The sequence below is a fragment of the Cydia fagiglandana genome, chromosome 1 (assembly GCF_963556715.1).
Source record: "Cydia fagiglandana chromosome 1, ilCydFagi1.1, whole genome shotgun sequence".
Taxonomy (NCBI): domain Eukaryota; kingdom Metazoa; phylum Arthropoda; class Insecta; order Lepidoptera; family Tortricidae; genus Cydia; species Cydia fagiglandana.
Window position 1 is genome coordinate 4,828,504 of NC_085932.1, and position 144,179 is coordinate 4,972,682.

The 144,179-nt window shown below is 37.7% G+C and overlaps 2 protein-coding genes across 2 annotated transcripts; both read left to right on the forward strand.

Annotated features, from left to right (window-relative positions):
• Nucleotides 1-3,105: 3,105 nt before the first annotated feature.
• LOC134670324 (putative uncharacterized protein DDB_G0288537) lies at nt 3,106-7,384 on the forward strand. Its single transcript, XM_063528101.1, has 4 exons — nt 3,106-3,252; nt 4,435-4,934; nt 6,522-6,655; nt 7,320-7,384. The coding sequence occupies exons 2-4, from the start codon at nt 4,471-4,473 to the stop codon at nt 7,358-7,360; spliced, it is 639 nt and encodes a 212-aa protein (XP_063384171.1). The 5' UTR covers nt 3,106-3,252; nt 4,435-4,470; the 3' UTR covers nt 7,361-7,384.
• Nucleotides 7,385-25,567: 18,183 nt separating this feature from the next.
• LOC134679623 (uncharacterized) lies at nt 25,568-120,836 on the forward strand. The gene is made up of 4 exons (XM_063538577.1): nt 25,568-25,917; nt 103,650-103,692; nt 117,744-119,334; nt 119,893-120,836. Exons 3-4 carry the CDS (start codon nt 117,815-117,817, stop codon nt 120,728-120,730), a joined length of 2,358 nt encoding a protein of 785 aa, XP_063394647.1. The 5' UTR covers nt 25,568-25,917; nt 103,650-103,692; nt 117,744-117,814; the 3' UTR covers nt 120,731-120,836.
• The last annotated feature ends 23,343 nt before the right edge of the window (nt 120,837-144,179 follow it).

Here is a 144,179-nt window from a genome sequence, read left to right on the forward strand (position 1 = left end):
ATGATGAAGTACCTAATCTTGACATCCACTTCCCCGGATGTGAACCTTTAAATATCCGCATCCGCGGATGTCAAAAAATCTGCATCCGTAACATTTCTGCTCGGAACCATGGGGTCCTATACCTTTGGGACTCGGGAGCGTGCGTTCATCCCGGGTTCAAATCCTGGTATGGGAATTTATTTGTGCGATGAACACTGATATTTGTTCCTGAGTCGTGATTGTTTTCTATGTATTTAAGTATTGATATATAATATATTATATACGTCGTTGTCTGAGTACCTACAACACAAGCCTTCTTGAGCTTACCGTGGGGTTTTTTCAATTTATGTAAAAATGTCCTATAATATTTATTTATTTATTGAGTATAATTTACTTTATCCCTTAAATATTGAAGGTAGCGAAAAAGTGTATAGAATGTTTAATGTAGAAAATTGTATGTAGATTACTTATGTATCAGAACATTCTTTGCTACAAGCTACCGTTTACGAGTTAATTAAAAAAAACTATAAAAAGGGACCATAAAACCCGATGACTGATCAGTCTATCAATGTTACATAACATAAATTGACCTCCACAATGGATAAACAACAAAATTGAATGTTCCAGTATTCACAGAAACTTAATTGCTAAATTGGGACAGAGCGAACCGAAATGAGCCAGAATGTCCAATTTAAACCTACTACGTATTTTATTCAACGAAGTTATTGTCGTAAGCGCCATCGACAATAAGGTCCCATAGACGTTTTCATAGATAATACCACATATATATATATATATATATATATATATATATATATATACCTGTATAAATAAAACAATAGTAATTAATTAATTATATAAGTAAGGTAATATATAGTAACAGCACCAGTCATGGGACATTTAAGAGGGAATTTGGAGTATTTGTGATATTTCCCTAATACATGTGAATGGTCTACCGCTTAGCGTATTGAAAGATGAAAGTCCTACCCGTCTTTCATGTTTCAGGCGTGTTGTATCAAAGATACTGCAATGAGTTTCCACATACTTAACAAATTAAAACTATGCTATTTTTCTCCAGTCATGGACACCAAAGCTCCAGTAATGGGCCCCCCAGTAATGGACACTACTCTATCAGTATAAAATAGTGAAATAGGTCATCAGATCTGGTCCATGTTATCATAATATTGCATTATCATCCGATTTGCATATTTAATTACGAATACAAAATTTCAACTCAATCGGAAAACGGGAAAGTGGCTCAAACTCGGCTACCAAGATTTGACCCACACTAAAAAACGATATTAATTTATCCGAAGTCCGAGCATACCTCCTGGTTGACATATTTCGTAACTAAATTTACTTCTGTATTATTTAAACATGAAATGATGGCATGGCAAGCATCATTATGTAAATTGTCCCATTATAGGAGGTATGCAGTTTTACAGCTCCTATAATGGGATTGGGCCAAATACCACTATTTTTTTACATCTGTGGAGTCACAACATAGTATGTTGTATAGCTTATCTCATGGTAAATGCAATTAACAAAACACATTCTAGTTTTCATCAAGTATTAATTAATTAAAATTTAATAAATTAACTCACCTCTCTTAGCGAAGTTGTTAAGAATTCGTAGTGGTATTTTTTTTTCAGTGACACGACAACTTTTGGGTTGACGCCAATTTCTTAAAAAACAACCAAATTTAATAAAAATTCAAACTGAAACAGCTCTAGGACTCTTATTTATGATAATATACAGGCAATGTTTATAAACTACTTTTAGACACTTATTTTACAGGATTTGTGGTTTTTTGTCCCATTACTGGTTCCACGCCCATCATAGGGTACACTACTATACCTACTATCCTATCCTACCCACAGCACAAGCTTTGTTATACTGTATACCTAATTATTAAATAGAAATGGACACCTGCAACACGTGAGGGGTCACAAGTGCGTTGCCGGCATTTAAGATGGGGATATACTTATATACCTACGTACTATTTGACTGCCCAAACTCTATAATAAATTTTCCCATGATATAAACTTTTTTAATTGAATCCTAAGTGCCGTTAATGAAAAATAACATAAGCAAAAAAAAACTCTACAAGACTGAACAGACCGGAATCGAACTTCGAACCTTTCAATAATAATAATGTTTACCAACAAGAAACGGAAAACCCTTAACAAACAGAACGACAGAAAAAGTTACCTAAAATTATTCTTTATTGATTCAGTAATTAAGAAAACCAGATTAAGCAGAGTTTTTGGCGAAGCCATTAGTAATATAATTTTTGGAGTAACTTCATATGACGTAGGTCTACTTAACGATGTTGTGGGTAGACTTGTCTTGTGATAGTCAGTTTTGTTATTTCGATCGATGGTGAAACAGCCAGTGTAATCAAAAGTAAATTAAAAATGGTTATTATGTTCAAACATGAGTTAGTGCTTATTTGTTTTATCTTAGGTAAGTGCATAGTTCGTTTTTTTAGCATTAAAAAGAACTTGAAAGAAGGTAAGCGATCTTGACATGTCTTTTAGTTGAAAAACGCTTTTTAAAAATCAGTAACTATTACTTATAAAAGCAGAAGAACATAAATGATCGTATTAGATTCATAATTGTTACATATTTGCCGTAACTTATTTTTAAAATGTGGATTTCAATTAAAATACACATCAAGATTGTTTACCTTATTTCTAATGCTAAAAAAAAACGAACTATAAGTAGAACATGATTCCTGGCCCACTGTGAAACCTTTTCGCATTTACTACATTCATTGGTATCACATTGATTTAAAAATAGTACAATTATTATTGACACTAACTGTGAAAACGTTCTATGGTGGGCTGCAAATATTATATTTGTTCGTTTGTATTGATTGACGCAAACGTAAGTTTTGATTAAAGTATAGGCAAGTAGGTATATATTGAGTTTTTTGTTAAGGTAGATGTTTAGAATAAAATATCTTACCAACTGGATTCCTTTCTGTATTCCTCGATTTAGGATTTTAATGCGTGTCCAATATAAAAAAATAACACCGTAAACCTATTCATACAATATAATTATTAGGTATATCTTAATTGTATTTTACCTCTTAATTGTATCAATTAATATGTATTCTATTAAATTATTTCCAAAGCCGGGGTTTTCGCACATCCAAAGGATGTTGGAATTACAACAACAACAACGCAGAAACCGGAGCTAAAGAACAGATTTTTCGGCTTGGAAAATATTTTCGGTCAAATATTCAATGGGCCAGGATATCTCAATCAGGTAGGTACCTAGACAATTATTTAATTTTAAGGATGACTCACGTTAGACCGGGCCGTGTCCGTGTCCGGGCTGGAGCTTCCGGAGCTTACTTTTCTATGACATGACAGGCGATGACGTTATGTTTTCCATAGAAAACGATGCGCTGGAAGCTCTGGCCCGGACACGGCTCGGTCTAACGTGAGTCTTCCTTTATCCTGCTCGTAATAGCCGCATCTACTTACCTAAGTAGATAAAGAGATATCTCTTTCTCACTGTCACCGGGTGTTGCGCACCAAGGTCACGGTGCGGTGCGGCAGTCTGTTACGGCTTCAAGGGACGTAGTTTAGCGTAAAAGATCCATCCTCTAAAATTTGTCATTTAATTGAATGACTTTTCCGTTTGACAGAAAGTTCAAATTTTACTAACAGATTTTTGTGGATTGGATCTTTTACCCTAAACTACGTCCAGTTAATCACCACTTTGAGTGGAACATATCCATAGCGCAAGCCGTTAAGGCCAAGTGCGCACCACGATTTTAATTTTTGCGACACGATTTTAGAATCGCGCAATAATATATCGCAGAAAATCCACTGCGCGCACTGCGATGAAAAAGTCGACGATTTGTTCATTCTTAACATGGATTTATTACCAGTCGCTTGTCGTGAAACGTGTCTTCTTATATACAACAAATTAAAAATTATTTCCATAATTAAACGGTCAACATCTAGCGTCTCATCTTGTGGTTCCATTGGCTAAGCAGGTTCCGATATGTTGATGCTTGGAGAGCCAAATGCCGACTGAGGTCCGGGGTGCGATTTTATAATCGCAGTGCGCGCGGGGCCATAAAGCTCCGTATGCTGCAATTCACTTTGCGACAATCGCGTCGCGAGCAGTCGCGGAAAAATGTGACAAATCACAATTTTAAAATCGCTGCGATTTTTTTGTCGCATATGCGCGCACTGCCATATAAACATATACGTTACATTTCTGTGACTAAATTATCGCGCGACAAAAAGTCGTGGTGCGCGCTTGGCCTAAAAGTGGTATTTCACCTGTCCAATTTCTTTGGTACTAATAAAAATATAAAACTAAACATACCTAGGTATGTTATACTTATAAAACCCCAAACAAAAAAGTTTCACATAATCATCATAATAACTTTAACTCAGCAGTTTCTATCTTTAAAACGTATGTTATTTTCAGCAAAATCCTCAAGCACAATTCAACAATTGGCAACAAATGCAAACACCAAATCAAGCGCAATCAAACTTAGATCAGCATCTTCAATCGACGCCACTGTATCCTCAGGGTGGCTTTTCACAAAACAATTTTGGGAATGGCCAAAACCAATACCCATCGCCGGTACAATTTCCAGATCAACAGATCAACCAACAGTTAAATCAGTACCCTTCCCAATCAAATCCACAAAACTTTAACGGAAACAATTTTGGACAGAACCAAAATTTGAACACTGGCACTTTAGACGACATTCCACTTCAGAATGGGATCAGCCAGTCCCGACCTGGAAACCAATTTCAAAATCAAAATCAGGGAAACCAACAGTTCCAGAATCAAAATGGAAACCAGATGTCAATTCAAAATCAGAATCCACAAGGCCTTGATGAGTACAATCCCGTGGCCATATTAGGAAAACCCGTTGCTATGACTACTTCTGTCCCAGATAGCATTGTTTTCCAAGATGGGTGGGTATAATTACAATTATTTGAGGTAAACTAAATACTTTGTCCGGGCGGACATCGACCGACCTAAGCTTCGTTTCTAAGCGAAAATGTTTTGTATGCTGGAATAATAAGTAATAGGCTTTTACAGATTTCTTTATTAAAAATATATAGATACCTATAGATATAATAACAATTGATAACTCAATTAATTTTATGACAACACTTTTTGACTATTTTGACATTGAATATTTAGTATTTGTTGTTAAAATGTATAAATTAAAGCTTATTTTTAAACGTAAGTACTTGACCCTTATTTTAATGTGACCCGCTGCAAGCAGAAAAAATATTAAAAATAATCTATTAATTATTTACCTTTAGAAAGGTGAAGTAGAACACTTTCTTGAGAGGTCACTTTCGAGTTCTGAGGACGTCATTTTCGAGGTAGGTTATGGGTAGGTTCATTTTCATAAAAACGATCGTATGTCGTAAACTGACGTACTCGGGAAAAGTGACTAACTCGGGAAGTGACGTCCTCAGAAAGTGATCTACTTACCTCAAAAATGACGTTCTCAGAACGTGACCTAACTTTAAAGAATTACTTGCCCGTGATGCCACGGAGCCGGAGGTAAGTAATAATTTAATAAATAATAACTCGTAGACGTAGATACAGGCCACATTCAGTTATTATAAGTTAAACCGCAATTTAAATTTGTTTCAGACGAGTGTGGTTACTAGTGGTAACTACATAGATCAATAAATTTTATGTCAATATGCAGGGCATAAACGGTTTTATTACGTATTTATACTGAGTGCTTTTAGTATGGTGCTATTGGTAGAAGGCAGCAGTCGACCTAGTGAAAATATAGCCTTAAGTTTAATAACCCAACTGGGGCACACGGACGCAATGCCTACCTACAATTCCTATAAATTATAGGACATCGTAGACAAAACGGACCGATTTAAATGTCAGTTCATCAAAATCGGTCAGATCTAAAATTAATCAGAACCAGAAACAACTGAATTCTGATGTGTTTGCGGTGGCCTCAATAATGTAGTACAATGCACTGTACAATTGTATCACCAAGGTACATAAAAGGCACTCGTACCTTCACGCTCCGCGATTGTTGCGCCATTTAGGGTCCTAGCTAAATTGGTTGTTCAATACTTACGCTATAGAATTTCCAATTTAGCCAGAACCTTAAATGGCATAATAATCTCGTGTGGCGTCTGTACATGCGTAGAGTCTAGGTGCGGAAAGAGAAGTTACGGGCTCCCATACATTCCACGATTCTCCTCTTTCCGCACAGGCTCTAGAGTTAGACCAAGAAAAGTCTGCAGCGATTTTGATAGCCCACGCAGTGCAAGTGTTATTTTAAACGTCAAACTTCTATGAAATTATTATGATGTATAAATAACACTCGCACTGCGTGGGCTATCAATATCGCTGCAGACTTTTCTTCGTGTAACTCTACCTATCGTGCGTAAAAGTGTTCCATTCCCATTTTATCCTAGCAAAAACAACGAAGGCGATAGAAACTGTCGATTGTACAACGCGCCAGCTTAATCGAACTTTCAGCACCATAAAACATGACAAAACTCTGTTTACAGTAGCGATACTCCCACGCAGAGACAATGTGTGCAGGATTGCCGATCGACCACAGAATACAAGCCCGTTTGCGGCTCGAACAACGTAACGTACTTTAACCCGGGCCGGTTCATTTGCGCTCGGAACTGCGGTGTGAGTGAGTATCTGGATCCCTTTACAACTACGGAACAAATCAAATTATTATTTCATCTTCGAGAATTTGGGACGATTACTACCATGATCGGACGGCACATAAAGGATGACTCGCGCTAGACCGGGCCGGGGCCGGGCCGAAGCTTCCGGCGCTTCGTTTTCTATGGAAAGCACCACGCGATCAACGACCAGCCGTCATAGAAAATGACCTGTCGGACGCCTTTGGCCCTGGCCCGGCCAGAAGGCCGGCCTTAGGCCGTAGATCACTACAGCCTGCATTTATTTTTAAGTAAATTAGCAAGCAAGCGGACTCGAAAATAAAGTATTTAATTGGTAATATTTAGGTACATATCTAACTACTATTTCATCATCATCATATATTTAAGAGTATGTGTCTTGTCGGTGGAGCAATTTTCATGTTTGGCGGTCCTCTGCCTCCTATTTGATAACTATTTATTTCACCGAAAATCCTACATCCTCGTACTATTATTAATCAACATTTTAAATTAAAATTTACAAGCTATTGCACTCCACGAAAGAGCTTTAAAATGTAATTCTACAGTAAACACAAGTTTAATTTTGCAGAATGTGATGGATACAATGATAAATTAATTCAGGTCTACCAACTTAACGAAACAATCATTATTAATTGTTGAAATTGTTTTCAGATGTTTTCATACAACGGGACGGGAGATGTGAAACAAGATGACACCATTGTGAATAAAATAATTATTTATAAAATTTATGAAATCTTTAACTCTCCGTGTCCCTGAAATATTTAGACCTAAAGATACAGACTATAATCTTTAGGTATTTAAATAAAAGTAAACAATACCTACTCTCAAATAGCTCCTTAAGTCAGTTGAGGGTAGATGAAAACATTACATAATCAAATAATGTATGTAGGTTAAAGTCAGGGCGTTCAGTAACTGATCCCGGTGGTTTTGTATTTGGTTGGATCACGGACGTAGAGATTAACTGGATGGCGGACATTGGCCAAAAAGTGTGTCCACATGAGATAGTCAAGGTGGGCCGTTGTATCTCTTTCTAATTAGGGTGACCATACGTCTTATGTATGTGGGATATTAGGATAACATTTAAATATATAGTTTGACCAGGATCTTTCCTTAATCGTGCATAGTTATATTAGTAATAGAAATCATACTGTCTTTTCGCCTAAAAAGGGATGGATATAGTTTTTTCTCTTCTGTAAAACGCTTCACACAACCTTAGGTACTTAATTTAGTTGTTCTAAATGGTGTGTTCACATTACGGCACCTATGCAATTAAAACTGCACGAGGCCATGCGCTTCGCGAGGAAGAGAACCCTATGGAGGAACCTGGTCTTCAACAGAAGGATATGATGTCACGATCCTCAGTATTGAGGGACCAAGTGAAGAAGAAAAGCTGTTACTAGTAGGCGTAGGTACTGGATCACGAACATGGTCGATCGTCAGGAAGGTGGTCCGCCGTAACGTCTGTCAAGAACACAGGTATGAGTGAGAGAGATAGAGAGACAAATATGCTGACAGAACCAGAGGGTCTACTGTGAACCATGTTCGACGTGTTGCCTCTCTGTCACACTTACGTACGAATTTACAAGTGCGACAAAGACGCAACGGGGTAGGCTCTCAGGACAGTGGAGGAATTACATACAGTCTTTGCCGCCTTAGGCCCCAAGCCCTACATAGCAAGCTCTAGCCGCCCCCCCCCCTTTCTCAGCACCCATCATATAGACTGCCGCCCAAAATATCTGGCCGCCCTAGGCCCGGGCCTACTCGGTCTTAGGGCAAATTCGTAACTGCCTGAGGGTCGCCTGGGTCCGCTACGCCCGCTTGCTATCGTTTTTAACTAGGACGCTTGTCACTGGACCATAGACATCGAAGTTTGCAAATTGCGAGCATCTTTCTCTGTTACTGTAATTACTAGGAGTAAAAGAGAAAGATGCCCGTAATTTGCGAACTTCGGTGTTCACGGTGCTAGGCCACCTGTGCGAAAAGAGAAGAGTCGTGAAATGTAAAGAAATTAGTGATGTGCCGTTCTTAGTAAATTTTCCAAAGAGGGTAAATTCCCAGTAACGTTTCTGGTATCGTCCCAAAAGTCAGTAAATTACGATAAGTTCTATTTTTCTTTTATTATCAATGTGTTTATTATTATTATAACAATGCATAAATGTGTCTGTAATGTTTAAGGACTTTGGATTTCAATTTTGGTAATTATTTATTCTGTATTGGCTCTCATTTCACCAATTTAAACATGCCGAAATAAATACATACCTATTTATATAAACTTACTTAAGTACCTAATAAAAATTGTGTAACACTGATTCTCATCGTGCCGACATCATAGTCACCCTAATGAGTTTGACAATGTTGTCTTGTATTTTTATCGCAAAATGTAATAATTGTGGCTTCCTGGTGAAACAATATTCCACAATTAGAAATTCTTTCACTCCCACAACCTTTAACGCAACATATTTTCACCATTTTTAGGAAATTTTGCATTCACGTGTTTTGATAACATGTCATGACGATAGAGATACCAATTAACATTCAAAGTTTCTACAATGTCTACCACACCAAAATTAATGTTTTTTTTTTGTTGTCCACATGCTTGGTTAAATCAGTTAATAATATTGACATCATACTTATTTACAAATTTCTTAAAAGATATATAATAATATAGCATTTAAATAATATAAGAAGTTATTTAATTTGAGTAGTATATTGATATAAATACTACCACAATGGTATATTTTTAACATTGGCAACACGTGCGAGTGAGACACCGCGACCCACCTTTTCTATCTCAAGTGGACCGTTTTTTCTAGTCTGGTACGAACGTCTTTCTAGCTCGGTGATAAAGTTCAATTTAGTATGGCAAAAAAAGTGACAGTGCAGTCCATCTTATAAGTCCATGGGTTGGATAACCAACAAATGTTATGTATGTAGGTAGGTACCTACCCGAAAATGTACAAATTGTTTACTTTTATATAAATACCTTTGGGTTAAGTGCAGATAATCAATCAAACTTTTATTGATAAAATAGAAGCATTATGTACCTATATGTCAACACAGTATTTCTACTACAACACAAATTATTATCTTTAAGTTAGTGTTAGACATGGTGGGAATCTAAACTAAATGGTGAGTCATTCTAGAGGATAAAAACAGCAAGCAACCTCTGTCAAACTTTCGCAATTAGTTCTCTAAGGGCCCTGTAGAAGGTCAAGACAAGTTTGTTTAGTTCGTAGGCTTCTTCTGTACTTCTTACAAAAGTTTTCGCAGGTAGGCATTCCTCAGTCGGCCGAAAAAAACCGTGAGACGGTTTAGTTAGGTAAGTAAATATACCAAACACTGGTACCTTAGAATAGAACATGCAAATGAATGATGCAATTTTAACCTTTAGTGACTGGTTTTAAAAAAATAATTTTCGTGTAAACACTAATAAGACTAAATTAATATTATTTAAATATAACTCGAAGAAGACAGACAAACTTGACGTATCAATAAATGGAGCTGTCATAGATGTAGTAGACCAGATAAAATGTCTCGGTGTGCGCATAGACTCCCACCTAAATTGGAAACATGAGCTGGAGGTTGTCGAGAGCTCTATTGCATCATCATGCTATGCCTTACGGTGTCTCAGGGAGGTCATGGGAATTGATCAGCTCAAGTCAGTCTATTACGCTTTGATAGAATCTAAGCTAAGATATAGCATTAAACTCTGGGGAAACAGCTACCAGTATAATATTAACAGGGCTCTTATAATACAAAAGAGAGCAGTTCGTACTATGTTTCGCATACCTCCTTGGGTTTCGTGTAGACATTTTTTCAAAGAATTAGGAATTCTCATGGTGCCTAGTTTGTATGTCTTGCTACTGCTCACAAAGCTTCTTAAGAACGAGTCTTGTGAAGAGCAATATGAACGCTTACTTACGCGCACCAAAAATATGAAAGTTATTTTCTGTCCTAGACTCGAGGTTGCTGCGCATTCCGTTGCTCATCGAGCCATAACCCTTTATAATAGATTGCCTACTGAACTAAAAATCATTACGGATCACTCGCTGTTTCATAGGGATTTGAAAAGATTTTTATTGAGAAGTTGCTTTTACACAGTGGATGAAATTTATGATAATGTTTAACATTTATGATACCTACATTATTATCTTTACATTTTATTAAGTGTCTAATAATTTTAGTTTTAAGCCATGTATTTCAAACACAATACTTGTATTGTTTTTTTTTGAATAAATATATGACTAATGACTATGACTATCAATGAAATGAATTTAAAATGATTCTGTTTGTCGCGTGTAAGGAAATATACATAGAAAGCACATTATACTAAAGTTAAAAAATTTAAATTGATATATATATATAGGTAGGTACCTACTGGCCTGTGCTTACCTCAAAATAAGTTTAATGTTGTAAGGTACTTTAAAAAGCTTCTGGCGGAGAACTTTTTTGAAAACCTATTTTAACAGCGTTATATAAGTTATAACGCATTCTCTATTATTAATTGTGTAAGTTTCTAAGCTTGCTCAACATTACCTAACTATGTCCAACATTGTCTAGCTTAGTAAATGCTAAACGGCAATTCTTTAAAAAACTAGACCTGTTGTATAAAATAAGACAACTTTTTATTTTAATATTTGGCCCGACCCCTATAAGTGAAATACCTCTTTAGTTAATTGACATAAAATGGTCGGTCCTTGAAATTTAGTTGAAGTTTTCACTGTATATAGTCGTGTCCCTTTTTAACACCACGTCATTGAAAGAAACAGACAACGTCATTATACTCATTTTTCTACTCGTGTACTTTTATCTGTCATTTACATAGTCACGAACGAACATATAAGGGCATACATTATTAATACTCCTTAAAAGTCTATAGTCTATTGCCCAAAAAAGCACTTGTGTCGTTTTAGAGACATTACGATACGGTAAGCTAGTGCAAGGTAGCAGGTGCCACATAACGGTACATTGCTACCAACGTGACAAACGATTGAATGCATACGGTTTTTATTAAAAAAGAAACAAATTTGTACTGAGTTCATTGCTACCAACATAATAAAAAATACTTTTATACCCTACAGCACCACGACCCTGGTGCGGTGCGGTAGTGTGTAACGGCTTTAAAAAAACATAACCATAGACATTACTCGTTTGTTTCTCGTTTCCCGCCTTTCCCGGTAATTTCTTGTTCTTTGAGTACTTTGCGTTACTATTTGTTTTGCGTTCATAAAAAGTGTTGAAAATGGACAAAGAGGACAACATCGTTTCTACACCTGAAGAAATATCCGCTGCAGCACAAGCAGCGACCGAAAATTTGTTGCCTAAATACTTAACGCAGCACCTATACGACAAATCTTACGAGAAGTTCATGGCGTGGAGATTGGAGCACAAAACTTCGTCATTCTCTGAAAACGTCTTTGGTGTATTTTCAAAGACTAATTGGAAGCACCGGATCAGATCTATCTTTTAAGCAAGGTTGGTATATGTTACAAAAAATTTTGATTTAGGGTACACAGTACAACGAGCTATATTTATGTACATTTTATATTTTTGCATTGAAACTGAATATTATTTAATTCTCCTTTTTCTTGTTACAGGTTGCAGTAATATTTGGTATTATGGGTGCTTGTCGCAGACAACAGTTACATACATATAGTAATTACCTACTATCAAAAATTTACATTGACATTTTCATAAATAAAATTTTGTTTGTAATTTTTTGTATTTTATTTAATATTGCCTACTCATAGAAAAAGCATTGTATGCAACGTTGTATAAGTAGTCAAAAAATGCTCATGGCGTATTTATTAACAATGTTCGCCTTCGGCTCACATTGTTACCCACGCCACTCACATTTTTTGACCTCCCTTATAAAACTGTTGCATAAAATACTATATCCTGGTAGATAAAACAAATATAACCATCATATCCGCACCAAAGTTTGTCTATGTCCGTACACAACAGTACGGATATGATGGTCGTTTTTGTCTACGTGACAGCGTGATAAAACGGTGTCCGTCACTTTCTATCCCACGCTCTTAAAATGACAGTTTTTTATCACGTGGATAAAGATGGATAAAGCCATCCATAATACGCCGGCAGAATAAAAACTCCAAAGCATCTAGAGCACGTCGTCAACAAACTAAAACCTTTATATTCTCATTCCCATCGTCCTTTGACTTAGCTAGTGGTAATTTCAAATTTGCTTTGTTGCCGTCCGAGCAAGCCGCAACAAATAATTACCAACTCTTTTCTGCAAAGACTATTACAGGAAATATCAATTAAAACTCTCAAGTCAGGACAGGAAGGCTCTTGGGTCATAATCGCCTGTGGCTTGAGATGTATCTTTCCGTCGCTCCTGGAAAACCCACCATTTTGGTATAGATACGCCTGTTTATAGCGATATTAAAAACGAGAAAGAGGACATAAGAAAAGCGTGATATAAATGTACCTATAGTCCGTTTTTTTTAGCATTAGAAAGAACTTCGCAGAAGTTCGCTTGTGGTTCTAAATCTGGCACTTTTAGCGGTAACAATTTGAAGTAAATTATATGTATTGACCATGCTACATTAGATAATTCAATAATTATTAACAGTTAACGAGCCTGATAAAAACTGCACGCTTGCTTCTGCGGAGTTCTTTCTAATGCTAAAAAAAACGAACTATACCCGAGTCGTTAACTTTTATTGTGTTATCCACAGAAGTGACTTTTTTAGGGTTCCGTACCCAAAGGGTAAAAACGGGACCCTATTACTAAGACTCCGCTGTCCGTCTGTCCATCTGTCTGTCCGTCTGTCCGTCAGTCCGTCTGCCCGTCTGTCTGTCACCAGGCTGTAATCTCATTAACCTGTGATAGCTAGGCAGTTGACATTTTCACAGATGATGTATTTCTGTTGCCGCTATATCAACAAATACTAAAAACAGAATATAATAAATATTTATGTGGGCTCCCAAGCTCCCATACATCCAACGTGATTTTTTGCCGTTTTTTGTGTAGGTGGTACGGTACATTTCGCGCGCGAGTCTGACTCGCACTTGGCAGGTTTTTATGTTATTAAAATGTGTTTGATCATTCTACTTACCTAAAATAGAAGTGCATGAAAACGATGCCCTAGCTTCAATTATATAAATCTTGTATCTGTTCGCCGCTAGGTAAAGATATATATTGCTCTTAATTTATCCCCTTTGAACCTTCGAACAGTGCAAGTATCATAATCCAAAAACTTCATTGTTGAGAAAGCCGTTCTCTGTGCCCCGAAGTAATACTGATACGCTTTAAGAATACGTAACTAAACGAAGATATCAAAACGTTTATCGGTTTAAGCGTTCCACATTAAACATGGCAAATGATACACTGTGCCGAGCCTAGAATTGTTATTTGTTTTACAAAGACCAAAGTTGTTGTAGGACGTGCTAAATATTGATATAATATTGAAAGATTCTAAAATTGGACCAAAAGCGTAGCGAGTAGTTCAAAAAGTGGAATCTAAAGCATTGTAAGGCCCCCACATCAGGCGTCTTTCGAGCGTCGGCGTCTGTCGGCGTCGGTCTATGGAAAATGACTTCGCTGCGCAGTTGCGTCGACGTCGGCCATAGAATTGTAGACGCCGACGCTCGAAAGACGCCAGATGTGGGGGGGGGGGGGGGGGGGCTAAGGGGTTTAATTTCAAGGCAAAAGGGTTAAACAAACTTTGCCACCGAGTGAAACACAAGACTTTTTAACACATCAACCCGAGAAAAATACAGTATAACATAAAAAAATCAAAACTAAATGAATTCTATTAAAAATGTATCATTCTACTGACGGATAACTAAATGACATTACTTATTTCAAAAGTGTACAGTCGAGTTCATAAATTTGTATACATTTTTGCACCTTATTGCAAAGGGTTAAGGTGATGAAATGTATACATATTTATGAAATCGACTGTACGTTTGAATTCCCGTCAAGTCCGCCCGATGTTAGGCAAATTGATGTGTTTTGCTCGCTACGGTGTGATATGAAACTTAGATCATGTAGAATTGAGTCGGAGACAATGAAGCAACTTAGTCAAGAGTAGGTGCTCTCTGGGTTTCAGCCAAAGATATACAGTAAAAAGGACTGTCAAACTCTGTACAAAATATATATTATAGAGCTTGTGTGTTGTCCAAAAAGAGAAATGATGATCAAAGGTGAGGTGAGTTTTTAATACTACCTCGGTGACAAACAGCCTATGGACGCCTGCAATTCTAGAGGTGTTACATGCGAGTTGCCGACCCTAACACTCCGCACCCTTTCAGTTTTCAGCTAATATTATAACCGGAATTCTGTTTTCAACTCCTTCCGCTTGTAACATTAGTTGTATTGTAAATTGTTGAGCAATACACTTTTCATTTGTCGCGCAACTCGTGACACCTAGCTTCAAGTAGCGGTACTGATAAATCTGCTGTCGACTACGAAAATAAGCAGCGTTTTGGTTACGCGCATGTCATGGGGGTTGATGTGGCGTTCTAGTATTATTAGTCTATGCGAGTGGGGCCTGAGGGCCTACCGCGAACCACGTTCGAGGTGTTACCTTCCTGTCACACTTACGTACGAATTTACAAGTGCGACAGAGAGGCAACACGTCGAACGTGGTTCGAGGTAGGCCCTCTGGCACTAATGTCACATTGACGCCATCTACAACTATGAAGTGCAAAAAAGTTTAAGATTACCAATCTATTCATTCTCATGTCTCTTGGTTTGAAGTAATTTCCCACAAGCTCTAGAGACAGTATATTAATGTATACGGATTATTAAAATTCTTCGTGATATACTTGCTTGCAAGATTTACTTTGATATTGATGGCTTCGCTAAAATTGCATCCTTATTACATTCTTTAGAATTTAAGTAAAATATTTGGAAAGACGGAGAAGAAAATCACTTGACTGTTTTTTCACTGCTGTATGGGACCATAATTGAAGCTTATTAAGTGCTGGGAAGCCGCTCGGCGCTCTACAAAGCGGGAAAACACTAGAATGGGCTACGAGCGTAACGAAAACGTAGGCAGTGAATGCATTAAAACACGTACAAAAACGTACAAATATATATGGGTCTCGCCTTTAAAGAATGGATGAAATAAATTAAGACACAGCTAAGTGAAAAAAGTAAAAACTCTTTATTGACATCTTATAGTTCGTTTTTTTAGCATTAGAAATAAGGTAAACAATCTTGATGTGTCTTTTAATTGAAAAACACATTTTAAAAATAAGTTACGGCAAAAATGTAACAATTATGAATCTAATACGATCATTTATATTCTTCTGCTTTCATAAAAAAGAGTTATTGATTTTTAAAAAGCGTTCTTCAATTAAAAGACATGTCAAGATCGCTTACCTTCTTGCAAGTTCTTTCTAATGCTAAAAAAAACGAACTATAATACAAGAAAATAATACAGAATACAGCAACTCAAGTAGAAGTAAGCAACAGGCGGTTTTTTAGCTAAAAGCGATCTTTAACAACCTTTAGTACCTGCGGAAATTAATAAATCCAAAATCCTTAAATTTTATGTATCGAATTATATGGCCCGAAAGACTATAAAATGCAAGGTATTAAAACATCGTTGTGCCCAGGCAAAGGTCGATACTCGTATTGTGCATATATACCTACTTACTAGCCTCAAAGCCGACATTTCCATATATGTAGCTCGTTCTAATAAGAGTCCTAGGGACGAAAGTGCTATTTCTATTCCCTTGCCGGTGCATTAGCAAGACAAAGCTTTTATGTCGACATTCGTGTGGGTGTATTATTTCTTTATTCGAAACAGCTTCGTATCCCTGTCGCTCTTGAGTATTGAAAGACAATAGAGAAAGGGCGAGGTTGTGAGTTTGAGTCGCAAAGAGTGGGACAAGGATTGCATATTGCAGTATGTATAGGCGTATTGCACAAAGTATGTAATATACTAGCTATCAACGGACCGTAGTTTTACAAAGCGGTAAAATCCGCAGATGCGTAGTATTTTGTATTACTTTAATGCCAAAAAAATTGTGGTAAACATTAGTTGACCTCGTTATACAAAGAAGTTTTAGGATCCCTAAAAGGCATAAGATCGCCTTTTTAACTACTTAATGTTTTTTTTTACAGTAAAGAGTTAGTAGTACCTAAACTCTTTACTGTATTAAAAATATGTAGTAGGTAGTATCCGCTCGAATCTTTGGTCTCGGCCGAAGGTTCGACTTTGGCCAAATAACTGTCGAATCTTTAGAACCGGTAGTGTCCGTTCAAAGTTTCGGTTTCGTCAGGTTTTGGCATAAAGGGGCCCACTGATTAACAGTCCGCCGGACGGTATCGGCCAATCAGTTGTTTGGAACTGTCAAAATTTTGTTCTAACTGACAGGCCCATACCGTCCGGCGGACTGTTAATCAGTGGGCCCCTTAGAAACACATTTCGGCCGAAGGTAAAGCAAAACCGGAGCTTCGGTTTGAGTATAAGTAATGAAAATTTTAATAGTTCATTTAACTTTACTTTATACATGACTAAATAATAAAGAAAACATTCATTAAATAAATAAAAAAACTACAAAATTCGATGTAGCGGACACTGAGTACTAAATTGAATAGGTATCTTACCTGTATCATGTTTGCTTGAAGAGAGCAACAAGCTCGCTGTTGGCAATATCCGCTACGGACATAATTTTATTCCCTAGTTGATAAACTGAGTTACATCTCATGAAAGCGAGCTGACCATAACACAAGTATAATAATATATTTGTGCTTTGAGCTGACTCAATGAGTTTCTCGTTCAATCTTATAACTTATCTAACTTTTATTTGCCATGTTTCCTAAATAACTTTCGCTACCGAACAACTACTAACTGTGCCGATTCTTGTGCCGGGACAAAATTAAAGTTTCCTTACCGCATTCACTGCCAGCAACGCACATATGCGTTCACCGTCATACAAGTTTGTTCCTAGGCCACGCCACCTGGCATTGAAAGCGTTTAACAATAAAGATAAATTCATCAATTGTACAATCCTGATTCGCTGTAAGTATAATCGCTAAATCAATAGTACTTACTTTGTCAAAAAGGGATAAAGTAATCCAAGTGGGCAATATAACGATCAGCATCTATGCGACAATTCTCACTCTGAGACGTCGAGATTCACTCGAACTCGCAAAATTTCCCAACACCTCCTTGTCGACATCCCTAGTGATGTGAAGAACTTGAGAGTAAATAGAATATTGCCAGTAACATACATTTTCTACTATCCTCATCCTAAGGTCCAGCCATTATACGACACGTATTCAAAATATGGCAGTGATATTTGAACGAATATTGCAAAAAATTAAATTATATTTTCTTTGGTTTGAAAACTGCACGAAGAAAAAATTAAACTTTATTCTTAGCTCTAACTGAAAATTAAATTAAATTTCATGAGCCTGTAGTGGGTGCGCTACGCGTACACTCCCACTCCCTTAGTTTAGGAGGCTATAGTTCGTTGTTTTAGCATTAGAAATAAGGTAAACAATCTTGAAGTGTCTTTTAATTGAAAAACACATTTTAAAAATAAGTTACGGGAAATATGTAACAATTATGAATCTAGTACGATCATTTATATTCTTCCGCTTTTATAAGTAATAGTTTTTGATTTTTAAAACGCGTTTTTCAATTAAAAGACATGTCCAGATCGCTTACTTTCTTGCAAGTTCTTTCTAATGCTAAAAAAATGAACTATAGATGCCCGGCCCGCCTGATGGTAGCCGGGTAAATAGGAAGATGTATCTTTCTTTGTAACTCGAGCGGTTTTAGCATTGGTAGGTCAGCCGGATTACCAGTTTAAAAGAACATTAAAATTAAAATTAAAATTATATTAAAATTCATATTTGATATGTTTTCTGAAAGAGCTACGTATTTGTATAAAGTTATGTACTCACTGAGTATAATTGCATGAATTATATAGTAATTTAAATTGTATTTTTCTTAATTACTCGTAATACATGTTAATTATATGATGTAATAATGTTTTGAAAAGATGTGTCCCGCCGAGTTTGTTGCCGGTCCCATATTGGGATACCCTCCTCCAATTGAGGGGGGATTTAAATCTTCTCGGCGCAGAGGTGTACAGTTGGAGCCGGTAAAGGTTTATTTGACGTTCATAAGCGCATTTTGTAATATACCTACTTGAATAAACTATTTTTTATCTTTATCTTTAACATTTTGAACTATATGCAGTTGGGTTATTTCTACTTAAGTATATACTTAATTATTATTGTTTTTAGTTCGATTTAACAATTAAATGTTCATCACTGGTACCCGGCACCTTATATTATTCAACACTAAGTTAAGTTAGTATCTTTACACTGGTGCGGCAGTATTTCCAACCTGACTATTCCTGGAAATGTGAATATTGCCAATGTGACATCACTAAACACTCCACCATTTTGCTCTTTAGCACTTCACCTTTTCCATAATAAAAGAAGGGTGAGTGCCTGACTTTATTGAACGTGTACCTATTGGAGGGCCGTATTTTAACTCATTCATTTGTTTATTTAGGTGTGAAGTAGTTAGGATCGGCTTAAACGACAAATGGAGGGATTTGTAAGGAGATGGCAGCTAAATACTACTTTCAACTGTTTTAAATAAATTTTTGGATCGTTAAGGAGAAATACATCTTTATTTCTTTTATGAAAGATTTTTCCTGCAATGAAAGACGATAAATGCTTAAGTAATTATGTAAGAACTTTTTGAATTCCTTACCTTATTAATACAGGAACTCTAACTCGTAAACTGTTATCTTTCGTTACGTCTCTCGTAATCGTAACGCACGCGTCAAATTCAAATCCCTCTCTTGCGCAGGTACCTACAAGCTTCTGCTCGCGATTTCAGTCTGCGTGGGATGATGATGATGATGATGACTGATAAAAACTCCTTTCTCAGGCCTCAAATTATCTCCAAACCAGATGTCATCTAAATCTGTTCAGCGGTTTAAGCATGAAGAGTTAACCGACATACAGACAGAGTTACTTTCGCATTTATAATACATATTAGTATTTATTAGTAAAGATTAACCCCCCAATTCATAAACGTTTACTAAAGTTGAAAAGCCGATAATAATCGTTTGTCACTTTCCGACGTATTTGTATGATGGAAAGGGACAAACGATTATGATCCGCTTGTCAACTTTAGTAAACTTCTATGAACAAGGGGGTAAGTAGGTATTAAAAAGATAGGCAATATTTTTCACGCTCGATGGGTGCTTGCATATACAGAGGTAACACATATAAACTAATTGTAAAAAAATGGCTTTATGCTCATTAAGGCCTCATCAAATTGTTGTTAAGATTGTCACAGGTCATTAGGGTCTAACTAATGGGGCGTTAATTAAAACATTATCTATGTTGCTTAATTTAGGCATTTTATCCTAGTATACTTACATATGGGTAGGGTTATTTATTTATTTATTAGTCAAATAAGTAACACAGCATTACAGTAAAACCAAGGCACTGTGAAACTACAAAATAAAATACAATACAAAGAAACTACAAATAAAAACCAAAGACAAATTAAACATTAGATTTGGGCGACGACGTAACAGCGAATATTATGATTAGCAAATCATGTTTATTTATTCCTGTTTCATTACGATTGTTCTTTACCGAAATGCTAATAGTAAATCTTCACACTGAATAATTACCTAAGTATATCTAACTTCTAAAGTCAATCGGTTTAAATTTGGCCCTACCCCTCATGGGGGACACCGACATGTACCTAAGGGAACATCTACCTAATCTAAACACACAATATAATCCAATCAAATTGTTTTCATAACTAGTGTGTTGTTAGTCAAGATCCTACCTGGATTAGGGGCCGAGATTGCTTCTCACGACACTCAGATTGGAATAAACTATTCAACCAGCTACTAACTTACACAAACTCCTGTAACTGTTTACATATTAATGAAAAATTAACTTTAAACACGTACATTGAAGGTTGATTATTGCAATTGCTGAATAAATGGTTTCATCAATTTACTAAGTCAGATGTATTTCAGAGTAGAGACAAATCCCTTCTCGGCATCATATGATATTTTATTATGCGTAGTAAGAACAGGTTTGTTCAAAGTATCTATAGTTCGTCTTTTTTAGCATTAGAAATAAAGTAAACAATCTTGATGTGTCTTTTAATTGAAAAACACATTTTAAAAATAAGTTACGGGAAATATGTAACAATTATGAATCTAACACGATCATTTATATTCTTCTGCTTTCATAAGTAATCGTTACTGATTTTTAAGAAGCGTTTTTCAATTAAAAGACATGTCAAGATCGCTTACCTTCTTTGAAGTTCTTTCTAATGCTAAAAAAACGAACTATATGTACAGATACCATCGTTGACAGAGTCGTACAGGATCTGTTATACTTATACATATTATGTAAGTATACTCGTAAACAAATTTAGAGGAACGTAAAAAAGGTTTAATTACTGGATTACAGCTCTTCTAAATTAGTCCACGAGTGTATAATTATGCTTGTCAATTAAATAAAACTTTATAACATAGAGTTATTTTCTTAGAACGCACGATTGCCAAGCCAGACCACAAAGCCGCTGGCAGTTGGCACTAAGCATACAATATTATTATCTTGGCCAATACTTCCGAGTACCTTGAATTCACTATGTTACTATTAGGTTAGGCTGGGGCCCATTTCTCGAACGGTGTTAAATAATTATTAGTCCACAAACTGTCAAATCGTATGGGTTTCTATGACAACAAAATATAATATTAGCCTAATATTGTTCGAGAAATGCGCCCCAGAAGGCGACTGTACTTGTTTTAGTCCAATAAAGTGTTTTGTTATCACTGGCTATATACCAACATTACCTATAATCCTAAATTAAACTGCTTTGTATTTATAAATGAACCAATATAACTAAGATAGATTCCACGCGCAACTAAGTAAATCGTTTCTTAAACCTTCATTGTCCCATAGTCCAGTAAAACACAATTAGTGGCAACTTCAATTTCTGTATAAATATCTGATTCAATCTTCTCTCAATCTAGACTGCAATCGCCTTAAATTTGCGATCTGAATCCCTTTTTCGCTCCAGTATACTTAATTGGTTTTCAGCAATAAAAGGCAGGTAATAAGTCGTTCGCTGGCTCATCGTGACTTATCCAGCTGTTCGGAGACTAAACATAATCTAAAGAGACGAAATCCTGGTCAAAAGTATAGTCACTTACGTCGTTCTTACCTTAAGTTACAGGTGAAGTTCGGATACACAAAACGGCGAATAAGCGTAAAGGATCCGAGGCACTTACGTCCGTTGGGGCAAATGCGTAACCATTGTTGCCCGTGCAGTCCTCATAACGGCCAGATCCCGGTTTATTGCAATTTTGTGCTGTTGTGTTATGTGCCATGGCATTTGCCTGGATCTCTTGTTCGTTTTTAATATTAACTGGTGTAAATATTGCGAACTTTATAGCGGAGGGCGCTGTGAAAATGCCAATCTGGGCTGCGAATGAAAATATCGGAAAACAATATTGCTGCATTTTCTTCTAGCGTTTAATAGAGTCGTATGTTTTCTTCACTATTGCTTGTTACCGTTTTACCGTTTACTTTAAATTTACTTAGAATATACATACCAAGAGTAAATAACAAATAATTAAGGTTCTTGCATCAAAGAAGGCTCAGTTCTTCAGGTAGCCTACTTTCAAAATTTCATATTTTTATAATAAATGTAAATGGATTTTGGCGCAGGTACAGTGAGCATCAATATTAGCGTATGAAACAACGCTCCAAAAGTAGAAACTATTTTCAAAATAAACATTTATCTCTGCAGTTTGCGTTCAAAAGTATCAGTCACATTCTAATTAATCCTAATAATAAATTCTAATTAATCCTAATTAATTCTAATTAATCCTGGTAAGGGCATTTATGTATTTGTGTGTTCATCACAAATATTTGTTCCTGAGTTATGGATGTTTCCTATGTATGTAAGTATTTATATATGTGTGTATATTATATATATCGTCGTCTAGTACTCACAACGCAAGCCTTATTGAGCTTACTGTGGGACTAGGTCGATCTGTGTAAAATTGTCCTGTAATATTTATTTATTTATTTAATTGCTCTACCTACATAAAGACAGATATCTGTTGTTGTTAAGAATGCTTGCTCCTTTTGATGCTGATTGTACCTTAGGTACCTAAATTAAATAGATAGATTACATATAATGTGAACAACAAAGACTAAAAGCAATTAAACAGCATCGACGGGTAATTTCATCTACTTCTAAATGTATTTAGCCTTAAACATTTCCAAATTTCTTAAGAAATCACCAAGATTTTTCACAATAATAACTAACAATATTCCCATTTTAATATTATGCTACAAAGATTTATAATTGATAGCGTCTCATTAAATTACCAGAATAAATAGGTGCCATAAAGCTACTGTTTATTCATATTTTCTACTTGCCTGGCCATAAGCTATTTTAATGAAGTATCAGCAACTACTCGCAGCTTCAAAGTGTTTTGTATTCATAAACGTCTCATTTTCTCGGTATTCTTGCCCATGGCTGCCGCTGCCGCTTAAGAATTTATCAGCGTAGGTACTCGTAGTTATATTGTAGATATGAATATGAAAAAAAATATATTAAAAAGGCGAGTAAAACGAATGAAATAACACACTGAGGTCAAAATATTATGGAGGCAAAAATTCCAAGCTTAAAATGATGCTGACAATTTCATGTCTGGGTATACAGAACCTATAATTGTGTGTGTGTGGCATCTCTCTGTGCAATACCTATATCTGTGTTATAGATACTGATAACACAAATTGGTTTCACACAGTGTAACCATAGTGCGCGTTTTAATCCTTTGCTCCCGTTTTCAATTATTGCTTGTGGCCCAGGGCTGCCAAAAGTTTTTAAGCCGCCAAATCTTCCGTACTTATTTTAATTTTTTTTCACCAAAGTTTTTATTTTTCATCAATATACATATTACATTTTCTAATTGTTGTGTATGTATTTCCAATCTGTATTTTTGTGTATATTAAATAAAGTCACAGTTTTAATTTGGTGAATAACTTTTGTCTTTAATTTTTCGTAGGTATGAGGTGAAAATCGTGAGTTCAAACTTCGGTCGCGCGATAAATCTATATAGATGTAGAAAAATAACTAAAAATACTGTCAGGATCCATCATACACAGACGAGAGCATTAAAAATGTAGGCACGGAAGGTTCAAGGTAATTCAGAACATCTGAGTCTGCAGGGGCTCTTAATGTCCAGTAGATGTATTAATGTTTTATTGAAAAGTAAAAGAGTATTTTAGCTACAGGTATATCTATAAGCTAGCTAGGGTATACCCACGTATAGACGTGAACGTTAGATCTGCTTCTGCTTAGCGAACAAATCTGTCAACGAGTGGTGAGAATTAGGCACTGATCTGAAGTGTCTGTGTACGGATCGGAGAGCCTACCGCCAATGCAAATGTAAAGAAATCTAAAATCATTATCTGCCTTTCTATTGTTTACTTATGCTAGAGCTATAAAGACGCTAATATCGATTTTCAGGCTATCCTCAGATTAGATACCGTATTACTAAGCCAAACACTTACAGATCTGAGGGACACATCTGTAGTATCCTCACGTATATCTCTAGCTTAACAGCAGGAGCATAAATAGTATAATTTGGTATCATATGGCACCCCTACCGCCTTAGCACAGAACACGCGGTGTCCCGTTTCCCAACTTTGGTCGTCAGTTTATGTCAACTGTCCGCGCCCGCAACTTTGTTCCCAAATCTGATTATGAATAGTGCCGTCCAGTTGCTAATTTCAGAAGCGCGAACTTGTGCGGATTGTGTTTCTAACACTGCTGGCATTTGTTTTGATGCGATGTCGTACAGTACGAATAAAGGTGACAGTCTATTTCCAACGACAGCTGCACTACTGTTCATTTTACTATGGGAATTGACAATAACACCGACGCGTTCAGTACCAGTAGTGCAGAAATGGAATGTTACCATTATAAATAGCGGTATTCGAATTTACTTGGTTTCACACCTGAACATTTCATATTGCGGTGAAGTGTAGGTAGATACGTACTTTATTTTATATAACACATCTTTTAACACATTCAGGGCCAAGAATCCGACTGTTGGGTACACTGTTCGTAGCGACTACTCACTACATACAGCAAAACCGTGGCTACGCGCTACGAGCGTAACCCGTAGCACTTAGTGGCAATGAATGCGTTAATAAGAGTGTATTGGGAGATGCGTTATAAAGAAAGTTAAATTAATATCAAATCTTGTGTGATATATATTCCCATATTCATAAAACTTAGCAAAACTTTGTTAAATTCTATCCCGTTCCAATAAACGCGAATGTCATAATGACGGATAAGGACAACGGGCTAATTGGTTAGTTCATTATTTTACCTTTTTGCCGACGTTTCGGCCAGGTTGCACTACTCGTAGCTGTGGTCACGGAAGACTGACGTCCTAGCAAATGTTAATTTAGATATTGTTAAACAACACTAAACTACCCGATATTAAATATTTAGGGTTTATAAAATTCAATCGCGTTAATGACATTAAGTATTTGCACAAAACGCGAGAGTTTAAAGTGTTATATGGACGGTATGATCTTAATACATTAATAAACACAAATTAATTATACCCTATTTTTTTAAGTAGGTACTAATGAAAGTTGAAGTGGAGTTGTACTTATAGCTAACATCTTACAACCCCCCTAAACCCACCTCGCAGGTCGACTTCCAAATTGTTCATCACAAATTTTCGCACAAGTGTTTACGTTGCCTTAACAAAGAATCGGTGCGAAATCCCCAAGGTAAATCACGTGAAAGTGTTAAACAAACTCAGCATCCGTCGCTGTACTCGAGGACGAGCCAGCCTATTCCTAAAAATTTACCACTTCATCGAGTGGATTTCATGAATCGTACGCGCTCGGGTGGGATCGGAGGCTTTCGGGGACACTCGGCCGCTTAGGCGGGCGGCCTTTCAGTCAACGCAAAGGGAGGGTGCTGACTCCACGCAAAAATTCTCCGATGTGGAACATCGTTCACATTTACTATTGTAATAAACATTTTACAATTGAGTGGACACGTTCAATACACCCCGGAAAGTAAACGTATAACATTATTAGCGAATGTTCTGTTGATAGTGAGTGATGTTTTATAGTTTGTAGTGGAATTGGATGGTGAACGTTTGAAACTAAATTACGGCGGGAAATATGACTCGCTCGGCTCGGAGCTTGGATCCAATTAAGGTGAGAACTTAGTAATTATAGTTAGTTTTTGCTAAATACGTGATATGACATGCAACCATTTATTTGCCATGTTATAAACTCATTGCTTGTTACTTACTTTAAATAATTTGAGCATGGATAATATAAGTATTACCTGTTACAAAAACCACTCATAAAGTCAGCAACAATTGAGATCGTAGCGTTAAATTAAGACTGGTCATTTATTTTTATACTCTGGGCCCGATTCGGATTTTGAAATAGACATCAATTAGATATCTTTTAGACATCACCAAGATACGATAACGATATGTTTAAGATCTAACCTGTCAAATTTGACATTTGCGCGATTCTGGAGATACTCTTGAACGATTTCCACAGGATATGACTTAGAGATCCAATTCACATCTAATAGATATCTTACTCTATCTAACGTAAGTGACATTGGTTGCCTGAATTGCGCTGCAAAAGAGAACTAGTTGATATCTAAACTATAACGTATCTAGAATGGATCTAGTACGTGTCGTCTCTTGTGAATATCTTGAAATTCGAATACGGCAGTATGTCCCGCATTTAAAAACAAATGTATAAATTACCTCCAATATTTTGAAAGCGATAATGTGCCCGTGGTCCCGGAGGAATGCGAAAAATTAAGTCACGTCCGAAACGTTAGAGGTAGTTTTCAAATTTAGGTTGATGCGCGATTAATTAAATTTTTAACTAAGTATGTGTGCAAACTGTACAAAAATGACACAATTGCTAGAAAGTGCTTTTTAGATATGTATGTCTATGTAGGTATCTATATTGTAACCTTTTAAATGTGTGTGGTTTCCCAAGGTTTTGATGTAGACAGCAGAAAAAAACGTTCTGAAAAACGACAAAACGGTGACGAGAAATTAGGTCAGGGTGCACTTTTTTTCTAATTAAAACGAACGCAACTTTTGAGGATTCCATTAATTATCTCCATTTAAACCGATGCCGAAAAGTTTAGTTGCCGGTCGCATCACTCTCCATGTCGCTCCTCCGGGACTCTCATAAAGTAAAGGTCGTTTTCGTTCCGCGCTTATTTTTTTTTAATGAAAAGAAACCTTTTCGACAAACGTTTACGAGAGAACATTTTTTATATAAAATATGCGGGTAGCGCTGGTTCGTATTCGTACAAAGGAGGACGTATGTTGGTACCGTCATCTTTCAAAGTGTTGTTTTTGTTGAGGAATAAAACACGGGTACTTTAATGCGAGTTTTTAGGGTCTCGTCATAGCTGGCGCTGTTTAGGGGCCATTCGTCATTCGTTTATGTGATGGCCTGATGGCGTTCGATGGGAAGTAATGGGAAATTAGAAAATAGATCGACGTGGGTGTTTCTTAACTATGCATGTTTGAATTATGGCAAACATGAGGGCGTTATTTTTGTTTTTTGACAGTTCCGTTTAACGTATCATTACAAGAAAGGAATAAAATATTATGGCCATGTCACAGACATGGAAAATGTAGGTACACTCTTGTTTTTTGAATTGTAATGTTGCCCACCACCTAATATTTAGCGAATTAATACAACTTGCCATTATAATGCATTTTCTGTTAGTACCTATGAGCCACATAATGTATTTAACTGACTTGTTTCAAATTGGGCTTGCAAGCGCCTAGAAACAGTAATGCAGTTTCGACAGCTTGTCGTTGAATTTGTGAGTGCACAGAAGTTGCAAATCATGAAATCTGAATCGAAGATAACTGCCAAGCTCGAGCTTCAATGCATAGTGCGACAGTAAATTATTTTGAATGTTGACAAACTAGTTTGAAACTTGGAAAACTTTCTGATTTATGAAATCTTAGTAATAGCGTTTCCATTGTCCCTTTTTTCGAATTTGTTGTGATTTGAAGAGATACACACACACAAAAAATGGAAGACTTCCACTTGTATTACAAGTTACAAGCTGGTGTGGTGTGAATTCTCACATTACACCAAATAATGTTCTTGCCTCTTTGTATGCCGCGCTATCGCCAGGCGTTAGAGCGATTTCATTCTATAGTTGCCAGTTTACCATATATTTGCAAGGATCGATTTGCTCTTCTTTCCAAATACGAATTGCTAAGGCATGGCTGCGTCGTTTTTCCCTGACATATACGATCTAACTCTATTCAATGTAAGAGTGAATGCTATTATTAAACCAGCAACGTTCCCTCCTATTGAACAAACCTTAATACAGGGTGTCCCAGAAATCGACGTCAAGCCGTAAACGGATGATAGACCAAGTCATAACAGTTATCATAAAAACACAAAAAAAATCCAAATCATGTTTTTTAAAAATTATGGTCACTTTAAAAATTCACTAAAAAATCCACACCCTGTAATGGTTTTTTAACTCTTGTTACTACAAATTCCATAATTTATTCTAATTTTTTATTATTGTGTAATCTTGAATAATTACAGGGTGTGGATTTTTTAGTGAATTTTTAAAGAACATGAGTTGGTTTTTTTTTTGTATTTTTATGATAACTGTTATGACTTGATCTATCATCCGTTTACGGCTTGACGTCGAATTCTGGGACATCCTGTATAATTTTGTGGCAAACACAAAATGCTGAACTATTAGTTACGGTCAAACGAGTTAAAAATAGGTTTGTACTACGGCATTTCAGAATGATAAGTAGAAAAAAATGTGTCGTCTTTTAACGTTTAATCGTTGCCTTTTAACACAGGTGTTTGTTACTTAAAAAGGGGCACCAACACTGTAATTAGTGAAGCTACTTAAACTGAATACATAATGAAATTGTATGTCTTTCTCATCATGGAAAAATGGTGAAATTGTTATTATTATTTATGTTTTTAAAGGATGACTCACGCTAGATCCGTTTCGGCCACCCTATAATTTTATTATTTGGTATCATACAAAAATTGTTTAGGTTTAAAAAAAGAGTATTATGGGCCGGACACTATCATGAATACTACTAGGTTTTTAGTGTTCTTCAAAGCGTACTCTATATCAAAACGGTTAGGAAAATAATAACTTAAAACTCCCTGTGAAAAGTAATGATGTAAAATACTGATAAAAATACTCATAAGTGTGTGGGGAGATTTAAGAATATCATAACCGGACTGGACCAAACGCTGAAGTGTCATGAAAAATCATTTCATTACTAATGATAGTGTCGGGGCCGTATAAAATAAAGGAGTATATCGAAAGGTACGCCTGACTTCTTTTTTGTACAAGGTGTTGCTTCGTTAGATCCTCACGTCGAAAACAAATTGAATCTAAATTCGGAAATCCAATTGGGTTCGGTAAATCTCGTTTTATTACTGACGGTTTGGGTCATAATCAGAATAAAGAACAAACGTCTACCCTTTTGTTACAGAAAGTTCATACCGAAGTTAAATTTAAAGCTTTGAAAAGCTGTGTTGAACCTATAACTTTCCTAGGTATAGGTATAATACAGACTGAATTGACAGACCGTGGAGATTTTAATATTTTTAACTATATTTTAGTACCGTACAAGAACTAGCCTTAAATATTTGCATTTACCTATTATTACTCGAATTTGCATTATTATTACTCGAAGGTTAGCTGGAAGAGATCCCTTACAGGGATAAGTGCACCTTTGTACCTTTTGTAAATATTATGTAAACCTGTGTCGTGTGCAATAAAGTTATTACTACTACTATTATTTAATATTTTAAACTGCCTTTTAAAATAGGAATTTAAAATTTGCATTGGTGTCCACGATGCAAATTTTAAATTCCTCAAACAAATTGGGTTTTCAATGTTTTCACTGTATACGTAATACGTTCCGAACGGTGTGAGTTATTTTTCATTAGATTTAACTTTCAAACAAACTTTATATTATGGTGTATAAACATTCAAATATCACGCGCAACAATTTAAAATAAAAAATATGAACTATTCATATTTGATATGTAAGTCTCAGTGAAGCACTTGTATCGATATACAAACTCAAGGGAGGTGAACCGAGACTGATGAGAAATCAATACCAAATCAAGATTCCTTTTTAGAACTACATACTCACATACAAAATTAAGTAGACCCTATGGGCCCGATTCGGAGATTGAAATAGACATCTATTAGATATCTTTTAGACATCACTAAGGTACGATAACGATATGTTTAATATCTAACCTGTCAAATTTGACATTTGCGCGATTCTGGAGATACGCTTGAACGATTTCCACAGGATATGACTTAGAGATCCAATTCACGTCTAATAGATATCTTACTCTATCTAACGTAAAAGTGACATTGGTTGTCCGAATTGCGCTGCAAAAGAGAACTAGTTGATATCTAAACTATAACGTATCTAGAATGGATCTAGTACGTGTCGTCTCTTGTGAATATCTTGAAATTCGAATACGGCAGTATTTCCCTTACGCTACGTCTTACGTAGGCGAACAACGCGCGAACGCGGCGCGGCGCGGCGCGGCGAAAGCGGCCGCCGCCGCGCCGCGCCGCGCCGCGCCGCGCCGCGCCGCCTGACATTCGCGTGCAAATCGCGCCGCACCGCGTTCGCAACGAGATCGCTTACGTAGGACACTTCTATGGGCATCAAAGGATTGATTTCGCCGCGCCGCGCCGCGCCGCGTTCGCGCGTTGTTCGCCTACGTAAGACGTAGCGTTAGGTACTGTTTCCTACTCTAGTAGGTACAAGAGCGATTCTATAACTGTCACGCGTATATTGCACCGACGCAAAGCCCAGTTATAAAATGCATGGTCACGCAGGGTCGCGATCCTATCTACAAAGGTGCGATAAAACGGTGAATGTGTTGGACCCATGTGTAAAGGTTTTATGTTGAGGCACCATTCCATATAGGGTGACTGCTATAGACATTGGCCACTACTTAGTAATTGGCCGCTCTTAACAATAAGCTTGTCGCTTGTTTTCTTCTGATTTGTTAGGAAAGGCGAATTACTATATTAGTGCCCAATTACTATAGCAGTCATCCTATGTATTATTTCAGCTAGTTATAAAAAAATAAAAATTGTTTATTTCAGATTTTTTTTTTACAATCCATATTTGTGTTAGTCTACTTATATCTAAACTTAAAAAACTACATGTTAGTAAATATGTGTGAATACATAATTAAAGAATGCTATGCCCTACCCGTCACAATACTGACCCAATATTTTAATATTGGACAGTCGAGGCGTCCAGCCACCATCCTCAGGATGTTGTTATTACTGTCTCTCACTCGTCGCAGCAAAGAGGCTACCCTCTTGCGTCTGATGGCATATTATATTATATTACATATCGTATGGCATAGCAACCAGGTCGCGACCTTTGTATTTCAAGTGTTTATGACTTTGAAGCACACGACATGGCATGTTAGTCCAACCGAAGTCTCGGTTTCGGTCTCGGTTTCGACAGGTTTCGGCCGAAGTTTCGATTTCAGCCGAAAGAAGAGCAAAACTGCGTTCGGTTTTCGGTATTAAGCATGAGTTGTCAAAAAAAAAATAATGTAGAAAATTATCAAATGGTCGGCTCCTAATCTAAATTACTATCAATTCAATCTATACATAAAATAATGTTTGTTGGATATAATCAACTGTAGGTCCTGTAGTTTATAAAAGACACGGCTTTATCATTCTCCACTATTATTTATAAATTTCATGTTGTAGGTACCTATAAAACTTTCTTCTAATTTTCTATAAAACTATTGTATCGAAAAATATTTATTTTTATAATTTTTCACACGGCTATTTTATGCTCTGGCACCTCAAAGCATTGAAAGCTTTCTCCGAGTTTTAATAATTTATAGTTCGTCGCAATAATGCAAAAACCGACTGCACGAAGTGTAGTTTTGCATTCAATTTTCGTAATCGCAGTTAGGAACTTTAAGTAGGGTACAAATCGGGAGCGGAATAATCCAGAAGTGGTATTTAGAATTGCTTAGAGTACTGTTATTTGCAAGCGTTTTAAATGGGATTGGATGGTCGAAGCTCTTCACAAATGGCGTCAGTATTGGTTTTACCTGTCAATCCTATCAATAGTGTAAATGTCCATGTTAATTTTTTATGGCATCCCCTCAAGCCCAATCCCAAAGAATAAATCTAGCAAGAGGAGATGCCTATGATGGCACCATCTATAAAATCTTGTAAGAGTTACCAACGACATTATCGCATGATAAGTATTAGTATTTTTTTATGAATTACTGTAATTTACTCTTCCTGATTTGTATTTCTTTTGGATCCTCAGATTTAAATTTTCAACATTATCTGAACAAGAATAAACTCTGAATTAAAATTAACCCCCGTTTTATATTAAAAATCATGCAAGCACACAAAATAATAGTAAAAAGAAACTTTCGAAATGCCCCTAGCCTCCAAGTAGACTGTTGGAGCTTCGCTTCACTCGTTCTTTCAAAAACAGCCTAACTAAATCTTATATTTACTAGTAATATTAGATCTATTTTATATTATACAGATTTCCTTCAAATAACTACTTAATATTATCCTCAAAATATGTTGCATTATATGTATATATATATTATGTTGCAAAATAACTAAAAAAACTGCCCTATCCATGTCAGTTTTATTAGAAAAATACATGCGTCTCGACTCATGCCAAGTATGAAGATATTGAGTAAATTTGAAAGTCTTCATAATATCGGATATTTTTAATAAAAACGTTAAAGTGGGCACCGTAAATTGGGGAGAGAAATGAGCTCTATTAATAAAGATCAACTTTGTTTTACTTCGAAATGAACAAAAGCCTGTCGGCCTTGAGCTTTGGACGGCTTCTTAATTTTAAGATCCTATGAGTATGAGTAATTAACGCTTCGTTTAAGTTATCGGTTGGTTTTTAGCGTTAATTGTTTTCAGACACGTGTACTGGGAATGAATAACTTTACGAAACAAAATGAGGTTATTTTGATATTAGTTTTGAAACGGCCACTAAATTAGCATTATTCTATGCATATTTACTAGAACTGTTTGTGTAATTAGTTACATTATTGTTTGTCAAAAATGCCGCGTAAAATCGTAGGTAGATAATATAGTTTAAAACTGAGATTTCAAAGTTTAACGGTACCTTTTGTCTATCTACATATGTACTTAGAAAAAGAAAATTTAGCTATTCCAAATCAGGATGTGCTGTGATTAGTTGGCACTGATATTTTGTAGGATTATTTCCTATGCTTGCTTACTATACATAAATCTGGTTTCGTAAGCAGTTATTTGCTTGAAAAATCAAGTCGCTATAGCTATACCTTGCGCTGGATAAAATTCCAGTGTGGGAGCGTAGATAGGGTGCGTGACGTATCACAACCACAGAAATCCAAACATCCACTAAGGCTATGTGCACGACACGTTAAATGACAGACATAAAATAGTTTTCATCGCACTCGCTCTGTAAATGTGGAATTGCACGCAGGTTTAGCGGGAGTTATAGAAAAAGCGTTCTCCCTAGGGAGTTATGAAGTTTCTAGTGCCATAGTTAACAGTTTTTTGTCTTTATACTTCATTTTTGTACCGCAAGTGTGATGAAAAACATTGTGTGTAACTCGGGGCGTAATAATATTGCAAACTCGAGTCTATAAATCGCTCCGACAAGATGTCGCGATTTAACTTACTCTCGTTTGCAATATTCAACTTACACCCCATGTTTCACAATGTACTATTTCCCACCAGTAAATTTGCATACAGCCAATATAATCACTCACAGAAGCCGCAGATTCAATAATTAGAGTGAAAACCGGACAGCATTTATTTTATTTGTGCCACCGCTTGCTGTCCTCAACGATTTGATTAACCTCTAGCCGCCCAGAGACCTATAAAAAGGTCTCCTGTTCTATTCTAATTTGAACTTTGTGTTGACAAAATAAAATTTCATTTTGCTTGGCAAGGTTTGACGTATGGGCGGCTAGAGGTTAAAACGCGATGAATATTCACGCATTGCCCGACAATAAACTCTTCTCTCTTAAGCAAATTTATTATATAACGAATAACTAAACCCGTCACTCGATTGCGGGAGTTTACGCTGCTGAATATTTATTTTTGTAGTTAACGGAGTTTGTGGCGGCAGAAAAATGGCTGGTCAAATATTATCCAATACTAGATGACCCGGCGAACTTCGATTCATTTGATTTCACCTACCTAAGTATGTATATCTATCTATATTTTTATTGTACTATCTTAGTTTTTTCTTTCATAAGAACCTGACAATAACAAACAACACAAAAAGAATCAGCGAAATTGGTCCAGCCGTTCACGCGTGATGCCGTGACCAAGGGAAATTAGGGATTCATTTTTATATATGTCGGGAATTGTGGGCGTATCATACTAGCGGCAGCACATCAGAACCTTTAATCGTGGATGACGAGGGCCTTCAATGAAGTACGATGTTCGACACACAATCTTTACTGCACAAGACTCATTACAAATCACAGCACGCGATACGTTTCTTATCTTAAGCAAACCAGTGGATTTGACCCAAGAACCGCCACAGACGTCTGCTTCTCCCGTTCGATCTCATCGTGCTCCTTCTGAAGATTGATTGACAGCATAACTTTAATTGTTCTGGACTTCAATTGTTTTAACAGCGCACTCTATGACGTCTTGGCAGAACTGCGTCGAACGCCACTCAGGTGTACGTAACGCCCTAGATTGCTCTATTCGTCAAGGTTTGCATGATAAAACGCAGAGGCGTCTTCAAGAGTGAAGGCGATAGATGGCACATTTCAGCCATTCTCCGACATATATTTAGAAGTTTATTAAATGCGAAAGAATATGTTTTTTTCCCATAACACTTAAAAGACTGAATGGATTCAAGTGTTTGGCTAACAGAAAACTAATCTAGATAACTATAGAATCTTTTTTTTACCTGAAATTTTCCCCCAGGCAGTGATGTGGGTAGCATTGAATACTACGACAGGAGAGGCAAAAAGGGGATCAGTTTAATAAAGACGATGTTAAACGTTGATTCTACTATAAATAATACCTATCCTAATAAAGAACCCATATTATAATTTATAAAACTGAATCGGGACTTATGAGAGTTATGAGGAGGAAATTGGAAGTAAGAATCGCGTTAGTTTCACAAACATTACGAGTATTTTTCAAAATAGAAGGGTATGCTGATGGATGTCAATCCAATACAATTTTGCGACATTTGGCATTTTTAGGTTACAAATTGTATGAAGATGACACCTGTCAGCGTACCCTTCCAGTTTGCAAAATACTATGATGGAGCGACGTAATTGCTAAATGAGTAAGCTCCTAAAAATCATGAATAAAAAGAGTAGGCACAGAGGTTATCATAAAGAGGTTTGACTCTACTAGTAGATTATATAGGTTACGAATGGGGGTTAGGTTTGATAATCCTATTAACGACCATTAGGTAAGTCTGTGATACCACACCAACTGAACGAAGTAATCAATATATAAACCTACCTTCTCATCTTAGTTACTAAGTAAAGGTAAGCAAAAGTCAAGGGGCCGATACTAGAAAAAATCTCAATTTGTTTGAATATGGTTTCATGTTTCTTGGACGTACTGGGTAAATTTTAAATGCCCTTCACAATAATAATTCATGGCATTTGGGAGGCGTGCAAGGAGCCGAAGCCAACACGTAGACGCCCTTTTGACATTTTAATGAAATGTAAGGTGTACACCGAGCGAATGCTGTCCTTGGCCGTGTCATGGGACGCACGCAGAGGCAGCACCCGTGTGTAAACAAGGATCTAAAATGAACTAGGTTATTGGGTGAAAGCGATAGACTAATAATACTTAAACATTATTATAATAATATGACTAGCAGTGCATTTCACGCTCCAATAACGGCGAGTAACATCAGTATCAAAACCATGAGGGATTTAAAAGCATGAACTGAATTTTAGCGTTTTGGAGTGGGGTCGAACCTTTAGTAAAACAAATGAGTATTAATACCTTTAATACCTACTATGAATATAATAGTCAAAATACCTGCGCCATTATTTCTCTAAGGGCTATTTACCTAGATACTTACCCATTGTTTTGATGAGCTCCGGAATTGCTACGAGTATTCCTTTAATAAAGTCTTTCAAAATACAGTAACATGTTTTGATGTGTGTGTACTTACTATGTATTAAGGCGGGATTCCACCAGTGTGCGGCTTAGATTAAAAGCTTATATATATTCTGGCTGCAGCCTTTGGCTTCTGCTTTGAAAATTTATACATTTCTTTATCATAAAAAAAAAACATTCAATATCAATTAATAAAATTCCACCCGTTGCCAGCGCCTTCCGCTACGCTAGCAAAAATCCTTTTTTCTTGTTAAGGAAAATATTGAAAATGTACATCCTTCATGTATGTACTTGCCAAGGATATTATTTATTAATTCAGTCTTGTACAATCAGCATCAATAATAGTGAATGAAACGACACACCAAAAGTATCTGGCATCCTGGAATACTTTCCCAAACAGAGATCTCTAAAGTTCGCGTACAAAAGTATCTGTCACAACCTAATTGATGTACATATAAGTATTTAGGGACATAGCTTCCCAAAAACTTGACGTCGCTGTACCAAATGGCGCCACAGCAAGCCAGGCAAAGGCCACATGCATACTGGATATCCCAGCTTACATCTATGGTAATTTTGTGCCAAAACGTCACTCAAAAACGTCCACGAATATTGAAAAGAATTCAAGAGCAAACTTTTTCGGATAGTGAAAATCTGAATTAATTTTTTTTGTAAAATTGCTTGTTGGTTCTACCGTTGCTTTAAAATTATACCTACTCACAAACAGTCTTCTGCTTTATAGTCTTAGTACTTGTAATAAGTATGATTCTAAATACTTTATTTATCTTCCTTCAGTGGAACGGAACGCAAGTAGGGAATGCAAACTTAACTGCTATGTAGGTATATTAAAATATGAGATATTATTGTTTTAGCACAGAATAAAATTAGGCTTGTGGCTGCTCGGTCACTACAGAGAGCGCTCCGCTCTCGGTCCATCGGTCAAACGAACTAGTTCGGTCTTTTAGTTCCTTTAGTTCAGTTCGGTCTTTGAGAGCTGGGAATGTATGAATCGATTTTACGTTAGTTTTTTTTTCTAAATTTTTGGCAGCTGAATTACGACTCAAGTTGTACGATACTATATGACGGTTAAACATCAAAAAGCTAGACACAATAAAATAAAATAAAAAATATAGAAAAAAATATTTGTTTTTTTTTCATACTTTTCAGGTTTAGGACTGTCACTCTTTTATCTCGTTCGCACTCGTGCTAACGTCATTGTGAACCATTTCGTTCAGTCTATTTTCTGTTTCACTCATGTCAAGCGCTCATCAATCCCACTGAACTAAAGGACCTAAAGACCGTTTAAGAGCGTGCAAAAAGATTTAGTTCCTTTCGGTCCTTGACGGGATTTCGTTCTTAGTTCATGACCGACACAAGCCTAGAATAAATAATAGTACTAGGTACAGAAGACTCACTCTCTAACAAAACGTGTCTGTTACGACCAGGACACTGGACAGATATGGCCGCTAGGTGGCGACAGCGCCACGCGCGGCTTAAGGCTAGCCACCAAAATTGGTGTGGAACGGATGTACATGTAGCTACCTGTTGCAAAGCGACGAAATTGCGGAGCGCGCCTGGTTTTAGCGGTATTTTCTTTACGAGTTTCTACTGATTTGCTTTCCCTACTTTCGTTCCGTTCCACTTAAGGTAGATAAAATATATAAACCCTATAAGTAATTTGCAGATTGGCACAGTATAGTACTAAATAAATGACGCTGCCAACTATAGCTAGCACACGCATCTAGTACCTACCGGAGCCAGTCCGGCGGCATGCAGGTAATCCCTTTAGTGGCTAACGAACTGTCGGTACCTGCAGCGTACGTTCGCTGGCTTTTTAACCAGCACTACGGATAGGAAATTTATAAAGCGTTTAAATGTAATATACCTTTTTGTTCTATTATTCCGTTATACTCTAGCTCGTAAAAGCTTTAAAACATCTAGAGAGAAACTAAAAACTTTTGCATTTTGTACGTAAATCTATTTTTAAAGAGTAAGTAAATAGAAAAGAAGAGGTAGATCGTTGCATCGGGTGCTTACCCAGCGTGCCAACCGTTAACGCTCCTTGGCGTAGTGTAGTCATCTCTTTCTATCACTCTTCGATATTAGTGCGACAGTGACTTACTTTCTATGCATCTCGTTCGTACTCGCATATTAGGGCGAGTGAGATGTACCTATAGAAAGTAGGTAAGTTACGCAGACGTTATTCAATATGTTAGATTGACACTGCTAAGGCAGTAGAGTCGTAGGAAGGATACTAAATGGTAAAGTTTTAATTTAATTAGACAAGTCGATGTATTTCTAATTTTATGTTTACTTCTCTAGAGAATAGGGACTATTGATTGTATTAAGTCACCTGTAGTTCAACATTTCGGGCTTAAAATTTGCCGCTACGAATGGCAAAATTAACATTACAAATAAATGTAATTTTAGAGATACTCGTAAACCCGGGGCATATCAGTTTTCGTAAAATAAATATACATACCTTTATAATAATCTCTACGTCGTTGTGTTCTTTGATTTTATACTTGAATATACTACTAAATGTTTTTTTTCACTGATATGAAAGTCCAATTTAAAATTACCTCCGACTTTTCAAGGATGGCATTGTCCTCGTCATCTCGGAGTCAGACTAACCGACTAACAATAAGTCCCATTAAAGTAAATAATCATAAGGGTTTGATTTGTTAAACATTGAAAGATTAGACATTTCAAATATATAATAATGTTTTCAGTAATGAAATGCACACCATGGGCGAGGCGGTAAACATTAAGCGATATCATGTCTCTCGAGGCTTCTTTTACTACCGCCGGTGGGGCTATAAAACTGACTTTTACAAAATGAGTTGATAAGTTGATAACATTATTTGTAAAACTTCATTCACAGCGTTTTCACGAATAACTTTAACGAATCCTTTCCACTTTTTGAGTATAGTAGTAAAAAATAAGTTGCATTTCCTTTGCCAGGGAGGTTTTGGGATTATACTGAGCAACTTTTACTATGGGACCAACCCCGGAATCACGAAAAAAAATTCCCTCCCATAGAAAATGGATAAGCTAAAATGTATGAAACAGTAATTTTTTTTGTGTGGAACCTCAATCGCTTATTTAAATTGCATCCACATTTATGTACGGTCAGTAGGCGTATTATGGACGGCTTTATCCACGTGATAAAATGTCACATTTTAGCGCAACGCCATTGAAAGAGATGGGATGTCATTATCACGCTGTCATGATGTGTCACGTAGACAAACACGACCATCATATCCGTACAAAAGCGATATCATGGTCGCATTTTCACCCTGTCATGTAATGCGTCACTTTCGCACTTACGTTTTTGTTAGAACGTGACAGATGGTGACAACTGATAAAGAGCCGACCATCATAGCCCTACAGGAGGCGTATTCTTGTAGTAATAACAGGGTCAGTTACAGCTTCAGTCCGTGGGACTATTTATTACCGTACAGACCGTAAAAAGTCTGCAGCGATTTTGATAGCCCACGCATTACAAGTGTCATTTTAAACGTCAAACTTCTATGAAATTATGACGTATACATAACACTTACACTGCGTGGGCTATCAAATCCGCTGCAGATTTTGTTTGGTGCAACTATAGCCAGTGTCAAGGTGTTGGGAGCTACCTACTAAAAATATTGTACGGTTATTATAAGATAGTATTTGATTATTAAATTGTTATCATTAAAGACGTCTACAAAAATATCTGTATATGAACATAGGCTTTTATAGCGTAGTAACGTAAGATGCAACTAAGTATTGCTATTAGCGGTGTAGTATTCAAGTAAAACTGCAGCTACGTATGCGTGGTGACCTAACCCTCTTTGTAAACGTTTCTTAGTCATAATATAGCGTCTGTTTGTACTGTGTTAAGCCATAAAGTACCTATTTATAATAATATTATAGCATTATAATCCAGGATCCTTATTCCACAACGCCTGCCGGTCGGAGCGGCAAGGTTCTATCTGTACCCGTATTTGCGCATCACGCGATCCGGATTAACTGTTTGTCAAAAGGGATAATGACCAAGCTGTTTTTACCATTGAAAATGTTGAACGAAGTTTGTAACGGTCATTACCGGTTAGAGACAGGGTTGTTGCTTGGTTGTTGCTATCACCTACCGAGTAGAGGCCTAGAGTTAGACGAAGAAAAGTCTGCAGCGATTTTGATAGCCCACGCAATGTGTAATTTTAAACGTCAAACATCTAAGATTTTTTTATTACGTATAAATAACACTTGCACTGTGTGGGCTATCGTCATTCTCATACTTTTCAAGCATTTCCTTCTATAGTTAACATATAATAAACTCATAGTAAAAAGGATAAACCTACCTGCGTAAAAGAAAGTTCGGTTTTTAAGCTTGTCTACTTTCATACTTTTATAAGTTTAGTGTTAATGGGTTCAAAATGGGACCATGATCGCTAGTACCATAGACAATACTGCATATTCATAGGTATTAAACATAAGAAAAATAAAAATAATGACGGGCTTTCTTTGGTGCAGGTACCTTATTCGAAGAAGAAATAATACTTTCTAGGCAACTCATGAAAATAAAAGTCACCAACACCACATTAAATATAATATATCTAGATTAGCTAGAAACCTACGCCGGGACGGTTAATACTTTTTTAATAATGGCTTAGCGACCCTTGTATATGTATAAGGTAATTTAGGTACTGGCTTCTAAATTACCTATTTATTCTCGACAGAAACTGGAAAGAAATACTTTTGAGTTGTGGCGTGGTTTTATAGTTAATTGGAAATTTGAAGATAATTAACTAGGAACAGCGTTTATTCTAGTCGCTAGTTTGTTTGATCTGACCAACATGTAAACATAAGTGTATCGGATCCTCGTCAGGCTGTCGGACCGATAATTGTTGTTTGTGTGTGTATGTGTGTAAGCATAATATTTGTTGTAGCGTTGCTAGTACCTACACCCCGCGGGGCCGCGGCCCGACCTGTGGATGTAGGATCCTACATCCGATATCAGTGATGCGAGAACGCTCTAAAGGTGACATGCGGATGGCAACTTTAGTTGCATACCAACTCGACACGACTCTTACGAACAAATTCCAGTGATTCATTTTATAAATTGACGGCGAAATCTCTCCCATTAACGCTGTAGAGATGAACCTTAAAGTTTAAAAGCTGTAGGTTAGCCGATTTTAATTAAGTTGTTTTTTTTCGTCAGATTTTGATAAATTTTGACTAAACTCTGATGAATAAATTTTACTTCAATTCGTGAAATAGGACTCTACTTAATTATTAAAATTCTATAAAAAATTACACCAATAAATGTTTTTCTTAACTATTATAAAATATTATAAATAAATAAGCGGATCAAAATTGATCCGGTATGAATTTCTGTCACAGCCTACTTTTGCCCTAAAATAACAAAATAAGACGTGGTTGTAATACGTAGTTGGAGGAAACTAGGCTGCAGCAAAGACAACTGTTTTCATAGGACAAAGGTTTAACTGGGCCGGGCATGCCTGTCCCGTGTATTCTCTTTGCTTTCTCCACACCCAAATCAGTTTAACAGCCGAATTCGAACAATGAGATACGTCAAATAACAGATATTGTTTGTTTATTGGAGAAGTGGCAGCTTCATGGGCCTTTGCCAAAATACAGTAATAGATTACAAGTAAACGATATGGATTAGATATGTCAGTGTCAAACAAGTGTCAAAATTTACATTTCTTCAAATAAAAACTTCACTTTTGACTCTTGTGTGACACTGACATATCTAATCCATATCGTTTCAATATCTAGTAGTAGTAGCTGTAAGTGTGATATCTCGAATTACAAATTCGTAAAATGTCCTTATATTCGTGATTTTATCCCTTTCGCTAAAAGGCGCTTCTCTAAAATGTTCCTATTTAAAACGTCTTGTCTACAAAATGTCTTATAGGCAAGTTTTGTCGGGAGTATGATAGTACCTAAGATGTACTAAGTTTTCGTTTTCTATCGGCCGTATTCGAAGAATGCGATGTCACAGCGATACGATACCGATCTGCTAGTGTCAAATGTGACATTTAATCTACCAATAACGTCACTTGACAAAGACAAATCGGTATCGTATCGCTGTGACAATCTTATAAACATTGTTCGAATACGGCCGTATATCATTAACGTTTTTAACATTATTACCTGACAGTTCCTAAACCTTATTATTGAGACATAATGAGGCCAATTCTTACTTACATTTTGATGTCAAAATGACGTCGCTTTGTTATTATTCGCCTTTGTGACTCGCTCGTCCCTATACAAGTACGATTTCAAAATATACGTTCTATAACCAATACAAGTACGATATCAAAATGTTACGTTCGAATTGGCTTCAAGATCCATCGATGGTCAGTTAAGAGTATTGCTGTCCCTAAATTGGTGAGGTACATAAATTAACCTTTCTGCAAAAACTCCCTGTGAGGAAGGAAGATACTTCAGTGAATGGGATATATTTTGAGATGGGACGTATCACAAACGGGATACAAATCAAAAATAATGTTTTGGTTCGTGGACGTGTAGTGATGACTTAGATAAGGGAAATAAGTTATATGAGTGGGTCATAATGCGATCTAACTAGCACTTATACCGGTCACGTTGAGCATTTTGACTCTGTGCTTATTGGCAATCGGAATAAGCCTAAGTTCCGTGCAGCCATGTTTCCGCACCAGATTTCAAGCTACACCTACGTTTATAACGTAACATGTGTTTATTACTGTACATATCACTTCCCCGGTAACATATGCGAGCAAATTCTTGACGAAGATAGGGAAATCCTGGATATTTATGGTAGGAATGAATATAAACATTAGGTCAAGTGTTTTGGATATGTGGTACTTGGATAAAACAGTGCATGCCATAGCCGAAGTGAGAATTTTAGTGCGCTCAGATTTTCATAGCTTTTGACATAGTGGCATTTAGACTAGAAAACTTTTTTTATTTAATTTGATATAGGTATTATATTAACAGCTGGAACTTTAAAAGTTCGGATAGGGTTTATGGACATATACCTACATATCCACATATATACCTAAACATGACAAAAATTGAGAAAGGTATGTTGATATGGTTTGGACATGGAAAGAATGAGTGAAAGAAGGCTGACAAAGAGAGTGTATGAGGGAGAAGTGGAAGTGGGAGTTGGAAGGGGTATAGACCTCGGCGGACTTTCTCTGATCAGATCGGGGAATTCCTGAAGAAAGTCCAGGTCAAGAGCACCCTAAACTGGCGAGCGTGTATGAGGAATGTTATGAATGTGAAGGAAGCGAAAGAGGTTGTCAGGATCGTAGTAAGTGGAAATCCGTGGTCTCTGCCTACCCCTCCGGGAAATAGGCGTGATTATATGTATGTATGTATACCTAAACATCACCTGTCTGTTAGTTGCATCGTCAGAAATTTCAATGATAGGTAACTGAATCTTGAAAAATTGCCCAAATTATGAAAAAGGAACAGGCACAGACTACCTAGTAATACTTAATAAGCTGGTTTAATGAGTTTTCAGGGCACTCAGTAGAACAAGTAATTTTCCTCCGGATATTTAGGTAGGTAAGTGCTTTTAGAGCTATCACGCCATAACCATTATATAAACCATTTCGTCAATAACGCCGGTAATAGCTCTAGACGCGCGCCGTAGGTACCCCTACAAATGCTGCCATATTTTAAATTGAAAAGTCAATCCTCCCTGTCTATCTCATGGCTGTGCCTATGTCCTGTCTCCCTCACCCGCTCCAGTCAGTTGTTATTCATATCAGACTCAACTATTGGTTTCTCAAGAGCACTAGTAATGCATATTTGTTGTGTATTGGAGATTTCTCTTCTTGAATTAGATTTCGTAATATTGTTATAACTGTTTAGGTGTAACAATTTATTTGTAGTGTGCATGATGCGATTGTTAGATGAATTAATCTATCTTTATGTATATGGAATACAGATTAGTGATTGAATACCTAAAATATACTTATTGATTAATGTACATACTTAAGCAGGCCACTGACGAGCCTTGCAAATGGATGCAGTTACAATGGATTCATCCAAATTGACGACATCGTAATTTTAAACATTGTACGTTTTTGACATTCACGGACCGATTTTGGATTGCAGCCACGCTATTTGGACTGTTGGAAGGCTCGTCAGTGGCCACCTTTAGTGATAGCACAATTTAATTTTAAGGAACTGTATTTATGTACCTGCTTTGATAGTTTGCTAACCTTATTGGTGTTTACTTGAATGTTTAATTATTCTAGGCCGTGTCTTAAATAACTTGGATATCTTAAACGTGGGAGTGATAGATTTACAATATAGTAGGTAACTATTTCTCGGAAAGTAATCAGTTGTTTCGTACTAGGTACCTACGTCATGTATTGTATGTATAAGTTCGAATTGCTTTGAGGCTTATAATAAGTTTCTATTACGAAGACTTCTTCTTAAAGTTTCTAAGCGCTGGTGGCCTAGCGGTAAGAGCGTGCGACTTTCAATCCGGAGGTCGCGGGTTCAAACCCCGGCTCGTACCAATGAGTTTTTCGGAACTTATGTACGAAATATCATTTGATATTTGCCAGTCGCTTTTCGGTGAAGGAAAACATCGTGAGGAAACCGGACTAATCCCAACAAGACCTAGTTTCCCCTCTGGGTTGGAAGGTCAGATGGCAGTCGCTTTCGTAAAAACTAGTGCCTACGTCAAACCATGGGATTAGTTGTCAAGCGGACCCCAGGCTCCCATGAGCCGTGGCAAAATGCCGGGATAACGCCAGGAAGAAGAGTAACCAAGAACCGTTGACACTGAGAGTATCCCTTTAAGATTAAATCAAAGCCTTTAAATCGAGGGCCAGGTCGTAATTTATGTCCTCTAGATAAATTTGATTCAACAAATCCTATCTAAGTGATAATTTATCACTACAGCTCCACCTATACATACCGGGTGTGGCCTGTAACACGAGCAAATAATTAAAACAAAGATTGTACTCCTCAAACGGTGACACTTTTCCCTTATAGGGATAAGTTCGCCTTTGTACTTCCATTACTGTAATTTATTTTTGTAAACCTGTGTTGTGTACAATAAAGTGATTACTACTACTACTACTACTACTACTTTTGTTCAACAACATTTAAAAATTATGAAGTATTTAGACTCCCTATTTTTCATACAAAATAAATATTATCTTCAATGGACGCCATCGCGACGCCATATCATTGTGATTGACGTTGCTTGTCACGCCTTAAACATAACAAACTTCGCAATCCATTGCGTCTTAGAATAAACTTTAAAGTGTATTAAAAATCAAACCCAAAGGTTTTTTTATAAGTCGCTGAACAAATGTTGGTCAGTATGAGGAGTACAGCCTACAGTTAAATTTTTTGCTCATATTACAGGCCACACCCGGTATACTTACCTACCGCATAAATAATAGGTATCTATACTTAGATAGGGGTGAAAAAAATTATCTTTAACTTTGTGGAGTGAAACAACTGAATATTCAGGGGACAATTTAGACTGCGGGGTAATTTAAACTAATCGAAATATCGTCCATGTTTTACATTATTAACTATTTCGAGTCACACAACACATCTATTTCGCTATCAGGACATATACGGCACTCTAGTTAATAATGTAAAACATGGAAGATATTTCGCTTAGTTTAAATTACCCCACAGTCTAAATTGTCCCCTGCAACTTATGTAGGTTCTTTCACGACATTTTCGATTTAAGATCAAATATGAATCATCATTAATTATCGTTTATCAAATGGCTGGCTGTCAAACACAATGCAGGCGCCCTAGTCGTGCATATAGCCAATTGACGGCTAAAAAGAACTACTGTGTATGTACGTGACCTAAATTCGTGTTAGACAACTCCATTATAATAAGTTTGCGTGCATGGCGGACGTTCGTTGTGAAATATATGCACATTAAAATGGAAAGGATGTGTGTCAAAGTTTGCTTACCGATTGTTATTTATATTTTATATCGAATATAATAGTTAGAACACGATTCTAAAAGGGTTTATCAGGTTCGGTACCTACTTCTTAAGTTTAGATTAATATTAAGTTATGCTCTAGTGTAAAACAAGATTTATTTTTTTACGGAACGACTCAAATGGTCTTAGATACAGATGTACTCAGTGCATAATTGTTTCCTTCGTATTTTCTCGGAAATGTTCGTATTTGTCATGCTACTTCAGTCAAGTTCAGTACTGTTAGTACCACGAGACTGACTGAAATAGCCTGCCGTATTCGAACTTCAAGATATTCACAAGAGACGACACGTACTAGATCCATTCTACTAGTTCTCTTTTGCAGCGCAATTCGGGCAACCAATGTCACTTTTACGTTAGATAGAGTAAGATATCTATTAGATGTGAATTGGATCTCTAAGTCATATCCTGTGGAAATCGTTCAAGAGTATCTCCAGAATCGCGCAAATATCAAATTTGACAGGTTATATCTTAAACATATCGTTATCGTATCTTGGTGATGTCTAAAAGATGTCTATTTCAAAATCCGAATCGGGCCCAGCAAGACGCGTTCATACGTTTCCGTAAAAAATCGAAGGAAAATAATTATGCTCTACATCTATACGCTCTTTTGAATAAAGCCATATGGCGATAGTAGTCTGCAAAAACAGCACACAACTATTTTGTCGCTGTTTCTTTTAATATAGCTCACACGTGCTCCCTTCAGCGAACGTGTCATATCGCATATACCACGACCACAAACAAATACGTCTGACGCAAGCAACTACAGACGCTAAACCAATGTCATAAAGTTCATCACGCACGTTTTAATAACGTTGTCTAAACGGAAACGATCCATAAATATAATGCAGTGGAATTGAGCAATTTTAAACCTTACTGCGATGGTTTAGGATATACGCCCTGTGACTGAGTAGAGTGGTCTCACCGTAACAACGTGCTTAAAGCGTATTACGTTAAGTGACTTGTGGCCACGTAGGTACAGCGAAATATACGTTATTAGTTGTGTTTAACTCCGTACTTTGTGGTAAAAGAGATAATTTAATATTTTAAAAGTATTTTAAGTATTTTAAACACACACACTTAATTTAGTCGTACCTATGAATTTTAGCGGCTTTTTGAATAATCTAATAAATAAACCTGATTTCATATTGTTTTGATATTAATTGACTTAATTTTGCAATCAGGGACTAAAGGCAGGGATACACTTATCCCACGTACGCAACGTATGCAATGCATTATGACAATCTGAACCCCGAAAGTTGTATGCTTAGAAATATACATGGCATGCGTTGCGTTGCGTATGACAAGATTGACAAGTATGTTTCTAAGCGTACAAATTACAGGGTTCAGATGTCATAATGCATTGCATACGTTGCGTACGTGGGATAAGTGTGTCCCGAGCTTTACTCCATGATAAAAAAATTGAAAATCTAACCTTAGTGTTGCAACATTAAGTAAAAAAAGGGAACCAACTCACACTTAATCTCTATTGATTAAGTGTGAGTTGGTTCCCTTTTGCAGAACTGCGTTCAGTTCAGATATACCGTTTACAGTTATTTACATATTTTCTGAATAAAATAATCTGCATCAACAAGATTTTATGATAACGCAATACAAACCAGGAACTTTCCAACAAACAAAAGTAATTAAATCGAATTAATCATTTTAGTTTCTGTTTCTGTAGCGAAATCTATGAAAAATTTCTCGTTTTTAGTTTTAAGAGAATTAATTATTTTAATCACTTTCACGACCCGGGTAATATTAAGGTTTATTTCTAGTTTTATCCAATCCAGGCGGCGTAGCACGGTCGCGTTTTTATCCCTTGTCACCATGCCTGTCACGTCCTAACAAGTATGTAAGTGCGAAAGGGATGCGCATAGTGATAGTCGATAAAAATGGAACCGTGCTGCGCCCGCAGCACATTTAGGTTTCTCTTTATACGACTACGACTAACTGAACTTGATATTTATCAAAATGTATTTCGGATTCGAGTTTATAATATTGAATCATTTATTTCATTAAAAACAATTACTATACATTTACAAACATATTAAAATTCGTACGTCACAAAAAATAAATCACACTTAAAACTAATTACTGCTACTTAACCTAACCAAGCTATAACTAGATAAAACTAAAACATATAGTTTATAATTATTATTATTCAGGATATTGTTGAACTAAAGCCTGCCGAACAGTATTTTCTATAATACTTTGAGGGCCTACAGAATAACTTTTACCACGGAACCTAGGTAGGTTCCGTTTAAAAGTTATTTGAATTACTTATTTATTTATTTATTTGTTTCATAAACTTTAGGCAATACGATTATTTTCTATATAATACGAGTAGATATTATTAGGCGGATATGAGAGGAGATGTGCGTATTCAACCTAGCGGTGAGGAGGCATTCTTCAACCAAAAACGTTACTTTAGACACTGACAGATTGGTATCTTATCGCTGCGACATCTTATAAGCATTGTTCGAATTGGTCCGTCTGTTTGTCCTCAAAAGTATGAGCCCGATTCGGATTTTGAAATAGACATCACCAAGATACGATAACGATATATTTAAGATGTAACCTGTCAAATTTGACATTTGCGCGATTCTGGAGATACTCTTGAACGATTTCCACAGGATATGACTTAGAGATCCAATCCACATCTAATAGATATCTTACTCTATCTAACGTAACAGTGACATTGGTTACCCGAATTTCGCTGCAAAAGAGAACTAGTTGATATATCTAAACTATAACGTATCTAGAATGGATCTAGTACGTGTCGTCTCTTGTGAATATCTTGAAGTTCGAATACGGCAGTTTGGGCCGATTCGGATTTTGAAGTAGACATCTATTAGATATCTTTTAGACATCACCAAGATACGATAATGATATATTTAAGATCTAACCTGTCAAATTTGACATTTGCGCGATTCCGGAGATACTCTTGAACGATTTCCACAGGATATGACTTAGAGATCCAATTCACATCTAATAGATATCTTACTCTATTTAACGTAAAAGTGACATTGGTTGCCCTAATTGCGCTGCAAAAGAGAACTAGTTGATATCTAAACTATATAACGAATCTAGAATGGATCTAGTACGTGTCTCTCTTGTGAATATCTTGAAGTTCGAATACGGTAGTTTGTCGTATCGTGAATTCGTGATACCTAATAAGAAAAATGATAGTTTGCTACGACGAACTTCGTAGCAAATCCAATACTAGCGCTAACTTGCTTCGAAGTTATGTCGTGGCGCGCTACGTCGTAGACAACAACATGCGTCGCAAAATAGGGGCGACTTATTTTAATAATTTGATGCATTTCGCGAATACCACTAAGCGATAGGCTACCTTTCCAGTGAGACGGATATGAGAATAGACGTGCGGGAATCAACCAATAGCATTGATAGTAGTCCACATCTCTTCTCAGATCCGCAGGATTTTCCTAAAATTCCCCAATGGAAATTTCGCAATTTTTTAAATATACATTATTAAAATTCTAATTTTGCAGCTGATTTTGATTCACTTTATTTTCAGGAAGTCGTATGCTCTAAAGCAAAATGGAGTTTCTAAATAATATACAGAAAATGAATAAAATGATAAATAAAGAAACGTTAAGTCTTTCGTCGGATTTATCTTTTAAGCCAGCAACCACAAGAAAAAATACACATTAAATTCATCTGTACGAATTGATGTTTTGAATATGTATTTCCTTTTGATATTAGCAGGTCCAACCTTTTACCTTCATGTTATATGCTTATATTGTAACAGATTATGTCTAAATAAGGGTTTCCAAAAAACTGTGTAAGTATTAACAACCCAACCGATAGTCGGGTTCATTTTGTATTGGAATTCTCTTGGCACTGAAAGTGTTAAATGAAAAATTCACCGTTTCGGGCTAGAGCGACTTATCGGAACATCGCATCGCTTCAATTGCTCTTAAACAACTGAGCTATCGAAGCTCATCATAAGCGTGCGAATCTTTCCTTTTTTCGTTTCCGTCTAAATGCATACACGCTCAGAAAGTGTGGCAATATATCTTTGCCATACTTAAAATATTGCCGGGTATTGCATAGTCTGGCCGCAAATGCTGGCTGATGTTACTGGCCACACTGTTGCAGCCACACATCATCGCCAGAGGATGTCCACTGCTGGATATAGGCCTGCCCCAAGGAGTGCCACAATGACCGGTCTTGCGCTACTCCCCCGACCTTTACCAGGTCGTCAGTCCACCTTGTGGGGGGTCTACCCACGCTCCGGTACGTGGTCGCCACTCGAGAATGTTTCCGCCCCAATGGCCATCGGTTCCGTGAAAATATGGCTCGTATGGCGATGGCGGCCACTTTAGGTAGGCATAGCGACTACCACCATTTTTTTAGTATAAAAAATTGTAGTAGGTATCGCTCGTAGACGTACCTGCCTGGTAAATAATTAATTTAGTGTGTACTAACTTAGTAACCTGGCTTGTTTAAGCTATTTCGAATCTAAGTCACGTACAATCTATGTAGGCTATCTGACCTATAGTGCCGGTGAAAACGTTCGCGCCAATCACAGATCACTTACCCATTAGACAAGGCATGTAAGACTACTTGTGGTACCAAACATACTAATCATTTATGGAAACTTCAGTTACGTCCACGTACAACCTGGGTTGCATTTCATAAAAGGCCTGTATGCTATTATTGCTATTATACTTACCAAAAAAGAGTTCTAGGAGTAAACATGGGTCTCTTCTCTTCTTCTCCGTCGAATTACTCTTGACAGAGCAGTCGTGGTCACGTTGAACGACGAACGATTCTACGCCAGTTCTCCCTGGCAGATGCTTCTCTGGCACATGTGTTAAGTGGGGTGTTGGTAAGGGCTTTTATCTGATCCGTCCAACGCATTGGGGAACGTCCTCTTGACCTACAGCCATTGACCCGTCCCTGGACAACAAGTCTCTCCATGGCCTGCTCTCCACGTCGCGTCACATGTCCGAAGTATCTGAGGATACGCGCTCTGACCGTAGCTGAGAGCCTCTCTTTCACCTTAAGTTCTTCAAGTATGGAGACGTTTGTACGGTGTTGTGTCCAAGATACTCGCAGCATTCGTCTCCAACACCACATTTCGAGTGCGTCGATTCTTTGTCTCTCTCGCTCCTTCACTGTCCATGTCTCAGCACAAACGAGTAAACATGGGTACTTGAATTGTATAAATGGGTGGTTGTAGGATGCATAATTGATTACTGCTAATGTGTAGTGGCTTCATACAGGTGGTCCAAAAATATGTTGACAATATTTTTAATGTGCATAATTATTGTTGATAATTTTAAAAAATCTTTGCGCTTGTGTATTAAAGGCTAAGGAGATTATTTTGTTAGTTTTGTAGTTTAAATTATTTGTTAAATAAATAAAACAACAACCGGTCTTGGCAAGTGGGTAGTGACCCTGCCCGTGAAGCCGATGGTTCCGGGTTCGAATTCCGGTAAGGGCATTTATTCGTGTGATGAACACAGATAATTGTTCCTGAATCATGGCTGTTTTCTATGTATTTATCTATGTACGTATGTATATCGTCACCTAGTACCTATAGTACAAGCTTTGCTTAGTTTGGGAGTAGGTCGATTTGTGTAAGATTGGCCCCAAATATTTATTTACTTATTCAAGATTTTCATAACATTTTGTAGAATAATTTTTCGATGTTAACGTATTTGGAGCCAACCTGTAACGCTGAGTCTATTTGAGATAGTCCATATCGCCAATACACGTGACGTACATTATGTAGTGTACGTGAGGTTATGCGATAACCCATTGTCATTTCCGTGACTTGACAACAAAAGCCGACGAGAGATAGTTCGGCTTAGTTAGCACGGTGTCCTTAATATATTGCAGATATTTCAAGATTAGGATGATTTAAGAGTCATATGAACCTAACCGCCACCATACAATCGAAGTCACGCTTTTATTTTAAAAGCGACAATTTATACAGTATAATTAACGAAAAATGGGTCACACTGAGCAACTTTTACTATGGCACCAACCCCGAAATTTGACTCTCCCATAGAAAATTTCAATGCTAGGCCAACAAAAATGAAATAACAAATTTTTTTTTTCGCGGTTTCGGGGTCGGTGCCATAGTTAAAGTTGCTAAGTATGACCTACACATTAAAGGGTTTGAGTGAATGTTTTTCGTTAGTTAGTTACATACTGAAATGAGATGAAATTTAACATTAACTAACAACATATATACCTACTCGTATCTAAAGAACAGATGCTTAACATGAGGAATTTCCTATATTGATCAGCTTGTTTTTATCTCCATCATATGTCTGTCGCGCCATATCGCACGGTAAAATAAATAAATATAAAATCAAAAGTTACGAGGAAAAAGGGTGTAACGTTTGACTATAGTTCGTTTTTTTAGCATTAGAAATAAGGTAAACAATCTTGATGTGTCTTTTAATTGAAAAACACATTTTAAAAATAAGTTACGGCAAATATGTAACAATTATGAATCTAATACGATCATTTATATTCTTCTGCTTTCATAAGTAATACCTAGATACTGATTTTTAAAAAGCGTTTTTAAATTAAATGACATGTCAAGATCGCTTACCTTCTTTCAAGTTCTTTCTAATGCTAAAAAAACGAACTATAGCTTGGAAAGGCGCCTATTTGCAAATAGATTCACTAGATCCATAGAAAAAAAAATAGTGAAACCCTACACACAATGCGATCATGTTTCCGGTTTGTTAGCCGTCGACTCGACTGAGTTGTAAAACGTTTGTTTTTTAATCAAAAACCTACGCCTACACAACTACGATAGGTTTTCACGCCACCGAAACAATTTAAAAATTCACAGATCGAAAATAAATGTACTTAGACCAAATTGCTTGTCCAACATCAAAAACGTGAAGAAAATTGGAATGATGTTAAGTATAATTGAAGGCAAAAAAGACAGAAAAAAGTGGCATACCTTGGAGGAGGCTTTTACCCGAAGGGGGTCTATTCAAGAATAATGTAAAATATAATAATCATAATTTAATCTAAATTCAAATTTTAATTTTAATTCCAATTAATTCTAATTATTTTGTGAAACTAATTCATTCCAATTAATATGTCAAATTAACTAGTTATTAAATGTATACACTCAATAATTATAAATTTAAAATTAAGTTAAATTGAATGCAACGTAATGATAATTGTAATAATGTATTTATTTATTTTGCATGGACAAATAAAAAGCTTATTATTATAATTGAAGGGTATTATAGCTTATAGGTATTTAATTCGAAAATTTCGTGATTTTTTTAACAGTACCTTTTATTTGACGACCGCCTTGTATGGAATTACCGATGCAAGATGACCCGCTTCCCTTGTCCTTAAGTAGGTACAATAGAATCACATGATCATAAGATCGCTGGTCAATATAAAATTGGTCTATTACATATGATGGGGCGAGGATGTTAAATTGCTGATGACTTTATTATCTTACACTCTTTATTTAGCTTCACTCCGTATGTTTATTGTTTACCGGTGACCGGTTGAGATAAAAAATTTAATAACGAAATCTAATTACCTTTTACACATGATAATGCAGTAACAGAGTGACTAAATAGGTAAACCTAGTTAGTTAGCTGGTTAATGGTATTAATGGTTATTCTAATCTAAATGTTTTTAATTAAAGTCTGTCTGTTACGTATACAACTGTTTGTAAGAAATCGCACTCGCACAGCTATAAATTAAGTAAGAATTAACTTACTTTACAATGGTGGAGGGTAGAATAAGTTTTCTGCCAACAAACTGCTATGCAGTTTGGCAGATAAGTAACAATAATTAATGTAACTTCTCTTTTATTAATAAATAAATTGAAAAAAAAAAATTGAAATTACTTATTATAAATTTAAAGGATGTTTTTCGCTTTTTTTACTCCCTTAAAGTAGGTAGTAACCTGCTTAGTACATTCAAGCGGGGCTTTAGGACGCCCTTGAAAAGACTCTAAAGTTAGCTTGGCAGTGTTGGCTACATGACAAATGAGGATTTAACTAGCTACCCCCCAACTTTCTATCTATTAAAGCCCCATTGGCTGAGTACAGTTTGATTTGCTTCCGTCAAAGTTGACATAGTTTCGGTACCTCGGGAACTTCCATGGGTAGCTAGGCCGTAAGGCTGTGTAGGAGACATTTAAGAATCCGGTGTCGGTCTGTCTGTCCACGATCAGTGGGATGTTTTTCATGAAGAATATTACTTGGTGTTTTTCTATTGTTTACCGCTTCGTTTTTAGGGTTCCGTACCCAAAAGATAAAACGGGACCCTATTACTAAGACTTCGCTGTCCGTCCGTCCGTCCGTCCGTCCGTCCGTCTGTCACCAGGCTGTATCTCACGAACCGTGATAGCTAGACAGTTGAAATTTTCACAGATGATGTATTTCTGGAGTTCTAAGATTTAAATGGGGCTCCTATACAACAAACGTGATTTTTGACCAAAGTTAAGCAACGTCGGGAGTGGTCAGTACTTGGATGGGTGACCGTTTCTTTTTTTGCTTTTTTTTGCATTATGGTACGGAACCCTTCGTGCGCGAGTCCGACTCGCACTTGCCCGGTTTTTTCCTATAAGTATCTCTGATTTGATTTAAGGTTTCGTCTACGTTTTTAAAAAAACCCAATCGAAACATTAATAAATGACTTGTGGAATTGACTGAATTAGTTTTGCGGAACTTAAGTAAGAAAATTCATTTGATATTTACCACATGCTTTTCGCTGAAGGAAAACATCGTGAGTATAAGGCCTAGTTTCCCGTCTGGGTTGAAAGATAAGATGGCAGTCGCTTTCGTAAAAAACTGGTGCCTACGTCAATTCTTAGGATTAGTTGTCAAGTGGACCCCAGGCTCCCATGAGCCGTGGCAAAATGCCGGGATAACGCGAGAAGAAGAAGAAATAATAATAAAACAAGTAAAGTGATTTACGGCGATTTTATTCACTTCACAAGTAAGAATTCAAGTAACATTTATCCAGCATTCTAGTTAAAGTCGTATCCGAGTACAGTTTGATTTGTTCGCCGTCAAAGTTGGCATAGTTTCAAGTATCAGCACACCAGGCACGTCCTCACATGCGTGGCCTGAATGGAAATCTAACGTTTTTAATATTTTTTCCTTACAAAACGAATAAAGGTTATGGATGCTAGTTATTGATTGTCCGACCTGTATTGCGACCGATCTGCTTGCTTCAGCTTGCGTTATTTATTGCCGGCTTATTTTAGCGGGCTGATGTTTTAAAAGCGGAGAGTTTTTCGTATACCGTATGTACCCAAAAGGATATCACGCAATACATACCAAGAAAAAGATTCAAAGGAACAACTGTTCAATTGTATGCCTATTATTTATTGTAAGATGGGACGGGTGCTGGATTGGGACGCCACGTGCTTCGATACCTACACTATCACCGTCCCATCTACCATCAAATTCACCAGAGCTAGGTCAGTTGACGAGGAAGCAGAAAGCAAAAAGATTGCTATATATCGGGGTTTCGGTCTCCAATACCAGTTTGACCAGAGAGCAGCAGAAAAGTGACTGAATTAGCAATTTCAATTTACAGTTTTTTTTCCTCAACTCAATGCGTTACCTGAATATGTCCACTAGAATTTTGAAATTTTGAGTAAACCTCTGAAAGTACAGACCATTGATTGACGATACAGGAACAAAAAAAAAAAGACAAATGGAAAACTAAATTATGAAAAAAATGGAACCCTTCGTGCGTTCGATACGCGCTTCGCCGGTTTTAGATAGGCTCAAAGCGGGCTTGATTTGGTCCTCAAAAAATCCGGTTAGTTTTATAAAACACGGGGATTTGTAGGCAAAGGATCCGCTCAGCTATTATTCACCATTAATAATACCGACCTGTGTAACATTTCGAGCGAGGGCAAGAGGGTACTTTAGTCTTTGATCCGTGGCTCGAAGCCACTCAAATCGAATAAATCATGTTAAGTTGGAAGGCTCACTTTTAGTCTCATTTTTGGACATTGACGAAGTTAATCGTCCGTGCCTTTGGGTGTTTCACATGCCTGATTTATTTGCACGTATGTACGTACGACCGTACGTGAACTATGTCATGTACCCAACAAACTATTTTACGCGCGTTTAACATGCACTCGCGCGGTTAAAGCTAACATATTTGCACGCACATACTGCGTTTACATGCAAATCGTGTCTTTTAACTCGATAGATTACATTAGAGTGGCTATAGATACAGATCTAAGTATTTAGTATATCTTCTAAACTAGGATCACAATAGTCGAAGCGCTTCTAATCAAACATAAATTTGCACTATCGGAAGTAATTCCAATGCACCCTAAATATATTTTTATCGCATATAATTCATGCGACTTCATTTAACATTTGCCCGGACGTAAAAAGTAAACGCAAAGAAATATACGATAAATATACCTACCCGAAGGCGTCGAACCAATTTAAAAGGCATTTCAGCTACAGATTGGGTGGAAATTGGATTAAGCTACATGTAACTTTTTGGGGTTTCGGCGAATCCCTTTGGAGTGTTAGTAAGTAGGTATTCAGTGTTATACATATAAGGTTGTTAGAGCACATATTCAGTAAACATGGACAGAGGGATTTCGTGGAACATGGCTTATGTTTGGAGCATTGGGGTAACTCCGACAAGTTTTTGAGTGGGTGGGTTCGTGATTGGACTTAAAGTCGAAAATATGATGTTTGTCTTACTTTGCAGTTTTTGTTTAATGGAGGAATGGATAAAACATGGAGGTTTTAACTGGGTATTTTCAATGCTCGTAATAATACTACCTTTAATTTAGTTATATAACACTTCTTTTATTTTCAAGTGACGTAATAAAATATTTTATTTTGTCAAATTTATGTATTTAATCAAATTTTATTTATTTTCAGGTAATTATGACTGAAATTGGTCTAATAGCGGCCTTTCTCTTTGATGTCATTATATGACCTACGGTGCAGCAAAAAAGGTATTTTGCTAAGTATTGTATAAAAAATATCAACTAAAATCTAGTTATGTAGATATTGTAAAAATATATGATTGCTGATGAAAAGTCTAAAGTGTAAATAATGTAGGTAAATATGTCATGTTTACAAATCAACCCCATAACGACGAATCTGAACTGAATTTATTTATTTATTTTATCGTACCTAATGGCGGCAAAATAAGCGGCAAAATAAAAACGGTTCTTCTGTGGGTAAGTCCACCGCAACCTATATTACCAACCAACCAAAGGGTTACGAGTAGGTATATTCGGATAAATCTGCAAGCTTTCACTGTGTTGACAGGTTAGGCGCTATTATCGGCTTTCAGCCGGCCCCTCCTCAGACGAGAAAGGATTCAGGCAGATCGGAGAAACTAATTCATCCACAAGAATATATACTACTCAGCTACCATGCAGCAGATAACCGCATTTCCGAATTTACCCCAATGCACCTTACCGCGAGCCGGGTTATTAGTTAATGTTTTCGACTCTCCCAGGGTTTGATGAGTGCGTCCATTAAATCGCTAGAACTCTGTTACCAACTACTGAAATATAAATCTACGTTGCTGTATTTGTGTAGTTAATAACATGGGAAATGTAAGATAGGGAATTATTCGAAATATGGTTTGTGGCTCTGATTTATTTATAAAATACATGGTGAATCATGTAATGTACCTAAGCATAGCCCCGCTAAACTCAACAATGAGTTTGTCTGTGGGATCATCAGTCTCTAAGTTAATTAAAATTGTAAATACAAAGAGTAATTAATTCTTATAGTACTAATTAATCAGTGCATTATTTTATTAAGTACCTACAATAGTATACGGAAAAATTGGACAACCTGTGATACAAAGTAACGTAGCTCGACATTATGTTTGATAAGACATTGAGAAGTGGAAATTGCGGGTACTAGTTGACATACCTGCACATTGACATAGCTGCATATAATGTATACCGGGTGTGGACTGTAACATGAGCAAATAATTAAAACATAGATTGTACTCCTCAAACGGTGACACTTTTGTTCAACAACTTTTAAAAATTATGAAGTATTTAGACTCCCCAATCCGCATTGGGCTAGCGTGGGGACTATAGTCCAAGCTCTCTCGCGCATGAGAGGAGGCCTGTGCTCAGCAGTGGGACGTATATAGGCTGAAATGATGATGATGATGATGAGTTAGACTCCCTATTTTTCATACAAAATAATTATTATCTTCAATGGACGCCATCGCCACGCCATATCATTGTGATTGACGTTGCTTGTCAAGCCTCAAATATAACAAAATTCGCAATACATTGCGTCTTTGAATAACCTTTAAAGTGTGTTAAAAATCAAAGTACAAGTTATTTTCAAAAGTCGCTGAACTAATGTTGATCAGTATGAGGAGTACAGCCTGCAGTTCATTTTTTTGCTCATATTACAGGCCACACCCGTTATACATAATAATATAGAGATAAACAAATACTAAGGGTAACATTCCATTTCCAATGACAGCTGCACTACTGTAAATTTTACTATGGAAATTGACAATGACAGCGACGCGTTCATACCGGTAGTGCAGTTGCGGTTAGAAATGGAATGTTACCATAACTCAGGCCATAACTCGGGGAAGAATATATGTGAGCATCACGCAAATAAACAGGTACCTACTTAACGAAATTCAAACCCAGGTCCTGATGCTAGGCTACTGTGGTTTTAACTGTGACTTGACAGTGTGGAGACTGTGGAGTTGGATTTTATACCCCCGTTATTACCCCCTTTTTGACCCAGTTCCGTGGATTACCTACTATAATTTTAGTTATAATTTGTACCTAATAGCCGTTAATTATACTTAATAATCACTATCAGATAAGAACATAGTTAATATATTATTGTCATGTATCAAATATAATTGTCCGTAATTTGAGTTAATTATCTGATGCCATATTATTTATTAATTGAAAACAATGTACCGCTGTAACGATAATATAACGTTTTGTTAAATAATAAATGAATTATTTCTGACAAAATGTCAGAAATAATTCATGTGGATGTGGTTTAATGTTTAAAACAGAAATCAGTTTACGATAGGTTTATTCGATTCGGTTAAAAGAATCAATAAAGGATGACTCACGTTAGACCGGGCCGTGTCCGGAGCTTCCGGAGCTTACGCTTCTATGACATGACAGGCGATCACGTGATGCTTTCCATAGAAAACGATGCGCCGGAAGCTCCGGCCCGGACACGGCCCGGTCTAACGTGAGTCATCCTTAATAGGCGGAAAAGGGTCAATAACTTTAATTTTTAAGCCGTATTTATATCTCAGCGAATTGGTTAAATTAGCCAACTAATTGGACGCCTAGGCCGTAAAAATCAAAATTTAGACGTCATAAAATAACATATCAACAACAACGTTACGTGAACGTTACGATATTCGAAAACTCATCAAATATTTACCGTGTCACACGTAGTTTTCTCGTTATAACTACTTTATCATCTTTTACGGCTCGGCCACGACATCGAGCGACTTGCGACGGCGGGAGCGATTACCATAGGTTGGAGCGTGACACAGCGATAGGACCTTTCGCACCAACCTATGGTTATCGCTCCCGCCGTCGCAAGTCGCTCGATGTCGTGGCCGAGCCGTTACGGTAGTCAAGCCAGGCGGGGCAAAACTTGACTCATTAAGTGTCCTTACTAGACTAAAACAATGTAGAAACAAAGCATACAAAGTCTAACTTTCCATTTGTCACCTTAATCAAGTAATAACAGGGATTACGCAAAAACTTGTACGTACTTTTTGCGTAATTTGCGAAAGTCGCGTAAAATGGCGATCCGAGGAAGGTATTAAAGGATTTGTCGTGACCACTGCGACTGGACAGCAGATAATGAGATAAAAGGGTCGTTCCGACAATCTCCTCAGATTAACGGCATTTAGGACCTCTATATAGGTATGTGTAGAAGGGCTTTTAATGATGCCAGCCACGTATAACAACCGTATGTATCATTAGAAATCTTCTTAATTGTACAAGAAGAAGTGAAATTTATATCTTAATATAAATTTCACTTAGTTTATCATATAGCTGTTTTTATGCGCAATGTCATCTCCAAATTACTTGTAGGCAATTTATGAAACATTTCTTCTCAGATGATGACTCACGCTAGAACCGTCAGGGTCCAGGCAGGCAGAGGCGATAGGCTCTATTAGATAGCCGCTTCTGAGGGGCTACCGCCAAAACCGAAATTCGCAAATTGCGGGGATCTTTCTCTTTTACTCCAATGAAGGCGTAATTAGAGTGACAGGGAAAAATGCCCGCAATTTGCGAACTTCGATTTTCGCGGTTATAGCCCTGAGCCTTTACGCTTTCTACAGAAAACGAAATGTCAGACGCCTAGGCCTGGACCCGAACCATTCTAACGTGAGTCACGTTTTATTTGTTGTAAGTAAATCCGTTTTTACTTTAACTTCACTCACACCGCGGCTGAATGATTGGTACTTAGTATGTATGAATTGTTATTTACCGATATGACAAAATAATTTGCCAGACTAAATAATATACGTACAGTTACGTGTATTACAGGGAACAACCAGTTAATAAAATGAGAATAAATTTATTTTAATAAGTAAAATATAAGCCAACTGTTTTAATTTTGTAACTTGCCCTGTAAAAATTTTGAAATTTCCCCACATACCGGGTGTGGCCTGTAACACGAGCAAATAATAAAACATAGATTGTACTCCTCAAACGGTGAAACTTTTGTTCAACAACTTTTAAAAATTATGAAGTATTTAGACTTATTATTCATTGTGATTGACGTTGCTTGTCACGCCTTAAACATAACAAAATTCGCAATACATTGCGTCTTAGAATAAACTTTAAAGTATATTAAAAATCAAACCACATGTTATTTTTAAAAGTCGCTGAACAAATGTTGGTCAGTATGAGGAGTACAGCCAACAGTTTAATTTTTTGCTCATATTACAGGCCACACCCGGTATATTTAAAAGGGCCCTAAATATAAATGGGCCTTCCACACAAACGACAGAAGCGTTTCTCAGGCGGGGATTTTTGTGTAAACCCATTCTTCAGCGGCTAGACAACGGCTCCTGTGATTTATTACAATACCGCAGCGTTATTCTACTGCGTTACCCTGCCCAGTGTTCAGAACTGGGGCACCATTCCGATTTTAAAATCTGTTATGCTTTCGATATTGACATGATTTGACTGTACGCAGCTATTGGAGCGCGCGAGATGCAATTTAGAATGTGCTGAATAAAAAAGCCGGACAAGTGCGAGTCGGACTCGCCCACCGAGGGTTCCGTACTTTGTAGTATTTGTTGTTATAGCGGGCAACAGAAATACATCATCTGTGAAAATTTCATTTCATCTATCACATTTCATGAGCCTGGTGATAGACAGACAGACGGACAGTGGAGTCTTAGTAATAGGTTTCCGTTTTTACCCTATGGGTACGGAACCCTAAAACGGTTTGAATACATTTTTCTGGACGTCATTTCGAATTCCATTAGTTATCACACGTATTTTTAGGAGCAGCATCTCTATTTTGACCACTTGTCGACTAGTAAACATGTGAATGACAGTAACGGTAGGTATAGCTGAATGAATATACATAATACGGCGCGATTCGGGAAATGAATTAGGAATTAACTAGATATGATATATTAAAGATATGTGACGTCCCACGGGTAAAGGTACCTTATGGCGGTTGGTGCTTACGCTAATATTATTGCGGCGCTATGTGACGTAAGCGCCAGCCACCATAAGGTACCTTTTTCCGTGGAACGTCACATATCTTCACTATTTCATATCTAGTGAATCTCTAATTCATTTCCCGAATCACGGCACCAGCCGCCATAAGGTCCCTTTTGCAGTGGAACGTCACATATCTTTACAATTTCATATCCAGTGAGTCTCTAATTCATTTCCCGAATCGAGCCGATACTATCTTGTAATAATTTGCCTGCAACGCTTCAATCACTATTATTTAATTATTCAAAGGCTCGTACGTTTAAACCGATTACGCTGACTTTGAACCCCTATCTGCTATAATCTGACCTCCAAATTCGTAGCAGGTATTCATGGTAGAAGGTCAAGATACTTACTGTCGTATTCGAATTTCAAGATATTCACAAGAGACGACACGTACTAGATCCATTCTAGATACGTTATAGTTTAGATATCAACTAGTTCTCTTTTGCAGCGCAATTCGGGCAACCAATGTCACTTTTACGTTAGATAGAGTAAGATATCTATTAGATGTGAATTGGATCTCTAAGTCATATCCTGTGGAAATCGTTCAAGAGTATCTCCAGAATCGCACAAATGTCAAATTTTACAGGTTAGATCTTAAACATATCGTTATTGTATCTTGGTGATGTCTAAAATATATCTAATAGATGTCTATTTCAAAATCCGAATCGGGCCCTTTGTCTACGTTGTCAACGGTTCATGTCCCATGCTAACTTCTAGGCCCCCAATTTTGTAAACGTGCTTAGTCAGGAAATAATTTTAGACGTACTTCAATATTATGAAGTAGTGGGAAAGCGGTGCGTATTAAGAGTCGTCAAAAAATGGGATTCATAAAGACCGTTATAGAAGGGAAAGACGAAGGAAAGAAGAAGAGAGGGAAGAAGCGCATACAACATACATATGGATCAAGGAATGAGAAAGTAAACGTAGTGAAATTACTGATCAGGCTGTCAAGGAAAAGGAAATAAATACATTGAGATTGCTTCGTCGACAACAGAGGCGTAGCTAGAGGATATGGCGCCCGGGGCGGACACCAAATTTGCGCCCCCCCCCCCCCCCGCCCAAACGAAATGAACTAACGAAACGAAAGGGTTATTCTTTTGCTTATTAAAAAAAAACTGGTCAAGTGCGAGTCGGACTCGCGTTGCAAGGGTTCCGTACATCACACAATTTTCAATATTTTTTTTGTACGTGAAACGTGACGTGAATAAAACGTTTTGATAAACCCGAATGGGTCAATCAAAAACCAGATGTAACATGAAGTTTTCTGGCGTGGTGGCTTATATCTCCGCAACTATGCAAAGTAGCTTAGATAGGAAGATTAAATGCCGAACAATAGTACTAGTATCCACATGCGAAGACTGAAGACCGAGCTCCGCGTAGGGCTGATAGCTCGGAGCGTCCGACGCGACGGGTCGCGTTTCCTACAACTTTCGCTAGTGTTTTAAAAGCGAAGGCCGAAGAGAGATAATACCTACAGGGTGGCCAAAAAATAAGTGCATTCCCTCAGCCAGGGAGGTTTTGGGATTATACTGAGCTTTACAACTTTTACTATGGGACCAATGTAAAAAAAATGTATCCTCCCATAGAAAAAGGTATGAAACAGCCAAATTATTCTTCGCGATTTCGGGGTTGCACGTTGGCAACTGGAATACACTTAGTTTATTTTTTGGTAACAATAGCTACGTAACAATAGTAACCTAATCAATCAGTACTACAAGTACTATTGCGGCTGGGTTCCAGATACAGCCTAGTCGCATTTTTTGTCTTCAGTCCGACTCACGCTTGAAGCTAAAGGCACGCCTCTTCGGGACGCTTCGGGCCTTCGGCCTTATGCGGATATAGGCCTAGAGCCTTCACAATAGCGTCTACATCACGTTCCTCCTAAACCATTGCGGCTGTGTCCCTAAAATAACCGAAACCACATTTTTGTTCTTAAATCCGACTCACGCTTGACTCTAGATTTCTAATAGGTTTTCCTGTCATCTTTAGGTAAAGGACTATTTAGTGTATTTTTTTCAGAATTTTAGACCTTATAGTTTCGGAGATAGAGGGGGGGGAATGGTAATTTTTTGTCTATTTTCTTGAAAAACTTCTAAACTTTTTATCGTAAATTTATAAAAAAAATATATTTGAGATTCTCACAATGAGTTCTTTCGTTTGATATACATATACACACGATATAGTTTGAAAAACTTTATTTATTAATTTTATCTTTTACCCCCCAAAAGTAGCCCATATGTTTAAAATTTATTTGTTGACGTTACATATCTGTCTTTGGGACACAATCTTACATATGTGTACCAAATTTCAACTTAATTGGTCCAGTAGTTTCCGAGCAAATCGGCTGTGACAGACGGACGGACAGACAGACGCACGAGTGATCCTATAAGGCTTCCGTTTTTTCCTTTTGAGGTACGGAACCCTAAAAATTAATTTAGACAAATACAGTGCATCGGTGGATAACAAGTTCACGACCGACCTGATGGTAAGCGTTCACCGCATCCTATGGACGTCTACACTCCAGGGGTGTTACATGCGCGTTGCCGACCATTTTAAAACTTATAAACTTCTATTTTGAAAATTCTTTTTTAGACTTAAAGGTTCAATATCGCTTGTGAGTTTGGGATCGTAGACTTATTCATAGGTACAGCGCGCCTTTGGACTGATTTGAAGGGTCCAAGGTGGCATCCAGGTGCTCCTGTCCAAAGGTGATAGCAGTACTCAATATATGGGATCAGTCTACCCCAGAGTAAAGTATCGCCTCCCTTTATTGAGCGCACCGAGTTATTTTGGATACGAGCGCAGCCTACCTAGCAAGGAGCAGAAATTATTGGACGTCACTGATGGAGATGTCAACACCGATCGAGGCTCCCAATACTTCCTGACATGGGAAGGGGTGTGCCTTGAAAAATGAGGTTTTCTTAGCGGTAAACGCGCAAAATTGAGTCATGGTGGGATTGAATTGGACTAAATTGTCCCGATCCCACACCAAAACTCTAGATAGAACGCTCTCGGTACCTGACACAGGTTTTTCACGACATTCTAGTATCACAGACCGAGTGATGTTGGCACGGCATGTGTTATACAGGATGGTCCAATCCTTGACGTTCAAAAATTTTTTTTACATTGCTCACGCTGTGGGCTATTAGAATAGATACTTATGTATGTTAGCCGACTTTTCGTAGTTTTCGAGTTATGATTTTTATTACCTTTAACTTTTGTTAAGAAATTCCGGGGTGAAGCAATTAATGTATAAAAAAAAACTATTGAACTTTTTTAAATGTTTTTTTTTGTAACATAATCCTTGACAAACGGCGCAGTTGCTAAAAAAAATCAGCATCCTCACTTGGCTGAGTTGGGAAAAAAAGACAAAATTTTACGTTCAAGCATGTCAAGCTTAGATGTTGCCTTTACCTAAATCAAGCAACTATTTATTAATCTGTGCCTAAATAAATAAAAAATACAAGCGATTTCAAGGAATTAAAAGAAGGAATAAAAGCAAAGCAAAGCTTCATCCTGGAATTTCTTAACAAAAGTTAAAACTCTCGAAAACTACGAAGAATCGGCTAACATGTACTCGTACATGGGGAATAATATTATGATAGCCCACGACGAGGATTCTAAAAAAAATTTTTGGGCGTCAAGGTTTGGACCAAGCTGTATACAGGTTGGCTAAATAATAACTGTATTTCCGTTGCCAGGGAGGTTTTGGGATTATACTGAGCATCTTTTACTATGAGTCCAACCCCTAAAAAAAAATTTGACTGTTTCCTACATTTTGGCTGGTCCATTTTCTATGGGAAAGTAAACTTTTGTTTCGCGATTTCGGGGTTGGTCCCGTAGTAAAAGTTGCTCAGTATAATCCCAAAACCTTCCTGGACAGTCCATAAGATGGTAACTTCGACAGGAGACCCCTAACGGAAAAGACGCGCTAACACGGGACACAACTCTGAAGCACTCGGCCCGCTCGCCTTATAAAACGAAAGCATAGCAACTCCCGCCGAATATCCCTCTGCTTGATAGAAGTTTCTGGCATAGAGTATTCGCACTGCGGGGTGGTGGGCAGTAGGGCGCTACCGTCGTCTTTCAAGGTCGAGTTCGAGGCAAAAAGAGTACCTAAAAGATCGGCTTTCTCTTTTGCGCTGAGGGCCAGAATACCATGCGCATTTCACACTTCACAGTGGTGGTAAATACGACTGACAAAAGTTTCCCTGCTGCCTTTTGGCTAAGGTGGAGAGGTAGTCTTTTGCCCATTTTGGCGCCCCCCCTTGGACGGCGCCCGGGGCACGTGCCCCCTCCAACCCCCCCCTAGTTACGCCTCTCGACAAGAGCGCAGTTCTTAAGTTTATGGTAATTGTTTGTTATAGATGTATTATTTTAGATCTAGTGATGCAAATTATTTGTTAGTTAGGTGCTTAGCAGATAGTAAGGGCTGGTAACACGAAAACGTCATCGTAGTTCTTTAGAGAGAAATTATTTCATTCGAAGTTAGTAGTATTTATAATAAAATATCAGTATTTATGAAAACGAAAAATTTATGAAACTTCTCGTTATTGTGCTTTTAAGGGTTCCGTACCTCAGAAGAAAAACCGAAACCCTTAAGGATCACTTTGCTGTCCTTCCGTCTGTTTGTCTGTCAAGGCCCTTTATCGGGAACGCGCGGAGGTATCGAGTTGAAATTAAAACCATATACCTACTCAAGTCTTCAGCCCCTTTAAGCTGTAAATCATAAAAAAATAATTAAACAACAGACAACACAATATATGTAGTTCAGTTTTATTTAAGTCAAGTAACATTAAAAGCAAGCAGACCTCCATGGCATTGAGAAATTGAAATTTTAAAATTCTCAGTACGTAACAATACAATAAGTTACAGAGATACACAATATAAATTTTCAAACAAGGACAGGATGTTTGCAAAGCCGTAAGGCCACCTAAGTTGTATCGGAAAATTTTGTATCCCCAACGCTGAGAATATTTTCCATTCAAAACAACTGCCGACCGCCGCGCGATCGTTACACGATTCAAAGTATACATAGAAATCCGCAAATCCCTAAACGGTTAGCCACCGCGGGCAGATTTTATCTCGGATAGGGTTGCCACATATCAGGACTTGTCCCGACATGTCAGGAATTTGGGGATTTGCCAGGAATGCAATAGGAAAGAATAAATGTTAGGACTTAGAATAGAATATAGATTGCTAAAGATTTGTAAGTCAATTCAAACTTACATTTGATGTCAAAATGATGTCATTTTATTATCATTCGCCCGTGCATCTCATATCGGCATCAATACATTTGAATGATTGTGTCTTCATTTTAGTATCAAAATGTAAGTTCAAATTTGCCGCTAAGTGTCTCATAGTGATGGGTCCTTCACAGAAAATATAACAAACCTTTGACCAAATTGTGATATCAAAAGATTTATTTCTTCCAAGTTTTCAAAGGTTTTTCTTTAGAACGGTTTTATAGAACAAATCAATACCAAGTTGCACCATCACATCGCACGTTCGTAAAAAAACATACCAAAATCAGTGATTTTCAGAACGTTTGAAATTTGCATCTGGTGACCCTAATCACGGCTGAATGAATTCGAACAAGGCGAACAAATCGGCGCCACCTCAACCGATATAAATGAGTCAGGCGAGCTATCCGACCTGACAAATGACAATCGGTGCCCAATCTATTGCTCTTTTAGCGGCTAGCGGCTACCCCGACACAAGAGGAGCGCCGTTCGGTAAACATGTCAATCACGATGTTTTTGTGGAGATAAAGGTGACATCAAAGGCAATATAGCGCTCATACAATCTCAGTACTTGTTTAATCATATTCTATGCTTCATTTTATCCCTTTTCTAATGAGTCCGGCGAGCTATCCGACCTGACAAATGACAGTCGACGCCCGATCGGTTGCTCTTTAGCGGCTACCCCGAAACATCAAAAGCACCGTTCGGTAAACATGTCAATCACGATGTTTGTGTGGAAATAAAGGTGACATAAAAGGTAATATAGCGCTCATACACTCTCAGTACTTGTTCAATCATAGTCTATGTTTTATTTTATCCCTTTTCTAAATGAGTCCGGCGAGCTATCCGACCTGACAAATGACAGTTGACACCCAGTCGGTTGCTCTATCAAAAGCGCCGTTCGGTAAACATGTCAATCACGATATTTTTGTAGCAAAAGGTGACAAATCATCACTCATCACAGTACTTATACTTGTTTAATATCATATTCTACCTATCCTTTCTTTTATCCCTATCCTAATTACTGAAAAATGCTATAAATATATGTTCTCGAACTAAACCTCTCAAACACTCACGCGCAGTTTAATAAGTTCGACGCTCCATTGCAGCCAAAGCCAAAAAACGGCAAAATCCTTTAAACTCAAGAGGTTTAAAGGATTTTGCCGTTATCCCTTTTTTTCCTGTAAAATTATTTAAGAATTATAATCTACGAATGTATTATCCTTGCATTTCTAAAGAGCACTTAGAATTAGTTTATTAGTTTATCTTCTGCATCGTTGTCTTTAATGCATAATTTTACCTCTTACTTTTCCTGAACATTTTCTACAACGGGAAATTATTTATGAAGTACACAACTCCGTTGCCTGGAGCCTAGTAAAATAGCAGGAGCATAGTAAAATACAAGCTATGCATAGTAAAATACAAGCTAATAGGTATTACTAGTGATTTTGTACGTAAATTCACTATTAGTATTATGCATACCGGCCGGGTCTAGCTGTCGGTATACGAAATAAAGCGGTTTACTTGTTTCGCCATCTGTGTAAGCTGGGTCAGTGACGACTGTGGAATATCTTGGGTTAACTAAAGCATCGCTTTGTAAACGGTGGATAAAGTAAGACTTTTGTGGGACTTTTAGAAAACGGACATTACTTTTTTTTTTAAATACCGGCCGCCTTTTATTTTGTTGTTCTTTTTTTCATCAGATTTCGATAAAATTTGGTGGATCCTTGTTCTGTACAATACTTATACTTATAACTCTTATAAGCGCAATATTACTGAAACTGCCACCTCAATGGAAAATAACAACCTTACCTTTTTTCAGGATAAGTTATGATATTAGTATTTATTCCACCCAAATTTGGCTGGTTTTATCCAAATCTTACTTACTTACTTTAATGGCGCAGCGACCCAAAATGAGTCTTGGCCTCCGACACGAGTACACGCCAATTGTCTCGATCCTGTGCCATCTCCCGCCAGTTATCGGCATGGAGATCGCGCAAGTCCGCTTCAACCGCATCGCCCCAGCGTTACCTGGATATCCAAATCTAAAGAAAAATAAATTGGTTACAAAATAAAAATCGGGCCATGCATAAAATATGGGTAGGTATTACTCTGAATCACTATTTAGTATTTTTAAAAAATGTTCGTATATTTTACTAGCAGTCTTGTGATAGTTGTGATACTTTTCATGTACAGCTTGATGCCATTTAGTACAATCGATTGTATTATACCTATAATATATGTATATCCTTCTAGATTAAAATCAGGCGAATATCGCCAAAGTGTTGTTTAATCGATTAGTTACGTAATGTCGCGGGTTGTTGTACATAAAGTACCTATACCCAAACTAAATTCACAATTTACACGAATCGACAATCACTATGGTAAATTTGGACCGCAAACTTTGTGTTAATCCCACGTCTAACCATTAACCATTGTATAATTTGAACGAAATCAATCCCAACTGTTCGCGGCTGCGGAAACTTTCCACTAGGTATGTACCTGTTTCTCTGTGCTTTAGGGCTTGTGCACAAATCACGCGAGTTTCGATAGGGGGTGGGGGGGTCACGAAAAAATCACGATAGATCACGTTGGGGCCGGGGGGGGGGGGGGGGGGGGTATAAGGAAACCTCACGTGTATTTTTCTACAGTGAACGAAACTATGAAAAAAACACCTAACTACCACATAAGTAGATACTTTTTCTCGGTTTCGTTTAACATAAATCTTCACTCTGCACTTCAAAATAGCGAGTCTTTTTAACAAAAATAGAAAAATAAACAAGATTTTCTATATACAATACAATTTTTCTTAAAACTAGGTCGAATGCAAAAAATTCTAATAAATACACGTGAGGTTGTGTGGGGGGAAGGGGGGTAGCGAAAAACCTCCCTAAATGTCACCAGGGGGGAGGGGGTTCAAAAAGTAGCCGAAAATACCTCGCGTAATTTGTGCACAGCCCCTTAACAGGAAAGGGGACGACCGGTTCTGTATATATGTACAAATGGTCCTCATATTCTTCTCTGGATTTTGAAATTATATTATTTTAATAAAATTTTATGTTTATTAACTATATAGCTATGTACCTAAGCCTGTTTTTTTTCTATTTTATGATTATTATAAGAGTTAGAACTTAGAAGCGAGAAAATAATTCCATACAAATATTTTCCCTATTGTCAATATCCAGAGAGGAAAATGGGAGCTACGTTTTGTATGAAAAAGCGAACGGCTACTAGCTATTATCTTAAGGAGAGACATGTCTAAGCTGTTTTGAAGTATTTTTTTTTATTCATTTCCCTGTACAGCCCATTTTAAGTTTGAAACGAGTGGCATTATAAATGGCTATACCTACGCATGACTTGTTTGAGAAGTGTTCATCGACAGAAATGTAACATTTCTTAGTCAAAGAGCCCCGCTTAATTTCAGCCGACTTTTCAAACGTTTCTGAGATAAATGTAGACGTGATTGCCATAAGGGCAAAGCCAAGTGCTAATTGCAATTGAGAAGGCTCCTTCAAACGAAGAACGTCACAACGGTCTCAGAACAAGTATCTACATAGGACGTTAGATTTGAAACACATTGCCAACGATTTCTTTATCCAGCTCTGTTGATTCAGGCGTTGAAAGCGGTGCGGTAATGTCAATATTTCTTTTCGCTCTTACACAGTTACGTTGTAACGCCTTGGATATATTTATTATGGTTTTCCTTGAACGCAATTTACTTTAATTAATGGTTGCGACAATTTCCCAATTTCCACTGGAATAAACAATTTTTTCTTTAAAATTGAGTTTTCGTTTAGCATCTTGATAAGAAAAACAACAACCAAATTTATATATTTTACTCGCGTTTATTTTCTTTCATACATAATTTGTTTATTCTATGCTTGATTGCAAAGTTATTATGGGTCATGGATTTGTTACAATAAGTACATTTTAACAAATGCATTTATTATACAAATTCATCCCAAAGCTTTTTTTTTTCAAAACACAAAATTATAGGATTTTTATTAAGTAAGTATTTTCCCGGGAATGGAATCTAGCTTCATGCCACAGTAATCTTAAGGTCATTTGTAGTATTGATAAACATATAAAATACTTACATTTCCTGCAATTTTAGCCGCGTATAAACCATTTGTACCTTTTTCAAATAACTGTACAACATATTAACTCACATTATAGATGGGTCTAGCAATGTACAAATTGCAGAACATTCCCAAAAAGCGGAAACGTTCTCGAGAATGTTCTCAGAACATTCCTGCAACATGGAAATTATTGTTTAAACAAGAGAATATACTTGAAATAAACTTTAAATAGGCATAACTTAAAACTAAATGTTATTATGCATATATTATTGTCTATTACAGTTAGCTATTTTGTTGATGTGATAAATTTACCAATAAGTTGCTTAAATTCTCACTTTATATCAGAGAACATTTCGATTTTCGACAAATTTTTCCAAAATTTTTTTTAGTTTCATTAGAATCTAGAGGCCTCTATCTCCCGCCATGCCAAATCTCAGCGCGCTCGGACCAACTTGAAAAAATTAAAAAAAAAAGTCGGCCATTTTGTTTTTTTTTTAATGCAGTTTGTTTTGTCTCGGGGCCCTCTATGACATTTGGTCGAGCACGCCCCATCTATCACGCACCGTTTAAAAGTTGCCATACAAAATAAAAGTGGCCAGTTTTCCCGCAATTGTAGCATTTTTCCAAACAAAACTTTTCATAGGTATCTAGGGGACCCGAGATTCCGTGACCAAAATTTCAGCGCGCTAGGACAAAATTCAAAAAGTTTAAAAAAAAGTCGGCCATATTGAAAAAAAATGGCGGCGTCAAAAACTGCCAGGGTCCCTCTATGACATTTGGTCGAGCACCCCCCACCTAAGTCTGACCGTTTGGCCGGGCCGTCATACATTTTTCTGACCGGAAGCGGACGATCAAAAGTCGGAATTTTCTGGGGGTAAGGACTACACCTAAACTATCGTGAATATTCATGGTATAAACTACGATAAATAAATAAATTCTCGTTCTCGAGAACATTCTCAGAAGTTACCGAGAATTTCTCATGTGGAAAGTTTCGCAACTTTGGAAAGTTCTCGTGCGTGCATTGCTAGATGGGTCTAGCGCGAATTATATTCAATTTCCTTGATTTACCGACGTTTCGACACAATCTATAATGTGAGTTAATATGTATTCAAAACGCGAAAGTTTAAAATATTAAACTGTAGGTACAACATTTGAAGAATATAAGTTTCACACCTCATTAGCAAGTAACGGAACTGTTTTAATACATAGTAACTAAATAATATAGATCGCTCCTTTAATAGTTGAACTCTACTAGTAAAATGAAACCCAATACCCTTCTGTCTTCGTTTACAATACAATATCTGAACATCTGACGTCTCGGAGCTCGGGAACAACCAGTAAGCCGCCATTCCTATCACGGGCAGAGAGCAAGTTGCCGCTCGACTTGACCAGTCTGACCCATATTGTGCTTAGTTGTCTTAGAAATGTAGCTGTACATTTTCTACATATGTATTTTTTTTTTGTTCCTAATTATTCTTAAGGGGGAGGCCTATGTTCTGCAGTGGACGTCTTATGGCTGGGATGATGATGACGATGATGATTCTTATAACTACACAGTTTTAATTAAAAGTATGTTTCACACACGATGGTTGGGGTGACAGGTGTCATCCCATGCATTTTATAACCTTACAACACTAAGTCTATTACGATAAAAAAACTATTAAGGTGACATTTGTCAGCGTACCCTTCCTGTTTGTGAAATACTATGGTGGTCAACAATGACATTTCTGGTCCAGCTGATGACATCTTAGATCAAATTAATCCATAACAGTTTCTGAACATGAAATTAATTTCAGAATCAGGCTCTGTCTGAGGCAACATTTGTAATTTACGTTTGATAAGATAAGTCTAACCTGGTTTTCTGGTGATAACTACGGTTTTATTCTTTAAACAATACTGTTTTTTTTTAAAGTCGATATAATGAAGTTTGAAAAAGAACGGTGGAACACAAGAGAAACATGTACCTACTCACATACTTACATAAAACGACTGCTCAATAAATCATAACTTCATAACCCATCTCGTAGTTAACTATGAAGGCTTTAGTCATTGGCGAAGCTCGAGTTAAGAGCCTCAATGTTGCCTGACACTCTTGTAACGTGTAGCTTTATGGTAACATTCCATTTCTAACCGCAGCTGCACTACCGGTACAGAACGCGTCGCTGTCATTGTCAATTTCCATAGTAAATGATGAAAAGTAGTCCAGCTGTCGTTGGAAATGGACTGTCACCGCCGCCTGCATTATTGCCGTAAACGTCAAAATCGTTGTTTTCACACGAATTTTTGACATTTGCGGCAGTGATGTTGATGTCACTCTGCAATACTGCTGCAGAACCGCTGTAATCTGAATCAAAACTACAAAATATCCTGTTTGCTTAGCTTAACGCTTCGTGAGATAGGAATACGAGGAAGACCAGGTAATGAGTTCAATCCCTGGCTCGCATTAGAGGGATTTAGTGACCCACTCCCAGGGAATGGAACGCCCTGATTGGCTGCACCGGCTTAACTAAACGGTTAGTTGTTGGCTGCCATTTTATTGATATTGCGAGATTCAACGTAGCTTCGCTATTCTTATGTTTGGGCCGGAATTTCGTTTTATTATTATTTATTAGTGCGCCGTAATTTTGTATTGTTTTTGGTAGTTTGTGGTAAATCTTGAATATAGATGCGATCGTGCGATCGCCATTTTTCCCTTTAAACGTTCGCCATATTTCCACTTAAACGTTATATTATGAATTTTAAAAGATTAGATTAGATTTCTTTATTTCAAGATGAAAATTACACTATAAATTTGCTACATTCGTCAAAATTATGTTTATCTTCTCATCATGATCGTCAAAAATTACATTATATATTTAAAATAAAAAGTAACAAGATTAATAAAATTGTGTCTCCCAATAAGGATCGTCATGTACAAAGAAAAACATGTCAAACAATTGAATATAAACCAAGTTAACATTAAAGTCGATGTCAACATAATAAATAATTTGTAACTGTCATAAAAAAAAAACTATTTAATTTCCCCGAGGATGCCGTAGCTATTTTTAGCCAAATTTTATCAACAACATGCCTGTACGAATATTATTTTATAAAGAGTGAACTAAATATTTGGTTCCTACATTAGATACCGTCAAGTGAAGTAACGGGGAGTCTGGAGACAAGTCATTACTTAATGGAAATAGTCCCCTTTGTATCAGGAGCCTTCTTGAGCTTACCCTTGGGCTTAGTTAAATTGTGTAAATATGTCCTATATTCATCATTGGCCACAGCATCTTGATAGATGATTGTTGCAGCGACAGTTTATTGAGAAGAGGTCTGTCCGGTCTGATTTATTTAATTATTGTTTATTGTTTTATTAAACAGTCTCACGGACTATTTCTCAATTAGCTATATTATCTATAGTTCATTTTCATTAGTATTAGAAAAAGACTACGCAATCATCACGTGCCTTTTAATTGAAAAATGCTTTTTCAAAATCAGTAACTATGACTTATGAAAGCAAAATAATGTAAATAATCGTATATGATTCATAATTGTTACATTTGTAGTGACTTATTTTTCAAAAGTGTTTTCAATAAGAAAACCTATAAAGCTATCCTAAATATTTGTACCCAGTTACCCCTCTTGATGTAACTTGTAGGTAGCACAATTCGCCGTACAACTCTGTAAGTGCACTGACATAACATTGTGTCGTATACTGGAGTCAGTTACGGATCGCTGCCATATATGACCCAAAAATGTTTTATTAAGCTATGAGCTTCATCACATATGATCTCTGAGTAATTCTAAGCATTTCTAGCCTCGGAGGCGATAAGAAGCGTGCGTCTAGTCGAGGAGGGCGGGGTACAAAGATGGCCGCCACCCGTCATCATTAAAAAAAATCTGTTCTGGTCTTGGTGGCTACTAGGGCAAGTTTGGTATCATTTTCGTATAAACCGAAGACGTAGAATTCATTGCTGATATTTGTTTTTTTCAGTTTCATAGTAATTTTGCAAGAAAAATGTAAAAAGATAAAAATTTGGGATGGAGGTTTTTGCTTTGAGAGCTAATAACTTTTGTATAGTGGCCAAAAGTGTCATACAAAAAATACTATAATAAAGCGCAATTCATGCAGCTTCTAAACATATACATATTTAGTAATATCCTACTGCAAAAAGATGGTGAAAAAATTATTAAATGACCGCAGCGCGGGTAGTTGGACTCTCGCTAGGCGGCATTTATCTTACAAAATGGTCGAGTACAAGTATCTACGTAGGTAACTATGCTTACTTTGCTAGATTTTATGATGAAGAATAAAATGCTTTCTGTATATTTAATGTCTGCAATTTCCAGTACACAGACATAATTCTGGTATAGGTTAAAAAAATAGACACAGGTATCCCCATGTCTAAAGAGGAGGGCGGCTCGCTTAACAAATAAGATTATGTACAACCGCAATTTCAGGTTGGGTTAGGTTAGGTTCGTTAGTTACCTTTTATCCCTCAGAGCAGAAAATAGAAGCCCCGCGAGGCGGAGCTTCGTTGGTTTGTCACCAAGTCATACTTGCATAACCTATATTAGTATGACAAATATGCATAGCTGTTATGATTTCTAAATGTAAGCTCTCCGCATAATAGTTATTTGTTTTACAAGGGGGCAAAGTTGTTGTTTAACCGCTCGTGCTAATATTGATACCCGATCAAGCGAAAGATTTCAAAATTGAACCACGAACGTAGTGAGTGGTTCGAAAAATGGAATCTTGAGCGTTGTAAGGGTTTCAAAGAACGAGGGTTAAACAAAATTTGCCGCCGAGTGAAACACAGAATTTTTCACCACACCAACCTGAAGCAAATATTAAATGTAAAATATCAAACAAAATCAAACCAAATCAAATCCAAATGAATGTTATGTGCAGGTTGAAGTTATTTATTACAAACAACAATTAAGTATGTACCTATAAAATTACTTAAAGTGAGTTATAACATGAAAATTATCGTGAAAATAAATATTTTGCCTCTTCCTAAGTAGTACAATTTCTCTCATAAATAGTGTTTTAATATTATCAGCAAAAATAAGAGCGCTATTTTATTAGAATAATTTCATTTATAATAGTTATTTCTCGGACCCAATTTTGGACCCGGGTATATCCTTAAACTACGTTCAAAAGAGAGGTATGGGCACTGCAAATGTCATCTCGCTTTGTGTGGTAGGGCACAGCACAGCGGATGTCATTCCAGATCTATCCGAGCAGAGCTCAACTGGGGAAGTACGTACTTACCTCCACCTTACAGAAAACACCGGTCAAATAACACTAGGCCCCACTCAAATCGTTGCAAGTACATTAAAATTAAAGTGCATAAAATTATGTCTGTATGATTAATTATGTCTGGATGAAAGTATTTTATTCGTCATCATAAAATCTAGCAAAGTAAGCATACCTACGTAGATACTCGTACTCGATCATTTTGTAAGATAAACGACGGTCCGCAAGATAAACGAAAGTCCAACTACCTGCGCTGCGGTCATTTAATAATTTTTTCACCATCTTTTTGCAGTAGGATATTACTCAACGTGTATGTTTAGAATCTGCATGAATTACGCTTTATTATAGTATTTTTTATATGATATTTTTGGCTACTATACAAAAGTTATTAGCTCTCAAAGCAAATATCTCCATCCTAAATTTTCATCTTTTTACGTTTTTCTTGTAAAATTACTATGAAGCTGAAAAAAACAAATATCAGCAATGAATTCTACGTCTTCGGTTTATACGAAAATGATACCAAACTTGCCCTAGTAGCCACCAGGACCAGAACAGATTTTTTTGAATGATGACGGGTGGCGGCCATCTTTGTACCCCCCCTCCCCTTATTGCCTCCCAGGCTTTAAATGCTTAGAATTACTCAAAGATCATATGTGATGAAGCTCATAGCTTAATAAAAATTTTTTGGGTCAACTTCATAACTGACTCCGCTAGTAGACTCCGAAGGAACTAGAGACGGGAGCTTTGAATTTTACGCTTTACTGATTCTCGACACTATGAACGTTTTGAATCGGTGCGGAAAATTAAGCCTAATAGACACTCACACATATACCAGACTAGACTTATACTACGGTACAAAATATCCCGTGCCAGCCGAGATAGTAATAGTGTGGCTACCACTAGTAGTGGCCAGTTTGGCACTGATATAAACGCTAGCGTAAACGTAACTTACTTTCATATGCATCTCGCTCGCACTGACATATTAGTGCGAGCGAGATGTATAGAAAATAAATTACGTAGACGTTGGCACGGTTACGGAGTGTTGACATTGTCAGTGAGTCATGGTAACTTTGAAAATTTACATACGGTAAGTTTGAAGCATGTAGCTTGGATTAAAATTAAGGTAGAAAATCAACATAATCACTAATCTCTACCACAAACTACTTTTATTTTATAAGATTGTTCAATGAAATATGTATTTTCATTTATTACATTTCTATTATGGTAGAAAATCAACTCGATTAATACGCTCTGTCATACCGAAACTATCTTTGAAATACCTGTAGTTAACTAGTAAATTCGTAGCTCTAGCTTGTACAACACCCTCTCCAATGTAAATTAATAGAGCGTAGTATCAAAGCGGCAAAGGAAGTTATGAAGTAACAGCCCCGAGGGCAATTACGCAAAAGTGCCCGCAGGCCCGAAGGGTGCCCCATAAGGAGTCCATTACGAGAGATAAGGCCACTAAGATGAATTGGGTGGTTAGTTCAATGGGACAATTATACGGAATACATTATTTCATAATTTTGTGATTAAAAACTATAGGTGTATCATACAAAAACAAAACAATGGAAAAATAGGTATATAGGTATATTACCGGTCAATGATATAGCTATCACCTATTTAGATAATGTTTGAATAGGAATTTATTTAAATAGTTTTATTATATTCTTAAGTATAACATTAAATGTCGTAAACTTTTAGACTCCTTGATACTGGACTTAGTTCTATTAATATTTATAATTAATTATACTATATTCCAATGTTAACTAATGCTCCTCATATATTGTTATTGTAAAATAAAATTCGTGCACACATTCGTCATCATACTTGCAATATACCGATGGACAAAATTATATTCAAAACAGAAAGTACCTAGTTGTTCGAAACTGTTTAAATATTTTACTAAGAATTTAGTTCGCAACAAACAGAAAAGCAAAATAATTTTCTCCCAACTTTCTAAACTTTTCAAATTTATCAGTACATTATTGTTATTACATATAAATGGATAGCTACAGTGCCGTTCCTCAAATTGGTGAAACAGATATAATGAAAAAAGTATACACGGCGCGGAAACTTACTTATTATCCTAACGAACCCTTAGATTTTGTAAACAATCTGGCTTAGTTTCTCAAGCTAGGAAGTTGGTGCTGCATGTAAAAGAAACTGTTCAGTGTAGTAAGGAATAATTTCGATAATCGGTAATTAAAATAAATAATATATTCAATTACACAAACGGGTCTACCGCGATATAATTTCATTGTTTTTACCTTTAATTCCGACGTTTCAGCTGAGTTGCACCAGCTGTGGTCACGGAAAGACTGACGTCCCAACAAATGTCAACAAAACGCGAGAGTTTAAAGTGTTATAAAATAAATAATGTCTAAATGTGTTTCTATTCTACACACTTTTTGTATATGTGTGCCTGCTTAAAATCTTATAACTTAAATATGAACCACTTCCGATGATGATGACGATGATTGTACAAATGTACATATATACATACCTATAACTACATAATAATAAATAAATATTAGGGGACATCTTACACAATACATAACAACTTAGTCCCAAACTAAGCAAAGCTTGTACTACTATGGGTGCTAGGGGACGACATACATACGTATATAGATAAATACATACTTATATACTTACATAGAAAACATCCATGACTCAGGAACAAATATTTGTGTTCGTCACATGAATAAATGCCCTTACCGGGATTCGAACCCAGGACCATCGGCTTCACAGGCTGGGTCAGACCGGTCTTCAATATAACACTCGTTGTTTTTCATGCCTTACAACTCAAATTTACAAGGCATCTTGCTTGAATGGCTTCAAAAATAGTCCATTAAACTCAATCGTTTCTCTATATACGAGCATTGCAGAGTTAATCAATCAAGTCGGTGTCAGACTTTATCGACACGAAAAAAAAGATAAGCTAACATTTTTTTTCATTTTTTAGACACTAATTGCCAATGCTAACGCAACATAGATACAGTCATCAGTGTTAATTGTTATGGGTTGGCTTTGAAATAGAGAGGCGACTCCTTCATCTCATAGCCCTACAAGAAATTGTAGAAAATTATTGAGGGCGCCACTTTCTACGTAACTGTCATATTGTTGATGTTAAAATGGAACATGGGAACAATTCTGTATGGAAACTTTATTTTTCCACTTTATTTCTACTATTTCATGTCGCACTATATCTGTGACTTTATTTAAAAATAACTTCTGGCGGAGATTTTAATTTCAAGTAATACGTAAGAACTTAGAAATTGTTTTGGTTTGAATAGATTACGCAAATTAAATTAATGTTCCGTTAATGAATCCACCTGAAAAGCCCCCCTTTTTCCTGAAGTCATCCCGTTTTAATACGACTTTCCATTGTTGATCAAAAATGAAGTTAAAGCAAATTTCATTTCAAAGAAGCGCTAAATTAGAGATGGGTAGACCAAACACAAAACAAGTATTAAATTTAAATAAAATTGATTATGTATAAGTCAAAGTGAGACTGATTTTTGTTTAGTCGCTTAGGTAAATAGTTTGCTTTCAGTGCCAGTCTAGCGGCATTTTATGCTGAAAGCGGGGTCTTTGGGCTAGAAAAAGTCATCTAGAAACGTCTGTAGCCCGAAGCGAACGCCTGCTTTCTTTATTAAATCCAGTACAAGCCTTGAGCCTTCCCTGCTAGGGCTGCCAGATACATAAAATTTTTCAAAAAACCGGACAAGTGCGAGTCGGACTCGCCCACGGAGGGTTCCGTACTTTTTAGTATTTATTTTATAGCGGCAACAGAAATACATCAACTGTGAAAATTTCAACTGTCTAGCTATCACGGTTCGTGAGATACAGCCTGGTGACACACGGACGGACGGACCGACAGCGGAGTCTTAGTAATAGGGTCTCGTTTTACCCTTTGGGTACGGAACCCTAAAAAGACACCGATACATGACCTGAATTGTTGACACTTGGTGACCTGTGGGCTTTCTTAATATGCGACACTAGGTATATAAGTATTTATTTAAAACAGTGTCTCTATAATATGGTAAACTCGATCCCATGTACAAATCTCAAATGTCCTCAATAATGTGCAAATACCTTAAACTGTTTGATTTACCTACCTTACAATTCCTAATTTATCGGTAATTGCGCCCAGTCTTAAATAAGTGCCAAATTCCTAAGAAATTACAGAAAAATCCTAGCAACTGGTAACCCTATCCCCAAGCATTATTCGAGCTCAATCAGGCCAGGCCCTTAAACCCGTTATTACATCGAATAAATCGGCACAAATCAATGTTCACCCGCTTAGGAAACAATTGGATCAATCTCGACGTTCCCCAAATCGTTTCCAATTTATTGCAATTAAACGTTTCCAATAAACAATTTTATTTAGAATGTACCAACCATTTAAGTAATTTGTAAATACTGTTTGGTACGGTTGCGTACACCTACAGTTAAAGTACATGTACCGCTTGTGGTTGTAGGTATACATGTGCTTTCATAAAGGTGTTTGCGCCTCGTTTCGTCGGGTCACGTTTCCTGGCCGAAACTCACTAGTTTCCACACGTGATCCCGGTATAATTAATACCTACCGAGATTGCAGAGGAAATGTAAAGTTTCGTATGTGTGCGTTATCCTTTGGTTGTGTTTTATGGTTCAGACGATTTTGTATTGTATAAAACGCTAATCAGAAAACTAGATATTGTCTCATTGGTGTTTTATATTCAGTTGACCACTTGTGTTTTATATTTATAATAAAAAAATAGTTTATTAGAAAGTTATCAGGGTATATTATGTAGTAGTAGTAGTAGTAGTAGTAGTAATCACTTTATTGTACACAACACAGGTTTAGGTTTAGGTAGGTTAGGTTTAGGTTTATGTACTTGTATATTGAGATGTTCTACATTTTTCTTAATCAATCAATCTCAAGTTTGATATTTGACTAAGATTCTGCTATCATCTAATAGTTTCACATATAAATATACTCGTAATTATGTACAACAACAGTTCACGTTTATTAATACATTTAATTGGCTCAGGACCGGGATAAGCGGCGTACAAGAAGTTTTCATGGTCAGCAGAGGGTGATCAAAGGCTGATATGATGATGACTACGTGATGAATACATATTTATAGACTTCTTTTTATGAAGTTAGATAATGATAGTAGTATATGAGAGATATTACTTTTCTCGCTTATTAGCCTCGTCCACCGGGCAGACAAAATCACTAATATTATTAGCTTTATTATGCATTAGGCCCCAGGTTTGTTGATCTTGTAGATAAAAAATTAAAAAGAAAAATAAGGATTTAACTTCTATCTTCCTTGCAATGCAGCTGACGGCTTAACTTTTGCCTTGTGCTTAAGGTGTTTTACCCTTTCAATCTTCAGGTGTTTTACTTTACTTTACAGCTATTGTTTCGTGAAAGTTTATAAAACACAGCATACGAGCCTGCGGCCACAGTTCCGTACTTTATTTATTCACAGCTCGTTACATTATAACTGTAATACTTACAATACAAAGTTTGACTCAGCGGTGCTCGGCTCTAACTTGCCACTCTCTTACGCTTTGTTAAAAAGTTAAAGATATACTTTGTCGCCTTGTCAAGTAACACCTAGCAGTAGGAAAACTTAATAAAATTGCGCTTCTGTGATGGAGTGAGGAAAGCTGAGTTTATTTAACTTATTCATGACACATGGTTATTATTAATTTATTTAGTAATAATTGTTATTTAATGCTAAGTTGTCAGTTTGTAAAATACTTATATTGACCTACAGGTGGATAGACATAGACTTATTATAAAGCATCTTATAATATCATTGTTAAAAAAAATATATTTGAAAGCATGACGTGACATGAATCATGATATTGACAGCTCGCGTAGCTCCTCTCCATTTGTAATGCCTAATGCCTAATCTATGTCTGATTATTTGTAATAATTATTTATATTTTTTATTTAACTTGCTATTACTACTTTTCTTTAACTTGCCCTATTTGTAATACAAATAGTAATTGACCACTCCTAACAATAAGACTTCCATTGGCTTGTTTCTTTCTGATTTGATAGGAGCGGCCAATTAGTATGTAGTTACCAATAACTATAGCAGTCACAGTATGCCGGCGTTAGGCACTGGTCCCACCGCGAGCTAGTAAGCTATGAGCATACGTCGGACTCCAGCGGGCATTTTCGTGGCATGTCAGAATGATAGGTAAGGTTCGCAAATCAATCAATTCACTTTCGAGTATTTGTACTTAGTATTTGGTACCTAGTATTTATAATGTGAAATTCCAAATATCATAGCAACTAACTGCGTTATTTGTAAACGTACTTGAACTACACATAAGTCAAAATGGCGAAAAAGTTCGTTTGGCTTTATCCGTCACTCAGACAATAGGCATGTTGACATGAATCGCAAATATATAACATGTTATGTTTTTACCATAGCAGGGAATATTAGAATGCTGAAAATCATATTGTGTAAGTGTAAATATGCGTAATTAATTAATTAAAAATAGTCAAAAGTATTTAAAATAATGCCCAGTATCACGTGACTGCAAACGCCAATCGGAGCGCGTGACGTCATGACATGAGAAACACCACAGACTAGTCGTCAAACCTGACCGTAATCCATAGGACACCGCCAAAGAGTTTGGATGTTCAAACAGTGTATGTATTTTTTATTTCGACAATAGACATTTATTACGTACAAAAAATATTATGACATGATATAAAATATATATTTATTAGTTATTAAATAAATAAAATGTTATATAATACGATGTTTCACCAAAATCTTTTTAATAATTTGGCTGAATGGAACTATCATTGCCATGTTGGCTGTCGGAAACAAAAAATAAATAAATTAAAAAGTTATATCTGCGCCACTATATTTGCACTCACAATTTTAGTTGTATCATAATAATTCATCTTAAATTGTAACTGTAAGTATTTTTGTGTGAAATTAGTTATTGTGATTCATTTTTGAAATGGTTTTATCATCGCTGAACGTAATATGTATACATATAGTTCGCAAGTAACAATATCATTCAAGTCAAAATTCGTAACTGCAACGTAAGTATCATGTAACAAATATATTTTTTTATACTCTAGGGTCTTGATTGTTGTTCTTTTACAGATAGGCACTGCATAAGACATGTAAAACTTGTTATTCATTATTTTAGCTTATATATTTACGTAATACTGATCTTTTAGAAAGAGAGATAAATTAAATACTACAGCTTTTGTTCTACGCTAGGACTGACATTTTGGCAGCAGTTTGTTTATTTATCTGTTCGTGACGTCACGTGACAGCTTAGAGCGTTTAGGCTCAAACTTTAAACACTAAACTAATTAAGCTCTATTTAGTATTTAAAATTAATGAATAAAAATTTTAAATATATTTTTTTGTAATAATTACGTGTCTATCTATAAAATGAATACAGTTCTAAAAACTTGTCAACATGCCTATTGCAGCTGTGAGAAAGGAACAAAACAAATGAGTTAACTGGGCATGTCAAGTTCTATGAACACGGCTATGTTACAAATACTAGGTACATTATGATACTCGTAAGTTAAGATTTTTTTGTTAACCTTACCTTGCCCTCAAACTGCCCCCTATAGTCCGACGTATGGCTATGAGCTATCGGCTATAAACACGAACAAAAGATAAGCACTCCCGTGTAAATAAAAGAGACACGGCGATATTTATAGTTACTCGCCCAGCGGTGAGCTATAAATATCGCCGTGTCTCTTTTATTTACACGGGAGTGCTTATCTTTTGTTCGTGTTTATAGCCGATAGCTCATAGCTTACTAGCTCGCGGTGGGACCAGTGCCTTAGTGTGGGTCAAATTTTATGCTATTTTCGATTGAGCTGAAATTTTGCATACATTTATGTAAATCAATATTATCTGATGACGGAGACAGGAGGTGGCCATGGGATCAAACAACGCAAACTAATTGTCACGATACTCGAAGTTAAGTCGACCCTTACTCCTGTAAGACCATGACAAGTCTGCAAAGATTTTGATACACACACACACACACACACATATTCTTCCCTACATGAACTATATACCTACACTTGCTTTGCATCAGACGCCGGTACTAAAACTTTATAAGACTACAATACTCGTACAGTCAGCAGCAGAAGTTGCTAAGCGGGCGAGGTGTTCAAAATGATCTTGACGCGTATTTATTGTTAAGAGAATAAGAGCGTGTCAAGGTAATTTTGAACACCTCGCCCGTTTAGCAACTTCTGCTGCTGACTGTACAACTCACATAATTGACACAAAGGCGTTTCTAGGGATGTCTGTAACAAACTTTTTAATTTGAGTCAAAAACAATCTTGGCGAAAGTGCCTACCGAACTTGCTCCGTCATGGAACTTATATAGAGCCCTCGTTAAAAACCTTTTCCAGTAAAAAGATCGCTCACAAAAGATCGTAGAATGTTTTAATTTTTGAGAAAAAATGAGAAACTTGACGACACCCCGGCATAGAGGTTAGTTCGACTCGACAAGCAACTTCAGTTACTCGAGCTCGAGGTTAGTTGTGAATAAAATGAGAAATGAGATCCTTTTCCTCATCTTCTCAAAGGTGGTTTGAGATTCGATTTTTTTTTACCGATTAGTGTAGTATTAAACATAGCAGACAATTAAGATCTACCTACTTAAAGGATAATAATATATTTAAATAAATAAAAGCAAATAAAACAATCAATATCAATCTATTAAAAATAGTTTTTGGAAAAAAAAATTTTTGGTGTAAGCTTTTATCGCTGACTATTCTTTTCTTTCCACAGGCAACTGGAGTTAAACCAAGATAAGACTGTAACGACTTTGATAGCACACGCAGTGCAAATGTTATTTCAAACGTCAAACATCTATGAAATTATGACGTATAAATAACACTTGCACTGCATATGCTATATCAAAATCGTTGTAGACTTATTTTTGGTCCAATTCTAATTCTAAGCTTTCCTTTTTAGGGTTCCGTACCTCAAAAGGAAAAAACGGAACCCTTATAGGATCACTCGTGCGTCTGTCTGTCTGTCCGTCTGTCACAGCCTATTTTCTCGGAAACTACTGGACCAATTAAGTTGAAATTTGGTACACATATGTAAATTAGTGACCCAAAGATGGACATATTTTTTTATTATTTTTAAATACATAGGTTCGAAATTATTTAAGAAAAAAGCCATAAATGACCATTCCCCCCCTTTATCTTCGAAACTAATGGGTCTAAAATTTTGAAAAAAATACTCAAAATAGATATTTACCTATAGATAACAGGAAAACCTATTAGAAATGTGTAGTCAAGCGTGAGTCGGACTTATGTACAGAACCCTAGAAACGCGAGTCCTACTCGCACTTGGCCGGTTTTTTTTGCTATCTAGCATTTCTCTATGCTAGCGGCCTCTCTTCACTATTCAGAAATCGCCACCCGTAGGTACTCTGCTGCTAGGGTGCCTGTTATAGTTATTGGCGCCTCTATTCGCAGCCAAGCATGCGGCCGCACTCCATAAGCAACCGGATTATGTTCATTTCCCACTCTCGCACCATAAAGCCCAAATGAAGAAAAATTTGCACACACTCCATAATAAAACATATATAGAGAGCAGAACAGATAAACACGTAAAAAACTGGCTACCCACATTGGACGATATATACTTGTTACGCAAACATACAACTATCACATTTCAGTTGACACAAATTCTAACCGGTCACGGATATACCAAATTCTATCTAAAACGTTTTCACAAAATTGACAATGACGCGTGTCCCTGTGACGACGTCACACAGCAAACAATTGATCACCTTATTAAAACTTGCCCAAGGTTCCTTTACGCAAGAACGATCCACGATACCATATGCACCAGGTACAACATAGACCCACTGAATATAAACAAACTTACGGAAAAAGAAGAAGCCCTCAACTCTTTTTTAAGGTATACTAAATACATAATAGATAATTTAAAATCATTTAATAAATAATACGAACTTAAAGGCAATCGGCCGCCCGTACTCCTAGCGAGGACCGATTGACCCTCACCAAAAAGCATTAAAAAAAAAAAAGAAAAGTCTATAGTAATGGCCACTCTTAACATTGGCTTCTATTGCCTTGTTTCTTTCTGCCTTAATAAAGAGTGGCCAACAACTATTATATATCAGTCACCCTACCAGTTATTATCCCATACTATTTTTTTAAGGAATATGTGTTCCAGCTAACGCCAAATTTAATTGTGACCGTTGTGGGAAGCAGTGCAGAGCTCGCATCTGTTCAGTCACAAGAAAAGATGAGACTCTCGGAATATACAGCAGCTGTAATAAACATCTGAAAAGGATGTGATGATGATGATGTATTTCAGATACTATTTACATGCAAACTGCTCCTTGTTAAAGATAAATATGTAATTGTATTACCATGTCGACTCAAAGCGCTCAAGTGTAGTCTTATCAGGCGGCACGAAATGGCTGGAACATTAGACAGCAAGTCCTGCGGCAGCAATCAGCGGGAAATTGATTCGGGATACGAGGAACTAAGCGATTCGATTGATTTGGGGTGCCGGGGAAATGCCACGCGCGGGTTGTGGCATTTTGTTATTAGGGAATTTCGATCTTAGTTAGAGTTAGACCAAAAAAAGTCTGCAGCGATTTTGAAAGCACACTTGCACTGCGTGAGCTATCAAAATCACTGCAGAATTTGTTGGTCAAACTCTAGGAATATATGGATGACTTACAACCGAGTATATTTTGTATAAGGTGCTTCGGAGTAAACTTCGAAAGTTGGATAATTATGAAAAAGGCCTATCTACAAAATAGAAACGCTTCATACCTTGGCAACATTTATGCAACTGCCGACTTACCAAGGCATTTTGCTTATTGTTGCTACAATAGGGAGTTTCTAATTTATCAGATATAATGTAATTTTCAAATTTACCCCGCTTTCGAAGTTACCCTAATGTACGAATAATTTAGATTTTAGCTATTCAATCACACTCGGCACTACTTTGAAAAAATCTCGTATCTCACACTGCTACTCAAAGTTGAAAGGTAGTAAATTTGTATGCATCAAATATATAGATACTATATTTTTATTTTTATTGACAGAATAAGTTACGAGTTTTTTTTTCCAAAATAGTGCCGAAAAAACATGAATTTGAATAAAATTTGACGTACTGAAAACTTCTAAACTGGGCCGTATTTTTTACGAGTATTTTTCATAATAAAATACAAGCTGATACTATTACTGATTTTACACACAAAACCACAAATACTATTAGCTTGTATTTTATTATTTAAAGGCCTCTGGATTCATAGGATCTTTTTATCCCTGAAATTATACCTTAGTGGGGCAGGCGTAAAAGGTTATACGGGGCTGCGTGTAACGACCGCAACGCGGACGCGCTGGCAGTGGCATGATTATTGTATCCGGTTGGACCCGTGTCTTTTTACGGGGGGCAGTAAGGAAACCGCTAAAGCCAGAGATTTTCCTCCGACTTACGCATACTTTTACTTGCAAGAGAGCAAGACAGAAATAACTGGTACTTCTAAAATCAGGACATTTCGTGTAAGCGGAGGAAAGTGAATTCGCCGAGCCGCCAGGCCGCGACACGCGATCGCGTGCTGCCGGCGGCCATTTCACACGCAAATGTCCCTACTAAAAAGAAAGCTACTTACTTACTTACTGTAACTGGCATAAAAATCGAGTAATGAGGGGCGTTATTACTAAAAATATCGAAACCCAGCCTTGACTGGGCGTAGGAAGTTTAAAGGAGCAAATTATTATTTATTACTTCGCCGCTCCGCAAGCGCGTTGTAGATAAGTATCTTTAAATAGTTAATTCCGTTGAGCCGTAGTTTGGTTATGGCCTTGGCACGTGTTTCTTTGAGTTTGTTTGTGTAGATTACAGAATTAACCGCATTGCTGCTTTGGTTAACATAATACACTGCATTATTGTTTATTGTTCACAAATGTAACAAAGAAAACAACATGAATATTTAAAGAATCGTAGGTAAGTAAGCGACGGTACAGGGTCCGTAGATAAGATGCTCGTTAACGCTCGGTAGCGAACGAAACGCAACTGTCTCTATCACACTAATATGGTGGTATGGTGTAGTGATAGAGATAACTTAAAAATCTAAAAATGACGATAGTAGATATATTTGTAAGAAAGTCCATCCGCTTAGCCGTCCTTGCACAGCACGCAAATCTTACAAACTAGCCTAAATCTAAATTATTTTATTAAATAACAATTTTATTATTTCGTCTGGAAGCGACACAATTTAGGTAACAAATCTGATGAGTTTCGTGCGGATTAAGCAACTAGTGCTGGGTAACCTACCAAAGTTGTCAAGGTAAAACTAGGTGCCTATTAAACATTCACAAGTGTTTCTTGTATACAAGTTTCTAAACCGAATCTTCTGCTTAAATGACTTTCTTTAATTTTTAGCTGTGTTTATGGTGTGTATATTTGTATATACCTCGTCGTAATTGGTCAAAAACTTAGGACAAAGTTTGTGCTCCTCAATTTCACAGTTTTGTCGATAATCTTATTCAAAACTTCCCGTTGGCGTTGTAGCATGCAGTATGAAATGTTAGACTGCTACTGCTACTGAATATTTCATAAAAGTAATGTTCTGGTGTTGACTATACATACCTGTACGAGGACGATATCCGTGTTTCCGCTTTAAGGCCTGTGCAAGTGTGCACACCGGCTGCGTGTGCGTGACGTGCACGTGCGCGTGCGACGTTGTAGCATACAGATCCTTATGAGAGACGGCACACCGCTTGCGTGACGTGTGCGTGTGCGGCTCCAACATTTTAGCGCACGCACACGCGCACGTCACGCACACGCAAGCCGGTGTGGCTCGGCCTTTAATGTGATTTCCTACTTACATTGTAGCATATCCTTTACTTAATTTGTAACAAGTGAAGTGTGTAAGTGCCTAAGTAAGTTACGCTTTTTGACGAGACTTTAGCGTCGTGCCTTGAGTTTGTGGTACAGTTTGAAACATGACTCGAGAGTGTCATTCATTTTGAAAGTTACGAGTAGGTTTGTCAAGGCATTACTGTGTCTTTACCTACCCATGTCAACGCTACTCGTAAGAGTAAAGAAGTAGGTATATAACAGAGAAAAAAATCGTCGCTTTTAAAATTCATTTTCTTATTTTATCTAAACCATGTATTTATGTGAGTGTTGTATTCATTTTATAAATTGACGTGAAAAAAAGTGGTTTTCTTTAGTGACAGCTCGCGTTCATTCAGAATTGTTAAGTTTATGGGTGCGGGAAAGTTTTACGCTAGCCAAAAAATAGGTAAAAACTGTAAAAAATAAACTATTTGAACATTTCTAAGTCCATTCGGAACTTATTTAGTATTTTTTATTCATAGTTTGGTAAATTTCTTACAATTATAAAAGTTATAAACACAAGAAATCATTCCCGCACCCAAAAAGCCGTGATATGGAATAAGTTAAAAATAACTCAAGCGTATCTTAAAATAATTCATTATTCAAGTCTTATAATAATAACTACTGGCGTCGTGTCGTATCAAGAGGTCAAAGCTAATGGCTTATGAGAGGGAGAAATGGAAAATACTCCACCGACAAGAGGATACCCCTTAAATTGAAGAAGAAGATAATAATAACTAAGTCAAGCTTGTTGTTTAGAGCTTAAGCTTGTTTTGCCTGCTCGCTAAATACTAGGTCGGAGTGGTTATCGGTAAACTCAAGTTGAGCGCCGTCATACTTGCTCCAACTATTTATGTATAACACTGACCTTATTCTGTTCTTAGTTTATTACTATGCTATCAATAACATCAACTATGCTATTAATAACTACAATTTTGTCGGAGGGGTGCTGACCTGCGGTGAGTGCGGCCGTGCATTCACTGCAAAGATAGGCTAAGTCAGTCACCTAAGAGCTCACGATCGTCGCTCTCAATAGCTAGTACAACCCCAGTCGCCGTGGCCGAAACCGGCCAGGACAGGATGATGGTGATGATGATTAATAACATCGTTTTTGGCTACCAATCACACCAACGTACCAATTACTTAACTTACTAGAACTTTAAATAAAATGCCTTATATACTTTGTAGTTGTAAAATAAAATGAAACGGCGACAACAGCGAGCACTGCTCAAAATAAGATAAATTAAAACAGAAGGGACAAATCCAGGGATTTTCTGGATGTAAAATAAATAACGTGGCTGGTTAGAAATAAGCTACTGGCGATCCGACGGCGTCGCTCGTAAATCCGATCGTGCGATGGACGTTGTAAAAATATCGTAAACTTGGATAACTTAAATAACGATACGGTACAATGTAAAATTTAAATTTGATTATTCCACAACTTGCCGTAAAAATGGCACTCTGTTCCTTTGTTCCGATCGGACCGATTTACATGCAACTTTTTAATGCAACATTGAATCGCATAGGGTAGTCAATACGGTATGCTCTTTTGTGACTGGTAATAATCCGCGACCCGAATATTTAGGCCACACTGCAATACTTTTGGGGCATTCCACAAAAGGGTCTACTTTGTCGGTGACGCGTACGGCAGCGACCTTAATAACCTGCAGAAATCTGTGTCTGTGTATCCTATTACATATATATGTCGGAGAATGGCTGAAATGTGCCATCTGTCGCCTTCAAGAGGTGTTTTATCATGCAAACCTTGACAAATAGAGCAAACTAGGGTGTTACGTACACCTGAGTGGCGTTCGACGCAGTTCCGCTAAGACGTCATAGAGTGCGCTTTTAAAACAATTGAAGTCGAGAACAATTGAAGTTGTGCTGTCAATCAATCTTCAGAAGAAGCACGATGAGAACGAACGGGAGAAGATGACGTCTGTGGCGGCTCCTGGGTCAAATCCACTGGTTTGCTTAAGATAAGAAACGTATCGCGTGCTGTGATTTGTAATGAGTCTTGTGCAGTAAAGATTGTGAGTGGAACATAGTATTTCATTGAAGGCCCTCGTCATCCACGATTGAAGGTTCTGATGTGCTGCAGATAATATGATACGCTCACAATTCCCGACAATTGAATTTAAAACTAAGCTATCAAACGTTACCATGCATAAATATCGGTTAATTAGCTTTACCAGAAGTGTTCAAAAATAGCCTCACGTAGCGACACTTTGACTAATTTTATGGTTAAGACTCATTTGTTTTTAGTCACTAAAGACAAAAAAGTGAGTGACTAAAAACAAGTGAGTAAAAAAAAATCCGTCAAATTATTCATTGTTAGTAGATATGTCTCACAACAGTTTAAATTCGATTACCCGACACTTTTCTGGAATGCCAATTCTATTATTTAGCACACGAGAAACCCTGAAATCTCGGAAACAATAATAAATGTTTCATACATTTCTCCCATTGTTTTACACGAAACAACAATCTTTGCGGTTTCAATGTGGCTGAAACTTCAGTATTAACCCACATATTCAGCTTACAGGGTATTGTCGGTTATAAAAACATTGTACAGCAGGGGTTCCTACCCTTTTTATGCGTCGAGCCATTGGGTTACAGAACATTTTTGGGGCACGTCATTTAAAAAAATTGCATGACATCCTGTATTTGTAATATTATATTTACACCTATTTGTAGTTTAGCGCCATCGCCATTAGGTCAGTAAATGAATGCTCAAAAAACGTTGTAGAGGGAAATGCTAGGAACACAATTTTTGACTCCGTAACTTTGTTTAGATTAGTTAGGAGGTAAACATATCAAAAGTCCCCGGCTGAAGCCCCGGTGCTGCGGGGTAGAGGGGGGTAAGAAGGTCGAATTTTTCGGTTTTTCATTGATATCTTGGAAACTTTGCATCTTAGCGACATGACTACTAAGACAAACCGAAAGCTCATAAAATTAGTTACAAGTTTTATTTAGTCAAGTTTTTCGATAACTTGAATAGTTTTTGAGATACCCGCTCTTGAAAGTTTATTTAGGGATTTCAATTTTATCTTGATATCTACATCAGTGATGCTGTTAGGCCATGTTTGGTATCATTTTCGTATAAATCGGGGGTGCTGAATTCATTTATGGTATCACATTGGCACTATTCCGAAGTAAAACCAAAATAAAAAAAAAAATATTTTTAAAAATCCCTTTTTACGCTTAAACCGCTGAACCAATTTCGTTGAAATTTGGTATAGAAATAGTTTCAGTCTCGACACAGGACATAGGATGGTTTTTATAGCCAAAAGCATCTTTTGAGGATGTGAAAAGTGGGGTGGAAGTTTGTATGAGGAGTCAATAACCGCTGAACCGGTTTAGGTGAAATTTAGGATGGTATACATCTGTGATTTAGATGAAAATGATACCTAACATGACTTCAAACTTTACCTTAAGCAGTATTTACCTCAGGAATTCAGTTTCGTCGACGAAGTTGAATTCCCCCCATACTCCATTTCACAACTTTAAAGGATGATTATTGAGATATAAAGTATCTTATGTCCTGTCTTGGGACTCGAAATATCTGTATACCAAATTACAATTAAATCGGTTGAGCGGTTTAAGCGTGAAGAGGAATTAAAAAAAAAGGTATTTGTTTAAAGTTTATATGTTTTTTCTAAGGAATGGTGTCAATGTGATGCCAAAAATGAATTCAACACCCCCGATTTATACGAAAATGATACCAAACACGGCCTAGCAGCTTCACTAATGTAGATATCAAGATAAAATTTAAAGCCCTAAATAAACTTTCAAGAGCGGATATCTCAAAAACTATTCAAGATATCGAAAAACTTGACTGAATAAAACTTGTAACAAATTTTATCAGCTTTTGGTTTGTCTCAGTAGTCATGTCGCTAAGACGCAAAGTTTCCAAGATATTAGTGAAAAACCGAAAAATGAGACCTTCTTTCCCCCCTCTCCCCCCCAGCACCGGGGCTACGGCCGGGGACTTTTGATATGTTCACCTCCTAACTAGTCCAAACCAAGTTACGGAGTCAAAAATTGTGTTCCTAGCATTTCCCTCTATAACTTCTTATTTCTTGGCCTACATTATAATAGTAGGGAATTTGAATATATATTACTAGCGGGTCGCCCAGGCTTCATACGGGCACAAAACCTTAACAAATTATATACCTATATCTTCCTTAAGAATCACTCTATTGAACCGCATGAAAATTCGTTCAGTAGTTTTTAAGTTTATCGCGAAAATACATACACACAAACAGGCAGACGCGCAGGGCGACTTTGTTTAATGATGATAAAGTGGTAGTGATCATAATTATAGTTGCATACTGTTAAATGAATATCGTACTTAAACCTTTGATTCAGAGATGTAAAAATGCCATCATATATATCCGAGCGGTCAAGGCGCTCACAAATATCTGAACACTCCTCTTGTCAAGGCGTTAGAGCGTGTGTTCAGATATTGTGAACACCTTGGCCGCTCCGATATATCTGATGGTGGCTGTACTACTAAGTTCTCTAGTGAAATTAATTTCCACGCCAAGATTTTGATTAAAACAATTGTCAAGCAAATTGTAAAGCGCTCTCGCGCTCACTCTAGCTGCTGGAATGGAGAGAGATGGAACGAGAAATGATTAGAACAGGGCTGATAATGCCATCGCTTATTAAAGCTGGCGAGTCGAGCGTTCAGATTAACTATTCTGTAATGTACAATGTCATTGTTTCATAGAATAATTATTATTTGTTATTATTGTATGGTTGAGAAAATATATATAATTTTTAACGTACACTCGATACGAACAACAGCTTTTTGGTAAAGGATAATATATCGCGAGAACAGCTATTTACCTAGAAAGATATTAAACGTGTGTAAAGAATACCTACAAATCTGTTTTGGCCTAGCGTGGGACTACAGCCTAAACCCTATTTTAAGAAGGAGTTAAAGCACAAATCTATATTTTTTTATATTTTATACGTTATAATCACTGACAAATACCATGAAAAAATTACACACTTGCAAGACTAGACTATCGGCTCGATTCGGGAAATGAATTAGAGATTCACTAGATATGAAATGGTAAAGATATGTGACGTTCCACGGCAAAAGGTACCTTACGGCGGCTGGCGCCTACGTCGCATAGCGCCGCATTAATATTGGAGCGGCGTTAATAATAGCGTAAGCGCCAACCGCCATAAGGAACCTTTTCCCGTGGGACGTCACATACTGTATATTTGCAAGAGCAGACTCCAACGAAAACTGAAACTGAACTGAAAACTGTGATCAATCATCCAATCAATCAATGTATTTACTTGTACAAACAATACACAACGAAGATATACTGCCGTATTCGGACTTCAAGATATTCACAAGAGACGACACGTACTGAGCCATTCTAGATACGTTATAGTTTAGATATCAACTAGTTCTCTTTTGCAGCGCAATTCGGGCAACCAATGTCACTTTTACGTTAGATAGAGTAAGAAATCTATTAGATGTGAATTAGATCTCTAAGTCATATCCTGTGGAAATCGTTCAAGAGTATCTCCAGAATCGCGCAAATGTCAAATTTGACAGGTCAAATCTTAAACATATCGTTATCATATCTTAGTGATGTCTAATAGATGTCTATTTCATAATCCGAATCGGGCCCATGATGATAGGTAATGGAACGAATAAGCTCGTGACTAAAAATAACGGCATTATCGAAAAATAAAAGGAACTTTTTTCCACGGCCCTCAGAGTTACACCGCACCATGAGAAGTGCAACGATTAAGATAGCATACGTGGTGCAAGTGTTATTTTATACATCATAATTTCATAGAAGTTTGACATTCAAAATAACGCACTGCGTGTGCTATCAAAATCGTTGCAGACTCATCTCGGTCTAACTCTAATATTTTTTTAGAGTTTTGCGTCCGATGATAATAACATAGCTATAGTCCGTTTTTAGGGTTCCGTACCCAAAGGGTAAAACGGGACCGTATTACTAAGACTTCGCTGTCCGTCCGTCCGTCTGTCACCAGGCTGTATCTCACGAACCGTGATAGCTAGACAGTTGAAATTTTCACAGATGATATATTTCTGTTGCCGCTATAACAACAAATACTAAAAACAGAATAAAATAAAGATTTAAATGGGGCTCCCATACAATAAACGTGATTTTTGACCAAAGTTAAGCAACGTCGGGAGTGGTCAGTACTTGGATGGGTGACCGTTTTTTTTTTGCTTTTTTTTTTGTTTTTTTTTTTTGCATTATGGTACGGAACACTTCGTGCGCGAGTCCGACTCGCACTTGCCCGGTTTTTTAGCATTAGCAAAGAACTTCGCAGAAGTAAGCTTGTGGTTCCAAATCCGGCACTTTTAGCGGTAATAATTTGAAGCAAATTATACATATGTATTGACCATGCTACATTAGATAATTCAATAATTATTAAAAATTAAAGAGCCTGATAAAAACTGCACGCTTGCTTCTGTGGAGTTCTTTCTAATGCTAAACGAACTATATAAAACAGACGAGAAAATAACTACGACACGATTTTTCAGTAAACAAGCAAAAAGGGGTTTCATTGTCATTGGTCAGTTGTTTGTTTAACCCCATTTCAATCAAAACAATTATTAAACCTTTTTCAAAACGTAAAATGTCTCATAAAATGATTGCAATTAAAGTATTCTATTGTCTGAATTGAATGTAGCTTAATACATTTTATAAGAACCGGAATTTGGGTTTTATAATTTCATTCAGTCAGATTCTTCAGCGTTCCAAGCAATTAATTACACGAATCTGAAATAGAATTATAACAAACAAACCAATAAATGTAACAATAAGCAGAAACCTTAGTCACCCTAAACACGTTGTTATTTTACTTTTAATATATTTATTTATTATACTGTATTCAGTATGTGTCATGTGTATGTGACATCGTGAGGAAACCGGACTAATCCCAATAAGGCCTAGTTTACCCTCTGGGTTGGAAGGTCAGATGGCAGGCGCTTTCGCAAAAACTAGTGCCTACGTCAAATCATGGGATTAGTTATCAAGCGGCCCCATGCAGGCTCTCATGAGCCGTGGCGAAATGCCGGGATAACGCGAGGAAGAAGAAGATTCAGTATGTGTCAAAAAGCATGGTGACCATGTTTTATTAAATACTTAGGTACGCTGATTGAGTTTTTAGGGTTCCGTACCCAAAGGTTAAAACGGGACCCTATTACTAAGACTTCGCTGTCCGTCCGTCCGTCCGTCCGTCCGTCTGTCTGTCACCAGGCTGTATCTCACGAACCGTGATAGTTAGACAGTTGAAATTTTCACAGATGATGTATTTCTGTTGCCGCTATAACAATCAGAGTTGGGCAAAATGTAATCGATTGACGATTAACGATTAAAATTAACCGACTTAATCGCGAGCAACGATTAAAAGTGACGATTAATTAATTTTAGTCGAAAAGCTCCGACTAATATTGTCACGATTAAATTAATCGTCGACTAATTACCGGCGATTAATTTTTTTAATCGATTAATTAGTTCGATTAATTTTCTCTCGATTAATTTTAGCAATACATATGGTCTTTTTAACCGACTTAAAAAAAAAGGACGAGGTGCCTAATTCGTCTGAAACATTTATAAATAATATAAGTAACAGACGAATTTTTATGTATGTTCACTTGGAGACTATTAATTTCGACCGTCTTCGATAGGATAGTATCCGTTCGATGTAAGTAGTAAGTAATTACTGCATTGACAAGTTGAAACCTTATAGAAAACAACTGATAAGAGGTAAGTAATGTGTTTGCTCTTTCATACACATACGTCGTTCTCTTTCTAATTTTTATACCTGCGCTGCGCTACAAGCCCTAAACCCTTACCTAGAGATGCCGCGCTAAGTTATCCGCATTATTATAGTAACCAATGTAACCATCTTATACTATTGAAGCACATTTATAACACTGGAATGGTTTTTAATGTGTACGCAAGAAGTTTTGATTTTTAGTTACATACAAAAATGACCACCAGTGTCCTGTCTACTTTCAATCGAGAGTTAATCGAGAAATTTAATCGATTAATATTAAGATTAATTCAATTTCAATCGTATGTTAGGTCGACTAAATTAATCGCGATTAAATTAATCGCCGATTAATTTTGACGATTAACTTTTTTAATCGATTGATTAGTCGATTAAAAAGTTAATCGATTAATGCCCATCTCTGATAACAATATATACTAAAAACAGAATAAAATAAAGATTTAAGTGGGGCTCCCAACTCCCATACAACAAACGTGATTTTTGACCGAAGTTAAGCAACGTCGGGCGGGGTCAGTACTTGGATAGGTGACCGTTTTTTTTTTGCCTTTCTTTGCATTATGGTACGGAACCCTTCGTGCGCGAGTCCGAATCGCACTTGCCCGGTTTTTGTATTACTGTGCCGGACTACTACTCTTTGAAGTACCTGTAAAGTCGAAAATCAAGAATCTATATCGCCACTTAAATCACTACACCTTATTAAAACAAAGGCCCCCGCTGCGTCTGTCCGTTTGTGCGTTTGTATGTTTGTTCGCGCAAACTCAAAAACTACTAAACTAATTTTCACGCAGTTTTCACTTATTCGATTTTCACTTATACAAGGTTAGTTGTATATTCGTTAACAGTTGCGAAGCCGGGGCGGGTTGCTAGTACCTACTTAAAGGTGACAGTCAATTTCCAACGACAGCTGCATTACTGTTCATTTTACTATGGAAATTGACAATAACAGCGACGCGTTCAGTACTAGGAGTGCAGTTGCGGTTAGAAATGGAATGTTACCATTATATACCATCACTTGCTCTCATTTACAACATGCCCCTCGTAGTTTTCTGTACATGTCTCGGGAATTGTAAATTATTATTTCACTCCAAAACTTGTGTTCAGGGACCTAGATATACCAGATGTAACACTAAGGGGTTTGATTTCAGTGCGCTAAGTGTGAGCACCCAAGCGTGCCATATAGCTTCGAGTACTTGAGTAGTCTGGGTGACTAAGCACGGAACATCACTTACCATGCGCTGTACTTGTCACTCACGGTTTTTATGAAGGAGACAGGGCACACTAGATGTTGGTTTAAGTAAGTATTCTTTTTAGGGTTCCGTACCCAAAGGGTACCCAAAAGGTAAAAATGTATTTATTATATTTATTTTACAAAATAAAATTTGCCGTTTTCTGCGTAATGGTACGGAACCCTTCGTGCGCAAGTCCGACTCGCACTTGCCCGGTTTTTTTAAAAACCGCACCCCTGAAGAAACTATTAGGTACCCCTGTATGTACTAACCCACCTTTCATTAATTTTTCCCCCAAAAAACCGATATCTGATTAGTGTGGCCTTCCAGGTCGAAGCAAATATCCCTGCACTATTACATTGTGTACCAGGATAGGAGTTAGTTGTAGGTGCCCCGGATTACATTCGCCCCAACACGTGTACTGCAGTATTCGGCTTAACAGTGCGGTTGTTCAGCGTATCACAATATATACACGTGGTCGGGACTAAGATTCACGTAAAAAATACCGTTCACATAACAATGTTCCATCGCATCAATAAATTCGAGGAACAGAATCTGTGTTATTCACGGGTGAATCAACTTTTTCTTGTACTCGTTGCCATGGTTACGGTCGCCTGGGTTCTCTTAAAACCCTGGTTTTAGGGTTTTTAAAGAAAACATAATTTATTATGGCAGTTGTAAGTCCTTTCCATAATGGGTCATCTTAGCATAATATTATTAGTAGACTACTGTTTAAATTTCAACATAGTACTAAGTATTTTCGCCCGGCTAATATAACAAAAAAAGTTAATCAAACATAAAGCAAAATAAAAAATAAGAGAATCATTTCAACTTAAACTTACAGTAATCTCAATTAAATTAGGCTTGTGTTTTGTGTACTACACGAAGATAATGTTAATTATGATGGATAGATGGAAACATTCATAACTCGGGAACAAATTTAATATTCGTGATGGACACTCAAATAAATGTCCTTACCGGGAGCGCCTTCAACGACACAACACACCATTATAACAAGATTAATAAAATTCGAATCACTCCCCGGGACTTAAACCCAAAACCTCCACGACATAACAATAAATAGGTAAATAATTTCATCATCATCATCATCATCATCTCAGCCAGTAAGACGTCCACTGCTGAACATAGGCCTCCCCCTTTTTTGGGGGGTGAATGCCGTAATCGCCACACTTGGCAGGCGGGTTGGCGATCGCAGTTGAGTACACCGAATTTGAGGGACGCTGCTGCCCGTCCACCGGTGGTCTCTTGGACGTGCTTTAAGGACATACCCGGGTCCTGGACGTAGTTTAAGGACATACCCGGGTCCGGGTAAATAATCTAGTATAAAATAATTGCTAAGTACATTCAGGTTTTGTCTAAGTATGTCACATAGATGATAAGCCGAGACGGTGCAGTGGTTTCGTGTGCGATTGCCCTAAGCCTATCCGGTACCTATGGCGATACACGCCGTTATCCTACCCAGTCATTGTTCACAAGGCCTACGCCGTGCTGCAGAGACTTGGCTATTGTGCCAAGAGAGATTTGATAGTGTTAACATGTTATGTCGAACGGGTACCTAAATACTGTGCACATATGTAGTGCATAATCTTTTACCACCGTATTTTCTCGAAACGCTCGTATTTGTCATGCTAGGTACTTCAGCTACGTCAACCTCAGTACCTACTTTTTGTACTGAGAGTTGAGATTGACTGAAATCATGACACGTTCGTACTTTTCCGTGAAAACACGATGGTAAAGAATATTGCAACGCATCTGTAACGTACAGTCGCCATCAGATATATCGGAGCGGCCAAGGTGCTCACAAATATCTGAGCACGCCTCTATTGTCAAGGCGTTAGAGTTGTAGTCTATCTCGTCGCGAGATACTGTCGCGCCAATCTTGTGCTAGGCCTACAGCGACTCACACACGAATCTAGTCGCCGATATACAATCGAAGTTTTGCTCTGACAAGCAATAAGCTGAAATACATGCCAATCTTCTAATTTTATTATATCTGCTTTTTGTATGGCAATAAATGGTTTTTCATGGTAACATTCCATTTCTAACCGCAGCTGCACTACCGGTACTGAACGCGTCGCTGTCATTGTCAATTTCCATAGTAAAATCAACAGTAGTGCAGCTGTCGTTGGAAACCTTAACAGTTCGCCGGACGGTATCGGCCTGTCAGTTGTTCGGAACTGTCAAAATTCACTCACCTATAACCTCACGCACGACTTACTTCATTTCGCATGCACCAATCAGCGTGAGCGATCTTCAAGGTCGTACCAAAATAAAATCATAACCGTAACAAGTTGTTGAACCTGAATATGGCTCTAGGATGATAATTTATCAAAACAATACATTTTAAGACAAAAGTAATTTGGCTCGTTATTCTCTATTGTACCTATTATATTTCTTTGGTAAAATTTTATCATAAAGGGATAAAAATTTTGGTCGTTAAATTTGATTTGTGTGCCGGAAATTCAATTGATAAAAGTACAAAATAATAGGAGGTTGTTAATGCCATTTTTTTTCAGTAAAGTTTTATTTTTAAGTTTCAATTTGCTTAGGCTAAGTGAAACCTTAATAGATTAACAAGACTTTTGTTTATTTAGAGATGACTAACGGCTTGATTCGGAAAATGAATTAGATCTCTACTAGACCTCAACAAGTTACGATATATATCAAATTTGACGTTCCCGCGATTCTGGAGGTCCTCTTGAACGATTTCGACAAGTTATGACTTAGATATCCAAGTCACATCTAGTCGATTATCTAATGTAAATCTAGTTGATCTCTAATCGTTTCTAGATCTTGTGTTTATCTCGTTTCCCGATTACGCGTGACCGTTATTGCAACCCGTGCTTGATAATAGGAATGAGTCCTAATGAAAATTAAAAATGATTTACAGTGAAACCTGGATAAGTGAGATCTCAAGGGACGAGCAAATTTGTCTCACTTAAAGAGGTTTTCCACTTACCCAGGTTCCCAGTTAGCCAGGTACAGATAAATTTCTGTCTCATTTACAGAGGTTTCCATTAATAGAGGTGAGAATAGAGTATATTTCAGTTATAGAGGTGGTTAATAAGGTATTTAATAATTAATATCTTTAAAACTTAATAAGGTAAAATAATCCTTGTCCCTAAATATGTTTTAAGCCTGTTTAAATATTTCTTTGAATTTATTTTGAATGATTCTCCAATGGATAGATATATCAAAAATAAATTAAATTTGATACGGACTTCATTGCGTATTAGAAATTTAATAAATGAAAATTAATGTTTTCGTGTTACTTATCAAAATTTCAGCTTTCGTTTCGGTAGTTTTAGCTACTTAGATAAATTAACTAAATCAAAGTTTGAAGTTGTTTAGACACAATTAGGCAAATGCGGAATTTGTGGATAGACTAAAAGTTAGTAAGAATACGGAAATCGTTCAATGAAGTCCAAGTTAGAGAGGTCATAGATTGACGTTATCTCAGATACAGAAGTCAATTCCCTATAAAATTCTAAAAAACAATTAGGAAAATGTAATCTTATAAATATAGTATCAGTAAAAGAGGTAAAATACACTCTCCGTCTCACTTATAGAGGTAAATGTGACTATAAAATCACAACAACGAATCCCAGTTATAGAGGTTCGTTTTTTCTCAGTAACAGAGGTAATTCAGTGCTAAAGTGTCGGGACCGCACCATGAGTCCCAGCTATAGAGGTTTCTCACTTATCCAGGTCCCACTTAACCAGGTTTCACTGTATTTAGGTATCAAAAATGCAGCTTATTACATAGTAGAAGGGTATTACATTTTTAGAAGGAAGTATTCTATTGTTAGACAGCCTAGGAATTGTGTTCCGAGCCCTAAACTAGGTAAACCTGTCTTATAGGGACCAATAGTTAATATCATGTTGCCACCTATATTCCTAATGACGAGGCAGGGTCAAGATTCGGACGTCTACCATCCATTTTGTTCGGCGCTTAAACATTTGGGGGCCTAGCCAAGATGACAATTGTCGATAGGCTCACTAGCTATTTTATACTAACATTATATTGCGATGGTATGCAGGGAAACGCTAACGATATACCTTTACTACTGAAATAAAAAAAGAAAATTAGACATTATCGTGAGCTCTCCCAAGGAAATACAACATTAAATTTAATACAAAAACTACAATTTTGCTTTAGACGTTCAAAGTTTCCTGTAATTAATATTCCTGATCACAATCCCTTTTATGTGAAAATTGTAGGTACCTAACTAACATAAATAGCAATACGTAGGTAATTACGTGACGTCATTATCGTCAAACGCCACTCCAATTAAACAGGTTTAATTAAAATTTTGTATCAAACGAGCGGACTTGTTAACGTAGGTAATAATATATACTCGTATTCTATGACGGAATAATATATTTTCTATGACTAAATGACTGGTGCATGTAGGATGACCAAATATTTTTAAGCCGAGCTGATACGGCTTTTTATTAAATCGCTCATTAAGAATATTTTTTGAAAAATACATAATTCTTGCTTTTATTTGGAAATTTTGTGGAAAAATACATAATTCTTGCTTTTATTTGGTAATATTTGTAACTTGTAATGTCGATTTTTGAAGTATTATAATACTTGAGTATATCTAACTTTGCGCCGATTTTAACACAACAAAATGAGTGTCATTAAGTCATTATGAACATCATATTTTCATATTAAATTGCCATCACTGCCACACTATGTCATTCATTGCAAATGCCATGCCGAGTTAGGTTGGTCTATGGTTGCGGCTTTATGTATAAAAACTCCAAAATGGCAACACTCAGTCTGAAAATATCCACAGTAAAAAAATGTTCATTAAGCTTTCTCTTCATTTCCGGCCGCAGACTTATCAACTGACTAAAACTGCTAACTATTATTTAAACTCTCTTGTGATTCGAGCATATTGCAATTGCTTTAAACCGGTCATGGTTACTCTAGTCGCGTATAACATGTACAATTGTAGGTAGCCATTCTTCGGTTCAGCATGGCTTTCATATTGCTTGAAACTATAGGTACACACAATAAAAAATCCATTCAAAATTACCGACATCTCTATTTATTTTCCGACCGCATTCATCAACCGAGTAAAAATGCCGACAACAGAAAAAGCGGCGACGGGTCATGGTCACCCGAGTCGCGTGGAACACGTACAAATGTACCCTTCGTTCAGTTTCGTAAGTCAGCACTATTGCTTGTGACAAGGCAACTTAAGAAACGGGCCCGAGCACCCAAATCCCCGCAATCCACTACCAAGAAAACCCCATTATTATATCGCTTCTCTTGTATTTTATTTCTTTTACCCAAAATGGACCCTCCATTTTTATAATACTGCTGCGTGAACACGAACTCACAAAGTATTTGAGCGTTTAAATTCGAGTAATGAAATTTCTCAAACCAAATCTCGGTTCTTAACAATTAAAGTATGCTTTATTCCTTATTCCTTTGTTACGACGAAATTATAAGCTTATGTTTTGTACCGTTACAGATTCTGAGGAACGCTGTGAGGTCGCGAATAATGAGAATTTGAGGTGAGTTGGTAAATTAAGACGTCTATCATCCATCACTGTGGCCACGTTGGGGTATAAAAAACCCTTAATGGACATTTAATGTAGCATTTTTTTCTTTTATGTGCCTTTGCTTGAGCACGTGTAGTCCTCAAGTTGCGTTGCGGCAGTTGTAGTTTTATTGCGTACAGGCAGACTGGCACATTGGGATTGGGATCAGCGTTTTATAGCCGCGTTTGAGTGTTTTGGCAAGCTAGTATCAGCGCGAGTTGCGAATAACAACTGTCAAGCAAAGCCACCGATATATACGGGTCTCTAAGTGTATAAGTCTACACTATGGCGAAAATTACCATTTGAAGGACGAAATCTTTATATTATCCGATAAGTGAACCCGTCAGAGAAAGCACGTGTATGCGAAGAGTGACGACGATTAATAATCAATTAAAGATCAAGTAATCTCGTATAACAAGACTCGAACAAGCTACAACAACACGCAATACAACGTTAATCGGAAATCAACGTTAAAGCTAAATTAATTAGATTTTCTTGTCCCTTAAATTTTGCATTATGTGAGGACAAATCGTCTCTTCTCAACAAAATAACATGTTCCATAAACCCATCTAACTATAGTCCAGTAACACTACTATGGTCCACAACTTTAATAACTTATTGACAATAAGTAAAGTGTTTAATGAGTAAAATATTAAGATAGGCCAAAGGTAGGATCTTTTCGAGCGATGGCGTCAACACCATACCTTTGGCCTACTCTCGAGTAGATGGCGATACTTTTTGACATTTAACACATAATACATATCAGTGAAAAACTAGGGATTAAAGTTAAATAGTGTTTGAATTTATAACAAAGTGAGACTTTATTGGGACATAAAAATACAAACTAAACAATAATAAAACTAAACTACATGCAATATAAAACTTTAAATAAACTTGAATTTTAACGTTCAAATTTTGACAATAGTTGGCATTAAATCAGATTAAATATACTAACTACGTAATCTACCTTAACAATTCTCTTTGGATTAGGCTTATCGACTGTCAGAAAATGACATTCTGGCATTCAGTTTGCCATTTCTATATCTTCTACAATAAAAAAAGAAACCACATTTCTATATAAAAAATACGTCAGTACAATCAACAAAACGTCGGACGTACATCTCAGCGAGGCAAAAAAGCGTGACTTAGTGTAATGAAACGTCGCTTTCGTCACCGCATTTCCGCTGAGGATACATGTCATAAAGGTAACGCGAGGTCACAGATTACATAACAATATGTAGATACGATACTTGCCAAAAAAACTTTTATAAATAAAAAAATCTAGGAACATTTTTTTTTACTTTCCGTCGACGTCGAAGATATGTTTACATGTTTCGTCTCATTCGTAAGGAGTAAGGTGCAAAAGTGTAAACATGTCTTCGACGTCGACTCTACAAATCTTTTACAAAACATTATTAAAAATGAAAACTTCAATCATTTAACTAAAACTAAACGAAACGTATTATTATCTTCAAAATATTATCTTTTAGTTTAGACGAATCTCGTTGAATAAATACAGGTATGATACCTACAGTACAGGAAGGTACAGGTTAAAATTATTTATAGCTAAGAACAATTTAGGTTTTTCTAAATAAAACGCGAGCTGTTAAGACAACTTTAATTATTTTTTTGCGTATGTTTGTTCGTAGCATATCTATTTTTTTATATAATCCGAGGCGAGTACATGTGTATATTGGGTATCGCACGCTTGTGTGTATGAAATGTGAGGGGCTTGTGTGTGTGTGCCTTGAAGTGGGAGGTACATTATTTCTCCCGGTAGATTATCTCGTCTTCGCCTGATTTTTACATTGAATAATACATAGGCTTGCTAATAGAAAAACTATTATGGATTTATTTCATGATGGTTTTTGATTGAAATGTCAGTAACGTTTACGTTATCGAAACGTTGTTTGCGAGTGGCAAACACAGTTAAAATAAATACGGCATTATGACATTTGAATTACAAAATGTTTTCTGATGTTGGAATGGAATATTTATGAATGAATGCATGAATGAATGAATGTGAATAATTATTTAGCTAAAACACGCTTATTAATTACTTAGTGATTATTATTTCATATACCGGATGTGGCCTGTAATATGAGCAAAAAATTTAACTGTAGGCTGTATTCTCCATGCTGACCAACATTTGTTCAGCGAATTTTAAAAATAACTTGTGGTTCGATTTTTAATACACTTTAAAGTATATTCTACGACGCAATGTATTGCGAATTTTATAATGTTTAAGGCGTGACAAGCAACGTCAAATCACAATATGACGATATGACGATGGCGTCCATTGAATATAATATTTATTTTGTATGAAAAATAAGGAGTCTAAATACTTCATATTTTTTTAAAGTTGTTGAACAAAAGTGTCACCGTTTGAGGAGTACAATCTATGTTTTAATTATTTGCTCGTAGTACGGGCCACACCCGGTATGGTATACCGAATTAATGGTGGTGTGGTTGAATTCTGAAATAGAATCAAACTGAAAGATAGATACGTATAACATTAAAAAATCTCGCGTTTGAACCCCCAGAGTAAATTTCATTTCATAGCGTGACGAGTGTTCGCGTTTGCGTTATGTCTCTTTTTGTATGGGATTATCAACAGCGCGCCAAGCGGGATGTGTTGGAAATTTACACTAGGGGTACAGTTCTGCTATCCGCAACCACTATTATACCTATACCGGGTGTGGCCTGTAATACGAGCAAATAAGACCAAAAAAGCGATGGCTCGATGTCGTGAAAGCAGATATGAGCGTGAACGGGCTCACACGAGACGACGCCCAGGATCGCGCAAAGTGGAGGAAAGCAAGTAGGAAAGCGGACCCTGGCAAAGGCCGGGTAACGCTAGGTAGAAGAAGATTGTACTCCTCAAACGGTGACACTTTTGTTCAACAACTTTTAAAAATTATCAAGTATTTAGACTCCCTATTTTTCATACAAAATAAATATTATCTTCAATGGACGCCATCGCCACGCCATATCATTGTGATTGACGTTGCTTGTCACGTCTTAAACATAACAAAATTCGCAATACATTGCGTCCTAGAATAAACTTTAAAGTGTTTTAAAAATCAAACCACAAGCTATTTTTAAGTCGCTGAACAAATGTTGGTCAGTATGAGGACTTGAGGAGTACAGCCTACAGTTCAATTTTTTGCTCATATTACTCGTACAGGCCACACTCGGTATATCGTATTCCTTTTCTCGCCGTGCCGAGGCGGGCAATTTTGTTACCTACATATGTAGGTCAAATGAAAGTTGCAGGTTGGTATGATATGCCAAACTTTTAATGAATAGTGACTTATAAAGCAGGTTTATAAGTTAGACGTCAATATAAACTTTGACATAACACTTGAGCCGATATTTAGTTAATCACTAAACTGAAAATAGTAATTAAATTCCAAAAAATATAAGACAATGTTGCCACTGCAATATTTATTTATAAAATAGTAAATTCCTTTTTATATAAAAACGCTAAGATAATTTATTTATTGGTAGTTTTACTCCTACGATTTAAAAAAATATTTTTATTTACTTATTTTTACATAAATACAAGACGCGCTAGTAAAAAGTGGCAACATTGTCTTACTTTTTTTGGAATTTAATCATAGTCTAATAAAACATGGTCTTATCTTCCCAGAGTGACACAAGCCTACGTCACAATAACATGGCCGCTATATATAGCGCTATCGCATATTATCATATAGCGCTGTCGCATGATGACGTAGGCTTGTGTCAGTCACGTGACCACGAAAAGACGGGAAGAGAATACCAGGCGGAGTATATTATTATACCATGAATTTAATCACGATTTTCAGTTTAGTACTGGTGCATTTCTGTCCCCGTCAAACCAGGGTATGCTGAAAGTAGATGATTTTGCGCTATGTCTCCAGTGAGTGCGATTTGGGTCATCGTCGTCTCTATACCGTACTTTTGTTGCTGACTTTTTATTATCTGAACGAAATGTATTAAAAAAATAAATTAGTCATCATAATGGTAACATACCATTTCTGACTGCAGCTGCACTACTAGACTGAACTGAGCGAACTGAACGCGTCGCTGTTATTGTCAATTTCCATAGTAAAATGAACAGTAATGCAGCTGTCGTTGGACTGTCACCTTAAACCGGATTGTCGAGGACGTATTCAAAGAAGATAGGTATGTAGTTTACTCATCTTATTAACATACATTTATTTAAGTAAGTATATATACATATTTTTTTAAATCTCTCTTCTCCAAAACTGAGTTTAAATTGGTACGCGAAGTTACCGTAGACTAAAAATACGTCAAAGGAAGAGCCGAAATGATGTGGCTTGTTGGAGCTAAATTACGCGCAGGTTTCAGGATATATGTTAAGAATGCGAGCGAAATGACGTCCGGAATATGCGTTCCAGTCACGCTACAGGAACCGCAGTTAACATAGCCGAGCCGTAGCTCAACTAAGTAAGGTTGCATCCAGAAACTCGCGAACTAAATTGACAGGTCAATGTGCACAAATGATATCACAGTTTGGCCAGTGCTGTTCTATCGATATTTTCAAAAAAGTTTGAATTAAAGAATGTTGCGAAAATTCACCGCTAGGGGCACTACTGTTGCGCGGTCAGTTAAAATGTATCTTTAAGTAATTTAAGTTATTTAAATTACAGGCAACTGTAGAATCCGCTTACTCATATAAAGCATAGTTATACAACGTCTTATTTTTGTTAAGTTTTCCAAATGAATCTCAAATTCCTTTGTGAACGATGAGTTTTATTAAACTTGTAACAATTATCAACCTGTCACTGAGAATCAAAACTAGAATAATTTACACGCCGAGAACGCACCAAACGTCCTTACAGGGAAAGACGTGGTGACGGCTATGAAAACCAGCGAGTGTGTCATTATAACCGGGCAGAATATCATGAAAAAAATGTATAGTAAGCGATTTGGCACTTTAAGCGGAGTCATCTTATCCCACTTTGCTTTTGCGACAAAGAATTTTATACGATAACCAAACTTCGAACAGTAATTGCGTCAGTGTAAGCGGTTGGTCAGTATAAACAAATTCCACTGTACTTATACGAGTATGATATTTGTGCATTTATGTTTAAAGTTTTTCCTTCAACTTTTTTGTTAGAATTGGGAATTTTTATATTAATTCTACCCGGATCACGAGCGCTTTCCATAAAATCCCATATTTCCGAGAAATAAAATGTCCCCAATTTTGTTGGTCCAATTGGTTACGACTTACGTTTTCAATACAACCTATGACCGTAACAAAATGGACAAACAAAAAATGTATCTGTATTAAAGAGTTCGCCTTCTGTTTCTTTGAGGACGCTGTGACACGTACCGGTGACAAGCAAAATTTACGCGTATCCAGCTGTAAACAGGTGGTTACATTATTCCCTTTTAACTTTATGTCTTTATCACAAGCAATTTATGTATGAAAATTAGAGTTGTTACATTTCTGACAATTTTTTATGCTACAATTTCTTATGCATATGCACGTAGAATGTAAAGAAGAGAGTCTATTTTTATTTCCAATCTTATATTATCTTTCCAATATTCTTATCAGTTAAAAGTATTTATTTATTATCATTATCCACCACTTGTTTATTGGAGTTAAATATTATAAGTAGGTACCCACAATACAAGTTCGGTTTCAATATAAGTATCCCCGTCGCACTGAAAATTGTTTTCAAGCAGGGCTCGGAAATCGTTCTCATTTGTCAAACCGGTTTCGTTCATTCGCCCGGGAACGAAAAGGATTTCGTTTCCGTTTGCGGTTACCGGTTAAAGAACTGAGATAACGGCTTATGCCATATACGTTCTCATTCCGTTCTGGAGGAACGAAACTAACCGGTTAAATTGAAAATATCGAAGCTAGATAGAACGAGTAAATATTGCTATCTCTTTCACGTATGACAACGAGTTTAACCGAGATTCTCCGAAAGCCAAGAGTAACCGGTATTATATCGTTCCCTGCGAACCATAAAGTTCCGTTCCCTCTACTTACCGGTTAGGAGAGCGAACGTAATTTGTAGTTCGCTTTCCATCAATTAATCGGTTTTTTAATGAACGAAATAATATAACGGTTTTGGAACGGTATTAACAGGTATTTCAATACCGGTTCCGAGCCCTGTTTTCAAGTATTGTTTGCAATTTGGAGGCATCAGAAGTACGCGTACATACTTACATACGGAAAACAAAGCGATGCTGGATATACATATTTTTATCCGCACCTGCTCCTGGGCTGTGAGAAAAAATACATTTTGTCACCTGGAGTGACAAAGCAATTCAATTAATGTATTATTGACACACACGCTACATGAACAAATGTACTTATTGCAATACACGCTGAATATTAATTATAAATATTTAAAAGTACCTATTGGTATAATATTTTAAACTTTCGCGTTTTGAATACATATTAACTCACATTATAGACGGGTCTAACGCGAATTATATTCAATTACCTTTATTTACCGACGTTTCGACACAGGTTTCACTGGTCTGATCAATCAGTCAGCCGCGACCACGACCAGTGAAACCTGTGTCGAAACGTCGGTAAATAAAGGTAATTGAATATAATTCGCGTTAGACCCGTCTATAATGTGAGTTAATACCTATTGGTATTTAGTGTTAAGTTTAATTTTGAACTTGTTTTGCAATTAGTGTTTCTTTTTTGCCAAGCATCGTCATCGATTTAGCACTTTTTAATCACTCTTTCAAACAACGTTACATACCTAATTTCAAATCATCATCATCATCATCATTTCAGCCTATATACGTCCCACTGCTGAGCACAGGCCTCTCATGCGCGAGTGGGCTTGGGCTATAGTCCCCACGCTAGCCCAATGCGGATTGGGGACTTCACATACACCTTTGAATTTCTTCGCAGATGTATGCAGGTTTCCTCACGATGTTTTACTTCACCGAAAACCTAGTGGTAAATATCAAATGATATTTCGTACATAAGTTCCGAAAAACTCATTGGTACGAGCCAGGATTTGAACCCGCGACCTCCGGATTGAAAGTCAGACGTCATATCCACTCGGCCACCACTGCTTCCCGCTTGCTGCTTCAATTTCAAATACTTTGAATAAACTGTACGCTTCCAGTTTATTCAAAATTCGCCCAATTTCTGGGCCTAAATGTTCTCTAGAGTGAGAAATTGGCAGTTTTTAACCCCATTATTTAAAGTCGCTTTAAATGCGAATTGACTCCCGTCCTGGCTTGGACGTCGCCAGGGCCGAGAGGCGCATTCTTATCTCAAAAATATCATATCGATTTGATATTCCTCTCAGTGCGTCTCGCTCGCGTATACAGCTGATTTTATCATGTTAGAGAGGTTATGAAGGTCATACATATGGAATCGAAAAACAAAAATAGATCAGGGTGCCTGGCCAAGATGTCAATGGTTTACCCTATAGCGAACGAAACGTTAATTACTCTCGCACTAACATGGAAAACTGATGATATAGAGACATTACGTACCGTTTCGTTTGCTACGGCGCTATTGGCATCTTGGCTAGCCTCTACTATTTCATACATTTTGGCGAATTACATGTCGATGTTTAATGGAGCAGCAGGTGTTTATTTTTAGAATTTCAGGTTAGACTTCATGTATCATATACATCATCATAGGTGATCATATACATCATCAACACATTCATTGCCACTATGTATTGCTACGGGTTACGCTCGTAGCGCGTAGTCGCTACGAACAGTGTAGGTCCCCGACACTCGGGTTCTTGAACCTGAATGTGCTAAAGGACGAGATACACTGCCGTATTCGAACTTCAAGACATTCAGAAGAGACGACACTTACTAGATCCATTCTAGATACGTTATAGTTTAGATATCAACTAGTTCTCTTTTGCAGCGCCATTCGGGCAACCAAATGTCACTTTTACGTTGATTGAGTAAGATATCTATTAGATGTGAATTGGATTTCTAAGTCATATCCTGCGGGGACTCGTTCAAGAGTATCTTCAGAATCGCGCAAATGTCAAATTTGACAAGTTAGATCACATATCGTTATCGTATCTTGGTGATGTCTAAAAGATACTCGTATCTATAGTTCGTTTTTTTAGCATTAGAAAGAACTTGCAAGAAGATAAGTGATCTTGACATGTCTTTTAATTGAAAAACGCTTTTTAAAAATCAAAAACTATTACTTATGAAAGCAGAAGAATATAAATGATCGTATTAGATTCATAATTGTTACATATTTGCCGTAATTTATTTTTAAAATGTGTTTTTCAATTAAAAGACACACCAAGATTGTTTACCTTATTTCTAATGCTAAAAAAAACGAACTATAATATATAAACGAACAGAAACAAGCACCGCTAAACGGTTTGTTAGTAGGTCATCATTGCAACAGCTCTGCTAAGATCGAGTGGAATGCAGACCTCAACGCAGCTTTCGAAGCTTGCAAGGCGAGTCTAGGTGAGGCTACACTTCTTGTCCATCCACGTCCGAGTGCTGATTTGGCTCTGGTCAGTGATGCCTCGGATACAGCGATCGGTGGCGTGATACAGCAGTTGGTAGGTAACACGTGGGAACCACTGGGTTTTTTCTCACGTAAACTGAACCCAGCCCAGCGCAAGTACAGCGCGTACGACCGCGAGTTACTCGCAATTTACGAGTCGGTCAAGTACTTTCAGCATATGCTGGAGCTCAAGCCGTTCAGAATTTACACCGACCACAAACCCATCGTGTATGCCTTTACTAAACCCCTGGACAAATGCTCGCCTCGCCAGTTTCGGTACTTGGATTTCCTTGCGCAGTTTTCCACCGACATCCGCCACATAGCGGGTGAGGAAAACGTGGTCGCCGACGCACTCTCTCGTCCTATCGATGCAATCAGCGGCAAGGCCATTGACTACAACGCGTTAGCTTCGGCTCAGGAACGTGATGCTGAGTTCCAGCAGTTGCTAAAGACCGGATCGTCATTGCAGTTCAAAAGGTTGGTTGTTCCTGGTACTGCCGGTGATGCTGCAGTTTATTGTGACACATCTGGACCAACAGCTCGTCCGTACCTGACTCCCGAGTTCCGTCGACAAGCTTTCGACTCGGTACATGGACAGTCACCCCAGCGCTAAGGCTACGACAAAGCTTGTAACTCAGCGATATGTCTGGCCTGGGGTAAATAGAGACTGTCGCAATTGGTCTAAAGCTTGTCAACACTGCCAGCGATGTAAAGTGTCAAGGCATGTGCACTCGCCTGTAATGTCATTTTCGACAGACACAGAGCGTTTTGCACACGTACACGTTGATCTGGTCGGTCCGCTGCCGTTTTCACAGGGTTTCCAGTACTGCCTGACGGCATTGGATCGCTTTACAAGGTGGCCTGAAGTGATGCCAATTTCTGACATTAAAGCAGAAACCGTCACTCAAGCATTTTTCTCCGGGTGGGTGTCGCGATTCGGATGCCCCAAGCGTATAACAACAGATAGGGGGAGGCAGTTTATTTCCGAGACTTTCCGGCGCTTGGCGAAGTCCATCGGAGCTGAGCACATACAGACGACTGCCTATCACCCGGCAGCAAACGGCATGGTGGAGCGTTTTCACAGGCAGATGAAGGCTGCCATTAAATGCCATGCGAGCGAGGATTGGGTTGAAGTCCTGCCTCTGGTTCTTTTAGGAATCAGGACGGCATGGAAAGACGACTTGTCCGCTTCCACCGCGGAATACGTGTACGGTCAGCAACTGCGCTTGCCAGGGGATTTCTTTGAATCCTCAGGTCAAGATGCGCCAGCTGACTACACGGACTTCCTCACTCGCTTGCAGCTTATAATGCGCAAGTTACAGCCTTCGCCAGTGGCTCGCCATGGTACGCATAAAGTGTTTGTGCATAAAGACCTGGCTACATCAACGCATGTGTTCCTGCGCAACGATGCCGTGCGGAAGCCCCTGCAACCTACGTATACTGGGCCTTATAAGGTGGTTGAACGGGGAGACAAGTTTTTCAAGATCCTTATTAAAGGTAAACCAAATAATGTCTCCATCGATCGGCTCAAGCCCGCGTACATGCTTGGCGAACCCGACCTTAGTCCAGTTTCTGATAAGCAGATCGCAACAGCGCCTCAACCAGCAAAGGCTGAACGCAGAACTCGCTCAGGACGTGTTGTACGTTTTCCTAGCTATCTGTAATCGACCTAAAGGTCTCCGAAGGGGCTGATGTAGCAACACATTATATTATGTTTTAAATATTATTGTTAATATTAGTTGCCTGCGCGCCGCGTTCCCGCGGCCGAGCGATATAGTTAAAAGTAACGGTATTATCTTCGGGCGCATTCGGGCGCATTCGTGCGCGCTCGGTTTTCCTAGCCAGGTCAGTCGTATCCGCTATCCGACGCCGGAAGGCTGCGCGCAGGTCGATCGCTCTCGCTTGCATTTTAAATACGATTTAAGTTCGTTTCTGTATTTCTTCTTCTATAGTGTACTGTGCTACTTTCTTTCTTCCGTACTGTACTGACTATCTTCTGTGGACTGTGTTTAACCTATAATAAACTTTATAAATGTTAAACTGCGTATGTTATTTAATAGCTCCGTAGCTATAGATGTCTATCTCAAAATCCGAATCGAGCGCACAATCAATATAAAATCAAGATCATACACTTAAAATTGGAATGTTCTTCCGAGGCCGGACCCACTCTGCACATAGGTGCAATTTAATTTTAACGTTCCACCAAAGGCACAATAAAAAGGCGCTAACATTTTCCTCGAGGCTTGAAAGGTCGAAGTGCGGGACCGTAGTCGTAAATAATTGGGACATTTAAGCTCGGGATGTATTCAAAGGGAAATTTACCCCATAAATGAAGGTAGTCAGAGTGCTTTTGTGTACAAAATGGTGGTAAATTAGTATGCTTTAGCGGGAGGAGAGTAGTCGAATTTTTTCGTGTCTGCATATTTTTTATCAGTGTTTTTAATACAAATTTCAATTTTGACAAATTCCAAAGCTAGCAACTAATGAATGTAGTTTTATGTAAATACGAGTACATTATATTTTGTAAAAGTATTTGTTACAATTTTTAAGTTACATACGCAGTGGATACCTCCACTCCTCCTCTTAGTAGAGTTGGTACATGTTAAAAATAAAAAGTATAATATTTTTTATTTGTTTACATCCGCATACGTGCAGAGAACTAATAAGGCGTTTAAAGTTTAAAATTGCTACATAAGTAAATGTTTAACATTATATGTACTTAAAAGTGCGCCCGCTAGAACCCGAAGCCCACTTATTTATAAACTGAAATAAATGTCATATACTAAGAAAAAGTTACCAAGGCCTCCACTGCCCCAGGCTGAAATCGAACCAGCGTCCTCTGCTATCGCGGCAGGTGATGTGTGTGCTCGCAAAACATATAATAACTAAAAAATGAGCGTTTTCCCAGAGATTTTTCGCCCCCGAAAACCCCCATACAGCTAATTTCCTCGAAATCGTTAGAGCCGTTTCCGAGATCCCCGAAATAAGAATTGCTCGTTTATAGGTATAAGAAATAAAAAATATTTGTATTAAAAGTAATTTTATTTCAAACATTTACTTACTAAGTTAATAAATGTAGGTAGGATAAAAAGGATTTTCTAAAATAAAATTTTCACATGACTGGATTTTATTTGGAAAAACCTACAACTAAAGTGAATTTGGGCTCATTTAGACGATGCGAGAGCTCGCATGCGAGTTTCATTACATTGCAGGTTTTGATCGGTGGGTTGAATTGGACGTAACCAACAGTCCGCAATGTAACTTAAATCGTATGCGAGTTCGTGCGCCGTAAAGGTTAGGTGTAGGTTACGCGTGACTCCCAGTTACCCTTTATGATATTGGGATTTTGATTCCTTCAATCGGTTGGTCAACACGGTCAAGTTAAGCTAGACGTGTGTGACATAAAAAGTGCTTAGGTACACTTTTTATTCAGACTTTTTTTGTAGTCCATACGAGTCCCTAATTACTAATACTCCACTCACCCACTGTCCATCTGTCTGTCACCGGGCTGTATCTCATTAACACTTGGGATTTTCACAGATGATGTGTTTCTGTTTATATAACAACTAAAACTTAAACAAACTAAAATTTGTACGGAACCCTCGGTGGGCGAGTTCGTCTTGGCCGATTTTTTCTTACCCATCCAATAGTTCAAAATAGGTAGCCCTCATATCTATAGGTACTAACAATGAAAGTAGATAGAATGAGAAGGCTAAAATGGGTTAATAATAACATCTTTTACGGAACCCTAAAAGCTGTATGGGCATGGGCCCCAACACGTATTTTAACGACACTTCATTAAGAATCAATTTCAGCTCTTACAGCGAACACAATAAGGTATTTTTCCGCTTGCATTATCATGTGTAAACACGTTTCAGCTGTACAATTTTTACATTGACGCTTCAATTTAATTTTTCCAACATTCGCTCGATTGGAACATTTTGTAAAGCGTATTTGTGAACGTTAAATAAAGTCAGAACGAACCCACAATTCAATCAGAGAGCTTAAATAAAGTGGATTCATATGGGACTTAATTGAAGGACTTTGATAATTTGGATATATTTAAAATCAGTCGTAATATGATAAGCACCTCAAGCTGATTACCTAATTTGAATTGTTGTTGTATTATTGTGGTTTTATCAGTACATCATATTTTGCTAATATGATTTGGCTTTGGAATGAGTATAGTAGTAAAACTATACAACTATAACGCTGCAATACGCTGCCTTTTATTCATTAACATTAGTTAAGCAATATGAACTAATGGATGAAATATAGGTGAGAATATTAATGACAATACAAATATGATAGCAAAAAGGAATCTAGTTGTTTTAGGGGCATCGCACGGTAGGTTTTTGAAATACCTACATAATAAACGTTCGCAAATTAGTTTTGAATTACATTAAAACAAAAAATACGATCACGGTGAGTCAGCTGACGTAAAAGTGGCTGAATCCGTAAAACAGGTAGACATGGAGAATCTTATACCTATCTACCATAATACTCGTACCATTCGGAGAACTTCAGTGGGTCTTTGATAAGGATGCAGCAATAATAAAGGCTCATATAGTATGACGTGCAAACATTGTTATCAGTGTTTGAAATTTCGAAAACAAGTACCGTAAAACCACCCAACAATAATCCAGAATTAAGCTCATAATTAATATTAATCGTTCTTTGGTGTTGCCCTCGGTTTCGTTAGTGATCAGTCCTTCTTATTGTGAAAATGTTTTACCTTAGAACAGCAATATTAAAATAATATTCAAACCTTAACAAAGATATTAAAGTTAGTTAGGTTTTACTGTATCAACTAATTTTGCACTGAAATGCAATTAACTGAAGTCGCACATCGCTCCAATATGCGCATCCAATACCGAAGCTCAATCGTAGTTGCCCAAATATTCATAGAAAAAGAAAATAAAAGTCGGACCACATTTACTCAAATACAAGCGAGTGAGTAGGCGGCCTAAAGCTAGCTCACTAATTGGGTCCCGTATTGGAGAACGCATCGTTAGGCAATGTCCATAAGCCGTGCATGGATTTATGAATAATTCCCGCACAACTGAAATGGATTCATTACATTACACGCATTGCGTATTTAATTATTTTATACGGACAGCTCCGTTTTTTTCAATCGTAACACGATTCTGATTTGCAGTGAAAAGAACAGAAATAATTATTGATTTGCTTTATGATTAGGTATGTTTAAATTTTAAAGAATAGGTATGTTTAAATTTTGGTGTTTGGTTTATACATACAAAAACTTCGATTGTATGGGAGCCACTATTTGGCGGACTGAGATAGGCTATGGAAAGACCGGGAACTTATAATAAGAAGAATAGGTACCAAAGACTGAATAAATTCAAATTCAGTAGTAAACACTAAATAAAACTTCTGTAAAGATATTATTTTTCTTTTACGCTCTCGAAATTGTGTTAATCTACTTACTGTACATCACTAAGTAGTATACGTTAACGCTTAGCTTTGATCAATAAGTACATTATATTACATTTTTGCATTTTATTGCTTACAGAAACGCCGATCAGCCGGGAATGACGTTTAGCGGAGAAGAAGAGAGGGGCGCGGGGTGAGCAGGCGCGTGGCATGTGGGTGCTGCTGATGCTGGCGTTGGCGGGGGCCGCCGTGGCCGAGTGCCCGCGCCACTGCGAGTGCAAGTGGCGCAGCGGCAAGGAGTCCGCGCTGTGCGCCCGCGCCGGCCTGACCGCCGTGCCCCCGCGCCTCGACCCCACCACGCAGCTCCTCGACCTCTCCGAAAATAAACTGACCACCCTTCAGAACGATGCATTCGCCTCCGCCAACCTCCTCAATCTCCAACGCCTTTACCTTTCATCTTGTAGCGTCAAATTTATACGCCAGCACGCCTTCCGCGCTCTAGTAAACCTAGTCGAACTAGATTTATCAAAGAACAATATACAATCCGTGCCGTCACACGCTTTCGACTCAATTTCCGAACTCCGAGAGCTGAGGCTAACCAAAAATTCAATTATCAAAGTCAGAGACGACGCTTTCATAGCAGTGCCCCATTTAGTACGGCTAAGCCTTAGTGAGAATAAAATAGCCGAGATAGAACCGAGAGCGTTTACAGGGTTGGAAGGTTCACTGGAATACTTGGAACTAGATAAGAATAAACTGCACGTTCTCCACGTAGCAGTTTTGGCGCCCTTACGATCGCTGAAGGGATTAGAGCTTGCTGGAAATCCATGGGAGTGTACGTGTGCTTTGCGACCAATGAGGGATTGGATGATTAAGAAAAATGTCCCCGCAACAGTAGTTCCCGATTGTTCCCTGCCTCCGCGGCTCATGTCCATGTCTTGGGATCGTCTGGACTTGGAGGATTTCGCCTGTCCTCCTGAAGTCAGTGCCGCGTCTAATAGTTTTAAAAGTGTTGAGGGTGAAGAAGTGACGTTAGTGTGTCGAGTGAGCGGCGTTCCCGCGCCGCGGGTGCGGTGGGTGCGCGCGGGCCGCCTTCTTGCCAATTCTAGTTCTCATAATGTAAATTCCGGTAGATCTTTTATATTACGTAGTGAAGGAAAAACGAGTAATTTAACTATTAAAGCAGCAGATTTGCAAGATACAGGCTCGTATACTTGCAATGCAGAAAACCGAGCGGGAAAAGCAGAGGCGGTTGTGAGCCTCGTCGTGGAGAAAAAGCCTCAGGGCAAAGGCTTCGGCGGTCGAGCTCTCATGGCCGGTATGGCGGTGTCCGCTGTGATAGTGTTAAGTTCATGTTTAGTTGGACTGTGCGCGTATGAAACTCGTAAAAAAAGACAATTAGATAGGTGGAACGAACAGATAGTGACCACTAATCGCCGCGATGACAATTACGAGAAGATAGAGGCTAATATAAAGGGTGTGGTGGAGGTGCCGCGGGTGTTGCCGGCAGACAGCGGCCGGAAGAGGGGGGACTACAGGAACGTCCCCTCGCACGACCCGGAGGACGACTGCGCAGGTTACTTGCGCGAGGAGGTGCGCGAGGAACGAGACCCCATGTCGCTGTCCTTCGACGCAGGGTGGCGGAGACCTGAGTTTGATAACTCGGTCAGCAGAAATGGAATACTTGAGCGAGATTTGCATATACCCCGCTTGAAGGATTACAGCAAACGGTAAATAATTCATTGCATCTTGCACGGAGTTTTCGCTGAAATGTAGAATTAGACATCTAAATGCATTTTCTCAACCTACCTAGAAATAGCCACAACGGAAGTACAGGCCGATGGTCGATTTACGAAAGCTGGCACGAATGAGTGAATGAAAATATCTATGTGTGTAACGGATAAACCAATAAATTGGTGACTCTGACTGTATACCGACACCGTCATTCACACAATGACAAATAGTTGTATGTAATTTGTTTCGTTTATTCCATTTGCGCCAACTTTCGTGAATCTTTGCTAGGTTCCCAGGATTTGAATGAAACAACAACCAGAGTCATAAAAACATTATGGTCGTACTGTGAAATTATGTATTAAAAACGTACTTTCAAAACTCTTTTCTACCCGTTAGACGGCTTCTAATAGACTTCTCAAACTTTGTGCAATGTGTGTGTTGCGTCATCAAATAAATAAAAAAACAAGTTGGTAATGTTGCAAAAATATTCGTAACACACACTTCTTACTCGATAAAGTAATTTAAAAATGTATTGATAAGAAAATATTTTTCAGTACTGACGAAACCCCCGAGTCTGTCGCGAGCTCGACATCAACGAGCGTGCTGAGTGCGCACGCCGAGCACTCATCGGCCAACCGGTTCAACAACAACCCGCGCGCGCGGCCGCGCCTGCGCCACGAGCGGCTCGACAACGACCTCTCCGGCAGCGACAGCGAGAAAAACTATCCAGACCTCATCGAGATGAGCGCTCTAGGCACCTCCTCGTACCTCCGAAGCGAAATGAAACACGACCCGTACTATTTCTATACGATCCCCAGGAGAAAAGACGGCGAGAGCCGAAGCCCCCTTTTAAATAGTAGAAGAAACAGTTCTGGAGGCGATTCTGGGACCTTTTTTGACCGGATTTACGATAAGAATCAGCCGAGGAACGTTGGACGACGCTCTAATAGCTTTCTCGACTTATCGTCGGGCGGTAATCGGTTGCGACGAAATCCGAGCTTACCCTCATCTCCAGCCCGAGAGCAGCCCACCGTACCGTCCGCTACCCCCCTCCTCGATCTGTCCGGCCTCCGCGACTACACGCGCATGGATCAGCCGATGGAGGACTTCGATTTCCGTGCTTCACAACTTGAGAAGTTTCTAGAGGAATATCGGACGTTGCGTGAACAGTTATCGAGAATGAAAGAGACGAGAGAGAATCTGCAGAGGAATAGAGCGGTTGACAATGAGGAGTTGAGGTCAATTTTGAAAGGTAAACCTAGTGTGGCTGTGACTGAGATGTCTTCAGGGGCGCTGGCGGACGCGGCGTCGCCGCTGGCGATGAGCCCGCCAGAGTACAAGCCGCACCAGCCCCGCCCCGAGTGGCTAACCACATTACTTTATCGCAATTAAGTCTCTGTAAATAAGTAGCATTAATATTTGAACTGATGTTAGAGTAAGAATAAATGTTTGTAAAACATTCTTTGAACGTTGAAATAAAACATTTAAGGAGGTCATATCCGTTGTTATTAATAGCCTTTTTATCATTATCAAAATGGGGCGTAATTACAGCTATCCAAAATAAAATAAACCCCATAAGTGCCGGATATCGAAATCATGGTTATCATTTTATTTGACGATAAATTCAATAAGAGATAACCGCACAAAGCGTTTGTTGTAAATTGATTGTCATTGAGACCAGAGGTTGTCATTACCAGGAATCGAAAATGGGTTAAGGTATGAAAGGATATTGGGATATAACTACCGGTCCAATTCGAACTTTAAGATACGTCAGTTAAAAAAAACAGCGACGTTTCTTCAAACAAAAACGTCACTTTTGACACTGACATATCTAATCTATATCGTTTTCATATCTATTATTTGACGTATCTTAAAGTTCGAATATAGCTGCACGAAGGTAAAGCCAAAGGCGTGTTTACATAAAGAAAGGAATGGAAAGATTTGCGATGTCCTGGTAGGCTTCCGTAGCTCAATTGGTTAAGAGCAACACACGAATTGTGGAGGATGCGGGTTCAAGTACTGCCGGAAGCGTAAATTTTTCCATTTTTTCCTTTAATATAAAAAAAGTTCTTTTATGTTTGGAGACTTGGAGTAGATCATAAAATCACAAAATGTGGGTAGCTAATGTAATCAAAATAATCTACTAAAAACACCGTGTATTTATTTACCTTAACTTACAACAAAAAAGAAAAGAAAAAGAAGTTGAGAAAGAAAGGAGTGAGTGCTGAGGGCACGAAAGACAGAGGAGACTGGAAGAGAAAAACATGTTGTGCCGACCCCACATAACGTGGGATAAGGGCAGGGGAAAGAAGAAGAGAACTTACAACTGTCTAATTAGATTTACTAATCCAAGTTGCTAATCTGATTTATGAAGAAGCATATTTGAGTGATGATCAAGAATAATGTTCGTGAGGTTGTAGGGATGCCTTCATTCGCCTCTGATTTTTTTTAAATACTACATATAAGTATCGCATTATAGCAAGCTTTTTTGAGTTTTTGCTTTATTGTATAAAGGTAAGCATTTCACCACAATCTCGCCTGATGGTAATAAGCGCCGATGCGGTTTAGGGTGGAGTTATTCTAAGAGATATCTATTCACTCACAATTTGAAAAGATTCAAGTAATATTTAGTGCCATTTTCGGGAATAGATTTGCAGGAAGAGAGTTCTTGTTTTTTGAAATAATGTTTATTTATTTATTTCTATTCTATCAGTTTGATTCAAACGTCGCTATGCGTATGTCCTGAATTCTGAAGGTCAGGAGATATCACAGTGTAAGCGACAATTTCATTAGTTGTTTAAAAAATCTAAAGGTAAGTTAATGGCAGAACGAAATATTGGTAAGTACCTACTTTGTATAGTAAAATGATTAAAAATTAAGCGATCACTAATTTAAGTTACCTATAGGTCAGAAAATTAAGGATTAATATTAACACGTAGGACAGGCACAGTTACTTGCTATTTATAGAAATTCTAGCCTTTGCCATTTAAAATGTTTGTATTTAAATAGAAAATAATTGAACGTCTGCCCCTCCATTTCTCTCCATGTCAGTTCAATCGAAAGGCTGATGTTTCTAAGGGCTAAATTTAATTTCAGATAAAAAGGAGTAAGTAGCTAAAACTTTTTTGACCTCTTTTGAAACCTATTCCATTTCTTCTGAAATTTGACGCAGTGGCCAAAGTAAAGCTGAAAAGGCAAAATTGAGTGGCTTATAAACCTTTATGTAGTTTTTCCACTTCTATTGTAGCAACATACAGTATATAAGCATAAATATCTACGCAATATAAAAATAACTCGCTACGAAAAACGACTTTCAAATAAAAGTGTAACCCCTTTAAAAGAAGTGGACGCAGCGACCACGCAGCGTCGTCGCAGCGGCCAACGGCGCCAGAATTTACAGCCACAATAAAAGTATCGCTTTTATTGTCGAACACAATTCGCCCGGACAGCTGTAATTGCGAATGCGACTGTCTATTGGTTCACAAATTAAACCCACTACTTTAGTTTTACGATTGCGGAAGAGGCTGATTGTAATGGCTTGTTGAATTAAAAAAGGAGAGTTATGGTCACAGTCTGTATGTAACAGAGCGTGTGCAAAAAGTTCGATGTTTGATTGAAATCTGCATTGGCAAAGCCAGATACATTGTTATAGTTTTATGGTAACATTCCATTTCTAACCGCAGCTGCACTACCGGTACTGAACGTGTCGCTATCATTGTCAATTTCCATAGTAAAATGAACAGTAGGTAATGCAGCTGTCGTTGGAAATGGACTGTCACCTTGAAGGTGACATTCCATTTCCAACTGCAGCTGCAATACTGTTCATTTTACTATGGAAATTGACAATGACAGCGACGTGTTTCCATAGTAAAATGAACAGTATTGCAGCTGCAGTTGGAAATGGAATGTCACCTTTAGAGTTGATTTTGTCTTTTGCAAGGATCGTGATATTATTAAACCTAGTGCGTGTGTGATACGTGACTCGTAACTGAATGTGATAAATTGATAACCATTTATGTAAAAAGTTAATTTCACTGAGGACTAAATTTCCTGATGATTAACTAGTTTCGGCACTTTGCACAAAAAAAGAAAAAAACTGTTAATAAACCGTAGTCTACAAAACCTCATTCTACATACAAGACATGATTGCGTCTGAAATAACGTTTGACGGAACATTACAGCAAATGTTTCCAAACAAATCCCAGCAACGTACTACAACGATAGCGAACGCAATTTGATTACTCACAAACTTATCAAAGGCCAAAATTGCTCGGTCCGCGTAACCTCAACGCAGCGAGGGTCTCTTGCTCCGATTTATTGTTATTGTTCAGCAAATCCGGCAGACGTGTCTGCGGTACAGATATATATTACTTACGAATATTTAAAAAAAGCGTTCGTTAGTCAATCTTTGTCTGACACCAAATGGCACGATAAATGTGGATTTATGATAGTGACGATACACCGATGGCGGCAATACCTATGCCACGCGCTTTTGAATGGTGGATAGTGACATCGCTGAAGTCAAGTTTATTTTAAGTTTCAAATAATGTTCTATATAATATTACTACAATAACTTAGTAACATAAAGACTAGCTTCTCTTATCTGTATTGACCTGATTTTCTTCGGATAAAATTCCTATTCTCGTTACAGCAGTAGTAGTGCTTGTAGCTTTCTGCGACTTCCTAAAGAGTACAAGACAAAAGTATTAAGGAGCTTCTGTTTTCAGATCGAGTTCTATTATATTCCGAGCTAGCCACCGCAGACTGCAGCATTTCGTATTTCCACTACGGAAATAACTTTTCTGTGCCCGTATGGGATAACACTATCTGGCAGATTTTCAAAAATCGGATCTAGTTTTAAGTAACTACGTATTCCGAAATACTGTAAGTAGCGGAAGCAGTTATAAAGTTGACCCAAAAATTTTTTATTAAGCTATGAGCTTCATCACATATGTTCCTTGAGTAATTCTAAGCATTTCAAGCCTGGGAGGCAATAAGAAATGTGTGTCTACTCGGATTTGTAATGGATTCAAACTTTCAACCCCTTTTTAACCCTGTTAGGGGATGAATTTTACAAAACGCTGAAATTACTTTTCCTGTCTTTTAATAATATCCCCAAATACAAAGATTCAAGTCCCGCGTTCGAAAATTTTTTTGATATCCATACAAACTTTCAACTCCTTTTTCACCACCTTAGGGGATGAATTTTCAAAAACGCTGAAATTAGTTTTCTTGTATTTTAATAATATATCGTTTTACGAAGTTTCAAATTCCTAGCTTAAAATAAAACTTGAACCCCATACAAACTTTCATCCCCTTTTTAACCCCCTTAGGGGTTGAATTTCTCAAAATCGCTTCTTATCTCTTGTACACTTTATAAATGTAATCTAGTGTGCAAATTTCAACTTTCTATCTTTTGTAGTTTCGGCTCCGCGTAGCAAAAATCTCCAACCAAATTTTTCACCTTTTTACGTTTTTCTTGTAAAATTACTATGAAATTGAAAAAACAAATATCAGCAATGAATTCTACGTCTTTGGTTTATACGAAAATGATACCAAACTTGCCCTAGTACCCACCAGGATCAGAGTAGATTTTTTTTAAAGATGACGGATGGCGGCCGTCTTTGTATCCCACCCTCCCCCCCACTTCAGGCTAGAAATGCTTAGAATTACTCAAATATCAGATGTGATGAAGCTCATAGCTTAATAAAAAATTTTTGGGTCATGTATGGCAGCGTTACATAACTGACTCCAGTAAAGGCATTTCTTGCTGCGCTACAAGGTGCCCAACTAATTATTTGTAAGCACTCAACTGTATATTCATGAGTAAAACATTTCAGGAAAAAGATAAAATAGGAAAGACGTTAAATGTTAAACCGTACGCTTGCTGATATCGAGTCGTATAACCGCTTAAATTCTCCTCTCCGGCAGCGTTGCTCAATTTCGTGATTACGTAAGTTGACGATTTAGCGGCAACCCTAAACGCCGCCTGCACCTACTTCTGCAAATGGAGTCTCCGGCACTCGGGAATGAAAAATAAAGTGCAATTTACAAGTCGCAGGAAATCCGGATAATGCGCGAGTCTTAGAAGTTCCCCTTTGAAATCAAAACATCTTTTCTTTTCGCGGCTATGGAAATAAAGGCAAGAGAAATGTTCAAACAACTTTGGGGAGCGGAAAATGAAGACGGTAGTGTAGTAGACGTTTTTTTGACCAAAAAGTATTTTTGTTGCTGTTATTATATAGGTAGGTATAATGGTACCTTTGATACAAAAATATAATTCCTTACACAAATACAACATTAAGTAACATTTTCTGAAGTAAATAAATACACATAACGTTGGGATTAGGGAATAAATATACGCGCAACTACCACAATCCATCACAATCTGGGCGTTTACCGCGAAACAAGAAAATCTAAATTTCGTTATCTAACCTCGTCTCTATGACTTGCATATTTGAGCGATAAAGAGGCAGATTCGCATTTCCCAGAGCAGGTCCTTGTTAACAAACCGCCTTGATGCAGCAATGTCATATTTTATTGTCTGTGATAACTTGTCATAGAGTCTGGCTACTGAAATTTTACTCAAATGTTTGGCGGGAAATTCAAAAAATCTTGGGCTGGTCACACTTTGTGTAGTAGGAATTATAGTTTTGATACTAGACAATATTTTTGATTTTCTATGCACAAGTAAGGTACTATGGAAATAAGTTAAATAAGCGTTTACGTGTACTCAAAGTCAGCTCACATAATTTCTACCACTATTTAAACTACAGTCAACCACAAACACATGTGTTTACGTTCCATATTTAGATATTATAGATATTTTTCAGAACGTTTAGTTTATCCGTTTCTGTATGCACTTGTCCTGTTTATGAGATTCAAGCATTAATGAAATCACGTACTTAATCAAAGTAATAGGCAAATGTTAGAACTAGTACTTAAAGTATCAAAATGTTTATAGAGCACCAACCTCCTAATTTGTTTACATTTGGTTAGGAGTTGTAAACATTGCAGTTTTTCGTTATACAACGCTACACGTCGACTTCGCACATTGTCGTAATTATTTACGAGTACGAGCTTAAATAATGGTTTGCGAACCTCACTCAGTATAGAAATTATTAATATTATTTAAAATAAACCCCTTATAAACCGCAAAAAATTTAAAGGAATGACATAAATTGACAACTGACTTTTAACTTTTTTTTAAATCATAGACAATCGGTGATACAACAACGAAATATCTGTCAACAATTTTTGGCTAGCCAGACTCTATAGTACAGTATGTATAAGTTACTCGATGGATTACTAGAGGCGCTAGTGCTGCACTCTGGCGACAGAACATTGCAGTAATACTCCCTATTGACTCATAAACGGTAAAGATATCACGTGTCATTCATAGATTATTATCTACTAGCTGTGCCCGCGGCTCCGCCCGCGTGGAATTCGGTCTGTGTCAGTAAGCGGCTAATTTCTAATCTCTCTCTCTCTCTCTCTCCCCTGGAGGCGGAACTTGAAGTAAAGTTGACAGATGGATATGCTAGAGAACTGTAGTCCAGATAAAATATTTTACAGTTAGGTACTACTAAATAAAACTACACTCCAAAATCAATAGTTTTTTTCGCCCTTATTAAAACTTTACACGTGATTTTAATGACAGAGTGTATATCGGACGATACAGTAAGGTATACGCGCGCGAGTGAAAGCGAAGCGGCCTGCCTGGCTAGAACGCCGCTCACCGAGGTTTTCCTTGAGACTCCTGAGGAAGACCGCGTGCTGTTTGTAATCTAAATGCGTTGCGAGACTTGCGAATGATTCGATTTTTTTCGGGAAGGCATGGAAATGCGTATAAAATGCGAGTCCCAAATCGTTTGACTCCGCAAACTACCAGTGCCGGATCAAGATATTTTGATGCCCTAAGCATTTCTAGACCATGGTGCCCCCTCTCCCTACGGTCATCAAGATTACATTGAATTTTTTTGGTAAATTGAGTGAAGTTCATTGCCGCATTACAGCTGGAAATAGAAATCAGTCACATCATTTTATCACGAAAATTGACAGTGCCGCAGTAGTAAAGTAACGTTGTAACAGAGTACCTAATGCTGCTGCAGTCGCCATATCTTAGAATGGAATGTAATTGAAAACGCGAGCGAAGCGAGCGCGAATATTTTTCGATATAAAAACGCAATTTGTTAGACAGTTGTACATTTTTACTTTTAGTATGGAAATCAGTTACATAATTTTATTACGAAAATTGACAGTGCTGTAGCAGTAACGTAGCAACACAGTAATGCTGCTGCAGTCGCCACCCGAATGTCACCTTTGTCATATCTCAGGATTACTCAGGAAGTAATTGAAAACGCGAGCGAAGAGAGCGCGAAAATTTTTCGATATAAAAAAACGCAATTTGATAGGCAGTTGTACACTTTTACTTTTAGTATGGAATTTAGTCACATAATTTTATCACAAAAATTGACAGTGCCGCAGCAGTAACGTAGCAAAAGAGTAAAGCTTCTGCAGTCGCCACCCGAATGTCACCTTTGTCATATCTTAGAAAGCAATTGAAAACGCGAGCGAAGCGAGCGCGAAAATTTATCGATATAAAAAACGCAATTTGATAGACAGTTTTACATTTTTACTTTTAGTATGGAAATCAAACACATCATTCGAAAATTGACAGTGCTGCAGCAGTAACGTTGCAACAGAATAATGCTGCTGCAGTCACCACTTGAATGTCACCTTTATCATATCTTAGAAAGTGGTTGAAAACGCGAGCGAAGCGAGCGCGAAAATGATCCGATAAAAAAAACGCAATTTGATAGACAGTTGTACATTTTTAGTATGGAAATCACACATCATTTTATCACGAAAATTGACAGTGCTGCAGCAGTAACGTTGCAACAGAGTAATGCTGCTGCAGTCACCACTTGAAAGTCACCTTTATCATACTCGTATCTTAGAAAGTGGTTGAAAACGCGAGCGAAGCGAGCGCGAAAATTTTTCGATAAAAAAAACGCAATTTGATAGACAGTTGTACATTTTTACTTTTAGTATGGAAATCAGTTACATAATTTTATCACGAAAATTGACAGTGCTGCAGCAGTAACGTTGCAACAGAGTAATGCTGCTGCAGTCGCCACCTGAATGTTACCTTTATCAGACCTTATAAAGTTATTAAAACGCAAGCGAAGCGAGCGCGAAAATTTTTCGATATACAAAACACAATTTAGACAGTTGTACATTTTTACTTTTAGTCCCAACCAGGCGCGAATCCAGGATTTCATACAGAGAAGGGATGGGACAGTTTTTTATCAGCCTAGCTTCGCATAGAGCTCGATATTTAAGGGTCTCAGCGAGGTTGTTTGATGCAAGAGAGGTGAAAAGATGCAAGAAATCAGAGCTTGGAATTGACCAAGTGAATTGAATTGGCGAAGTGTTAGCAAGGCAGAAGGCCCAGCTGCGAAAGAGGAAAGCTTGGATTTGGATCCACGCCCAAGTGTAATTAAAGTAGAAGATCAACTTTGCCGTAAGGTAGAAGGCCTCGCATAAGACCTAACGCCGAACTGCAAAAGAGTGGCTTGAAATCGAATCTGTGCATGTAATCACATCTCTTCTACTGCTCGCTCTTTGGCTTCACTCGAAAGCGCTACTTGATAAGCCCCCTCCAGACTATGCGCGTGAATCGCGGGCGAAGCCGCGAACGCGAGTGTGGAGTCGATTTCGCTGTCTGCGAAAATCGACGCCACGTGTGGAGGAGGCTTTAGGATGCTTTTAGTTTTCGGCTTTCATGGGGTCCCTTATAATACTTTGACAGTTAGGTCTCAGGATCGCGGCTAAGGAGCAACTCGGCTTGGCCGACAAATCTGGCGCGCAAAAGAGCAGAATTTGCTATAAAATCGGTACCCTATGTCGAAAAAATCGGCTGGCCGCAAGCCCGAAAGCAAGATTGTGTTCCATGACTTTGAGGGCCTCAGCGTAAGGTCAAATCGAAAGCCTACGTTGGAGATGTTCTTACGTACCCTCACTCTCTTACTTGATCCCTACGACCCTTCGTTATTAGATGGGTAGGTAGAAGGGTAGGTTCATGTATAAAAGTTTCATGTAGGTACCTACTCCACGACGACTGCAATGTTGATGGAACCTGCGCGTTTTTTTGCCTACGGTTTTGGTACTCCCTAGACGTGGTGCAAGTGCTTATTTTGCTTAAAATGCAAATGACAGGTCAATGCTTTTTTTTTTTCAAAGTACTCACCTTCGTGGCCATTATTGAGTGCGAGGCGATACCTCCGTATGAATATGGATTTGATATGGGTGCGATATAATTAAGATTAGGTATATTTCATGATGGAGAAAATTTATAATTTTAAATAATTATGCAATTATACGCGTGTATATTTGTGTGTTATTTTACCACTACGTAACTATGTACTTAAACTCATTTTTAGTTTTCTTGATTACTTAATGTTCACTCTGTTCCCCAAAAGATGGCACTGTGCAATGAGGGGCAATTAATTTACTGTCGTTTAAATTTGTTGTATTATTAATTTATTAAATCAACATAATTATTAAATTATTTTTGTTGATATCCGTAACCTCTCTTCTAAACTTAGAGTTAAATTTAGCAAAATCTTTCCTCGGTGGCTTATTCATGTCACAACGTATTGAATGCAGCGCCATCTGTTAGTTTACCAGGGTACTCAATAGTGGTAGCACATATTTGAAAAAAGATTGCCCCTCCTTCCTAAGTAGCGCCATAAGATTCAGGGGCAAACTTAAGCCAATCGAGTGTTGTGGCTAGCCCCCCTTTTAGGGGTTGAATTTTTATAGCCTAAAACCTGGCCCGGGATTTTCTCGACAGATTGGTAAAGTTTTCATCAAAATCCGTTCAGCCGTTTTCACGTGATGCGCGTTCAAATAAACAGACAAACAGATAAACAGACAAACAGACAAAAATTCTAAAAACTGTTGGAACGTGTTCTGTTATCGATTCTAAGTATCCCCCGCCAACTTTTTTTCAAATATCTTCCATGTACAGACTTTCGACCCTCTACAGCTTTATTATATGTATAGATAGATAGATCGTGCTTGCACAACCACCATAGAAACATTCATTTTATTATTTTCCATATTCTCGCGCACTATAATTCAATATGGAAGCTGGTTTTCCATTGGGCGTTCCGGCTGTAATGTGTGTCAATATTCACTAGGTTTTCTTTTTCCAAGATCAACGAACGATGCTATAATTTTTTAGTCGGTTAAAAAAGTAACGACATACTATTTATGACGGCATTTTATTTGATGGACGTAAGCGCAACTAGACTAAACCATAAAAACAGGTCAAGTGCGAGAAGGTATAAGTGTACCGAGAGTTCCGTATTTTGAGTGTACATATTTTGCCATTTGTAAGCACCCGCCATTTTATACCCACAACGACATACCAAAAGTTAGTACCGGGTGTGATAAAACCATAATTTCTAACTTTAGTTTTGGTACGAGCTTACGACGCGACACCGCGTTATCTAGGTAGAGGGGTGTAAAAAAGCACTAGAGTATAAATTGCATCAAGCTTAAATATCACAAATTCTCTCTTGATAATATTATTCAATCTACAAATAGTATCAGGATAGGATCTTTTTCATCCCCGTATTTCAAATAACCTAAATTGGTAGTTATTTATCATATAACTTTAGAACCTTTCTGCTCTAGCATAAGTATCGTATCGTACAATCGACGTCAAAGATATGTTTACACTTTTGCACCTTACTCCTTTGTCATAAGGCGAAAAATGTAAACATATCTTTGACGTCGACTGTACAGCAGCAGTTACTCTTTAGTCGCGCCTATAGTTCGTTTTTTTAGCATTAGAAATAAGGTAAACAATCTTGATGTGTCTTTTAATTGAAAAACACATTTTAAAAATAAGTTACGGCAAATACGTAACAATTATGAATCTAATACGATCATTTATATTCTTCTGCTTTCATAAGTAATAGTTACTGATTAAAAAAAAACGTTTTTCTATTAAAATACATGTCAAGATCGCTTACCTTCTTTGAAGTTCTTTCTAAAGCTAAAAAAACGAACTATAGGTAAGCTACTTATAGCTGTGCAAGTGTTAACGAGCTGGCACACACCGAAAGAGAAAGAGATAAGCTTATATGTTCAACAACGACTTTATAACATAACAAAAATTAATCAACAATAACAAGTTCACTCGTTGTTAATGAAATAATGTAAAAATAGTTTTTGTGTATAAGTAGTATAACCTATCTATGGTTATAATATAATTGTATGTAGGTACCTATGTATACGTATGGACGTTTATTGCGTAAGTACAAAGTCGACCCCAAGTCTCCTATCGCCGCCTACAGCGATATGGGACCCTAAAACCAAGCGCCCCTAGCACAAACTCCACAGAAACAGATACATATAAATTGATAGCTGGTTGACGGCCCGGGTTCTCGACTACAGTCGTTTACCATAATGGTTTTCTTTTTATCTCGGCCCGCGCCAATACCGCCGTTGTTTCCGACTTGTTAACGGTTATTTCGTGCACTTTCTCAGCGTTAGAGGATGAAATATGGCCTATTAATTATATTTTGTGGCTTGACCGTTTATCGGTGGGATTTTTTTGTTGAGATATTGGGTGTAGGTACGTAATATTCAGTGAGAAGCTAATAAAAATAGTATTTTTAAAGGCTTGTATTAAGTTAATCAATTTAAGCCAGGTATTTCAAACACAATACCTGTATTGTTTTTTTTAAATAAATACCTATATGACTCTGACTAATCATAGCCGAACCTAGGTATATCACAGTTAATATTGAAACATTGTCAAGTAATGTAGAAGAATTATAAAAACAGATCCAATATAAAGTTATATTTTTCACCTAATTTTCATTTTCTTATTAACTGCTATTATACTATAAGTAATATTTTAAAGTAAGTAAAGGTAAGGTTTTTAAGGTAAGTGTTTTTTAAGGGGGAGGTCTATGTTCAGCAGGTGACGTCTTATGACTGAGATGATGATGATGATGAATATTTTAAACTTTCGCGTTTTGAACACATATTAACTCACATTTATAGACGGGTCTACGCGAACGCGCGCGCAAGTTTTTTCGTCGGGTAGTTGCACAAATCTCTGTTTTGACATTTTGCTGGGACATCAGTCAGCCGCGACCACGACCAGTGAAACCTGTGTCGAAACGTCGGTAATTGAATAAAATTCGTGTTAGACCCGTCTATAAATGTGAGTTAATATGCTATTATACTGCACACAACTGTACCTATCAAATTATTTGAAGAGACGCCGGTCTATAGGTATACTGGCACTAGGTACCTACTCGTACGCTATACGCTTCAAAGTGTATGTGACCACGTGGCGTCTAGTGTAGTTGAAAGTTGGGCAATTACCTGTCCCTGCGGCGAGCGGACTGAAGTTCGCACTTTGTGGCCCCAACACTGAATGACTTCACGCTGTAGATTACCCCCTCTAGATCTTGCATCATAAGATTATAAATGCGACTAAGGGTAACATTCCATTTCCAACGACAGCTGCACTACTGTCAATTTTACTATGGAAATTGACAATGACAGCGACGCGTTCAGTACCGGTAGTGCAGCTGCAGTTAGAAATGGAGTGTTACCATTAGTCTGCAGTTCGATATAATTGCACTCTGACATAGACATTCTATTCATTTTTTTTTAAATTATTATTTAAGAGCGCTCTTACAAGAAAACTCGAAATAATGCTAAATTGATGATACTAGTCGACGAAATTCAGGACTTTGTGCTCATTATTAGAAACAATGAGTACTTGTTCCAGTAAAAGCGTCTTCTTATCTTTTTAAATATCGTTGTAAATATTAGAAAAAGGACTTATTAAATTAGTAATGAATTTTTTTCTGATGGTCGTTTCCGAAAAACCCCGTGAAGCACTGAACGGCAAGCTCTTATTTGGAAATGTTGAGAAGTTTACTCTGCTAAACCTGGCTATTTTGTATTACTAATACCCTGTACTTTAGGCATATCAAACGATATTTTTCCTACATACCTTTGAGAAAGAGAAAATCAAAGTAAAACGAACTCAATTTTCTCTCCGAAACAAGTGTCAATTTCTACGAAAATCTACTTAATATCGAAGTCATTTTCATACTCAAGCAATCTGCAACGTTTGCTTATACTGTTGGTATACATTAGTGTTTATGAAATTCTACTATAATTTTATGGCAATTTTTTGAAAACTACTCTATATTACCGATGACGCGCGCTCGCCAGCTCAGTGCCGCGGCAGAGCTTGTACAGGTAGGACGTGTGTCGGTCGGCTCCGCACATTTTCAACGGCGACGACGAGGTTTTTTATCATTGTGTGCGGCGGGCGCCGTGTAAAACGCTATACTGTGTGCGTGTAAACCGCAACGAGAGACTTTGATCCTAGCACTGTTTTTATAGTATTATAATTTATAATGGTACAGTTTAATAAACTACCGGACAGGATTAAAAATATTTGAAACGACCTGACATTCTATATGTATTTATTTGACTCAAGATAGTACTCAGGGTCTGATGATGGAGCCGGAAGGTGGTCACCGGTACCAATCAACCATGCAACTAAACCACTTTGTGTTTAGGCTCGTTTTATTAATCTCAACAAGATCTTTGACACAAGATAGTACTCAGGGTCTGATGATGGAGCCGGAAGGTGGTCACCGGTACCAATCAACCATGCAACTAAACCACTTTGTGTTTGGGCACGTTTGATTCGGCTCAACAAGATCTTTGACTTAAGATAGTACTCAGGGTCTGATGATGGAGCCGGAAGGTGGTCACCAGTACCAGTCAACCATGCAACTAAACCACTTCGTGTTTAGGCTCGTTTTATTCGTCTCAACAAGATCTTTGACACAAGATAGTACTCAGGGTCTGATGATGGAGCCGGAAGGTGGTCACCGGTACCAATCAACCATGCAACTAAACTACTTCGTGTTTGGGCTCGTTTGATTCGTCTCAACAAGATCTTTGACGCAAGATAGTACTCAGGGTCTGATGATGGAGCCGGAAGGTGGTCACCGGTACCAATCAACCATGCAACTACACCACTTCGTGTTTAGGCTCGTTTTATTCGTCTTAACAAGATCTTTGACACAAAATAGTACTCAGGGTCTGATGATGGAGCCGGAAGGTGGTCACCGGTACCAATCAACCATGCAACTAAAACACTTCGTGTTTGGGCTCGTTTGATTCGGCTCAACAAGATCTTTGACTTAAGATAGTACTCAGGGTCTGATGATGGAGCCGGAAGGTGGTCACCAGTACCAATCAACCATGCAACTAAACCACTTCGTGTTTAGGCTCGTTTTATTCGTCTCAACAAGATCTTTGACACAAGATAGTACTCAGGGTCTGATGATAGAGCTGGAAGGTGGTCACCGGTACCAATCAACCATGCAACTAAACCACTTCGTGTTTAGGCTCGTTTTATTCGTCTCAACAAGATCTTTGACACAAGATAGTACTCAGGGTCTGATGATGGAGCTGGACTGTGGCCACAGGTACCAGTCTACCATGTAACTGAACCACTTCGTGTTTGGGCTCGTTTGATTCGTCGCAACAAGATCTTTGACACAAGATACTACTCAGGGTCTGATGATGGAGCTCGAAGGTGGCGACGGGTACTAGTCTATCACATAACTGAACCACTTCGTGTTTGGGCCTCGTGTTTGGGCTTCGTGTTTGGTTTATCACCTAGTGTCAAAGATCTTGTTGAGACGAATCAAACGAGCCTAAACACGAAGTGGTTTAGTTGCATGGTTGATTGGTACCGGTTACCACCTTCCAGCTCCATCATCAGACTCTGAGTATCACCTAGTGTCAAAGATCTTGTTGAGACTAATCAAACGAGCCTAAACATGAAGTGGTTTAGTTGCATGGTTGATTGGTACCGGTGACCACCTTCCGGCTCCATCATCAGACTCTGAGTATCACCTAGTGTCAAAGATCTTGTTGAGACTAGTCAAAAGAGCCTAAACATGAAGTGGTTTAGTTGCATGGTTGATTGGTACCGGTAACCAACTCCCAGCTCCATCATCAGACTCTGAGTATCACCTAGTGTCAAAGATCTTGTTGAGATGAATAAAACGAGCCTAAACACGATGTGGTTTAGTTGTATGGTTGATTGGTGACCACCTTCCAGCTCCATCATCAGACCCTGAGTATCACCTAGTGTCAAAGATCTTGTTGAGACTAGTCAAACGAGCCTAAACATGAAGTGGTTTAGTTGCATGGTTGATTGGTACCGGTGACCACCTTCCGGCTCCATCATCAGACTCTGAGTATCACCTAGTGTCAAAGATCTTGTTGAGACTAGTCAAAAGAGCCTAAACATGAAGTGGTTTAGTTGCATGGTTGATTGGTACCGGTAACCAACTCCCAGCTCCATCATCAGACTCTGAGTATCACCTAGTGTCAAAGATCTTGTTGAGATGAATAAAACGAGCCTAAACACGATGTGGTTTAGTTGTATGGTTGATTGGTAATGGTGACCACCTTCCAGCTCCATCATCAGACCCTGAGTATCACCTAGTGTCAAAGATCTTGTTGAGACTAGTCAAACGAGCCTAAACATGAAGTGGTTTAGTTGCATGGTTGATTGGTACCGGTGACCACCTTCCGGCTCCATCATCAGACTCTGAGTATCACCTAGTGTCTAAGATCTTGTTGAGACTAGTCAAACGAGCCTAAACATGAAGTGGTTTAGTAGCATGGTTGATTGGTACCGGTAACCAACTTCCAGCTCCATCATCAGACCCTGAGTACTGTCTTGTGTCAAAGATCTTGTTGAGACGAATCAAACGAGCCCAAACACGAAATTATTTAGTTACATGAGAGACTGGTACTCGTGGCCTCCTTCCAGCTCCATCATCAGACCTTGTGTATCTTCAGTGTCAAAGATCTTGTTGAGACGAATCAAACGAGCCCAAACACGAAGTAGTTTAGTTACATGATAGACTGGTACCCGTGGCCACCTTCCAGCTCCATCATCAGACCCTGTGTATCTTCAGTTTCTTGTAACTTGTTTCTTGTAAATAAGCGAGTACCTATAATTTCTTTCGAGTAATATACGTTCATAAGTACGAGTATGGGGCTATTCATAAATTACGTCGTTTCAAATGGGAGGAGGGGGGGGGGGGGGGTCTGGACATCGGATGATGGTAGCATGACGTAGGAGGAAACAGAGTCATCCGAAGCATGATTTTTGGATGATTTGAGGGATGGGGGGGTCAAAAATAGATGACGTAATTTATGAACAGCCCCTATGTACATTTGCACTGCATTTAGTATTTTCGTACTTACCAAATAACAGTTTTAGGACTTTATAAGTTAAGTACAGTTAGTGTTGTTATGGTTGATTTCAATATGCTACGCGAAGGATCAAGAATGTTTAATCCATCATTGTAGTGCGAGTGTGGTAGAAGGGATCGGAATACTGAACTCGCACGGCCTGCCGCAGCGCTTAAAATACCTAAACTCGCTCGACCCCGAAATGTAATAGCACTCTTAACAAATTCATGATTCGGGGTATAATCTGTTTTATTAAATAAGTATATTTCATTTATTACGTATACTTTAAGTACCGATTAGGTAAGTAGTATTCAAAAAACTAAGAAATATCCAAATGTACTTAACTTATTTACTTTCTTATACCTAAAAACTTAGCTACAATTTCTTCAGATTGGCTAGTAATGTAACGCCAGACAGTCAGTGCTCATACCATCGCAAAAACCAAAAAAGTAACGAGTCATGGCGCCTTTGCACAAAACATTATGTACATAATTCGTGTTACATGCTCCACCTAGTAGTCACTAGGGATCTGTGGTCTAAAGTTCGCCCTTAGTGGGTCCAACGCAGAATGACTTTAAGCAAACTGGTAAAGTTTCTCCGATAGAATGTGTAATTATAGACCATGTCATTTAAGTTTTAAAACATGAAAATGCCCAAGATATCCAACTTCGCGTATCACGTGTGTGTAAGTAGTATGTCTATAGTCGCACCAATAAAAGTCTGCAGCGGATTTGATAGCCCACGCAGTGTAAGTGTTATTTATACGTCATAATTTCATAGAAATTTGGCGTTTAAAATGACACTTGCACTGCGTGGGCTATCAAATCCGCTGCAGACTTTTTACGGTCTAACTATAACTATGTACCTAATTAAGTTAAGGTGTACGACAATAAATGATTTGTTTTTTGTATTTTAAAACACCGAAGGTTTCAATCAACATTTGACACAGTCATGCTGTCGGCTGTACTTTATTGTAGACTGCCGTCTACTAGGTACAGTCGATGTCAATAATATGTTTACATTTGTCCCCTTAACACATGAGTAAGTAACAAAAGTTTAAACATATCTTCAACTTCCACTGTCGGAACTCGAGAACCTTGAGTTAAATAAAAACTTAGAAAAATACAGAATACCAACTAAGTAACAAGATACTAACGGCGCGATTCGGGAGATGAATTAGAGATTTACTAGATATGAAATAGTAAAGATATGTGACGTTCCACGGAAAAAGGTATCTTATGGCGGCTGGCGCTTACGCTATTATTAACGCCGCTCCAATATTCAGCCGGGGCAATGGTACCTTTCCGTGGAATGTCACATATCTTTACTATTTCATATCTAGTGAATCTCTAATTCATTTCCCGAATCGCGCCGTAATACTTATTTCGCCAGGAAACGTTTTAGCAAAACTATAGGTAATTAGGTCTTTACGGTTAGTCGCCCTAGCCGCGCCTAGCACTGCCTAAAATCCGGCCAGCAACGATCCAGGAACTTAATTTCCCTACCGGTACGTGTAAAATGTAATTGGCGGCCTCGTGTTTTCCAAGACAGGCTTGGGGTGTGATTACAATGATTTGCCGAATAAGGGCGGGACGAAGTACTTTTGGTAGACTTGAGTCAGCGGAGTCCTTTTGAAGATTTGACTCTAGTTTTTTAGTCAGTCGATCATTAAGGGAGCTTAAGTTTTTTTTTAACTTATTTAGAGGTTGAGTATTCTGTAGATACCCTAGTAGCATTTTCGTTGGGGCCCACGGTGCCAACGGTAGGGAAAACGTTGGGATGAGGTTCGTTCCGTAGCCAACGTTAATTTTGTATTGGCCCACCATCGCATTTACCAACATTCGCTGTGGCACAGATGCCCAACAATGGGCCTTTGTGTATTTTGGTACCGTTGGCTAAACAACGATAATATTCGTTGGCCCAATGATGACATATATCGCATTTACCAACATTGGCAGTGGCAGTGATGCCCAACAATGGGCCTTTGTGTATTTTGCTACCGTTCGCTAAACAACGATAACATTCGTTGGCCCAATAGTGACGAATACCGCATTTACCAACATTGGCTGTGGCACGGATGCCCAACAATGGGCCTTTGTGTATTTTGGTAACGTTGGCTAGTCAACGATATCATCCGATGGCCCAATGATGACAAATATCGCATTTACCACCATTGGCTGTGGCACTGATGCCTAACAATGGGCCTTTGTTTATTTTGGTAACGTTGGCTAATCGACGATATCATCCGATGGCCCAATGACGACAAATATCGCATTTACCAACATTGGCTGTAGCATTGATGCCCAACAATGGGCCTTTGTGTATTTTGGTAACGTTGGCTAATCAACGATATCATCCGATGGCCCAATGATGACAAAAAACGCATTTACCAACATTGGCTGTGGCACTGATGCCCAACAATGGGCCTTTGTTTATTTTGGTAACGTTGGCTAATCAACGATATCATCCGATGGCCCAATGACGACAAATATCGCATTTACCAACATTGGCTGTAGCATTGATGCCCAACAACGGGCCTTTGTTTATTTTGGTAACGTTGGCTAATCAACAATATCATCCGATGGCCCAATGACGACAAATATCGCATTTACCAACATTGACTGTAGCATTGATGGCCAACAATGGGCCTTTGTGTATTTTGGTAACGTTGGCTAATCAACGATATCATCCGATGGCCCAATGATGACAAATATCGCATTTACCAATGTTGGCTGTGGCACTGATGCCCAACAATGGGCCTTTGTTTATTTTTGGTAACGTTGGCTAATCAACGATATCATCCGATGGCCCAATGACGACAAATATTGCATTTACCTACATTGGCTGTAGCATTGATGCCCAACAATGGGCCTTTGTGTATTTTGGTAACGTTTGCTAGTCAACGATATCATCCGATGGCCCAATGATGACAAATATCGCATTTACCAACATTGGCTGTGGCACTGATGCCCAACAATGGGCCTTTGTTTATTTTGGTAACGTTGGCTAATCAACGATATCATACGATGGCCCAATGACGACAAATATCGCATTTACCAACATTGGCTGTAGCATTAAGGCCCAAAAATGGGCCTTTGTGTATTTTGCTACCGTTCGCTAAACAACGATAACATTCGTTGGCCCAATGGTGACGAATACCGCATTTACCAACATTGGCTGTGGAACGGATGCCCAACAATGGGCCTTTGTGTATTTTGGTAACGTTGGCTAGTCAAAGATATCATCCGATGGCCCAATGATGACAAATATCGTATTTACCAACATTGGCTGTGGCACTGACGCCTAACAATGGGCCTTTGTGTATTTTGGTACCGGTGGCTGAACAACGATAACATTCGTTGGCCCAGTGAGCACAAATATCGCATTTACCAACATTGGCTGTGGTACTGATGCCCAACAATACCAGTTGAGTTTGCTTGTGGCGTCACTAGATGGCGTTACTGTCTCCAAACATCGAAGTTATAGTTATTTTCTCGATTATTCCGGATATAATCATAATATTTTTTAAAAGTAACTTATAAATCTAATAGCTATAACTATAAAATTTATACATAAATTTAAAAAATTGTATTTTACCAACATTTTCTCAATTTAATTCTCAAAAAACATAAATCTCGCATACGAAGTTTCGAAGTGCGGTTAGTATATATACAAATTAGAGTGTATAGTAAGTGTACTTGCTTCGGCAGTCACCATCATTGGCCTTTACGTCTATTGCAGACGATTTATGGTGTAACATACATTACACCGCCTGGGACGGAATTAAGGAAACGCAGGGATGCCCAGCACCTGCATTACCCTCTCGGCTTCACTGTCTTATGCCACAGGAAAGGCGAGCCAATACGTGTGGAGACAGGTCAGCTGCAGGAATCTGCCGCATATTTCAGGTTGGACCCTACTCGCGCCTTACGGAAACTCCATTCCGGGTTTTATTTTGGAGTATCCTTCTCCTAGATGGATTGCAAAACAATACTAAGAGGACCATCTCCCCTGTGACGAAATAGCTTCTTACTTCGTTTGTGGACTTAGTCGCCTCGTACGACACCCTATCCTATAGTGAAGGTTGGCGCTATTCTAAAGCCGGCCACCACACGGCAGTACATATACTAAAATTGGAACGATACAGAGAAGATTAACAACAACTGCTGCCTAGGGCCTTCACGTGGATACAACCAATGCCTACTGTAGTGTAATTGTAATATTTATCAGCAAAGGCCCAACGTCGTATTACACAACCACTTACTTAACGTAGGGTAACTGTAGGACTCGTAAACAAAAGCCCATTACATAGCTAGACTGTAGGCACACTATAAATTACACAACTATTTACCTACGGTAGTATTGTAAGAATCCTACACAAGGCCCAACGTTAAAGTTACAATGTTGGTCCTTTGTGGGACAAGCTGTGTTGGGCCTTCAACCTGGTGCACGACTACCTACCGACCTACCTGACTTGCCGATGGGTAATTGTTGAATTTGCAAACAGAAGCACAACGAAAAAATTGCCCTTTTTTATTTTTTTGCAGTTGGCCATACAGCAAGCCATACGGCCAAATGTAACAATTAACCAACCATCAAACAAATGAGTATAGGCCCAACCACGGCCCAACCAAAACCACCACCGTTGAATAATTGTATGATTTATTTAAATAGGCCCAACGAAAAAATTACTCGAATGGCCCTCTGTTGGGAATCTTTGGGAGGGCCTTTGTCGAGGGCCCTCCAGCAAATCGTACGGCTAAATGTAACAATTAACCAACCATCAAACAAATGTGTATAGGCCCAACCACGGCCCAACCAAAACCACCACCGTTGAATAATTGTATGATTTATTTAAATAGGCCCAACGAAAAAATTACTCTAATGGCCCTCTGTTGGGAATCTCCGGGAGGGCCTTTGTCGAGGGCCCTCCAGCAAATCGTACGGCCAAATATAACGGTTGCCCAACTAATACGTAAACAAAGGCCCAACAAAATCCCTACAAGAAAATGCTATTAGGGTAGTAGAGTCCTTCCTAAAGCAGACTCAAAAGTTAATTAGACTAATTGTTACGCAGGTATTGATTGGTTTCACAATAAAATTTGTAAGTATTACAGGGAAGTCGTACTTTTCGTTAGGCAAATAGTTCTTATTATATTACGAAGTCTTACGAACTTAAGGGAAGGTGCACTTAAAATTGGGTAGCACTAATACCTTTACTAGACTCGAGTAAAGTGAACCTTCTGGCCGTGTTTGATTTATTAGTCATTTTTTTGATTAGAACAAATTTTCCTACTCTACAAGGTAAGACCGAAGGTGAAGCTTGAGCCCTCGATTTTAAACCAACACCCTCATACGAAAGGTAATACAACTAACACTGTTTTATTCTGGTGATCAGGAGGCGTTAAACCTCGTAAGGCAATTGGAACGATGGCCGGTCGTTGCCGTTTTTCGACCACAAACCGTCGTCCTCGGCCGCTCGTTTACCAAAATGACGGACGGACCTTTTTTATCTCGCCACACCGCAATTCGTTGCCGATCTCGACTTGCGATACACCAAACCCTGCATTTAAAATTCGTTTCCTATAAATATTTAGATAGCGACGTAAAATTTTGATGTCGATGCATTTAGATCTGGAGAATGATATAATTTTACGTCTCCGAAGCAGAGTGTGTTCATTGTTGGATCGAACATAAAATGTAATAATGTCGCGCTTCCCGGAGTGAAGTTGTTCGTATCCAGAGATCAGAACTAAATCCTTTCCCGCGCTTCAACTCAAGGATTCTAGGACGATTCTTCTTACTTTCCTGTCGATATTGGCTGGGACGTAATGAATGTCTCGTGTAAGGATATTGTTTCTCTTCCCACGAAAGCAAGTTTTGTTCCTGCTCCGTCCAATTTCCTTCAATCTGTATACAGACAATGGGGAGCCACTGACTGGAAGTGATTTTATTAAAACTTCAGAGCAGTTATAATAATACAAACTGGAAAATTTTAATGGGAGAGGTAACTTCCCGTTAAGGCCTTAGAGTTTTTGACTATATTTTTGGTGATACAAGCTATTATTTGTGAGTGTGTTGTGAGTTAGACCAAGATAAGTCTGCAACGATTTTGATAGCACACGCAATGCCACTTGTGTCATAATTTCATTGAAGTTTATATCAAAATCGTCGCAGACTTATCTTGGTATAACTCACAACACACTCACAAATAACAGCCTGTATCACCAAAAATATAGTCAGAAATCCGGTCACGACCCTGCGGATGATGATTTATACGAAGACTAGCAGCGTCACGTAAATCACGTTTGTAGGGTAACCTACTTTTTCTTCAAGAGCTGTAAGATCCGCTCCGTTAGTTTTAAGAAGGCAAAGAGAATAAAAATGTTTGGCTTACGTACAAGTTTAAAATAAATGTAATTTTGTATTACGCAGAAGTCTGCAAACGTTACCATAATGATTAAAAATAAAGAAAAATTGAAAAACTCACCGTCTTGCGCGTGTCTCGAACTTGCGACTCCGGGATACCAGAGGGCCTACCGCGAACCGCGTTTAACGTTTTGCCTCCCTGTCGCACGTGTAAATTCGTACTTAAGTGTGACAGGGAGGCAACACGTGGAACTTGGTTCGCGGTAGGCCCTCAGCCCACCGCTCTACCAAGACCAAGAGGGTACCATTGCCCCGGCTGAATATTGGAGCGGTGTTAATAATAGCGTAAGCGCCAGCCGCCATAAGGTACCTTTTGCCGTGGAACGTCACATATCTTTACTATTTCATATCTAGTGAATCTCTAATTCATTTCCCGAATCGCGCCGCTAGACGTACTCAAAGATAACGATTAATATGTAAGTGTAATGCGCTTACGGTAGATGTCGCTACGTTCCTCTCTAAGGCGCATATGAAGGATATGGTGGAAATATGCGCTGTCAACGTGGAACTGGTTCCGTAAGCCGCCCTAGTATAGTCAGACCGTAAAAAGTCTGCAGCGATTTTGATAGCCCACGCAGTGCAAGTGTCATTTTAAACGTCAAACTTCTATGAAATTATGACGTATACATAACACTTACACTGCGTGGGCTATCAAATGCGCTGCAGACTTTGTTTGGTGCGACCAAGGTGCGACTATACGTATGAGAGCGTGACATCGTTATATACGTGCATAGCTCTTTCTCTCTCTCACACCGCGCAATAGCTGCTTATGATTATTTCAATTGCAGGTAAGACTTACTGTTGCATCCTTCAATAGCCGCCGACGGCGACAGGCAATCCGCCCTGACCGCACCCGGCGCACTAACTAAGGCTTCATTTACATAGCAAACGAGCGACGCGCTGTCTCCAGTCAAGCGTTTGCTCGGGTTAGGTTTTTTAGAATATACACAGGTCTTGGGAAATTTAAGCTCGGAGTCGAAGATCCTCAAAAATGCATCGAAACGTGTCGAGCGTTTATTCGACTTAAAGTGACATTCCATTTCCAACTGCAGCTGCAATACTGTTCAGTATT

Excerpts from the sequence above, each read along its gene's own strand:
- LOC134670324 (XM_063528101.1), top strand. The coding sequence starts at position 4,471 with ATGCAAACACCAAATCAAGCGCAATCAAACTTAGATCAGCATCTTCAA. Across the intron at positions 4,935-6,521 it reads AGCATTGTTTTCCAAGATGG|TAGCGATACTCCCACGCAGA; the intron begins GTGGGTATAATT and ends CTCTGTTTACAG. Across the intron at positions 6,656-7,319 it reads CGCTCGGAACTGCGGTGTGA|ATGTTTTCATACAACGGGAC; the intron begins GTGAGTATCTGG and ends AATTGTTTTCAG.
- LOC134679623 (XM_063538577.1), top strand. The coding sequence starts at position 117,815 with ATGTGGGTGCTGCTGATGCTGGCGTTGGCGGGGGCCGCCGTGGCCGAG. Across the intron at positions 119,335-119,892 it reads TTGAAGGATTACAGCAAACG|TACTGACGAAACCCCCGAGT; the intron begins GTAAATAATTCA and ends AATATTTTTCAG.